Below are 144,179 nucleotides of genomic sequence, written 5' to 3' on the forward strand. Positions count from 1 at the left end.
ACTAGTACCAAACCGGGTCCATAATCAGGACGAATTCTGCAAGAATAGGTGGGCATGCATCCTTCCACGCTAACATGTTCCCAGCGGCCTACTTTTTGCCTGGATGGGATATTCGGTGGGGGAAAAATGACTGCATCATAGCTTATGATACAGCCACTACTACGGAAACGGATTGGCTACTCCCCCTCCCACCAGCCAATGGCTGGTGGTCAGAGCTATGTGGGCCCCACCGCCACCATGATGTATGTGTTTCATCCATGCCGTCCATCTATTTTTCTAGATCATTTTATGATATGAGACCAAAAATGTGGTACATCCCAATCTCAAGTGGACCACGTTACAGGAAACAGTGTTGAATGAATGTTAACCATTAAAAACTTTTTGGGGGCCATAAAAATTTTGGATCAACCTGATCTTTGTTTTTTCCCTTCATCTGGGTCTTTATGACCTAATCAACATATTGGATGTCAAATAAACAGTAGAGTGGGCCTTAGGAAGATTTTAATGGTGGATATCCAATCGCTATTGTTTTCCTATGGTGTGGTCCACATGAGATTTATATCCCTTTCATTTTTGGCATCAAGCCCTAAAATGATCTGTAAAAATGGATGGACCTCACACCAAGACTATGACGGATCGAAAATCCTATCCGTCCAACCATTGGCCCCGATCCAGTTGCATGGGGTCCATTGGTTTATTTCTTTTCTAGATTATCCGTTTGTAAGTAATGGATGGAAGCGTTAGGAATTTCTATTGAAGTGTTTTTCTTGGTCCATTAGGTGAACAACTTGGATCAGTGAAGTGATTGAAACGTGGGCCCCACTTATACAAAACTGAAGATCCAGATCATTAAAATCCACACCGTTGATCACCTAATATTGCGTTGTTGGACAAGAAATATGATCCTATGGAGCTGTTAGAACCGAATATGGTAGAGCTATCTCACAATTCACGTGGCAGGGTGATTTATCCATCAATTGCGATCGCTCAACTGATTTCGTTTTCGTGCTTTTGACGGCTATTGATTGGATGGCTAGGATCATTGCAGTTGTATATTTTAACCTGCTTCCATCAAGTAGGATTATCTAGATGGACGGTTCCAAATCCCAAGTGCAGAAGTTCTAGAACCCCAATAAGGTTACAAGGTAGACGCGGATCAGGTGGTGGAGCCAACACCACCTGCCGTGGTGATGTGGTGGGCGCTGTGGGGCCTATCATGATGTATATGTTTTATATCCACGCCGTCCATCCGTTTTTCCAGATCAGTTCAGGGAACGGATCCAAAACCGAAGTAGATTTGAAGCTCAAGTATACCACACCGCTGGAAACAGTGGTGATTGAATGCCAACCCTAAAAAACTTGTCGGTGGCCACAAAAGTTTTGGATCAAGATGATATTTGTGCTTTCCTGTCATCCAGGTCTTTGTGACCTTATCAACAGGTTGGATGGAAAATAAACATTTCAGTGGGCCCTAAGAAGGTTTCAACGGTGGGTGTTATTATCACTACCGTTTCCTATGGTGTGGTCGAAGTAAGCTTCGAATCTGCTTCATTATAGTATTGATTCTCTAAAATAAGATGGGAAAACGGATGAACGGAATGGATATAAAATGAGATGGAAAAACAGTGCCCAACACTCACCACACCACCTAATCTGTGGCGTTCAATGGTAGGCGTCCCATCCTAACTTTTTCCTATGGTGTGGCCCACCTGAGTTTTGGATCGATCATTGGATCGCGTCTTAACATGATAGGACGAAAATGATGGACGGAATGGATGTCACACACATCATGGTAGCCCAGAGCTTTTCGTTGCACGTGTTCCGCGCGTGCCGTAGGAAACTCAGGCCCCTTCTCGAACGCCATTCTGGCGTTCCTCTCCTCGCTTCTAGAAAGAAAGAAGAAAAGGGCGCGTCTGCATGACCGACGGTCAAACCAAACACACCGTCCACGAGATTGGAGATTAGAAAATATAGGATCCCCGTACCGAAGGCATGCCTAGTATACGGAGGCGGCTGTGGGGCCTACCTTGATGTATGTGATTTACATCCACGCCGTCCATCCGCTTTGAAATTTTAAGTCATGATCTCAAAAAATAAGTAGATCCAAATATCTGATGGACCACACCATATGAAACAAATGTGATTGAATACCCACCATTAAAAGCTTATTGGGAGTAACCGGAATGTTTAGTTGCCATCCAAGCTGTTGATAAGGTCATAGAGACCTGGATAAAGTGACCACAAAAATATCAACTTCATCCAAAATTTTCGTGGAACACAAGAAGTTTTCAATGGCCAATTACCATCAAAACGGTTGGGCGGCCTGGATGTAAGGAACATGCATCACAGTGGCCCCGCAGTCAGGGATCCACCGAAGCCACGTCGGTGGATCCGGAGAACTACCAACATTGGTGTATCCGTAACTTTCGTATCCACTTTGATGCCCATGTTTTATATCCCCTCCGTCTATCCTGTTTTTCAGCTGATTTCATGGCATGAGCCTAAAAATGATGCGATTTAAATTTCAGATGTACCACACCGTAGGAAATAGTGGTGATTGAATGCCTACGGTTAAAAAATTCTTTGGGTCCACCGTAATGTTTATTTTCCATCCAACTTATTGATAAGGTCACGAAGACCTTTAAAAAAACATAAAATATCAGCTTGATCCAAAACTTTTAAGGCCCCTAGAAATTTTTAATGGTAGCCGTTCAATCACCATTATTTCCTGTGGTGTGGTCCACCTGAGATTTGGATCTGCGTTATTTTCGGACACGTCATAGAATGGGCTGTAAATGGATAGACGGCATGGATATAAAAAAAAATACGGTGGACTCCACAGTCACGGATCCTCCGAGGTTGGAGGTTGGTGGTTCTCCGATCTACCGGATCCGCTACTCGGGTCTTCCGAGAAGTGGGTCCCGTTGTCGGGTTAGTCAGACCATAGACTTTTCTGTTCCGCTGCGGATGGAACGTGTCCTAACTGGACAGGTCAATCAAAATCTCTTGATTCTAGATCTAGACGGTTAAAAAGAGAAGTATAGACGGTACATATAAACGAAAGACCCATAATACTGTATGTGAACTCTCCATCTTTTCTTTTTATTTTTTTCTGGTTCGGGATCCACTCTTGTAACTAGTAACAGATGAATGGTATGGATTACATAAATATTGGTCCCACTCGTCAGAACTGGAAACCCGAGTATCATGTACAAACCTCCGCTGGAGCATCCTATAATTTCGGAAAAGAAACTAAATAGATTCGCGCGATAAGAGATGGAAGAGGTGATTCGCAGTACACGTGACAATGGTTGACACGTGATTGAGATCTGGTCCACGTATCAGTTGAGGATCTATGCGAACGTTCCAGCTCCCAAAATTATATCCAATTTATTTGAAATATGGGCCACATGTGTATGTTGACTACAGACCATGGGCGATTTTCCTTCCAATCGTCCTCTTTCATCATACATGATAGAACTCTTTCCGATCTATATCGTTTTAATTTTTGGGTTATCCGACTTTCACACTCAGCCCCACCTAATGAATGGCCGGGATCTCGTAAACGTGCCACATTCATCTCTTCAATCTCCTCGCGCGAATCTCCCCACAAATGGTAATAGTTCTTCCTTCCGATTCCAATGGAACGGAGTCGGGATCCTCTGTTATTGGTCATCAGGAATTTCCTGTTACCCTAATCGATATTGGTCCACGTCACCACTCAAAAAAAAACAAAAAAACAAAATAAAGCTTCGGACGCCAAACCATTAGGGTAACAGGAAATCCCTGTTGACCAGATAACAGAGGATCCGGACTCGATGGAACGGGGCCTCTGGTTCCGTGAGGGAAGCGGATTGGTTGGTGTACCACACACCGCCGACCTGGCTGATGTGTTGACGTCACCAAGTTCTGTGGGCTCCATCATGAGGTATGTGTTATATCCAAACTTTCCGTCCATTTAGCGAGCTCGCCGTAAGTCTTTTGCCAGAAAATAAGACAAATCCAAAGATCAAGTGGACCACACTGCAAAAAGAAGTGGGGGATTGAACTTCTACCTTTGAAACCCTTTTGGGGTCACGGGAGCTTTCGATCAATATGATATTTGTTTTTCCACTTCATCCAGGTCTGTGTGACCTTACGAATAGATTGGATGGAAAATAAACAAACATTATGATGGGCCCTAAGAATGTTTTAACGGTGAGAATCATTGTCCCACTGCTATTTGTAGTGTGGTCCACTTAAGCTTTGGATATAATTAATTTTTAGGATCATACTCTAAAATGATCTCTTCAAATGAATGAAGGGTGTGGATATAATAAATACATTATTGTGGGGCCCATGTAACTTTGATCTCCTTTGAACCGTTTGTATAACTCGCAGTTCGAGGAGCGTCAGCGCTCGTCTTCGCACGACACGTCCCCAGACCAGCCAGTTCGGTGGTGTGTGGTACACCAGCCAATACGCTTCCTTTGGTAAGTCATCACACCCGCCAAATACGACTCCTTTCTCGTCTCCTGAACAAAACATCAAACACCTTCCACGCCAAAAAATAAAAACTAAAAACAGATATAAAAATAAAATAAAAATAAAAAATAAAGAAGTGGAGGGTATATAATCTCTTCTATTGCGGAAATCTCTCTATTTCTCTCTAAAAATGGCATCTTTGAAGCCTCAAAGGTCTTCTGCAACAGCCCAAACAGAATCCAAAGGATTGGGAAAATCCTCTAAGAAGAAGAAGAAGAGCCGTTTCTCAACAATTGGATGTTTCAAGACCTCATCCGATACCACCGTCGAAATCCCCGACGGATTCCATGCCCTCGAAATGGAATCCAATGTTGCAGGAGATCGTCGACTTCCGGCCCACCTCGTCGTCTTCGTGAACGGCATTATAGGCAGGTCAGTTTTCCGACCAAAAAAAAAAAGAAGAAGAAGAAGAAAGAAACTTCATTTGTGTCGATGCCTAATCCAGCAAAAAAAAAATTCCACCTTTATATGTCATAATCGTGTCATTGAATCATTTGAGTGTTCCATGTCAAATTGCAAACTTTCGTAGATTGATTTCTTTGAAGTTTAAATAGACCCGACGTCAAACATGGCATGTGTGGACGAGCCCTTGGCCATCAGATAGATCGGCCATTCCACGGATTATCCTAACCTTCTTAGTTGATGGCCTGCAAATGTGCACTTTGGGGTCGTTTGGATGCCTGTAAATGGTTTAAGTGGTAAATGATTTACATGTTTAAGTCATTTACAGCCTGTCCTGTTTGGCTGTAAGCTGTAAATGATTGTCTGTGTTTGGATAGCCTGTAAATTGTAGTCCTGTAAATCAAATGTGTCTGAAGGCTGTAATTTACAACCTGTAAATCATTTACAGGCAATTTTCAGCATCCAAACACAGACTTTAAATTATTTACCTGTAAATCATTTGAAGTTACCCCCATTTACAGGCATCCAAACAACCCCTTAGCTGTCCACATTGGATGGGAAAAATTTTCAATTCAGAAGTTTGGACTGTCCGGTTAGTGTGAATTTTTACCATCCACTATGGGACCCACTTGATGAACAGTCCGGATCTTATTTGCATTTGTCAAATTTACTGTTTTAGAGTGTCCGACACAAAAGCATGGGTCCACAACAAACACGTGATGTTTTCTTTTGCTGGAATTGCTTTGAATGATTCCTTTCTTGCCATTAATGAGACGTTGGGTAGCTCAAGAATGTAGTTATAGTGTTTGTCGTTACATTGATAGATTGCATTGTAGGTAAGCATTATTTTGATAGATTGCATTGTAGGGAAGCATTCCTTACATCCAGTGGTTAAAGATATGACCGCTTTGACTTTGATTTTTGTGGCTAAGGATATCTTCCCTGTATAGGCCATTTGACAGGGTTTGCTAGCAAGTTCACCACCTAAAGCAATCATTTTCTATCTCCATTACAAATGGATCTTGTCATCTTCACATGTACATCATCTCCATGGTGATGGTGACTGTTAAGCCCAAACATGATGTGATTGGACTTAGCATTAGTTGTCAGAAAAGGACTTCTGAAAAAGAAAAAGTTGGTTGAAGTACAATGGGCAAATATTGCATCAATCATATAGGAATAGCATCATCCAATCACAGCACTTGTTGAGCTATAGCTCATCCACACGGTGTCCGAACTGACTAAAGCTCCCAATCACCTTAGAGCCTGTTTGGCCGGGCAAATTGGATGGGATTGGATGGTATTAGAGTGGATTGCACGGATTTCAAGGTAATGATAGCTGTGTCAGTGGATTGGTGCAAGATCTGTGGGATTGCTATGTCCTGGGATTGCTATATCCGGTCTGTTTGGCACGCCTGGCCAATCCCGGGATTAAACCTTCCAATCCCTTTCAGTCCATCAAACCAAACACATCCCATGCAATTTTGAAGGGATTAGGGTGGATTGGATGGGATTTAAAGGTAATGATGGTGATGTGAGTGGATTGTCTTAAGATCCATGGGATTGCTATATCCCAGGATCAGGATCCCGTCTTTGTTTGGCACGCCTGGCCAATCCCGGGATCTATCTTCCAATCCCTTCCAATCCCATCCAATCTGCCTGGCCAAACAGGCCCTTAGATGCATGCCACATGTAGGGGATGGTAGGTAGGGAGAGAAAAATGTTGCCATACTTGTGTTTTCTATTTGTGATACATACTCTTTTCTACATCTTTGCCACCGGGAGAGCATATATCTTTTGATGAGTCTTAACATTGTAACCCACTTAGAAACAATGACAAATTATTCTTCTCACAACGAATTCCACCATTTCCCACATTTCATTCTCATGGAGACCATGGGTGGTGAATGGTCACTCGGGTCCTTGGTAACTTTCTTCCATCTTTTTTGAAATCTTTGTCATTGTGGGGAGTGGCTATTATTTGGTGGATGCTTTGATCTAGGGGTGAATCACCCTTGTAGTGGGCAGTCATTACCAGTTTCTTGATATAATTTTTTAGTAAGATCTATCTTTACTTCTCATTAAGAAAAGGAGCATGGATTTATGGAGGCTTGTTCACCTCAATCATGATCTTTGAGTGTAGATTTTCTTCTGCAATTGAGGGTTCACATCTACTTGGAGTTACATGTAGGCTGTAAAGTTTTTATGTCATTGTTCACTATGGGCGCCACTTTAAAATGAGTTCATCTCGTTTTAGCTCATATATTTACGCATTAGAGATTATATTTTTTAGGGATTAAAAATATTCTCAATAACCAATTTATAAACTGCAATCTCTAATGCTTAATACTATCAGCTAAAATGAGATGAACTCATTTTTAAGTGGCGTCCAAATAGGCGTGAAAGCTTTTGTCATCAATGAGAAAGAAGTAATCCCCTTTTTTTTCATAGCTAAGCTGCACTCGAACCTGAGACCTCAATGTTGACACACCCTATCTTCTGTTGAGCTTTGGGGGGCTCGGACCAGAAAAAATAAGTACTACCAAACGCACTTTGCACTGGAATCAGAAAATGCATCCCTAGTTCGTCTTTCTTTAACATTCTGAAAGTATTATTCTTGAATGTTTCCAGCCTTCTTACCTATCACATTTAATATGGTTAACTTCTTTCTTTTAACGTTTCTTTAATGCAGTGCTGCAAATTGGAAATTTGCTGCAAAACAGTTCATCAAGTTATTTCCAGAAGATGTTATTGTGCATTGTGAGTTTTCTCATACTTCCATCGATTTTTTCTCAGCCTCATTTTCTCACAGTAAATGGGCTTCGTTGGGCAACTCTGTGTAGTTGAATACTGTTTTGCTTTTTTTTTTTTTTTTTGAAGGGTAATACTGTTTTGCTATAGATGCTTATCTTAGATTTGGATTTCTTGATTGGCCAGCATTTGAATCCTTCACTTTATCTGGCTTTCTTCACAATACAGAATGCACTGCTAATAAAATCTGAGCTGTTTGGAGAGAAATAAAAGTATTAGGAGGGACAAATTACAAGGGAAGAGAATACTTCACATAGCTTGAGAATGAGAAACCCAGAGAGAACTGCATCGCGGTCTTCTAATACTCAATGGTCAATTACCATTGAGATTATTCTTTAAGCCTACATGGTCTTCTTGGTCTGGCTAGAAACTGCAACCACTGATTGTTATTCACATGCTATAAAGAAGTTAGTTGCATTGTCTACTAGTATGATTGTCATTGATGTTGTTCCTTCTTGGACAGAAAGCCAAAACATCTCATACTGGTACAAGAACCAGGTTATTCTGGTATATGTTTCTGTCTGTTTTGGTCATTTCAGCCAAAATGTTTTTGCAACAAATTTTTTATCTTGATTTTTCTGTTTGTGGCCATTTTTGGCCTTGGTGTTTTGAGCCTTTAAGGGTACAGTAGCTAACAAATCCCTCCCAATCATGGTATTAAAAAACAGTTATGGAATGGTCATTACATAAATGGTAATGGTGGGACCCATTATGTGATACAGGGCCGTAAAACCCGTTCTAGAAAAAAATGGCTCTGTATTACTGGCCCTTTACAGGTCAATATGGGGCTGTAATGGTCTGATTTGGGGCGATACATTTTCTTCCTTCAACAAAATTTTGATGCTTACAAGGCCATAACGGCCATTATGTCCCTTATCATAATGGCCATAAGGCTGTCTGTTATAGCCACCTTTACTATTACTGAATACCTTGCTCTTGCTCCCAATCAAATTGGAGGGTTCAAAATGTGCGAAACCTTTGAAGGAAAGGTTTCCTATTGCCTTCAATTTCTATATCTGTTTACTTCTTTTTCTTTTTCTTTTTTTTTTCTTTTTTTTTAAAAAACCTTTTTCAAATGAACTACCTAAATGACCAAAACACAAAAATGATTCAGTAGGCAAAACATGCACGCCAGAATGGATGACAACCATAGTTAATATCTAAACTAGATTATTATGTCATTGAGGAAAAGGAGCTATGTTCTCATATTTTTCTTCTCTTTTCTTAATAACGATAGTAATTAGTAACCTAATTTGGCTCACTGTGGATTTACAGATCAGATATTTGCCAAACATATTGATTAACATGCTCTAAAGTTTCTTATGCTTTTCTGTCAGTTCTCTTCAGCATCTCCTTGGCATGTATCCTTCTCCTGCAACAAAAGTTCATAAATCTCCTGATTGTTACAAATGCTAGCATTAATTTTAAGGCAGAGCTTTGCTAAGCCCATATGCTTGTGCAATAGAGCTCATGTACACACCACATGTGTCAGCATGGCATGATAGGTCTGGGATCCAGTCCATCTCAGAACAGCCCACTATATTGATGCCCTAGGTGAAGAATTGGATTGATACACAGTTCAGGTGGGCCACAGTTTGCGAAATAAATATATGGCTCCAAATAAACTTAGCTGAACTTTTCTAGCCCATCCACGTGTTTCCAATATTGGGGCCCACAGGCTGATCGGGCCAGATTTTTTTTTTGGGAAAGCATGTACAAGGTTAGACCAACCTGGTGGATGGATTATCTTTCACGTGTGCCATGCTGGCACGTGTGGTGCGTACACGAGCTTTATTGCACACGCATGTGCACATTGCAAAGCTCTTTAAGGCATATTTATATTTCTTGCTCAAGTGGTTTATTCCTAAATGTCAAGATCAAGGTGGTTCAATGAGACTGTTTTTCCTATTTATTGGTTATTGGAAAAATGCAACTTTCTGCCCTGCAGCCTGTGTTACATTATGTGATCTTCCGAAGCATGTCTGCCACCAATTATTAACATGAACTGCATTTCATTACCTTTCACCATGCAGGCAGTGAGTCTAATTGCTCTATGTTGACGCTTGATGGTGTTGATGTAATGGGAGAGAGATTAGCTGAAGAGGTGCGTTTAGTATTTCTCATCTTATGTCAATATTATTTTTGTCCGTGTTGTGTTAACTGCAACTAATGCTTTTCGTGCATGAATCGCCCCATGTGGCCCACACGTAGAGAGTGTTGGATGATTGAAACCATTCATCTTCTGAGTGCTATGGATGGGCCACGGTCTTGTGATCATGCTGAATGGTGCCATTTTTCCCTACCGTTCATGTTCAAGTCCACCAATTGAGGGTCGCAATCATCCGTTCATCATAATTTTTTACTGTAGCACATCTGTTGCTATGCCTATCAGATGGACAGTTCTAATCATTGTTAATTTATACATGTGGGACCTATGGTTGTCAATTTATACATGTGGGACCTATGGGCAATGATGCTGTACGAGGGCGAGTCATGATTGGCACAAAATGGACCTGTAGACCTTACCATTATCAGTCTCACTTATAGATTGGCCTTGAATGATTTCGTAATTCATCGTGCACCTCAATCTAGCAATCGGAATGGTTTATGCTTGTACAAAAGCATTCCTTCGAATTTGAACTTCCATGTCAACTAGTGAGATTTCATATACTGCATTTCAGGTAATATCAGTTATTAAACGCAGGCCAGAACTTCAAAAGATATCCTTTGTAGGTCACTCGCTAGGTGGGTTGATAGCAAGATATGCCATTGGTAGGCTTTATGGACGAAACCCCAGGACAGAACCTTTTGAAGAAAATGGAGACAGTAATGGGGTTGAATGTGGAACTGAACACCCGGAAGAGAAATCAAATGGCAAAATTGCTGGACTGGAGCCCATGAATTTCATAACATTTGCAACCCCTCATCTCGGTTCAAGAGGGCATAGACAGGTGGCTTCACTTACAACTTGCAAAGACATTGAATTTTTAGTTTCAATAAATCTCTTTAGAGGGTTTCATCTATTTCTCTCTTGAGGGGGGTTTTGCGGGCACTTAATCTCTCCTTTTTTATGATGAAATGAACATTTGATTCTATGCATCTTTTGGACTGGTTACAAACCTACACTGACTTTTTCAGACAACATTTTATTACTCTTCTTTTATTTTCCTTTTCTTTTCCAACGACTATCGCCTTCAATGGACCCTATCTCCAGTTCCCCCATTTTTCTCCCCATCTCTTCCTAGCACCTAGCATCCACTCCTCATTTTCTCATTAGGATGAAGCACCTAGCATCATCCACTTCGCATTTTCTCATGAGCTTGTAGTCCAGACTAAGTTCTTATATATCTTTGCAGGTCCCATTGTTTTGTGGCTTTCACATGTTGGAGAAAATGGCGACTCATACTTCACGGATTATTGGGAGAACTGGGATACATCTCTTCCTCAATGACAATGATGAGGGAAGGCCTCCACTTCTGCTTCAGATGGTCAATGACAATGGAGATCTTCAATTCATGTAGGGCTCCATAAATACTGACCATAGAGGAACTGAAATTTCTGTATCATTTTGAAATAAGTTTGTGAGCACACCATCTGACATTCGATTCCTCCTCCTCTTCTTCTTCTTCTTTTTTTTTTCTTTTTTTTTCCCTGCAGGTCTGCTTTGCAATCTTTCAGGCGCCGTGTTGCATACTCGAATTCATGCTTTGACCGTATCCTGTTTAGAAATTAACATTATATATATATATATATATATATATATATATATATATATATATATATATATATATATATATATATATATAAATTTTGACAGAAAAGAACCACTAGCATGCATAAAAAAATTAACTCAGTTGAAAGATATTGTCGGGTGGAAGACATCATCAATCCGTCGTCAGCATGAGCTGCCAAAGGTGAAGTTCTCAACATAAATGTAATATTTTGAAGCCTTTGTTTCATTCATCTCATTATCTTTTCTTTTCCAGCTCCAACATCTTTCAAAGAATGACAAGTATCCACATATTGTAAATGTGGAGGCACCGAAAGTTGACAGTCTTCAGCAGGAAGTCCTTTCAGAATCTGAAGTCAAGACTATTGACTTGGAAGGTTGGTTGTTGCCTTTTTGCTCTGTACTCCCTTTTTGTACTTCTGATTGATCTTTCAAGGAAGTTATTTCCACTTACCTTGCTCTTTTGACTTGAACATAGACAGGTGATGCTATAGGACTTCTGTAATAAAACTATGTTGGAATTATTGCCTTAATATCTGGTTGCGAAGTTTGTTATTAGTATGGGGTAGTGATGACACTTTTGTGATATTCCTTTCATTATATTCTGAATGTCAAGATTTGAAAGCTCAATATGATATCTCAAAGACTGCTATATATAGTTTTAGTAGTATATGTTGTGTATTGATAGTTCTTTTAAACCTTTTGTTTCCATCATTATAGTCTTGGAAGTGTTCTCTTTGAACTGTCGAAGGGCAGAATTGAAAAGTTCATTCTTCATTCACACATTGTCACACAAATATGTGAGTTTCTGTGTATGTGTTCACATGCGGTTGACTTAATGGGAGCTTCCCATGGGGTCAAGCAAAGTTCTACCATGATATCTGTTCAAATATGGACATCCACCCTGTCCATGAATTGACCGGGCCAAGCGAAAAAAAATAAAAAAATCCTCTTCGATGACCCAGGTGGAACATACTAGAAGAAAAACTGGAGATTGAATACCTAGAATTGGGGCCCATCAAATGTTTATATGCCATCCAACCCTGATTTGAGAAAGGACAGAATAATGATGCTGGATTTTTCTTCTTCTTCTTCTTCTTTTTTAAAAGTATGCGGGGTTTAATATCATAAGAAAAAAGAAGGAGAAAGTAGTAAGAGGGCACGAAAGAAGGGGAAAGAAAGAAGAAGGCATGAAGTAGAGTCTCTTTGCTTCGTTGGATATATTAGTTAGTCTCATCAACCAATGTCAGGAGTCACACCTTACTCAAGAACGTGTCATTCACTTCAAATCAGAATTGAATTACATTGACATAGGATCCACTGTTTATAGACTCGATAGAACCTTGTTACATAAATGCTAGAACCCTCTTTCATAAGTGCAAAACTTAATCCTCAACTTCCTAGGACTAACTCATAAATGATAGCAACTTCCAATACCTTCTTACATAAATACTAGGACCCACTTTCATAAATGCAAAGACCTGCGAAATTTAAATAACTTTAACTTCCTAGGACTAACTCATAAATGATAACAACTTCCAATGCCTTGGGACTTTCTAGAACACTAATTAATGAAAAACAAGTTCCTATAGCACTCTAGGTCTTATTAAAAGACCCACTAATACCTTGTTGTTGGGCTCATTTAATGGGTCTTGTGGACAACCATGGACTTTCTTGGGCATACAACTGTACACTTTGAGGCCCATGGGCCTCTTTTTGTCAATTCCTCCCAGCTTGAGAAAACTTGGCTCCGATGATTGAATAGCCTGGTAATGCTCGTACAAATCAGAATTGATTCACAGAAAATACTCTACAGTGATCCACGTATAATCTAAGGGCGATTCTTCCACTTAACTAAAAACTTACGATATCCACCATGCCTTGTGGAAACAATTTGATCATCAAGCACATTGTCACTTTCTTCTACATTTCCTTTAGGTGCTGGGGGAAGGGGGATGGTGCATTCTTCCATCTCCTCATAGTGTCCAAAATATGCTCTCAAGTCTTCAACATTAAAGATAAGACTAAATCAAACATCTGGTGGAAGCTCTAATAAATAAGCATTTTTTCCAAGTTGCTTCAAGATACAATAAGGTCCAAAATTCTTTGAATGAACCTTGTGATAGGTGCCAACTAAATATCTCTTAGGTTGTACGCGAGCAATCACCATATCACCCTCATTAAATTAGGAAGAATGTCAATGAAGATCAGCTTTATCTTTATAACTTTCAGTACTAAGTGCAGTCTTCCAGTGGACGTCATCATGGATTTCTTTGATATGTTGAGAGAATGCTTCAGCATCTTCACTAGTGCGAACAGACACTGGTAAAGGAATCAAATCAATGGACTGCCTAGGATTAATACCATTAGCAATCTCAAAAGGTGATCATTCTGTCATTCGATTAGCAGAGTTATTATATGAAAACTCTGCCCGAGCAAGAATAAGGTTCAAGTTGTAACTTTGTCTCCAACCTTGCATCGTAATAAGGTTTCAATTCGCTACTTCCGTCTGACCATCCGTCTGAGGATGATAAGCAATAGAGTACTCTAGTATGACGGTCATTGTGTAAAAATGTATAGGTATTGGTAAACCCATTATGTTGAACCTTCCGCTCATGTAGCAATGGTCTTTCTAGCAAAATGTGGCTAACTTTCATTGAAATAACATCACATCAAAGGGAGTCAAAATAATATTGTCCCAAAGAAACATTAACTAAGTATTGAGTTCTTACTGGGATCGATGTATCATCTACCCAACCAACTTGGTAAGGTTGCGGGTGCTTTTCCACCTTCAGATTCAACTAAATAACTGGAAGCAACATTCATGCTACTTCTACTGTCAATGGTTACCTTTCAAACTTTTCCTTCACATGCTACATGGGTGTGAAAATATTGGTGCAATGCCAATCCTTCCTCCTCTTAGGGTCTAGATTCTTCAAACTATGAGAATAGTCTTAGGGAAACCTTCCAGTCTTCAACATCTGATTCTCCTAATGATTCAACTTACTGGATCACCTTCAGTTTCTCCTTCATGGTAGTGAATGTTCTTTGTAAGCCACACAACAACATAATGCCCCATTCTGCCACACTTGTAGCATCTTGCTTCGCTATCTTGGTGTGATGTACTATTCATGGGAGCCTTGCCCTTATTGTTGCCATCAAAAGGCTTTTGGTTGTTGACTAAAGTAGGGTTTGAGACACTTACATTGTTACAAGGATCACTGGAAGCAGTTTGGAAAGTAGGGAATCCCCCTGCTATGACTCCACCACACTTCAGCGTCAGGTGGCTTAATTGGGCGTCAATCTTTAAGGCCAACTTATAAGCTTCTTCAAGGCTGGTCAAGCATATAACCACATATTAATGTCCATCTTAATCCTATCCGATACCGACATATAGCCTGTCATTCATCTTTGTTATTTGGCTTTGAATCATCAACTCGTTGAACTTCTCAGTGTATTTCCCTACACTAAAGCTCCTTGTCGAAGTAGAAATAACTCCTTGAAGATGCTTTCTTCATAATCAAGAGGAAGAGACATCTCCTTAAACTTCAATTTCATTTCCTCCCAATCAGTATTGGGAGGTTGATCGAGTTTATAGAGTTTATAGGTAGATCGAGTTTTTCATCTTCACAAAACGAACCCGCTGTTCTTCGGACATGTTGAACTAGTTGAAATAGTCTTCCAAAGGCATTAATTAGCCTTGGAAGGCATGTGGATCAAGCTTTTCGAATTAATCAAAAACTTCTAATTTGACTTCTGTCAATACATCATCAAGTCAATCCCTATAATCCTCACGGTTCTGCTCTGAAATTTGATGAAAATTGCCTGGTGGAATTCTAGCTTCAACACAATGTGGAGGTTTTTGACGTACTGTGGGAGAATGCAGAGTTGATGTGAATCAGAGTATGAGTGGCTGATACTTTGGGCTGATTGTTGCTCATGCCTTCATCATTGTCATTTGCAGTTTCATGCTCTTGAAAGACTTCATCGAGGTTCACGTCACCATCTTTGAGTTCTTGATGAACTTCTTCCGGCTGCTCCGCAAATGTAGGAGACCAAATAATGTCCGTACGTTGGGAGAGGTGTTGCTCTTGTTGTTGTAACTCCAAAAGAAGTTCATCTCGCTGAGATTGTGGGAGTTTAGGAACATATGGTTGCCCACTCCGAGCAGACATCTTCCCACAAGAATTTTGAGAAATCAGAAACTTGCTTTGATGCCAAAATTGATGTACAACGGACGAAATAATGGTGATGAATTTTTTGAAGGGATGCAGGGTTTAATATCATAAGCAAGAAAGCGGAAGGGGAAAGAAAGAAAAAGGTATGAAAGAAGAAGGGGAAAGAAAGAAGAATGTATGAAAGAAGGAGAAAGAAAGAAGATATGAAGTAGAGTCTCTCTACTTCTTTGGATATCTTAATTAGAGTCTCACCAACCAATGCAAGGAGTTACACCTTACTTAAGAACTTTTCATTCACTTCAAATCTGAATTGAATTACATTGACATAGGATCCACCATTGATCGACTCCATAGAACCTTCTTACATAAATGCTAGAATCCTCTTTCATTAATGCAAAACTTAATCTTCAACTTCATAGCTCTCCTGGCCGTTTGGTGGTCTATATGGGAAGAAAGGCATGGGAGGTGCTTCAGGGATGTTTCCAATTTGGTGGAATTCCTAGTGTGCAAGGTCAAACGGATGATGATAGAATGGGCTTCTAATGTAGATAATCTCAAGGGTTGTAACTTTCTTTTCATTGGAGTTTAGGTGGTTCGCTCTCTCAGCGGCCCTGCTCCCTTTGTATTTCCTCTCTTCTTTTAATACAATTCAGTGATCTTTCAATAATAAAAAAAAAAACTTAATCTTCAACTTCATAGGACTAACTCATAAATGGCAACAACTTCCAATATCTTCTTACATAAATGCTAGAACCCTCTCTCATAAATGCTGCAAAGGCTTGCGAAATTTAAATAACTTCTACTTCCTAGGACTAACGTATAAATGATAACAATTTCCAATGTCTTAGGACTTTCTGAAACTAATAGATGAAAACAAGTTCCCATTGTACTCTAGGTCTTACTAGAAGACCCACTAATACTTTGTTGTTGGGCGCATTTGATGGGTCTTATGGACAGCCATGAGCTTTCTTGGGCCTACAGTTGTACACTTTGAGGGCCATGGGCCTGTCTTCATCAAACTTGTTCATTATGTGCTGCCCAAATGGATGAAGGGACTAAAAAAAAAACATTCCAAAGCTCAAGTGTGCCTCAAAACTTGATTTTAGAGGTCTTTGGCAAATTTCACATTGTTCCTTGTGTTGTGACCCACTTGAGTTTTGGATCTAACTAATATTTGGTGTGGCCCATTTTCATGATGGCCAGAATCTGATGCACAGTTCAGATGCAAAACACACATCACGATGGAACCCACAACCACTCGAATGTACGGTACAATCAACCTTACTAAAATGCTTACCCTGCACACATCATAGCCTTATACCAGCTATTTAGGATTGGCTTGTTCAATTATATCTTGATGTATCTATAAAGTTAAGTCATATTCAAAGAGGGGTTTCTCTATAGAGGATGGCTATAGGAAAGAAGGCCAATCTAAGGATGGATTGGATCATCTGATCAATATGATTTTTGCTTGGTAGCTTATGAAATGTGTTCCAGACTTCAATTGTTTAGATTGATTGATTGGACTATCCAAGTGAACAAATGCAACTAGGAGCACTATAGCCCAGCTCTTTAATATAATATAATATATATATATATATATATATATATATAGCCCAGCTCTCTAATATAATATAATATATATATATATATATATATATATATATATATATATATATATAAATTCTCTTCTGTGTACTTGCATTGTAGTGTATTTGAGTATGAGAATGCCCATATATTCAGTTAGTTGTCTTATGGTGCACCATATCCTTGGAGATAATGGTGCATATTTTAGAATTGATTTGCATTTGTTTTGAGCTTAACTTTTGTAACAAGTGGTTTATAAGTAAGAGCAAGTAGAGGGAGAGAGATGAAGAAAATATTCTCCTCTGTTCTCTCTTCTCTCTCTACATCTTCCACAATGTATTCTCTTGAGTATAACATGGTATTAAGAGTCATGATGCCTTCCTTCTTTCAAATGTCTATTGTTTTTCTTTCCTACCTTTTCCTTTCTTAGAACCACGTCATGAAGTTTTAAAGGGCTTGTCCTCACTGACGATCAAATGGCCTATCTAGAACTGTTCAAAAATAAAATGGTCGTCATGTGTCAGCAACTAGTGAAAGTGCTGCCAGATCGTCTTCTAGCCACCGGAAGTGCTGCTAGCTCATCATACAGCCATTGAAAGTGCTGCTAGAACATTCTAAAACCACCGGAAGTGCTCTCTGAACATTCTACAGCCACCGGATGTTTCCAGAATGTTATCCAGCCACTGGAAGTGTTGGCCATCGGGAGAGTGACAAGTCCTTTGACAGCCACCATAAATGTCCATGACTCACATCTCAGCCACTAGTAGTGCCTACGATTCAAATCCAAACCACCACAGTCATCGAAAGTATTGCCAACTTCTCCTGCAGTCTCCAGAATCATCAGCAAGCTTGGCATGTGTGATATACATGCTTCAGTTTGAGGGGAATGTTAGAATACACAATCTTTGGTGAATGCGCATTGTAGTGTATTTGTGTGAGAGTGCACATATATTCAGTTGTCTTGTGGTGGACCATATCCTTGGAGATAATGGTGTATCTTTTAGATTTGATTTGCATATGTTTTGAGCTTATCTTTTGCGACAAGTGGTCTTTAAATAAGAGCAAGTAGAGGGAGAGATGAAGAAAAAAAAAAAAAAACTCCTCTCTTTTCTTCCCCTTCATATCTTCCACAATGTAGTCTTTTGAGTTGAACATGCACACACACTTATAGGGTCCTGTGCCTGGGATTCTTTATATCATGGAAACACGCACGCACACACACACACATACTTATGAGAGGAATTATAGGGTCTTGTGCCCAGGATTCTATGTATTGTGGACCATCATTTTGTGATCCAAACAATTTATCTTATGGGCAATGCGGTGGATAATGGATGTCCTGAAACTCTTGTAGAAAGGAAGATCCTATTCCTCCAATCCACACACACAGAGACATGTATCAATTATGGGAGGAATTATAGGGTCCTGTGCCCAGGATTCTATATATCATGGACCATCGTTTGGTGATCCAAACAATTGATCTGATGGGCACCACTGTGGAAAATGGATTACTCTGCTAGAAAGTATGATCATATTCATCCAAATTTTCAACTATTTTCTGTTGAATGGGTGCGTTGTTATATTTTCTCCTTAGCCATTTGTTTGTAGATGATGGATCAAAGGGCTAGGCTGTTCCAATTTGGAAGATTTTTTAGGCATCCCCCTTCATAGTGAAGCCCAACAGATCAACGGTTAGGATCATGAAACCCTGATACCACATGTATGGAATCCTATGGGTCACCAAATTGCATCGTTGCTGATGAGTCTGCAATTCCTCTTGGAAGAAATACAAGTGACTAGTACATATTATACCTTCACTAATACATATCTCAGTGTGTCTGCACAAAAACATTTCTAGGTGAAAATCACCTAAAAGAAAGTTAATATCATATCTATATCGTTTATCACGGTAGGCTGCTATGGAAAAATTGAAAAGTATGCTGAGTATCCATATGGGTAAAAATATGTATCGTTACCCTTCTATGTGTGAGATTATCATTGCTATGCATCATATTGAAATTACACTGAATGCCCATGCAAGAATACCAACGTAACTATTTCTCTCATTAATGGTGAGTGTTACTTGTAGTGTATCTAGAAGTTCTTGTTCATACATGATGCGGGCAAGTCCTCTATGATGGACCTTTGAGGATTCGGGCAATATCAAGTATAAATAGCTCTATAAGCTGCCACTGTTACATGAACAAGAGGGATTATGGTATCCTTGATCCAGGTGTTGTGCAGTATACTAAGGTTCTCAGTTTGTCAAATGAAGCTCATGTTTAAGTGGATCCAGACCATTGGTCTGTTGGGCCCTTTTATGACAGTCAGTCCTAACCTTTTGATGTGTGGCATACAAATAGATGACTAAGAAGATTAATGCAGCAATTGTCCAGACTCAAAAAAGGCCCAAGATTCATCACTGGGAACTACCCATTTTGGGAGGGATTTGAGGCATGATCCATCCATGTTTAGGCACAAGTACAGACTGATGGTTCAAAAAGCGATTCTTGAACCATGGCCCCCCACTTCTGAGTACTATAAACCAGAGTATACTGTGCAGAGCCTCAGAACAAGGATGCTATAATTCCAAGTGGTGCCCATGGTTCAGTTATCCAGACCGTTGGTCCAATGCATTGACCATAGATGGACCATCACCGAAGAATTTCCCAGATAGAAAGCTCCCAACAACCAATCTTGTGTCCTTTTCAGTTCAATATCCATTGCTGTGCTTTTCTTCTCAAATGTGAGGTTTCAAACCACAAATTGAAACATTAAGATTGCCCTACCTTATATATCTTTTGGGGCATGGTGCATCAACACTACATTGGGGTGTAATAAATCCATGGTCTGGATGTGTGAACCATGGGGTCCTCTTCTTCAACTGAAAACCCTAGTAGATCATGTCATATAATTCCTTAGTCTGAAGATACTCATTTCCATTAAACAAAATGCTGAATGATTTTCTTCCACTAATTTTTTGAACTCTCTTAAGTGGATAGTCTCATGCTTTTCTCGTTGGCTTTTGATGATGTAGAGGCAATGATCAGAGGCCTCAATAAAGTGAGTTGGGAACGTGTAGATGTCAGCTTTCGCAAAAGTAAACAAAGATATTTTGCCCACAGTACCATTCAGGCAAGTCGGTGCTTCTCCTAAATCTCATCAAGTATGCCATGAGTATTATCTTCTTCTGCCATGACTTCATCTGTTGTTCTTCGGATCCTTTAATGAGGAATTATAGGGTCCTGCTCATCTGCAAATGTACCATTTTCTGTTGCATAGGATTCCCCATCTTTGCAGCCTGTGGTTCAGTAATCCAAACCATTATTTGATGGCCCTCCTTGTGGATAAGGGATGCCCTAGAAATCTCCCAGATTGAACAATCTCAACTCTTCCATGTTTGGCACTTCTTCCACTGATGTAAACTGTAATTGTACTTCTTCTCAACTATCTATTTGCTGACCGCCGATAGAAGAGCTGTGACTGTCTAATCTGGACTATTTCTGGGGAGCCCCCCTTATCCAGAGAGTATACTATCTGGTCAATGATTTGGATCACTGAAACATGGACCGAAAATGCTGGGAAACCCGTCCATCAACAAACTGTACGTTGGCTGATGAACAGGAGCTGCAGTCTCTTTGATTAGATGTGTCTTCGTAAACTTAGGTGTGGTAGTAGTTTCTTGTTCGATAAGTTAGCAAATGACTGATCTGATAATTATGTCACTTTGGTGCATAAATGTAAGATGCTACAAGCCATTGTTCCTTTTAAATGGACTGCCTGCATTTTGAGTCAAAAGCTGTGGAAACAAATACCTTTTGCTGAATGATAGATTAACAGCATCTGACATCTTTATGTTGAGCATCTCCCCTTTTAGCTATGTTTGTGATTTTAAATGCATCAAAAACTTCGGGGGTTTTTACTAGCTTTTGGCTGCACTTATAACAGAGTTTGGAACATCAGTTTAATCAAAAGAGGCAATGACTAAATATAATGTTGCTTCCTAGTATTCATTTGGAGGAAGTGGCATGGTTCAAAATATCATCCAATAAGACTAGGTTTCGCTCAAGACACATCGGTTTCAGTCCCCACTGGATTGAGTTGCAGGCCGTGTGACATAAAACCAACAAACTCAGTCCAAGTCACACTGAGTCTTACCCATACCACCCAAATCACAACCAGTTGCATAGTGTAACTCATTCAACAAGTTTAAAGGTTGGGTTCCATTGGAGATCCCATTTCTTTTGACATATTTCTTGGTTTAAAGCTAAGGGAGGAAAGAAAAAAAGTGACTTTGGGGATTCCGTTGCTTCGAAGAAACACAACTGGTTCTTCAAATTTGTGATATGAATCTTTTGGGAAAGGTCCTTTTGGGTTTATTAATGATTTTTTTTTTTTTTGGGGGGGGGGCTTTTTCTGTTTTAAAACAAATTTAAATCACAGATCCTTGGATTTGTGTTTAGATTAATGGATCCACAATCCGTTTTTTTAATCATTTTTGTTTAAACTAATTCTGAATTTTTTATTTAAACTTATATAATTGTTCATCTAAACTCATCTGTTTTTATTTTTTCGATTTTCCTGTTTTTAATGATTTTAAAATTTTAAAATAATTCTTTAATATTTTTATGCCTTGGTTTAGCAATTTGTCCAGTTTTCAGATGAGGTGTATTGGTTTTGTCAATACAGTTGGGTTTTGCTGATACAAGTACAACCACCATGATTCACACTCTGAAACTGAGTTTCTAATTTTTGGGCTAACGTCAGAACATGAGCCGATGCAAGACACGTACCAAATATGTCACATAATTGTCATGGTGGAGCCCATAGAGCCTTTGTCAGATAGTTTCCTTAATCAGATGCTTCATGCGGGCTACGCACATAGAAGAGGAGAGGTCGGAGTAGGCTAGATGGATTAAAAGAAGTAAAAAGAAGCGGTCCAGCCTGTGCCGCGCACGGTGCCTTTTTAGATAAATTTCTAAACCGTCCCTTGCCAAGCAGCTATAGTTTTAACGACAATTATAGCCTCTAAATCTAATAACGAAAGCTTCTAAGACTAATTGCTAGGGTAAAAATGACCAAAACTATTGGTGTTATATATAGTATAGCTTAGATCCTTACTCTTGCTCGGGTGGTAGACTCTCAAGAGTTTCAACACCCGGTCAAGGGTTCGAGTATCCATAGGTGGTGAAATTCCACTAGTGTGAGTGCGTCGGGTGTGTGTGCATGTGTGTGTGTGTGTGTGTGTGTGTGTGTGTGTAGTATTGCTTGTGTTAAAGATCATATTTTTATATAAATAGTGGGTTATCAGAAAATTTTTAATCTCTATCAAAAAATTGATCCATATACATGATTACTATTAGAGTTTTTTATTTCAATTAGCCCCTCCCTGTTTTCTATACTACAGATAAACCCCTCCCTTTCCCATATTTGTGAATAACCCCTTGCATTTTTCAACGTTGCATCAAATGCCCCATTTCGTCACTTCAGAATTGAATCAAGTTAGTTTAGATAGGAAGTGGCCATTTGCCTCCACTTTAAATAACGTGCTTTACTTTAACCTCAAAACTCACAAAATTTCCCAAAATGAGGGTTGGTTAACGGCATTGCTTGGGGGCAACCCTTAATATTAACTAAAATGAGATGAACTCATTTTAATGTGGATCATGGCTGTAGTTTCTTCTTAACTGCCTGTTTTTAGTGACAAATGAGAAGCCTAGGATTCTCCAATCGAGGAGGTTTCTGGGCATGGTCCATCTAACACTGGGCCCCCAACAAGCCAATGGTCTGGATCGAAAAACCCTAGCATGCTATGCATATCAGCAAGTGAAGGATCCTTCATGACTCTTCATTTCAAATTACACTATTGGAATGACTCATTCTCTTATCTCATTTTACACAGGTAAAGACTTACTGTATAAATTCGGATGGGGCCGATGTCATTTTCCACATGATTGACAATTTTTTACTGTAAGGAAGTTATTTCTTCAGCTTAAGAGGATATGATGTTATTATTTTGCAAGCAGCCATCAGAAATGGCAAGGAGAAGCGTCTCATCATCTTCCTCTTCTTTTTTCCTTCCTAGAGTTGTCAAAATAGGCATAATAGGCGCTTTGCTGGTGTAATGTTAGATTTTTTTTTATTTTTTCCTTCTTTCTTTCTTTCTGTTCATTTCTTTGTTGTTGTAAGATAGATTGTAAATACTAGTTTTGATGACGCATTTCCGATTGGAATATTGTGAGGTTGGATTGCACATTGGTATCTATAAGGCTTTTCCTTGTAGACAAATCTTTAATGTAGAAGGCTAGCAAGTTGGCCATGCTGTGATGCTTTTGTTCCCATTACAAAGCAGGTCATGTACATGCCACACGTGTGCCAGCATGGCACATTGGTACTAGATGCAAATCCATTCATCATAGGCATACTGATGACACTACGTAGATGTTCTTGCCTAAGAATCAGGTTAGTCGACTAGTCAGGTGGGCCGCTGTATATGAAATGAATTTATGGATGAAAAGACCATGGCTTTGTTTTCTTGCCCATCAAACTATTTCAATCATCATGGTCCACATGCCGAATGGACCAGGTTTATATGTGGTAAAGAACAACTACCTGATGGACAGCTTGGATATTGCACCTGTCGGAGCATCGGTGCGTGGGGTACATGACCTTGTACAGACGCGTCGATAGGGGTGTACGTCGAGTCGAGCTGGCCTCAGCTCAACTCGGCTTGGCCACTAGCTGACCTCAGCTTGAACTCGGCTTGGCTCGGTTTGGTCAGCAATTCGGGCCAAGTTCGAGCCAAGATCAAGCTGAGTTCGTCATTAAGGCATTTTCACAAACACTTGGACTGCACCTTCAAAATCTCACTGTAATTCAAATAGCAGCAATAGTTTTACAGGTATTTTATCAAACACCTAAGCAATATAAAAATCAAGAAAAAAAGGTGTTGGTTTCATATATATACCTTCCTTGCCACCAGCCACACTTCTTTGAGTCATTTCATCAAACACTTGGTGAGCAGCATCAATATCAAAGTAACCGTGTCGCCGAGCTGGTTTGATCCGAGTTCAATTTGAGCTGGGTTCGATCCGAGTTGAGTCGAGTTGGGGCCAGCTCGAACTCGGCTCGAACTCATTTTCGATCTTAAAAAATTAGCTTGACTAGGCTCGAACTCAGCTATGAATCAAGTCGAATCAAGCTTTTTCAAGTTGAGTTGAGCGAGCTAACCAAGCTAGCTCAGTTCGTGTACACCCCTACGCGTCGGCTTAGCAAAGCTGGTTGTTCTTTTTTCAATTTTATTTTTTCTTTTTTAATCCACCATAGTTTTTCATAACAATATTTAAGGGTGTTGGTGTTACATAATTAGAGCTTTGCCAATTCCATCATGGACGTGTTGTTTGAGAGATCAAAACCCACATCTCAGCCTAGATAGTGATAGCTTCTGCTACTAAATTACATTGTACTTACATGCTAAATATCTTACTTTATAATACTTGTAATTAACTATTTTAAATATTCTTTATAATTACAAATATAATAATTTATATTTATTAAAATTGAATTTTGTTAGAGTTTTCTGGTTTTTAAACTATGACTGGCCATCAATTAAGTATACTAATTTATAATTACAATTACTCATTAACTTGCCACCAATTGAAGGATTGGAAGTTTAAAACTCTCCCAAAAGGGGTTTTTTGGGTGCATGGGTCTCTATAGTAGGCCCATCAAATCAATGGCCTTGATCAATTGAGCATGCATTGCACTTTTGCAGAATGAATACCAGGGAAGGAGATGTTTCGTTGAACCTAGGGTTATATGCTTCGTGTGGGAAAGCAATAGACTAGTAGAAAAGACAACCCGTCGGACGATCCTGACCATTAAGGCTTAGAATTTTTTAGCCCAAGCCCATCCCTTGGGAAACTGGGAAGGCCAGGCCGTGGGAAACTGGTAATTGGACAGAAATCCTCTACAACACATGTTGTATGCAACTGATCAAACGCCTAAGCTCTGTGATCCCGTACCATGTTGTGCATGTGAAATCCACTCTATCTATCAGATGCATCTTCTCATTCTCTCGGTATATATCTAAAACCAGGCAAACAAAACTCAGGCTAGCCAAACCACTGGCCATCATGCCGAAAACCTCAAGTTCAAGCAATGTGGTGATGTATCTGAGTTTTGGATGAGGGGGATTTTGGAGTATCTGCTCATCCTAGTCAACCACACCTGATGAATGGGTTGGATATGGTATAATAACCCCATGGTGGGTCCTGTCCATAGAATTATTATTAGTGTTTCCGCTCTATTATTATTGTGGTGTAGCCTACTTGAGTTGTAAATCCAGCTTTATCTCCAATGTGGTGTCATCTCATTGGGTTGCATAAGTTAAACTTTCTCTAATAGGCATATGCATGTCAATGGTATACCAACCACATTGGAGGGAGGATTTTTGTAAGGTGGAGAATACTACAATCTGGGAAATTCTCAATATATAAAAGATACATGATCGAAAATGCAAATAACTTAGTAGCTATTTGCATATCCTAAAATCTAATTAATATTAATATATACAAATATAATAAATACTAAGATCAAATCAAATATCAATTTAATTTACACCATCTAATAATTTTCTTACACAAATGATAACTTTAACTATTTTATCATTGATCTCACATTTGAAATATAATTATTTTATTGTGGGCTTTATATTTAACAAATGCACATAAAAATATTTTTTTCCTATTTATATTATTATTGAACGGAATTCATGATAATAATAATTTTACCAGTTTGGTGAGGATTTGGTCCCTTGTCCACGAACACAGGTATCTGAAATTTTACCTACTTTAAAATACATGCATGTCTATGGGTGCAAAGGCAATGTACGGTGTCTCATCCATTACACACAAGCACATCAATCCAGACCGTCCAAAACACAAGGCTCTATATGGGTGAAGCATACCCCGAAATTCACACTGATTGGACGGCCCTGATCATCAAATGATGGGTATCAAAGGGCAGCTAAAACTTAAATTCTCAGCGGGACAAATTAAGGGAGCAAAATCAGATGGTCACGATGTTGGCTCTATGCTCCATCCATCCACCAAAATGCAGCCGAATATATGGACGGGTACATTGGTGCCACGTGTAAATCGGTCAGGAACAAACAGAGAATATTTTTTTGCTGGTTGATAATGCGTAAGAAATATGTAACGGTACTCTCTCTCTCTCTCTCTCTCTCTCTCTCCCTTCTGAGCCATTGTATTTTCTATTTTACGGACAGCTACCTTCTGACACTACACAGATAGACCATCTTCCTTGGGAATCAAGATATTCCTTCCAAACGAGATAAACAGTGAGTGAGAGTTATCTGATCAATGGATGATCTACCCACCTTCATCTTTTACAATTTGGGTCCACAAGTCTTTAATCCAGACCATTGCTGTCGGGTCCTAAAGTAGCTTGACAGTATCCATAAAATCTCCCACACGTTAGAAGATCATAGCCACCAACCTTGTACTTTTTTAAAAAAAATCGATGAATCTGGACCGTTGCTGCATATCTTCTTAATGGTATATTAGTAGGCCACATGTTGAAAGGTTAAGAAGTCTTTATTGGAGATTTTTCAGGCATGGTCCATCTATGTTGAAGCCCAACAGACAAATGGTATGGATCACTGAAACATGGGCCCCACACTCACAAATGGTAGACCCAAGAATACTATGTTCCTCCTTAGGTTGTGGGTGATGATAACTCCATTGTAAATATCTCTGCCTCTATAATTATATAAGTCTAATTGGCTTTGGACATTTTTGCCCTCTCAAATACTTTGACCGCATTGGTTAATAGAGGTAAATTTCTCATAGAATATGTACTTGCTTGCCAGAAAATGGCTGAGATTTTACTGCAACGGACTGCATGGATTGCAAAAGCCTTTTTTTCAATTCTTTTTATGTGTACGGCCTGCACCCATCTATCCTATTCCCTAAGCAAACGTACAAGCAACTTTAAAACCATCCATTCTTTCATATGGTAATGACCCCCTTAATAGTTGATTCTAGCCAGCCAGCCAGGGTTTAGGTCCAACCGTCGAGTGGTTCACCATTATATAAAAGAATGGACGATTTGAAGACACTGGTGAGTGGGCCAATTTAACATATGCCTGTAGTTTAAAAGTAATATTAGCTTTGGGATCATGTTTTAAAGATCTAAACTATTTATATGATGAGGATTCGTTAGTAACTAAGAATTTCTACAAAATTTTCATAGATTCGGATAATTTCAAACCTTTGATTATGTTACTCTTTTTCTTATGAGGTTGGCCCTGTAATACCTAAAGTGCTTAAGGTCAAGGCTAGAGGTAGGCATCGAGTCGAGTTGGACTGAATTGGGTCCAACTCGACTTGGATCTGATTTTTCCAAGAACTTGACCCGAACTCGATTCGAACCGGTATCAAGACCAATAGGGCTGATTTGATTTGATTTGAATTCTTGCTGGCTTGACCCAAACCGAGTCTGACTCAGTCTGAAAAACTGAATCGAATCAAATCGAGTTGAGTCTATCCAGTCGATTTGGACTGGGCTGAATTAAGATCAGGAGAGAAAATGAGAGAAAGAAGGAGATGTGGGAAATCAGGAGAGAAAGAATGAGAGAAAAGAAGAGAGAAAGGAGAGGAGGGAAATCGGGAGAGAAAGAGTGAGAGAAAGGAGGAGAGATGAGTAGGTGCGGTGCCGCTCGTCTGGGTAGAGAAAAAGAAGGGATGGATTAGGGCTCCGTTCCGGTAAGGCGGGTAGTAAAAAAGTGAAAATAAAAAAGTAAATATTAATTATATAGTTCCTGACCAAATCGGACCGGATCAGATCGGTTCGAATTGGCCACTGATCCGAACTCGACTCGATATACGTTTGGATCTGAGTGGGCCTACTCGAACCGACCCGATCCTGGTCTTCGATTCAGATCGGATTGGATCAGGTCGGATTCTGCCTAGCTCTAGTCAAGGCCAAGGCCTTTTTAGTCCAATTAGCGCTAAGGCTAAAACTAACCCTAACCCGACTCTAACTCCACTCATTGCCAACCTTGGTCATGGTCGTTAGCTTATTTATATAACCGACAAGAATATCCTAAGAAGTGTTCACATCTTTGCATCTAATGATGGTAGGATCATTTTATTTTGTCCACCATCTTCGAATAGCCCAAATCATTGTTCACCTTAGTCTAGATTGTTGTACACCATCTTCAAGTGGTACATATCATTGTCCACGTACTCTTGAATAGCAAAATAATTGGCCACCTACTTTTCATGTTCCAACTCACCAACCACCTAGTGTTGAACTGCCTAGATCATTATCCACAATCTTCGAGTAGTCCAAATCGCTGTCCATGTTCTTTTTGCCGAATTGTTGTCCATAGATACTAAATATAATGGCTATTTTCATAGGTTTCATAAATAGGCTAGTGGTTGTTACCGGGATATATTTTCATCAGTTTCATAAATAGGCCAGTGGTTGTTACTGAGATTTGGCAAAAGTGGTAAAGAAAAAAAATCCTCAAAATATAAGTAGTGAAATCTACCCAAAAAAAAAAAAAAAAAAGAGGAAGAGAATGATTTTGTCTAATTAGGCTAAAAAGTGGGTGGCATTTAGTGAAAACCCTTTAATATAATATACTTGGTTGTATATATAATTTTAACACCCACTCTTTTTCATGAATGCAACAATATTTTCTATTTGGTTATGACACTAGAATATTTCATTATTAGAAGTACTAGAGTTGCAAATCAAGCAGAATAAGTTACATTGATTATCAACTGAAGCTCAGCCTAACCCAATCCAACCTCAAGAGGAGTTTGGCTGAGGCCTAACCCAACCCAAGTTGAACTTGAGGTATTGATGCTCAACCCTAATGTAATTGGAGTTTGGTCATGATTAGATCAATAACATGCAACTCATAAACTAACATTTAAAATCCAATATCTAACTAGAGCCCATAAGGCCAAGAGCATCTAACATGAAAATTTTCTATCCTTAGACCACTTGGTAGCTAGGTCAAGTTAACATAAGGATAAAAAGAAGAAATCAACTTCTCCTTCTAAAGAATAGTTCTTAAATCCACAAGGAAATAAACTCTTCTAAATAAGAGATAAAATTGATATCATCAATGGAAAGTGTTGATTACTTATTTAAGGTTTCTTTTTTTTTTCTTTTTTTTTTTAGAGCTCTAAATTTATAATTTGACTCAAAATAGTAAAATTATGTTTAATTCTATTAAAACTCACAAAAAATTCTTCAATAATTAAAATAAAGACTTTAGACTCCAATTAGACTCTTAAAACTCTAAAAATAGAAAAATAAAACATTACCAAAAATAGCAAGTTTTAACTTAAAACCATTATTTAATCCTTAAAATAATTTAATTTTGCAAGGTTGTGGCCTGCAACGATTTTGAAGCTAGCCATTGCGTCACCGGCTTTGAAGCAGAAAACTGGCAGGAACTATATTGGCATTTGCTCCTTGCTAAGCAAGATGCATTTTCCTTAATTAAGGCACAATGAGGTTGTTTGAAGGCCAATGAACTTTGGACAATTGACTAAAATATAAAGCTTGTCCATAACTTTCCAACAATATATATTGCACATGAAACAAATAACTCGTCACAAAATTATAGCCTTTAGAACCTATAGCATGCGCTAACACCATTTTCCTCAATTAGGCCCCTCTCACCCAAATTTATGTAATCTTAGCCCTCCATGAATTGTCCTTTACTAGTCTTTCATTATTAATTCTACTCATGCATGGATAATTCTTGTTGTGAAACCTATATATATAGCATCGTCTATAGCATAGACGGTTCTAGTCATAAATCATATTTTCCCTATGGACCATAATTTTACATTTATACTAGTCAGAGGACAGATGCTTGCATCTGCGGAGTGTGACCCATTTGGGACGTTCACCTATAAATTATAAACTGCATACATGTATTCAAATTAGACTGTCCAAAATATGGGCCATTTGTAGATGTACTATGAACAAAAATAACACATATATGATAATAAAACTATTGAATGGATGGTTAAAAATGAAAAGTATTCAATGATTTTATTTCAATAAATGCTATGCACAAGTTGAAGGTTGAGATAGTTCAAACAGTTTGATTTTGGGCTTGTGACTTAAAGACAGTTGGTACCTCAATTTAGCTGGTTTAATGCCAGCCAATGCATACAATTTATTAGTATTTGCATATCAAGTGCCTTGCTTTGCCAGAGTATCAAAGCACTTTCCTTTGGGTCCTTAATCTTACTTTAGTGGTAGACTCTCAGGAGTTTCAACACCTGGTCGAGGGTTCGAATACCAATAGGTGGTGAAATCCCACCATGGCGTGAGTGTGTGGTGGTGTGTGTGCATGTGTAAAATAAAAAAAGAAAAAGAAAAAAGAAGGTAACTTTCCTTTTGTATACTTGATAAGCATTTTTTTTTCATAATACATCTAAGTTGGAGCCATAACAGTTTAATTCAACTTACTTGTATGCTATGTATGCAATTTTAAGTGCCTGCGTGTCGTCCATCACACTCTACCAAGGTATCAGAGTTTAAGTTGGATGGTTCCTCTAGTCCTTGTAGAATAAGCTTATTTTACTGGTGCTGCGCGTGGGGCCCACTTGGGTGTGATTATGGCATCCAACCTGTCCATTGTGGCTGCCCCACTATGGAAGTTGGGCACCCAAAAATCAGGTCGATCCAACCGCCATGTAAACCACTGGCAAATGTGGATGTTTGGGATGGTTGCCCGTTGTTTTCAAAGATAGGCCCACCTAATGAATTTACAGGCCTGATTTTTTGGATGGCATATAAACAACATGGAGATAACCACAATGGAAACAGACAACCGCCAGAATCACAGTGGTCCACATGACCGTTGGATTGGCCTGAATTTTGGGCATCCAACTTTCACGGTGGATGCTAAACTGATGGACAGGTTGGATGTCATATGCACATACTGGTGGGCCCAACATGCTCGCCTGTACGGAAACGGATTGGCTACTCCCCCTGCCACCAGCCCCGTGGCTGATGGTCGGTGCTCTGTGGGCCCCACAATGATGTATGTGTTTCATCCATTTCGTTCATCCATTTTTACAGATCATTTTATGGCTTGATCCCAAAAAGTAGAGGGACATAAATCTCAGGTGGACCACACCACATGAAAACAGTAGTAATTGGATATCCACCATTAAAATCATCCTTAGGCCCACTGTACTGTTTATTTGACATCCAATATGTTGATTAGGTCATACAGGCCCAGATGAAGGGAAAAAACAAAAATCAGCTTGCTCCAAAACTTTTATGGCCCCCAAAATGTTTTTAATGGTCTACGCTCATTCAAAACTGTTTTCTGTAATGTAGTCCACTTGAGATTGGGATATATCTCATTTTTGGTCTCATACCTTAAAATGATCTGTAAAAATAGATGGACGGCATAGATGTAACACATACATCATGGTGGGGCCCACAGAGCACCGTCCATCAGCCATTGGCTGGTGTCAGGGGGAGTAGCGAATCCGTTTCCCGCCTGTACGAGCTTTTTCCACGAGGATACAAGAAGAGCCAGCCTCAAGCACCCGTACGGCCTTACCTATTCTAGTCGTCTACAACATCCTGTGGGACCCACCATGTTTATATGTAATTCCACTCCGTCTATCAGGTGAGAACCATTATTGTAACCGTACATACAAATGATCAACACAATTAAAAAACTTTGATGGGCCGCACCAATGGGGACAATGTAAAAGCTGCATCTAAACCTCTAAATTCACACGGTGTGGCCCGCCTAATATTTGAATCAGGGTGAGATTTGTATTTTCACTTCATCTTGGTGAGTTACACCTGATTAACGGGTTTGATGAAAGATAAACACTCACACACAAACGTACCCATTATTTCCTATGGTGTGGCCCACCTGAAATGTAGATATCTCTGATTTTTGGTCCCAGATTCTAGGATCAAGGATGGAAATTGATGGACGAAGTGGATTTTACATATACAGTATAGTGGGCCCCACAAGCTTGTGTGCCTAGTTAGCTGCGTAAAACAATTGGCAAAAGATTACAGTTTTAAGAATCGATTTTTAATTTTTTATTTTTTATCAAACATGAAGGGTATCATTCTCATGCAAGAGTCCTGAAAAAATCACTAGACAGGGTACGGATAAGATAGGACCCGACCCGACCCTAACCCGAGAGGTTGACAAGCCCCTCCAAACGTGGGAACTGAGAAGAGCCAAATATTTGCTAGTATTAGAAAGTGTACCATTGTAGCACCAAAGTAGGGAAAGAGAATCATGAAAAAAGAAAAAGAAGAAAAATATAAAATGTATTAATGTGTGTATAAAAAAAAAAGATATGAAGAGAGATATGGATTTATGAATGTGATTAGAATTCGATACCATCACATATATATTCTTTCTGTACATGGCGTGTTGGATTGGGATTGTTCAGGCCAACTACCACAAGAAAACACACTGAAACAAGAGAGAGAGAGAGAGAGAGAGAGAGAGAGAGAGAGAGACCAGCTGTGATTACATGTCTCTTTGTGAGAATCCCCAGCTGGTTTGTGGGATCTTTTAGCCTTTTGCTGGTTTTGGGTCCTGTTGTACTCTCTCTCTCTCTCTCTCTCCTTGTTGCTGTCCTCAGCTCCAACCTTCGCCTACTTCTTGTTGTTTGGCTCATTCACCGATGCTGAAGGCCGTTCTGTTTTCGGCTTTTCTTTCTTTTGTGATGGGGCTGCTGTAACTGTAGTCCATTGATTTTCTATTGAGAGAGAGAGAGAGAGAGAGAGAGAGAGAGAGAGAGCTTGTATGGTTACGGTCGCATTCAATATCTGACCTTATAGGACACTGCTCTCTGATTGCCCATCACCTCCAATTCCATCCTTCTATTTAATTCATCTCTCTCTCTCCCACTCTTTCTCTCTCTCTCTTTCTCTCTCTCATTCCTAATGGGTTGTAGCTGTAATCCCATTTGCAATCACACACATCTCTACCTTCTCATATCATTTCTCCTCATTTCAAGCTCAACCCAAATGAGATTCATGGTTGATGGTAAGTAGCCTTCCTTTGAAATTTGTCATTCTTCCTTCAACTCTTTACAATTTTCAATCAAACTTATATATTGAATTTCTTGGTGCAGGCCTTAAAATTCATAAGTTTCTCGAGGTTTCCAAGGTGAGATATCTCAATGCCTCTCTCTCTCTCTCTCTCTCTCTCTCTCTCTCTCATGCTTGTTTGATTGAATTTTTGAAATGGGATTTTGGGTTTGGTGGGAATTGAAGGTAGGAGAAGAAGAGAAGATGTTTCTGAGGGCGAGGATCGGATCAAGGCCACCGAGCTGCCAAAGAAGGTGTAGTTCATGTGGGCATTGTGAGGCAGTTCAGGTACCAGCAGTTCCACAAGAGAGAAGTGAAAGAAGGCATTCCACCAGAATCTCTACAATCAGCTCTAGTCGTGAAGACACTTCCAATTACAAGCCCATGAGTTGGAAATGCAAATGTGGAGATATGATTTTCAATCCCTGACTGAAAAATGAGTTATGAAGAAAAACCCATTTCAATTGTGGATAGGAATACTTGAAAAAATCAATCAGAATTCTTTTTTGTTCTTGTTTTCTTTCTGTTTTTGTAGAACTGAGAGGAGATGAATTTTTGTAGGACTTCTCTTTTTGTTCATTTCTATTGTAATCTCTCTCCGTCTTTTATTATCTTAAATGCTTCAGAAAATACACAAAACGGTAGCTGAGGGAGAGTGCATGTGGAACGTTGGATGTGTTTGGATGAGATGATCAGGTACTGCGTGTGCACCATATCTTACTGTACTGCGCCTTTTTTCCCGCCAATGTGTCTCAAAAGATCGGTGTCATCATCAAGATCAGTTTGATTGGAAATTAGGTTAATTCCACTGATCAGGTGGGCCATACCGAAAGTAATTAATGGACGGTTGTCGATCCGAGACGATCTTTATGATGAAATGGAACTTTTTGACGGTTCAGATTTACTACTCAGTTGACATGTCGTAGGGAAAGAAAGTCCAGTATGGGAGCGGATCAGGTGTTTCCATGGCCGTGGGGCCCACCTTGATGTTTGTGTTTTATATCCACATCGTTCATTAGTTTTTCCCGCTCATTTTAGGCATGATTCAAAAAAATGAAACAGTTACAAATCTCAAGTGGACCACACCACAGGAAAAAGTGATCATTGAACGCCTACCGTTGAAAATTTCCTAGGGCCCACCGTAATGCTTATTTTCCATCCAACCTGTTAATAATGTCACACAGACCTGAATGAAGGAAAAAAAAAGTATTAGCTTGATCAAAAACTTTTGTGCTCCTCAAGAAGATTTTAATGGTCAATCACCACAGTTTCATGTGGTGTGGTCCACTTGAGATTTGGATCTGCTTCATTTTTGGGACCATGCTATAAAATGAGCTGGAAAAACTGGACGGCGTGGATATACAACACATACATCAAGGTGGGCCCCACGGTCAGGGAAACACCCATTAGGTGTTACCCTAGCTGGCGACATTCCCGCTCATTTCTGTCTATGTTATCGTTCTAAGCCATGTTTATTATCGGTAAAGAGAAATCCTACTATGCTCTCAAAGCCCTACAGGTTATGGTGCTCTTAGTTGCATCTGATAGGTTGGACAGTCCGATGGATTAATCTGAACCGTCTATTTATTAGAGAGCAGATTTCATGGGCTAGTGCAACTGATGGGGTGGTCTAATCAATATTGATTAGGTGTTATTTTATATAGCCATCTGCATACTAATCCATGGATGGGACAGTTACCATTGCCTAAAAAAAGCTATTTTTAATAAACATAATCAATCCAAGATGGTTCCTGAGATATGGATGGATCAAATTGTAGATTGGACCTACTTTTGTGCAGACGATCTTGTCCGTCCATATTAAAGGTTGTTGATCAAATGGTTAATATTTCTGTGATTGGTCTGATGTTAGAAAGGTAGCCCATGACTTTATGTTGGACCTAATGAGCAGTCTAGATCAATGGACCCGACTATTTATGTGTCCCAATGTAACTGGGAGCACTGTAACTCACGGTGTTTCTAAGTGCACTGGAGCATTTCTTATCACTGAAAAACAAAGAGAGGAAACAAAGTGCGAGAAATTCAAGGAGGATGGGTAAGGCCTGTGTGGGCCTTGACCTTTCCAAATCCAAAACTACTTTGGACCCGTTCGGGCCCATTGGATGCCTAATGATTAATTGGACCCGACCCATATGTGGATAAGGGCTGGGATTGGGTGCCTCACCCAACACTCCAAGGTTGGTCCGGCCCATATGTTCCTATTTCATCTGTTGATCATATTGGAAAAATGAAAACCAATGGTCTACCGTTGACCACGTGGGCCACAAATATACAAAGAAATGGATATTTATATGGTAGAATAACCTGACCCAAGCTCAACTCGAAATTAATTAGTGGATAAATGTCGGATCCAAAGCCCAGCCCACAAGCTAATCTAATAGGTCCAAGCTCTGTCCAAAGGTGGGATGGGTGGGCCACCGGCCCATTGCCAACCCTACCCATCCTTGATATGCTGGAAGGCCTGACAAGTCTACCTGGATTATCCGGACTCATGTAGCATTGGTCGGCTGAGAATTTGGATTATGGGTCTGGCCCTGCTCATCGGTTGGGCTGGACCTGGAGTCTGGTCTGTTGGTGGGCTTCAATGGATTGTCTCTAGCCCAGCCCATCCATTTCGGATTAGGTGCGGCCCTGACCGTGGGGCCCACTTTGATATATGTATTGCATATCTACTCCGTCCATCTGTTTTGCCAGCTCATTTTAGTATATTTGTTGTTTCCTTTCATCCTGTTCTATGTGACCATATCAACAGGTTGGATGGCAAATAAATTTAACGGTGGGCATTACTGTCCACGATTCTTCAGAAAGTTTTTAACCGTAGGTGTTCAATCACAACTGTTTCATGTGGTATGGTCCACTTGAGATTTGGGTCTGCCTCGTTTTTGGGCTCATTCCCTAAAATGATATGGCAAAACGAATGAACAGTGTGGATATACAATACATACATCAAGGTGGGCCCCACGGCTAGGACCGCACCTAATCCCCTCCCACATAAGAGAAGCCTGATCCGACGCAATCGTTCTCGCGGCACAAATTACTTAAATCCAGACCGTCGAATTGGTGTAATCCAGTGTAAATGTTACACAATCTCCAAATTCAGACGATGATGACCCTTATTTTATGGGTTTTCATTTGTTGAAATCGGATCGCCACTAGTGGGCCCATTTTACACTCTTAGAATGGGACCCACTACTTATGGGTTGAATCAAATCTATGTCACGTGCACACTGACAGTCTGCACGTGTGTAGATCGTCACGCTCTGCCGGAGTATGGTGCGCGTGTGTGCATGCGTCCGTAGTGTTGACGAGTCACGAGATGCGCGTATTTATTTGGCTTTTTCACACGCATCCTCCTCCCCATATGTAATGTCATGTCAACGTAATCCGTATTTCCTCTGCAAGAAATCCTGTGTAATTATCCAACTCCTTTTCTACTCGACCGAGGAATTATACCATACTCTGCCAGAGTACGGCATATCATATGCATGCAGTAATGTACATACCCAATGTACACTAGGGATGCGTGCGCCACAATCCAAAACGTCCAGATCAGATTGCTTGGACGATTCTAACTGTTCGATCAACGGACAGAAAACAAAGGTACATCCATGCGTGTTGCCTCGTGCAGAATGCACGTAGCCCTGCAAGCATGGGCCCCACCTAGGATAGGTAAAAACTACCAGAGTATAAACCCAATGTGCTGTGTATTAGTGGTCATTTTCTTCTTTGAAACTGAACCGTTGATTGCAACGTTTGATGAGCATTGAAAAAAGAGATACGGATTGAATGGTGAACCTGCCATCACGGACGGTTGTGGCGGGTCGATATGGTGAGATTGTGAAATGACTGTACCGTATGTCATCGTCTAACAACTTCCAAACCGATGCCTTTGATATGCTCAAACAGATGGACCAAAAATGAAGGATCCAGGACTCAAGTGGACCGCACTGAAGGAAAATGTGGGTTCATAACATCATTCCTATTGAGAAAAACTGAAAACACAAATATTAATCTGATTCAAAACTCATGTGGCCTGACAAATATTTCAACTGTGGACGTTCAATCTTCATGTTTTCGGCCCACTTAGGAACTGGACCTGGTTCGTTTTTTGAATCATGTCCTAAAATGATCTCAAAAAACGTATGGACGGTGTGGATTTCTCACAAACATCATGGTAGGCCCCAGCTAGAAGTTTCTGCATTGGGATGCTAGGTGGGGGCCACAGTGATGTTTGTGAGAAATCCACACCGTCCATCCGTTTTAAGAGCTCATTTTAGGTGATACTACCAAAAACGAGTTAGATCGAAAACCCATGTTGGCCGCACGAGAGGAAACAGCGGGAATTCAGTGACCATTGTTTAAAACATTCGTATGGCCACAAAGTTTCATATCAGGCCAAGTTTTTTCGGTGTTTTCACTTCATCCCAGTGAGAATGACCTTATAAACGGTTTGGATGGCATATAAAGTTAAATCCCAGGAAGGTTTAACGGCAGGAGTTTTGAATCCTCCTTGTCTATCGATCATACACGAGTTTTCAGTTCCGACGAGTAAGGTGCATTATTTGTTAATCCAGATCATTCATATAGTGGATTCATCAATGGATAGACTATATCGCAAAATTCTCTCAAGACAATCTGAACCTTTAGATTTTATGGCCTAGAGATTAAGGGTTTAGATCTACATTCATTTGAAAAATGTCTTAATATTCATCGTCAGATCTTTTAATCTGGAAGATGTTTAGTAAATTCTCCATCCACGCTGCGATCAAACAGACCAATGGTCCGGATTACTGATAATGGCCCCACTTGTCAGACCTAAAAGGGCGTGTATTCTTTGCAAACATGCAGGCCACGTACCATACAATTCCTGATTACTAGGTATTTTAGTTTGAAGGTATTTCTAACCATTTATGGAGCATTCTATGAAGGGGGGGAGGTTATTTGATACTCTGGCAGACTATGATTCTTCATACACGTACAGTCATAAATTCTAAACGTGGCATTTGAATTCAAATCAAACCGACTAAATTGTGGGTCCCACACTAAGTGGGTCATTAACCCAAAATGGCATTGATTGAGTGAATCCAAAGCCTGATTAATAAACATTTCTTTGATGAATATCCTACGACTGTCCTTCACTAAACCACCATCAGATGTGTACCTATGGGCAATCTGGGACATCAAATTCCATGGAAAGTGAGTTACACGGACGTCCTACATAAAAGTTACACTTTCATCACTTGTAAAGTTTAGGTGCGCGAGAGTATGAACTGTCGTCGTCTGCCAGAGCATTAAAACATTTCTATGAAAAGGTAATGATTAGGGTTTGCGTTTGCGTTTCATCAAACAATCTAATGATGGCATGTTTTTGGTGGGGGCGATCAAGGGCTTAGGAAGGAGATCTGATACTATTCATTGCCGAAAATGGTGATGTAAAACGTGAAATTACACGGCTGTGATGTAACGAAAGATACTAAACAGTACATTCAATATTTGTGGAGTGACAACACGAGACAGCACTGCAGATCTTCTCCATCACTCTGCCACGTGTCACGGTGATGTGAGCGTGAGTTGGATCTCTTGAACTGAAGTTTCTCATCTCAGCCGTTGGAACTTGGATATGCTGAAGGCCCATTGCCCACTTTACCAACGCTATTGTAGGGCCCGGATTGCATCTTACATGAAGATCTGAACCGTTCATTTTGTTGAAAGAATGATTGTGCATGAAGAAGAATTCGGAGAATTGAAAAGTAAGGTTTGAATGGTTTATATTCAAATCAAGGATCTTCAATCAAGCATGATTTCAAGGTCATAGCTTCTAAGAAAATTATGAAAAAAATCAACGGTTCAGATCATCATCTAAGATGTCATCCGGGATTAAAACCTGCACCTAGGGTGCACTGTTCCAGTGTTCCCTATCACAAGATTCAAAACCCAAAAGAGGAAGGTAATCTTCGGGCGCGGACCAAATCGCTACTGAAGTGACGTCACCAAGCTCTGTGGACCCCACCATGATGCATGTGTTGTATCCATACCGTCCAACCAATTTTATAGATCGTTTTATGGCATTAAAAAGATAATGAGATAGATCTAAACTTCAAACGGACCCCACCATAGAAAATAGTGGAGACAGTGACATCCACCGTTCAAAACTTCTTAGGGGCCACAGTAGTTTCCAATCAAGCTGATATTTTTTTTTTCACTTCATATATCTCTATGTTAACTTATGAATAGGTTGGATCTCAAGAATACATCACGGTGGGCCCTATAAATGTTTCAACGGTGGGTGTGACTGCTCCCACGGTTTTCTGTGGTGGGTCCACTTGAAATTTAGATCTATTTCATTCTCTTTGTAATGCCATAAAACGATCTCTAAAAATGGTTGGACGGTATGGATACAACACATGCATCATGGTGGGGTCCACAGAGCTTGGTGACGTCACTTCAGTAGATTTGGCTACTGACCTTGTCAGTATCCAATCCGCGCCCGTAGTCTTCGTACTCACTGGACACGTGAATGGAATTGATTCTTTCCATAAAAGGAGACCGATCAGGATCCAAAAAAGGAAGTGTGATCACATACGTGCATGCAAAAGTGGGGTCCACTCATGATGTGTATGTAGAATCCAAACCGTGAATCTGATGTTTCTCGTCATAGTCACTGTATGGACCAAAGATCATCTAGATCCAAAACTCAGGTTGAAAACACTAAAATCCCATATATCAACCTGATGCTGTTAGCCCCACCTTCCCAACAGTGCCCTATGCTGGTTAATTGCAGCCACGGTCCACATGGGTGGCCCAGACGTGGCCCTTAAAGCCTATAAAGCACCATAACTTAGAATATCAACGGTCCACATTTGTGGCCTTCTAGCAGAGATGGAAATAGGCAGGGTAGGTAGCCAGGGCTTGAAATCTAGGCACAATGTCCAGGCCAGGGTCAATGATGAATGGCCCAGTCCAATCATCAAGTGGGCCACCATTATACTTTAACGGTGAAGATGACGAGGTGCACCAGATCATGTCATGTTTTGATTATCCAAACCGTTTATATGATGTGGCTCTATGTGAGTGGAGGATGCTGAATTATTTTCTTCGTTTGTGTTATTTCAAACCGTTGATCATTTAAATTGGAACTGTCAATTGTCAACATTAAGAACCAAAAAAAAAAATGATGAAAAGTGATGGGTATGATCATCTGATGAGTATGATTCAGGTATGGAGGATCACAAGATGGACGGTCCCGATGGGCCCCATTTGAACTGAAGAGACCCTGCAAATTTGCACCACGGGGATTTTGTTCTCTGACAAGTGGGCCCATGTTCTGAAATCCACGCGTCTTTTGATCCTTGAAGGGTTTACTGATAGCCCAGATGGATATGCCACCTTTACGGTATCAACCTCGTGATCTTTGATGCTATATATCTGATGTCGTGGAAGTTCTATTGAGCCAGCTTGGCACACGGGTGCAAGATCCAAGCCGTCCATCAGGTGGTCCAACTGTCTAGATGATCTAGCCCAAAAATTAGGATGGCCCAATCTGCTTACACTCGTATTTAGCTCTCTTCTCTGACTAATGAGATGCTGCCATATGTTGGCACTATGCTGCTGAGTGATTGACAATTTTACTAACGCCATTTATCATTGTTTATCAAATAATCCAAAAGATGCTACGTGGTAGCTGTGTCGTGTGGTGTGTACATCACAAGAGGGGCTAGAGACATACACACACAGAATTTAAATGTCAGGATTTCATTAAATCAAGTCCTCTGGTGATTAAATGTTAAAGCCAATTGCACGAGGCTACCATATGCTAAAAGCTAAAAACCTTATTAATGAACAATCAAAGAAAAGCTCAGGCATCGAGCCAAACACATTTATCCACCCTTCTTATATCTTTACTTAATTTAACTTATCATAGGTAGTTATTGCATGGTGACTCCCGCTACAATACCTTAGGTACATGAGTAAATATCATCAATATTAAATTGTAGGATAATGTCCAATTGAGTTACAATTCAGTTATTGGTATCAATCCAGTCACATTTTACTTACCGCCAACCTCAATTGCTTGTTTCAATAAGTGAATCAGATATTTATCTTAGTTTAGTTTTGCTTTCATTTGTTTATCTAATTGATTATTAGTTTGTTTACACGTTCTAATATTAATAAAGTCAATATTTGTTTGGCCTTATTTTATTTATTTATATATTTTTGATCATTTGAGAGGTGTACAACACTAAAGACCTATGAAAGGAAAGAAATTTAAGACCATATGCTCATGTCTATTGTCACAACTTAAAGAAAAAAAAAAAAAAAAAATTTCTCTCATCTGGAATGACCTAACCCCTCTGTCCTTTCACAAGTCGTCTTGAACGAAGTGCAAATTAATGGTTAGGAGGAAAACCGGATATGGATCTAATTTCCCATTCATCCATCTCGATACACTGAAATGAGCGATTCAATCAAAACCTCAGCGCCGAGCAGACTAGCAATCCTGCACATCTTACTCTTGCACGAGCAACCAATCCAAACATTTGTTTACACATGTGGCCTAATTAGATTGAATTACCAGCAATACAATTGTATAGTTGGCCATAGGTCCATAGTGCTAGAAACGGCCGTGGCTACGGTGGATCCTTGAATGCACTGAGGTGGGTGGATCCCTAACTATGGGGCCCACCATGATGTATGTGCCTTACATCCAGACCACCCATCTGTTTTTTACAGCTCATTTTAGGGCATGAACTCATAGATGAAGAGAAACAAGTCTTAGGTAGACCATACCATAGGAAATAAAGGTGACTGATCATTAAAAACATTTTGTGGGCCATAAAAGTTTTGGATCAAGCTGATATTTATGTAGTCCCTTCATCCAGGTCTTTGTGACCTTATCAACAGGTTGGATGGCAAATAAACATTCCAGAGGCCCCCAAAAGTTTTTAACGGTGGACAGTGTTCCTTGTAGTGTACCAATGATTTTGATCTGTTCATTTTTTTATCATGCCCTAAAATAAGCTGTCAAAACGTATGTAAGGCACATACATCAAGGTGGACCCCACAGTCAGGGATCCATCGAAACTGCGCCCTTTAGAAACAGGCGGGCAACTTTGGTCAAGTTGTTTTAGCCATACATCTGTTTATTAACCGTGGCCCACCGTAATAAAGTGCTGAGTTGGACTCTTGCGATTTTAAAGGATTTAACTACGGGAGAACAAAGATGGCACAGGTATAATTACCTTTTACCGCCCAACTCTTTGGTCTTTAACAGCGAACTCATCTCATGTTCTTTCAAGTGCACCTAAATGGTGTGGCCCACCTGATGAACGTCTTGGATCTTGTATTGGTGTGCCGCGATGAACCACACGCTCGCCTGTAATGGCTGCCACACATACGCTTGAGCGCTTAGCAATTTGCTAATGTTCAATCACGTGAAAATTTTAGTTGTATACCTAAACTTATCTGTAATTACATTTATGCACTTACAGCCATACGGCAATCCAGGCCATCCAAACTGCAGATGGAATTGTGGATGAATCATAGCCCACAAATTGCACTCAGAATATGAAGGTAACCATTTGAGTTGGGCCTTGGAATTTGGATGCTTTACCTATTTTACCTTTAACCATTCATTTGCCAAACATAAATTGGATGGTTAAGATTGCATGATTATTAATTTCGGAGACATGCTACGTCAACAAATGGGACGCGGATCGCTTACTGACACTGCCCTCGACGGTGCTCTGTGGGCCCCACCATGATGTATGTATTTTATCTACACCATCCATCTATTTTACCTCATTTTTTAGGGCAGATCAAAATCCCACGTGAACCACACCACAGGAAACAGTCGTTATTGAACGCCCACCATTAAAAACTTCTTGGGGCCCACAAGTTTTGGATCGAGCTGATATTTGTGTTTCCCCTTCATCCAGGTCTTTGTGACCTAGTCATCAGGTTAGATGGCAAGCCTAAGTAAGTTTTTAATGGTGGACATTCGATCACCACTATTTTCCTGTGGTGTGGTCCACTTGAGATTCGATCTGCCTCATGCCCAAAAATAATGATCCAAAATGGATGGACGGCAAGGATGAAACACACAACATCATTGTGGGGCCCACAGAGCACCATCCCAACAAATCCCTTTCGGCAACAGACAAAAAATTGGATTTTTCCATGATTTTTTTTAATAAATTAGATCCTGCCATATCCACATCCATTTTTCACGTTTGGATCCGGGAAAACAGATTTTTAAAAAACTTGGGTGTTTGGCATTAAAACGCTAGTCCTTTAAAACTACTCTTATTTGAATTAATAAGAATTCAAAGCATTATCAGATCAGCCATCACCCTTCTTTTCTTCTCCTTCCCATTCCCACACCTTCCAACCTTCTCCTTCAGCCTTCTTCACTGTACTCCAGTCCAAACTACTAAATTCATCCAGGTAGGCAAACACTGAGATCCAAAGAAATCCCATTTCTTTTCAACAAACCGGTGTTTTAAAACCAAACAGATTGGTTCAAAAAGCATTTTATACAGGAGAACAATTTACAAACAGAAAACAACTTGCAACTGCAAATTTCAGAAGTCCAAGAAACGTATTGAACATACATACACTGCAAATATCCAACGAAACACCAATCAATGGCCCTTGTGTTTCTTCTCAAAAAGGCCATCAGGACCTGGAAGACAAGAAAACAAGAACAGCATGTTAGAATATCATATTGAAAACGCAATCAATCAAAAGCTGCCTCTCTTTATTTGCATCTTCATTCAATAAAGATGTACCGACTCCTTTATGACTCATGAGACGCAGCAACAACAACAATGCATATCATCACCTCAACTTAGTCGCAGCTATTTGGGGTTTTGCTACAAGGGCAGTCGGTGTGAAGAACACCAACTAAGGTCCCACTTTGAAGTCGATAGAAATCAGTCCGCAGAACCAAAATGTCTTGCATTTGGAGTTGACTAGGGACCCCATTAGTTGGGCCACATTTTCCCACTTTTCCCGCTCCAAATAGCAAATCAGATAAGAACAGTCTTTTTATTTTTCTTTTAGCAGAACACGATCCCATCCTCTGCCAGGAGGGAAGCTTCCAAACACGCCCAAAGTATCACATGGAATAGAGTGAATGTGAGCGGCACACCAAAGGTTTATTGTTCAGTAAGCCCAGATGGCTCATGATCCAGGACTACTTGATTGATTAATCTCTCAAGATTAAGACCCAACACAAACAAATGCCACTCGTAACAATAGATCCTTGTAAATTACTTACTTTCATGGGACGAACTTCTAAGGTGTTGGCACCATCAGATCCGACTAGTGGAACTAGTGTTCTATTTGGGTCATCCAGCACTGAAGTAGAATAAGCTAATGTAACACTTCAATATGAATTGCTCATGTTGCGTCAATGCTGCCGAAGGTGGCTTCAACAAGTCATTGATGCAGTTAATTGCTTAACATGCCAGAAGACGTGTAATTTTAGCCATGATTCATGTGATGCATAAAAGAGGGGTGAGCCCTCCAATGCTAGGAGGATGGCCCACTAGTATACAATGCAGCCGCATCATAGGATTACATGAATAGAAGCTTCTGGTGAGCTGGAAAGGAAAAAAGAGTCAACAGGATGTGAGCAGTTTTAATAAAACAAGCAGAAAGTTTCAACTTCTAGACAATAAAACAACTTAAAAACAAGCAACGCAGCCTAATGGTTGTACTCATGATCTCATCCTTAGTAAATGAAGCATCCCCCATATTTGATGCATTTTCAGTCTTCTTCAGAAGTACTCTGATGTGAGGCAATTAACCACTTGCTCTAAAAGCTTGAACTGTTAGAGCATGGCGAATTAATCCCTTAATCTCATAGCACAGGCTCCACATCTCATGAGTTAGGACCTCGGCTGAACCCCCCCTCGTGGGCCCCAAATCACATGGGTACCACCTCACATGGGCCACTCACCCCGAGTGTGTCCCCGCATCCCACAGGCTACCCCACTTAAGCCCGATGTGAAATGCACATTAATCACCCCCGATGAGGAGTCTCGAACACAAGACATCCCCCGTGGGCCCCACCCACCCCAAGTGTGGCCCTGCATCCCACAAGCGACCTCACTCGAGCCCGGTGTAAAAATGCCCCTGCATTAATCACCCCCGATGAGGAGTCTCGAACACGAGACCTCCCGCTCTGATACTAATTTAATGCAGGACAATTAACCACTTGCTCTAAAAGCTCGAACTATTAGAGCATGGCGAATTAATCCCTTTATCTCATAGCCCAGGCCCCACATCTCATAGGTTAGGACCTCGGCCGAACCCCCCTCGTGGGCCCCAAATCACATGGGTACCGCCTCACACAGGCCGCCCACCCCGAGCGTGTCCCCGCATCCTACAGGTTACCTCACTCAAGCCCAACGTGAAATGTGCATTAATCACCCCCGGTGAGGAGTATTGAACATGAGACATCCCCCGCAGGCCCCGCCCACCCCGAGTGTGCCCCTACATCCCACAGGCGACCCTACTCGAGCCCGGTGTGAAAATGCCCCCCAAATTTTTTTCGCCGGGGGGCAGGGGGAGGGGGGGATTTATGGCAGGTAGTTGAAGCTCCTCCTGGATGTTTGGCAGCTAGTTGAAGCACTTCTCCTGGATGTTTGAAACTAGTCAGCTCTCAAACTCTAGAAATACTGCTATTCAACATTCATTGAAGACAAGGGAAGGGGACAATGGAGAGAGAAAAACAATCAAACAGATTTAATAAAAAAAAAAAAAAAACAGTTCATATTTGACTAGTATAAATATTCTGCTGGGTTTTTAGTGAACAGTGAGAGACATTTTGGGAAGAAAATCATTAATCTACAAGGCATAAACATCTATGTCACCTTTTGGCCTAATTCATCTGAATCACAATATATGTCCGATCATATTTTATACAGAAGAATGTTCAATCAACAAAAATAAAACAAATGACATTCAAAACTTGAAAGGAGAATTTCTACAATTTCATGCAAAACAGATACTACTTCATATGCCACAGACATCTACAAACCGGCAATAATGTAACATCCAGCACTGAATAATATTGAACAAACTCGCTACTTCATACCAACCATTAAGATGTTCAGACACTTGAGAGGGAGGGAGGGAGGGAGGGCAAGAGGGAGAAAGAGGGAGACCATACCCCATGGAAATTCCTTGTTGCGAATGTGCAAATATGGGTATGGCTGCAAACATGGATAATAATGGGAAAAAAATGTAAGTGAGAAAATTAGATAGATTTATGGTGCATTTTCATGATGGAAATGAAAGAAAACAGACAGTCCAACCTTCAGTTTCTAACTTGCAAGTTGCAAGGCTACAAACGAAACAAAAGAAATGCAAACAAATTCCACGTTGACGTACATGCATATGAAGCCAATCAAGAAAATAAGAAAACAAAAAACATACAGGGGGATCTTCATGGTGGGGATGGCCCTTTGACAGGTTGTAAATCGCGAGAACAGTGCAGGTTGCAATGCCCAAATACGTTATCTTTTCCCATTTAGCCATTTCATCTGATGGAAAAACACTGATACATCTATTATCTTCACTCGGGTCATTGGGTTGCAAAAGAAAGACATTGTAATTGAATCAATCATGAGATAATACAAATGAAAGAAAAATCAAACCCCAGATAGTACACACACTCATAGGACAAGGGGCAAAGGCCCTACGAAGCTAAAGAAAACCATGGTGAAGAAACAGTAGACTATCCAACAACAAGAAACGAATCAGGTTTTTTTTCACAGAAAATCAAAATTTTACATGGTTGCAAAAACTTTTCAAAATAACAAATTGAAGGATGGGAAAACCTAAATCTAATTCAAAACGAAGCTTTCCGCAAATTGGCATGCCCCAACCAACCCAACAAAATCATGTGCACATGTGCGCACACAATCTAATTTTCACAAGATAGACTACGCAATTTTGTAAGGTAAAAGCATAATTATTCATTACTATAAAATTTTAAGAAGGCAAAATATAAAGGAATGAAACCCTAACTGGAAATGCAAGTTTCTGTAAATGAAATGGCTATGAGGAGAAAATCTGAATTACTTCCCCAGAAAATGATGCAATTAAATCAAATTCTTCAGGGGGGAATTTGAAAATTGAAATTATGAAAAGTGGGGCCCGTGTTTGGTAATCGTGACTATTGATCAGTTAGAGGTGCAAGTCAGATTGATGGAATTCCTTATCCAACCCATATGATATCAGGTCTACATTTACACCCAGACCAAACCCATGAATATCTAGGTTAGGCCTATGAGGGACAAAGAACAAGAAAAGTGACAGACAAAAAACAAGGGAGTAAGATGAAGGTAGATCTCAACAAAAGTCCAAAATATGAGTTTCCACTACAATGGAAATATGATAGGTATTTCTTCAATGCTCCAAAGATGCCGTCACCCCATTTATACAAAGACTCTATCACCAATTCAACCTTGATTACATCAACCTTTTACTCCTAAGACAACTTCCACCAACCCCATTAATATGCCACAATAATCTAGGTCAGGTCGGAGTCAAAATAAGCCAACCCATTAATTTGATGGATCGGGTTGGTATAAAAGGATCCAAACACAACTAATTTATCTAATGGGTTGCATTTGGGGAAGGTCTAGCACGGGTTTGGAGAGTGAACTTTTCAGAAAACAATGCACCAAATATACTGGTTGCATCTAGACAAAACAAATGAGCTCCAATAGCACATGCTATTATGCCATCTTAGATAAAAGCATATAAGAATTTAAGCACAGATCCATGTATAAGTTCTTTGATATCCTAATATGACGATGATTCAAAAAAAAAAAAAAAAAAATCCATGAAGAATATACAGTCTAAGGACCTGTTTGGTTGCCACTTAAAAATGAGTTAGTCTCATTTTAGTTAACAACAACTATGTACACGAGATTTGGGTGAGAATTAAAAAATAATCTCGATAACCAATAATTTATAAAACTATCATCTCTAATACAAAATTAATGCAACCTAAAATGAGATGAAATCAGTTTCCAAGTATATTGTAAATCAACAGACTCATGTATACATAAAACTCCCATCTCTAGACATAAGACGCCTAGAAATCCGTCTGGGGTGAATCAATTTGGGTCGATTTTGATAGGTCCAGGATCCAACCCACTTAGTGAGGCCTGGGACCCAACTGACCCATTTACTAATCAGGGCAAACTTTAAGTCCCAGAGCCAACTCCAATAGGTCCAAATTCGAATTCACATCCTTTTATCATTGAGGTTGGGTCACCCCTCTGTGCCCCACCATGGCATGTCCCTAAATCTCCCAAATTGGAAGATCCTACCACCAGTTAAGTACATGTCAATCCTTGTGACTGTTGATGTTTGAATAAGTCGAATAATGTTTGCTCTCATGTCCTTCCCTCCACCTTATCACTCCTTTCCTAAACTGTTTAGGTACAATAATATGTGGTTGCGGCATGACTCCTTCCTACAGTTGGTGAAAGCCTCCTGGCGTTCTTCTGAGACAAGTCAGCACATATATATTCTTCTCAGCAAGCTGAAGAATACCAAGCAGGCCCTCAAATCTTGGAATAGGGACACATTTGGGAATTTGTTCCTAATTATCAAGAAAGCCAAAGATAAGCTTATCAAGGCGTAAGAAAACTTTACACTTTCCCAAGACGCGGCAAATCAACCCTGTCTCATGGTGATCAGAACACCAAATTTTTCCACAATGTAGCCGGCGAGAGAATCAGAAAAGCTTCAATCCATGTTATTCAGCTCGACAACGGGGAGAAGACCAAATATCCAGCTAAAATCCAAGAAGAGGTGATCAGATATTTCTCATCCTCGTTCAATTCAGAAGAAAGAGAGCCGGCAGGGGACTTCCTAGACTCTATTCCAGCAGCTGCTACATCGGAGGATTACATCTTCCTTTTGTCTGAGCCATCCTATGAGCCGGTAGAGAAGGTCATGGGTTTGAGTACCCATTGTGGTGTGTGTGGGTGTGAGGGTGTGTATTAAAAAAATAATAATAATAATAAATGAAGATTACAGTTTTTAGCTGTAATCTGAAACATGGAACATTTTTTAAACTCTTTGATGTAGGGAGAATTGTGGCTCGGCTTCAGAATTCCTAACCCTTCCTTCCAACGGTTGGACCCATGGTTTAGTGACATAGATCATTGTGCATTTATTAAATACAGCGCCCATTGTACATGTAAGCCATTGTATCCTCTATGCGTATCATCCACTATGTTCAAGGAATTAACAGTCATGATTTGGCCCACTGTACATGTGGGTCATCAATGACCCACTGTACATGCAATCATGTTTCATGTATGTCCCACTTTCTAATCCATCTTTATACCTCTCATTGTATCATCTACATCTCTTTATATCATGTATTGCCCATTGTACATGTGGATCAAACGCGCATGTATGTGTAGCTGTACATGCATCGCCGTGTACACGTGGTGAGCATATGTGGGGGCCACTATACATGTGGAAAATACTACACATGTCGCTAGCACACTGCATGTACACATGAAGTAATAGTTAATTGTTTATATTCAATAGTTTCTCATCGCAAAACGGAAGTTGAATTAGTGGGCCCATTTTTTGTGGCCCACCAAATGATTGGTTTAGCACAAGGACCAGCTATAGGCTTTACTGAGCTGGGTTTATCCCAACGATCTATCTTAAATGAAGACTTTATATGTCATTTGATGTCATTTGATAATTTTTAAAGGATTTACCATTCCAAGCTCTGTCGTGTGTGAATACTCAATTATAGATAGTAAACAATTCGCTGGTTATTCAAACACAAACAACTATTTATCGTGTAAACAGATTACAGCTAAAAGACAAACAGGACAGACTGTGAACGCTTTACACCTGTAATCTGATTACCTGAAATCAAATTAATCAGATTACAACTTACAGGCATCCAAACGACCCCTAAACCCAAATCAGAAAAGTAAAGCTCTTATCTCTCCGATCAAACAAAACCCAAAGAGACCCAACAAAGATCAACGATCGTGCAAGCAGAAAAATCGATGTTTTGCATAACAAGTACCGATTGAACATGTAAGTAAAAAAAAAATGAATATACAATTTTAGGAAATTTTCAAAAAAAAAAAAAGAGTAGAAAAAATAAGGAAATGATATATGGAATTTCAAAAAATAGATATATTTAGAATCGACAGAAAGTGAAAAATTAAAAATTTAAAAATTTAAAAAAAAAAAAAAAAAAAAAAGAAGAAGAAGGGGGGGTGGGGTTGGAGGAAGTAGAGTTTGTTTTACACTCATCGCCGTGGTGAGATGAGGAAGAGAAGTTCTTGTTGGAAGCAGAGCTCCGTGCGACTTTCCGAAGAGCGGATTGAAGGCCCGATCTCGCCATCGCCATCGGCTCTCTTACTTCTCTCTTACGCTCGTAATGGATTCAATCTACACAGTAGTAAGAACTAAGAAGGTGTTTCGAGAAGTAATTGACGGGAAAATTATTGTAAATACACAAATTTTTGTCAAATTTACATTTCAGTCGTCATTATGTACTTCTTATAGAAAATTACCCATAAATAGCTAATTTTTTATTAACTTTCTATTTCATTACTCATTATTTACAATTGTATACTTGCTTATGCCAATATCTTTTGACTAATCAGTGCTCGGTGCTAGTTCTGCAACTTTTTGATCGGGCCAACCCCTGAGTTACTCAGTGGGGCCCACAAGTGGTGTATTTGTCTTATCGACGCCATCCATCCGTTTTGTCCCGGATGATGTTATGGTATGAGCCCAAAATTGAAACATATCCAAAGCTCAAGTGGACCACACCACAGGAAATAGTTGAGATAACAGCATCTACTGTTGAAACCTTCCTTAGGGCCGTGATTTTTATTTATCGTCCAACTTATTCATAAGGTCACAGTAACATAAATGAAGGGAAAACACAAATATAAGCTTGATCTAAAACTTTCAATCATAGGCTTTCAATTCCAACTGTTTCATGTGGTATGGTCCAGTTAAGCTTTGGATATACTTCAATTTTGGGCTCATGCTCTAAATTGATCTGGAAAAGGGGATAAATGGCGTGGATAAGACACATACATCACAGTGGGCCGGACCGAGTTTACTTGTACGCAATCAGCATCCGGTTCAGTCAGGTTGGGTTCGGGTGGGAAATTTCCTAACTTGAATTGAAATTCAGTTGGAATCGGGTTGAGCACATTTAAAGAGTATTTTGGTTGGGTTGGGTCAGAAAATTGATTTTTGGATGATTTGTCTTAGTTTAGGACTACTAGTTTGGTCTATTGATTATCAAACTCTAAGGAATGAAAATGGAATATGGCACACGTGGGAGCTTGATTTGGTTATTGGAACATGTAAATTTTATGGTACGTCTAGTACAGTGTTGAATGTAGGGTGTCTGTAGATTTATGAATATGTGGAGCCATTGAACTTGGGCAGGGAATTATGTGTTACCTGCTGTGGGGCCCACCTCGACGATGTGTTGTCTATCCACACCGTCCATCTGTTTTTTCATCCCATTTTAGGATTTGGTCCCAAAAATTAAGCACACCAAATCTCAGATGGACCACACCACAGGAAACAGTGTTGATTGAACACCCACCATTAAAAACTTCTTAAGGCCCATGGTAATGTTTATTTTCCATCTAACCTGTTGATAAGGTTAAAAAGACCTGAATGAAGAGAAAATATAAAGATCAGCTTGATCCAAAACTTTTGTGGCCCAAAAATAGTTTTTAATGGTCATTCACCACGGTTTCCATTGATGTAGTCCACCTGAGATTTAGATCTGCTTTAAGTTTTGGGATCCCGTCCTAAAATAAGCTGAAAAGAATGGAATATACAACAAATCCTTAAGGTGGGACACACACAGTAAGGATAACACCTGATCCGCTCCCCTAAGCCTGAATGATCTGTAGACGTGGCACTTTTAACAGATGTGACGCGTTCGTATTTGCAAACATCATACTTTGTTCACTTTATTAGAAAAGGTATTATATCCTGCCAAATTTTATAAGGGTTAGTTTGAATTTTTACACACGCTGCTGAGACTAACCTCTTCAATTATATGATTGAGAATTGGCATCTGAAGCTCTCTCAATGAAACTATTTTCAAAATCCAGTACACAATCGTTGGGTGCATCACAAATTCTCATGCATGCACATGCCACGTGTCATTCATAGGATGGTCCCTACGTGAACATTCCTTGGCCCGAAATGGACCATGCAGCAAAATGATGATCAAGGTTACAGATTAATTGTCCATGTATCGCCTGCCTAATGAATCAATCTCTGGCTGATTCCACACTCCTACTGCATTGGTTTGCTCAGGGTAATTGATTTGATGCTTGCCGATGGGTCATGGTCTTACTGGAATTCCTACTTTTGCATTATTGCACCTGTATAGAGTTTTATATGCAGATTCCAAAATTACTAAGTTAAAAATTCCAGAACCCCAAATCACATGCTCCATTATAGACGGGCCATTACCTAAAAACTTGGATGTTTGTCCATCCCAGCTCCAGATTGTTCTCCATCAAATGGACGGTTAAAATGGGAGCAGCAGTCAGATTTTGTAAAAAACACCATCTGTCCATGTGACGCATAACAGTTCAAAAGGACAGGTGGACACTAACAAAGAATGGAATGGATTGAATGACTGCAGATAAGATTCTTGGGCTACACATCCTTACTGGGACCCAATATTCAAATGGTTTGGATTAATATAAATAAATGGCGTTTTAAACACAGATGGATTCGGTGAATGGACGTCCACTGATCAAATGGTTAGATTCTTAGGCCACACATCTATAGTGGGAACCACCATTCAAATGGTTTGGATTAAAATAGATAAATGACATGTGTCCATGGCAACATGCATCTCCCAAACAAATTTCCTACACCCCTGTAGATGGAGAATACACATAAATGGGGATGAATTGAATGAAAAACAGAAAAAGAAATAAGAGTGAAGGAAACAGATTCAATATATAGACACTCCATTGATGAAATGGCTAGAGTACGTTGGTTACACAACTTCTTTGGTAGGACCCACTATCCGAACCATTTGGGTTATGATATAGAAATGAGGTGTAAATGGGAGCTTGCATCTCCTAAAACCATGACTCTGATGTCCATGCCTGAAGGTAATACACCAACACAGAGCATTCAAATAGTGGGCCCTGCTGTAGATGGAGAATTACCTCGAATTGGGACGGTTAAAATGAAAAATACAAATAAAAAAGATGCATCATATATACTCAATGGATAGACAACCAAAATAATTATGGTTAGTGGACTAACTAGGCCACAACATCTTAGCAAGACCCACTATTCAAATGGTTTCATTAACCACCGTGTCCATGCGGTGTATATTACAACCCAATGCATTCAAATTCAAATCTATAGATGGAGAAGCCCAATATTGAGATGAGTTCAGGGATTGAAACCATTCTATGTATGAATATTTATATATTGGATGGCAAACCCACTGCTTGAATGTTAGGATTGAATAAATTTACATAGTAAATACTATATGAACAGTTAGGATTTTGGTAAATGCGATTTATGAATAAGCATTGCAAATAAGCAGTCTGCCATGGTATCAAATAAATTCTCTCGATGTAAAAATAAAATAAAATAAAATAACAAATTGGAGTGAAATGTGAAAGTAATTGAGAATCTCCTCACAGGTATGAGAGGTGGGCCATCTCATTCACCTGATTGGTCCCAACGTTGCCCAAAATAAAGTTAGTCAAATGAGTAGGTGGGCCATGTCTGTGGAAACTGGATGGTTAGAAAATTATACCAACCCTTTATACATAGGGGAAACCTAATTGCTATAATTTTTTTATCTAACTGCACGGTTATCCCCAAACTGAAGGGCATGGTCCACTCCCATTTTACCAATCACAGCCATTAAAACAAAATTTTGGACAGCCAAATCCGATGGAAACTAGCATAGACTGGGTCACTTGAATGAGAACCAAAACAAGAAATGACCATATCGGTGCTGTGCATTTGCGGTCTATAACTCTAGCATCATATAATCATTAAAACAAAACTGTCGTTTCAAAAAGAAGCATATAAGATAACATCACCACAGTTCTCATGGGCAGTCAAGTGACCAAGATTCTAAATGCTTGGCCTACAACTCCAAACAAGGAAAAGGTCCATGGCATCTAACTGAACTAAAACTCAAAGTAGCCTTATATTGGTGCGAAACCCTTCTTACCGCCACCACCTGAAGAACCTGCCGGAATGACTTTCAACACGTTGAACCTCACCGTCTTGGACAATGGCCTGAAATGCATGCGTGGATATGGAGTCCCGTCAACTTCAAATGATCTTGTATGGCATGCACAGGATGCAAGTGTATGTGAGAATGATCTTTAGAGAAATCGTAGGGTTATGAGTCTTCGCAAAAGTCTACATGTGGGCCTATCACACTAGTGACCCGGACGGGGATGCGCCAAAAATTTCCCAGATACAGGAGATCTTAGCCATCCAATCTTTGGTAATTTTCCCAACCATTGCATTATTTTCTCAACTGTCTTTTTGCATGATCTTCCAATATGGGAGATTTTTGAGGCACGTCCAAAAATCTTCCAATACGGTAAGGCCCATCACATCAAATGATCTCAATCACCAGAATTTGTCAACATACAAAGAGTACCGGGAAAAGGAGAGTGCATTTGGTCAAGAAGACTTGCCTACACTGGCCAATGATAACATGATCACCCTCCTTCACACGGAAGCATGGGGATACATGCGCTGGAATGTTCGAGTGCCGCTTTTCGTATCTGAACCAGTCAGACAACAGATATTAGAATCCACTCTCTTAGAAACAAGGGTAGGATTTAGATTTATCTATCGCTTGCCTCTGATATTTCTTCACATAGTGAAGGTAGTTGCGTCGAACGATGATGGTTCTCATCATCTTGGCGCTATGGCAAGTCCCAGCTAGGATACGGCCCCTGATGGAAACGGTACCAGTAAAGGGACATTTCTTATCAATATATGTCCCTGAAAACAAAAACAAAGGGTAGTGCATAAGAAAATGAATCATGTTTCACATTATAGAATACAAACCCATGCTGCTCACCATCTTACAAGGATTGAACATGATGGGCCCACATCTTACTACAAGGGTTTAAATAGGGTGTCGTTCAAAAGTGGGCCCTGTTTGGACAGGGAGTGAATCCTGATTTTTTTTATTTTTTGTTCTTTTTTTCTTTCTTGGACTTTTACCAGGAAGGACAATGTTACAAAATATTCAGGTGTTTGCTTCATCTAAAGCTTCACACAGCAGGGAGTGCAAGTCATGTCAAGGGTTGCTTCGAGAAATTCCTCTTGGTGCCTTTCCCAAAACAGACCATCGCAATCAGATCCAATCAGAAACATCCCTTCCAAAACGGCCCTCAGCTAACACTGATAGTTCAGCTTAGAGACAGAATATAGGAACTGCAGAATGTCTCACCAATGACATCAATGCACTACGTTGAACAAAGAAAAACTAAAAAATAACAGGATTGCATGGTCTAAGAAACACCATGTGGATCGTGTCATCAGAATATGGTTCTTTTACAACAACTAGAGTTATGATGGCAACAGATATCATATGCTTGCAAGTGACACTATCTATCAGTATCGTTTAAATCTTTCCAGTGAATCAGTATCATTTAAATCTTTCCGGTGAATTCCTTCCAATCACCTTATTTGATTATCTCATTGGAAATAAGCCTGAGTAGCCAGTAAAAGCTGTTTGGATGACTCAACTTGCACATTTATCAACATGATTTTCAATTTGAATGTGTACCCACCCAATGAACGCGTCAACATGGGGTTTAACAGTATTGGTTATCAAGTATATCCAACATTTGTTCACGTGGTACATATGAGCGAGATTTGAACCTTTCATCAGTTGAACCCCACCGTTATGAAACATACCCAACCCAAGGAAGCTAAGATTATCTTTGGAGTATGACTGTTCCATTGATTGGTACAATTGAAAAACAGTATGGGATTTAATACATGGTAACATGCATGGTGTGCCGTAAAGGCCATTACGTAACGGTAGCAACCGTTACATGTTACAGGGTCGAACAGCTGTTATAGAAAAAGAAAAAAAAAAAATTACCCATAACAGCCGTTACAGCCTTGTAATGGTCCGGTACTCCCCCATAAAAGCTGTAATTGTCCATTACAGGACCGATACATGTTTTTCATTTTTTTTCCAATTAAAAAAACAAAAAACAGAGAGAGAGAGAGAGACCGTAATTGCTATTACAGCCCGTATCGTCAAGATAGGGGTGGTGGTACGGCCACCATTAACACTAGGGATTCTTGAGTGCTACTGCATAGAAACTTGCCACGAACAGAACCAGGGGAAAAAAAAAAGGCAAGATGCATCTCTGTCTAGAGGCCAAGATCCCTATTTGAGGCGAACAGAGAACTTTCCGGGTGTAGCGTTGTGCACCAAGTTTGTGAATGTGAGGCCCACGATTAGCTAATCCAGACCATTGATCTCATGGCCCCCTTCAGGGATGAACCATGGCCAAAAAAATCTCTCAATTGATCAACCTTAAGCTTTCCATTGGAATGCAAAATTGCAAATACATGGTTAAGAAATGAAGCACCAAGAGCCATCCAGTCCAGCCCATCAGATCAACGGTCTAGATGAACCATACAATGGGTACCACTCCTACAAACTACGTATATGGATTGAAGCAATGCATCTATGGGCAAATTCAGTATTAGCAGTATATATATATATATATATATATATATATATATATATATATATATATATATATATATAAAGAAAAGATGTGGAATGGAGGATCGATGATAACCATCGATAGCGTCCCTGGGCGTCTTAAATCCCAATCCTACGCTCTTCCAGTAACGGTTTCCGCCCTTCCCAGGCCTCTTCCCCTTCCCTGTTTTCTTCGAGCTGCCACCGCACACGAAAATTCCCAAAAAAAAGGAAATTTCAGGGGAAAATCTCGATATAAGAGAGAGAAAGAGAGAGAGGAGAAGGAGATTTTTTTTATTACCTTAGAAAAACCTTCGGCTGCTTTAAGAACGCCTTCTCTGTCTGTACATTTCCAAGTAAAGATATTCAGAATAAATAAATAAAAATCTTTCTTTTACAAAGCAGCATTTCTACAGAAATCGGAAATCTTACAAAGAGAAGAACTAAAAACAGATGAAGGGACGAAAGATCTAACCTGTTCCGCCATGATGTGTGTGTGTGTGTGGGTGAGAGAGAGAGAGAGAGAGAGAGAGGAAACCCTAGTATGCAGAGGGTTAAAGGTAGAAAGTCATTTGGCTTGGGAAAAGAAAAGCCCTAGTTAGGGTTTCCGAGGGACGCGGATTTCCTGCGCATGGATGCTGGGTGGGGTCCAGCGAGATGTTTGTGAAATATCCACTCCGTCCATCCGTGTTTCAAGATCATTTTAATACATTAGAGAAAAAATTGAGATGGAACCAAAACTCAAGTGGACCACACGAGAGGAAAGAGTGTATATTCAGTGATCACCGTTGAAAGATCCTAGCCTTCCAATCTTTGAAACTTTTATTCCTTTTCCAAGCCGTCTATTTGCAACGATTGAGTGGACGGTGAGGATTCTCTCGTCGCCCGATCTATTGGGACACAGATTGGGTACAACCCCCACCCGTCTCTAGGAACAGAGAGGGGCTCTGGGGTCACCGTGCTGTATGGGTTTTATCCTCACTGTCCACCCATTTTTCCATTTCAATTTTGGGTTTAAAAAATAGGCGATTCAAAGGCTCAAGTAGACCACACTAGGGCACAGAAATTTTAGATCAAGATATCTGTATTATCCCTCATCTAAGTTCATGTGACCCTATAAACAGGTTCAATGGCAACCCTGTCAAGGGTTCGAGTATCCATAGATGGTGAAATTCCACTAGCGTGAGTGTGTGGGGGTGTGTGTGCGTGTGTAAAAAAAAATAAGTTCAATGGCAACCTTAGGTTCAATGTCACTGTCATCACTACTTCCTGTGGTGTGATCTACTTCAGCCTTGGAACTGCCTCATTTTTGAAAAGATGTGGCAAAATGGATAGACGGTGTGAATGAATATATCACGGTGGCCCCTCAGAGCCTTCCTAGTTAGGAAGGGGCGGGGTAGTAGGATGATCCAATAGTCCGGATCTTATAACAGTGGCCACAGTTCTAGATACAATGCACAGGCCCTTGAAATGGCCCCCCAGACGGTGGGGATGATGGGAGCTGCCCTGGATGGGCCATGCCCAAAAGTTGCAATATTGGAAGATCCTAGCCACTTGATCATTTGGGTCAATGCAAGTCACCGACTGAAGCGACTATCTTGACCGGGGGGATTAAGTGGGACCCATGAGTAGTCTGGATAGTTGACCTATGGGCCCATTTTTGCTTATGGATCATGATCCACAGACCCCGGGAGTGAAGATCACAGCCATCTATAGTGGCCCTTCTTTCAGATCTGATCAAGGAGTCGGGCTGTCATTGGGTGGGCCCTGTCGGGCTATTAGGCCAGGCTTGTACTGAAATACGGGCCCTGTGGACCTGGCCCTAAAATTGGAGGACGTTTATTAATCAAGCTGCAGCTGTCTCGATTATGCCGTTTCAAGGGTATTTTTCCATCAGCCAGCCTAGTTCTTGCTGGGTTGGGTTGGGTTGGGTTGGGTTGGGTTCAGCCCAAGCCCTGACCCTTTTACTAGATGAGCCGATAATTCTAGCCCCTAACCCAACTCATGACTAGACCTGACCCACTTAAATTTTTTCAAGCTCGGCTTAACTTGACCCAACCCATGTGATTATAAATGGGAGAGGCTCGACAGGCTCCACTAAACTACCATGACCACCCAAGTTTTAAGAACGAAACATGACACTAGAGCCATGTAAAGTAATCAGTCCATGCATGCATGCCCGTGAACACACATATAACTTCTCTTTATTTTATTTCAGGTTTAAGCTTTATGTCTTATATGGTCTAGTTGGGTAATTAGCATTAAAGCCAACCCCACCCTAACTTATTCACTTATGGTTCAATTTTAATCCAAGACTGGGTCATTTAAATTGTTGATGCAAAAATCTGGTTCACCCTCTCTAAGCTCCTAGTACTCGCGCCAAACCCTATAAGCTTGCACAGGAGAAGGACAAAGGAGATCTTTGCGAGAGCAATGGACCCTCTGATGCCAAAGTCAGGCTAGGAATCTGGGTCTAAGTAGTGTGAGTAGTTTTCGGGTGAGAGATTCTGCGTATCTTTCAATGTAAATGAGACTCTTATTTATAGTGAAGACAAGACAATGTGGTCCGTAATTTTAGGCATAATTTCAGCCATTACATGAAATGTCAGAGAATGATGGATACTGGCAGTTATGCAAGAATCACGTCGTGAGCGGTTATTTCTGTCGTGTGTTACTGGGAGAGAATCTCGTACCTAACTGATCTGGCCGAGTCTTTCATGGTCGAGCAAAGACGTCCAGAGCTGAGTTTATCTCAGTTGAGCTTATCTCAACTGAGCTCTGTAAAACGATCGAGGACTACTTGGACTGGGCTCACCATAACTGAGCTCTATTACTCGATCATGAACAACTTGAATTGACCCAAGCAAGACTAAATTGCTCCGAGCTATTGCCTATTGAGGTGAGCTGACCTGTCGAGGTCAAGCTATCCTACCAAGGCTGAGCTGAGCTGCCGAGGCCGAACTGAGCTGCCGAGGCCGAGCTGACTTGTTGAGGCCAAGGTAGTTTTGGTTGACATGTCTTCCTTGACCATTGAGGAACTCATTGGTCATGACTGGCACTGGCCGACCTCTTTTCTTTAGTCAGTCTATTTTTACCCATAACATAAATAATTATAACTTTTATTTGAATTTTTTCTTCAATATTTAGGAAAGAATCAGAATAATTAAAATTTAAAAATTATATTTGAGTTCTAAATTTTATTTATTTTATTATTATTGCTCATTCTAAAAAGAGGAGCTGGTGTTTTGGAATATATATATATATATATATAGGATGCCTTACATGATCACTCTTGTACTCCAAAATGGTTCATTATCTTTTGAGAATGACTCATCTTGTTCCAATGATATGAGGATGACCCTTGACAATCTAAAGATGTCCTTTCATCTTAAAAATAGATGTTTTTTCCTATTTAAGGAGGTGGCTTATATATATATATATATATATATATAAAGAGATTCATTTTTAAGCAGAAAACTTTTGGAATTGCACAATTACAATTTTTAATTATTATGAGGTGATAAAAAGTCACATAATTAATATATCCATTTGATTGGTTATAATCAAATCATCTATATATTTACGGGCTTCTATGCCTTCTATCCAACTCAATATTAAAATGGAATACACTGATCTCCATTCACGCATTATGGTGAGCTGAGGGAAGTCTCATTGAGATTCATTTACTTCAATGGTGCAAGGTACACCTTTTATTCTATACAATATTTTATTTTCTTGAATGTATTAAGTCAAGATCCTATAAATTTATATTATTTGTAAAATCTAATAATTGCTAACACAATTCTTTGGTCGAGCTTAACCCGCTACTCATTTAGCTTAGGTTGAACTTGCCTGTTCACAACCCCAAGTGTAGGGTCGCGAGTAATAACTCGATAAGACAGAGGTCGAATCCACAAGGACTAAACTTGTACGTATTTTGAAAATAACTAGGACTAAAAATCTAAATTGAAATATGAATAATTGAGAATAATGGTGAATAATGTTGATTAAAACTTATGAATTTAAAGGTGGAAACTAGGGTGCCAAGGATCCACTTGTAGCTATCAAGATGCTACGTTTCTTGATTCAATAAACACAATCGAATTGGAGTCTTATCCTAACCAATTAGAAGATAAAACAATTTAAATCAAATCTGAACTTTTCATTGACCTAATTCTCAATGGATGAGAATTGTAAATATTAGAAGGGATTCTATCACCTTACCATGCTCAGGAGACGATGGTGAATAACGGGAATTACTAATCTCACTATCTCAAAACAGAAAAACAAGATATCCAAAACTATCACAACATCTATTGTACTTTGAGTCGCAATAAATCATAGAAAACTGAAAATATTCCCTTAATATCAAATTAGAAATCAATGAAGTTTAATAAGAACAAGAATCAAAGCAAAATAAACATCCCAACAAGCTACAAGTTTCACCTCTTACGCCTGACCAAGAGGTTTAGCAAACTACAGACATGATTGAAACCAAATCTCTTAAACAAAGCATGAAAAATAAACTAGAAAGAAAGAAAAACTCTTTGGCGACTGTTCCACCCTTGTATTATGTTCCTTGAGATCTTTCCAAACCCTATAAGATGTATTGAAATATCCTAAAGAGTCCTATTTATAGTTGTGAAACTTCAACTTTCGCACTGAGTTGAAAAAATCTAGAAACCAACTCAAATTTACACACTCTGCGTAGTTTCCCAAATTTGCATTTCAAAATGTACTCGGAGTTTCAGAATATATTTTTTCAAGACAATTTCAGGAATATGTTTATTTTCATGACAATTTTAGGATTCCTTTTCTTCACTTCAAATCTTTAATTCTCTTCATTCATCACTTGGTTTTCTTGAATCTTTGGCATGTAAATTATTTGTTAATGAATTCCAAATATCCAAATCTTCATTTAGTAATCTTCTGAGCATAAATCTTTCTTTTTACATTAATTTCACCTTGAGCTCTCGAAATTACCACGCACATAAAAATATGAATAATTAAATCGATTAAGCATTATCATGTTTATAAAACCAATGTATAAATATAGAAAAATATGCAATATTTTACACTTAACACTGCCTCAAAAGCAAGTTGAGTCAATTGACCAACTAGCCAATACAACCCATTGCCACCCTTAATTCTTGCACCTATGTGGGCAACCAAGCTCAAGCTTGGGCATACTTATGTAGCTCTCATGAGCTTGGGTTGTGGCTCAAACTTAGGACTTACCACGAGAATTAGGTTTGTATGAATCATGTGTTGACCTATTGACAAATCTATTAATAATATTCTAAAGGATCAAGACTGATGGTTCAACTACATTTATAGGCATAATGCATCAATGTCATCTCGTGGAGAACAATTATCTAGATTAATGAACCATGGACCTCACTACAACAAATTAATTTAGACGTCATCTCTTTAATTTTCATTAAAGAATGGTCACATCTTTTTGATGTAGAAATATTTTTCTAAAACCCATACATGCTGTATAAAATAAACATCATTCATTCCCACAACATGGAGGCCCACCATTAAAAGTTCAATGAAAAGTCCAACCCTCTACACAAGATCACAACCTAATCTAAAAAATTCAAAAACAATTAATGCATAAATAAAATAAAACAAGCTAGTTTTTATTTTTCTCAAGGCACAAGTATGATCTTACTTCCTATTGCCTGTAGGATAGTGCTGACATGTGGTAACATCCTATTGGGCAACGTGGATTGTGCCAAGACAGGTGTAAACACCATCCATTTTACCAACTCATTTTAGGGCACAAGCCTTTGAATATCACCAGCGTGGAGGTATGTACGTGCACCCTTCTATTGATGTACCATTCTTAGTTAGATCAGGCTCATTTTTGTTTTCATGGTTGTACAATTGTCCCACGAAGTATAGTTTAGGAGTGAGGGATATACTCCGAATTTTGGGAGTAGCCACTGGCCAACAAAGCTATTGAATCTATGGTTGACTATAAATGTAGAATCGCTCATGAGCCAGGGAATCACAAATTAATTATCCGATTCAAATTATTCTTGTGGTTAACTTATTAATGTAGATCTTAGGTAAGAGTCTCGGTGACAGAAGAGAAAGGTGTTAAGCATCCCTTTTCTGCCAAAATGATGTTTGGTCTCTACTTTACGAGGATCCTGATCTTACTTCACAAAGTCAAATGACTCCAGATTGGCAAATATAATAAAGAAAATGATACGCAAATAAATAAAAATAAAAATGCGAGCTAATAATACAAGTATAATGGAAATGTGTTAAGTGGAATGTGATATAAGCTTGATTGAGATGTGAGAAAGAAAATGGGATATCAAATATCTTTCTTATTCAAAAGGGATGGTTGGATATCCTCAACTCCAATTATACTCTTGACTTTATTGGCTTTTTTAGGGGACTACCTTTTTCAAAATTGACCTTCTAAGTAAGGTAAGACGTCAGTCAAGAATCTAAGGTCTTTCGAGAAGAAGACTCACCCCAATGTTTTTCTCAGCCTCCCATTGATTCTCCCTCTCTCCCTTCGTATCTAGCCCCCTGAAATGGTAACTATTATGCTAGATTTATAAATGTAAACTGTTAGCTTGTGAGTCGATGAATTGACATGTCCTCTATTTTGAGATTTCGGTGACTGGGAACCTGAGACAGGATCTCTGTTAGGTAAAAAGCATGCTAGTTGATCGTCAACATGCGGTGTGCTAATAGTATATTTCTCTTTTTTTATACATTTTTGGCCATGCACAAGGGTCGCGAACCTCTTGAGGGATTAGGTTTTTTCCTCGATTATGGCCTGCTTGGTTCAAGATCACTCCATCGGAATTGTTTGATGCCTTTAGGAAGCATTGGATTCTTGTTCATTCGGGTCCTTACTCTTACCCGGGTGGTAGACTCCTAGGAGTTTCAACACCGGGTCAAGGGTTCGAGTACCCATCAGTGGTGAAATCCCACGGCGTGCATGTGTGGGGTGTGTGTGTGCGTGTGTAAAAAAAAAAAAAGAAGATTCTTGTTCATTCACTTTCGTTCGATATTTTAATATTTATCGGGATGTCTGAGTTCAATTGTATCAGAAAGATATATGATTAGGGTTTTTCGAGCGGACATATTACTAGCTACGATTTAGGTTCCAAGAATAAGGATCCACTTATTAGGTCCATTGTTTGTTCCCGTAACATGCCAAGGGTCATGTCTGATGATTTTAAATTGTCCAAAGATGATTTTATCGAAACTCTCTATCAAAGTTTTAAGAGTAACTTTCTGTCATTTTAGGAGTGGTACCCCAGGATTAAAGCATATTGAAAGCTCAAATTAACCGTACCATTGAAACAATTTGAAAGGAATGTTTACCTTTTAAAACTTCTTTGGGGCCACACAGATTTGAAATAAGTTGGTATTTGTATTTTTCCTTCATCCATGTTTATAACAGGTTAGCTGACAAATAAAAATCACTGTTCCTTAAGGAGGTTTCAATGGTGGACGAAATTATCCCTACTGTTTCCTATGATGTAGTCAACTTAAGCTTTGGATATACTTCAATTTTTTGCCAATGCCTTAAAATAAGGTTGGTAAAACCGATGGACTGTGTTGATAAAACGGATACATCAACAATGGGCCCTATGGAATTTGCTCCATATGCAATTGACTTCTACAATTTCACTGCCCTTAGCACGTATAGCCCTACCATAACATCAAGCCAACCTGACAAACATGGCACGTGTATAGTGTAAGTGGATGTGGATTGCGCGGGTGTGAGGATTCTGTGGGACCCACTATCATATCAGTGTTTTATATCATGTATCCCTCCGTTTTGCCTGCTCATTTTAGGGCATGATACCTGAATTGAAGAATATCTGTAGCGCAAGTGGTCCACACCACGGTATATGGTGGGGATTGATTTAAAAACTTCTTGAGCCACAAAAGTTTTCAATCAAGCTGATACTTGTGTTTACCCCTGTGCAAGTCTTTGTGACCTTATGAATAGGTCGGATGATAAATAACATCAATATGGGCCCTATGAAGGTTTCAAAAGTGGACGATATTATCCCCACTATTTCTTGTGGCGTGGTCCACTTCAGTAATTTTAGGCTCAAACCTTAAAATGAGCTGAAAAAATAGATGGACCGCATGGATAAAACATATACATTATGATGGGCATCACATAGTCTTGACGCCACGTAGCTACATGGTGCTGGGATCACCGAGCAATCGGCGTCCGATGCAAGTAGGTTGCACGTAACTGGAAAAAATGATCACGGTCCAATGCTTCGTACAGTCTAGTGATCCAGGCTTTTGGTACAGAGATTGTAAGATCATAACAGTTCATTTGACCGTTCCGACAAATGAACGGTTAAGAGAAAGATACAGATCCGGTGTAGTGGAATGGCAAACTAACGGTGGTTTGCAATTTCCATCAATGGAGCAGCTATCATACATTTGGAGCATCTTCCACCCACGGAGCAGCCATCACATCCATGCATGCCAGTTGGGTACTACCCCCGTCAGGACCTAACTAGAGACGGACGGTCCGACAGAGAATCAGTGGGGCCCACCGTAATGTAAGTGTTGTATCCATGTCGTCCATCCATTTGATCATTTTAGGTGATAAGCAAAAAAGTCGACAGATGGAAGGATCTACAATGGGGTTGAATGCCTACCGTTGAAAACTTCTTGACTGTTACAGAATTCCATGTGACCTTATGAAAGTGGGGCTACGAAGGTTTTAATGGTGAGCATCATAGTTAATACTGCTTCTTGTGGTGTGGTCTACTCGAGCCTCACTTTTTTGGACTCATCACTTGAGATAATCCATCAACATGCAACACAAAGCCCTGCATGGACGATCCATCTCTAGAGCTGGCCAAAACAGACCCAATCCGGTGGAGCTGACCCGATCCGACTTGATCAAAACCGAACCGCGGTCTGGATCGGTGCGGACTAGGTAGCCCCATCCATATCCAAAATCTTTTTGGGTCGAGTTCGGATTGGCCCTGATCTGACCCGACCCGACCCGACCCGAAAATCGATCCAAATGGATCCGGACCGATCCGGAGTAGTTTTTTTGATACTTCTACTTTTTCCTGTGGTATGGTCCGCTTGAGCTTTGGATATACATCAATTTTGGGTTCAACCACTAAAATGATCTGCAAAAATGAATGGACGGCGTGGATAAATCACACGCATTCAAGGTGGGCCCCAACAGAGTTTACTGTGTACAATAGCAAAAGGATTTGCTGGTGTACCGCACACAGCTATGTAGCTGGGTTACGCACTAGGTGTAGGTACGTGTCGTGCCAAGACGATGCTTCTCGTGCTGCGAGTTGTACGAACGGTTCAAAGGAGATCAAAGTTATATGGCCCCATAGTGATGTATTTATTATATATACACTGTTAATATATATTTACAGATCATTTTAGAGCATTATCTAAAAAATTGGATCATATCCAAAGATCATTTGGACCACACCACAAATAGCAACTGAGAATGATTTTCACCTTTAAACAATTTTTAGGGCCTACCATAACGTTTATTTTCCATCCAATCTGTTCATAAGGTCATAAAGACCTCAATTAAGAGGAAAAACAAATTGAAATCATCCAAAACTTCCGTCAGACTGTGACCCCAAAAAGGGTTTCAATGATAGACGTTCAATCTTCACTGCTTTTTTCAGTGTGGCCCACTTGATAGTTAGATCTATCTTATTTTTCATCTCAAGCCTTAAAACAAGCTGGCCAAATGGATGGACGGTTTTGATATAACACATGCACCATGATCAGACCCACCTAACTTGCTAACGTCAATACATTGTATACTACCAATGCGCACGGGACTTGACATTAACGCCGTTCACAGCTATTTTACAGCTGTAACTTTTAAAGCCTCGGGCTCCGAGTTGTACGAACGACTCAAATGAGTTCAACATGGGCCCCACAATGATGTATTTATTATATCCATACTATTTATCCATTTTTCGTGATCATTTTAGAGCATTTGGTAAAAAAAAAAGAATCATATTTAAAGCTCAAATGGACCACACCGAAAATAGCAACGAGGATAATGATTTTCACCGTTAAAAAAAGGATCGTACCTAATCCGATCCGACTCGATTTCCCTAACCGAGTCAGACTCGGTTCAGGTCAGGCCAACCGTGCATCGGATCGGGTCAACTCCGATGTCCTGGACTCGGTGCCAGATCGGATCAAGTTCGGATCTAACCACGTAGATTTCAGACCAAATCGGGTTGGACCGAATCCGGTCCAATGCGCGTAGGACGCGGATTTCCTGTGAAAGCCTTTCGAGGAAGTTCCTGTGTGCTAGAAACTTGGGTGGGGCCCAACGTGATGTTTTTGAGAAATCCACCCCGTACATCTGTTTTTTGAGATCATTTTATGATTTGAGACCAAAATTGAGAAGGATCTAAGACTCAAGTGCGCCGCACTAGAGTAAAATGTGGGTAGGAAAATTCCTACCGTTGAAAACTCTCTGAGGTAGAAAGTGATGTTTATATGACATCCATGCTGTTAATAATGTCATTCCTACTAGGATGAACTGAAAACACAAATATTAGCATGATTTAAGACTTCTATGGCCCCACGAATATTTCAAATGGATACGTTCAATACTCACATTTTAGGCCTACTTGAGTATTAAATACAACTCATTTTTGACCTATTATCCTAAAAATATTTTGTAAAACGGATGGCCGGGGTGGATTTCTCAAAAACATCACGTTGGGCCGCACCCAGATTTCCAGCGCAGGAACTTGCTTTCGCAGGAAATCCGCCCTCCTGGCGGGGGTAGTACCCAATACGTGTCTCAAATCAATGGTATGAATCAACTAACCATCTATCATTCGTTGACACTCACCTTAGATGGACATGATTTAAAGATCTTCTTGATGTGATAGTAACAATGAAATCCAACCGTGGATAATAAAGAACATCCGCCATTCGCATATGACGACATGCAGAGAGAAAATATTTATTTTTCTTATTCGCATTCCTAAAATAATAATTTAAATCCACCTCAGAACAACCCACGCCCGAAACCGAAACTCCGTGTGATGACCGTTGGAGCCTCGACCATGAAAGGATCGACCACACCAACAGAATTCATACCCAGGAACGCAGTTGAAGAAGACGCTTCCACCAACATCTCATCCGCCCGTTTACGCACCTTCTTCCTCAGTTCCTCCATCGACGCTCCAAATTGCTCCAGCTCATCCAATCTCATATTCTCGATCGGTGATTCCCACCAGAACAGATCCTGACCGTTCCTCACCACACAATCGAGCTTAGCCTTCTTCCTCTTCTCCTCTTCCACCTGAAAAGCCAGATCCGTATATTGACGGCTGAGATCTCGTAACGATGACCCACCACAGGCCAAATTGTCGCGATAGACGAGCGCGGTGGACGGATGATCGCGTGTGATGAACCGATCGATCACGGATTCAATGGACGGATGGCCAAATGAGAAGGCCTTGCCCGCTTGGGAGAAGATGATGATGGCGATCTCGGCTCCGCAGAGAATACAGAGCTCGCTCGCCTTCTTGAAGAGCCCAGATCGACGCTACGAGAAGCAGACCTGGCGAGCATCTTCGTTCTGGATTCTTTTGATCTCGATCTTCTGACGGCCTCTGCTCTGTTTCTTCATTGCCATTTAGAAGAGGAGAATTCAAGAAAATAAGAGAGAGATTGAAGAGAATGAGTAGGATTTTGTAGGGTTTTCATGGCCAGCGTCTAAAATCTGATTTCCATATATTTATATATATTTTTTAATTTCCATATATATATTTTTACATTTAGATGCGTTTAAGAAGCTAAAAATCCTGTTGCCTACGTGGCAGTGTTACATACCGTTGATCTTGTATTCGTGTGTAATAACAGCGAAGGAACACGGTCAAAGATATTTGATTCCAGATTTTTTGGAAGCGGATTGCGTCCTTCCCCGCGTGGACCATAATCCGTTCAGACAGTGCTCAAGTGGGACCCACATTAATGTATGTATTTTATCTACACCGTCCATACATATTTTCAGATCATTTTAGTATATGAACCGAAAAATGAGATAGATCCAAGTCTAAAGTGGACCACACAGTGGGGATTGAACTACCACCATTAAAAAATTCTTGTGAGCGGTAGAAGTTTTGGATCAATCAGATATTTCTGTTTTACCTTCATCCAGGTATATATCACTTTATTAACAGTTTGGATGGAAAATAAATATCACAGTAGCCCCTGGGAAGGTTTCAACGGTGAGTTTCATTATCGTCGCTGCTTCTTGTAGTGCGGTCCACTGGAGCATTTGACCTGCCGAATTTTTATACTTATATGCTAAAATAATCTTAAAAATTGGATGGACGGCGTGGATGAAATCCATACATCACTGTGACCCCACAGATCCCATGCCTGGACGCATTGGCGAGGACATAAGGCAATCGGGTTCCCACTATCCGAATCCTAAACACCATAGCTTGTGGGACCCACCATGTTTTATACGTAGAATCCATTCTGTTCATCAGGTTCTATTCCTGGTTCTATGGCTTAGGGAAAACATTAAATAGATACACAACTCATGTGGGCACACCACAAGGAATGATGGGAATGGGATGCTAATTGTAGGTTTTTGTGTGGAGCCACTGTAGTTTGTATCTTTCATCAAACCCGTCGGTCAGGTGTAATATACCTTGATCAGGTGAAAATAAAAAATATGCTTGATTAAAATATCGGCGGGCCAGACCGTGTGAATTTAGCCGTTTTGAGAGCAATTTTACATTGTTCATATTTGTGTGGCCAATATTAGTTTTGAATCGGGATCTTCTCACTCATGTACGGTCAAAATAATGTTTCTAACGTGATGGACGGAGTGGATTTTAGATATACAACAAGATGGACCCCAAAGCTCGCATGTTTTACGCGCTACGTGAAAAATGTGCTGTGGGCGTGTCCGGTCCGGTAGCGGCCTACATGTCATTCCGCTTGCGGATGCACGGAATCGGATTGCGTACTGAGTTACTCAGTACGCTTTTATCGTACTGAGTAAACTCAGTTGGGCCCACTGTTAATGTATGTGGTTTATCCACACCGTCCATCCATTTTTAATGATAATTTTAGGGGTTGATACCAAAATTGAAGTGAATCCAAATCTCAAGTGGACCATTACACAGGAAACAGTGTGGAATAATGATTTCCACCGTTGAAACCTTCCTAGGGTCCAAATTAATTTTTATTTGTCATCCAACCTGTTCATAGGATCGCAAAGACATGGATGAAGAGAAAATACAAACATTAGCTTGATCCAAAACTTCTTTGGCCTCTAAAAAATTTTCAGTGGTAGAGGTTCAATCAAACTGTTTCCTGTAGTGTGGTCCACTTGAGTATTTAATTTGCTTCATTTTTGGGCTATAGTCCTAAAATTATCTTTTAACATGGATTAACGGAGTGAATAAAATAAATAAATAACAGTGGACCCCACACAGTTTACTCAGTACGCTAAGGGTACTGAGTTACTCAGTACGCAATCCGCTTCCCGGATGCACGTGCCAGCCTGGCAAGTGCATGAGTCCAGCTTTTAAATACACTTGCACGCAGCAGTTCGTGGGGGCGCACCGTGCTCTGTGTGTGATATCTGCTCCGTTCATCAGTTTAGCCTTCTCATTTTCATCGTGGAACGTAAAAAATCAGTGTAAAATCACTCCTAAAACCTCTAAGTTCACTTGATGTGGCCCTCGTAAGCTATGGATAAGGCTTATATTTTTTATGTCTATTCTTCATGGTGGAACACACCTGATTAACGGATTGGATGGAATATATGCGCCATGGTACGCTCTCCACACAACCTCAGGCTGACGTCCTTCTCAATGTTCAGTGTGGTGTGGCACACCTAAGTTGATGATCATGCTGAATTTTGACCTCAGAGCCTAAAATCAAGGGACCTACTAGATGTACACAGTGGATTTCAGAATGACAACACGACAGGCCCACTGAACTCAATTGCTGTACGCACTGCGTACAGTCGGTGTCGCATAAGATAGCGGAATATCGAGATCGCACTTGATGAGGCCCACCGAAATGTTTATTTCCATCCAACCTGTTCATAAAGTCACATCACCCTGGATGAAGGGAAAACAAAAATATCAGCTTGATTCAATACTTCTGGGATCCGAAAGAAGTTTTCAACGGTTGGCTTTCAATCTCCACTATATCCCGTGGCGTGGTCCACTTGAACTTTGGTTCTGACTCATTGAGCTGGCAAAAGGGATGGACGGTATGGATAAAACATGGAGCTCACAGAGCTTTTCCACCAGCTAGCTGGCCGGTGTAGGGGTCACTAAACAATCTGTGTCCGCGCCAGTCCGTACAAGTGTGGCCCACAAAATGGTTGCTCAGGAGTAAACAACGGCAACGGTCTGTAGGAAAGGCAAACTAATGGATGACTAGGATATTCCCTGCCGGGTAATATTTGTGGCATCCTCCATCCACCAAGCAGCCCATCATATCAATGGTCAAGATCAACTAGAATGTCCTTCTAAGTACTGGGTTCATCAGGACGGTATTCCTAATTATTCTTCTCGGTGAGTAGGAAGGGGTATTACTAGGCTGGGTTGGCCCGTTGGGCTTTCGAATTAGGCCCGTGTTGGGCTGGGCTTGGGCTCAAGGTTGAGTTCCAGCTTAACCTTTAAGCCTGCTTTTAAATTGAACCGGGCTTTGGCCAATACATCCCAAAGCTAGAAAGCCTATCCCGGCCCGTCTAGCTTTCAAATTTCATTAAAATTTTTTTAAAAGGAAATGACGTTGTTCTTCCCATAAGGTTGAGCTATGTGAGCCCCACAGTTGATAGATCATTTCGGAGCATTAATATAAAAGAAGTCAGATCACACCACATGAAGCAGTGGGTATTGAATTACTACGGTTGAAAACTTCTTAGGCTCACGGTGATGTTTATTTGCTGTCCAGCCTATTCATGAAGTCGTGAAAACCTTCATACAAGGAAAACATAATATATAAGATTAATCCAAAACTTCTTCCAAGAAGTTTTCAACAATAGGCATTCTACCTTCACGTGTATGTTCTACTTAAGCCTTCGATCTATTTCCTTTTTTTTTTCTTTTAATCTCTCTTTTTTTTTCATAAAAAAATTATGTCCTAAATTGATTTGTAAAAATAGATGTATGGTGTACATATAGATTATCGAGCCCTATCGAGCCTCGAAATTCGGGTACTTGAATAAGGTATTCGGGACCCGAATTCCAAAGTTCATGAGTTATAATATAATGATATTTATTACAATCCATGTGATTCAATTAAATTCAATAATTATTCAACGTCATCTAAAAGAAAATACAGCTAAAATGTTTATTAAATTCAACTCTCTTGATAGTTTTTCCTTTCTACATCGAAATTTGAACATAAACTAAACCTAAATAACAAAAATTGAATTGAATTCAAACTAAACCTAATTTTCTAGAAAATAAAACTAATAGTAGAGGCCCACCTGTTCGTCGTATTCCAGCTTTGTACCTGTGCATTTTTTAGTAGGATGAGCATAACAATCCAATATGGTCATTTCTTACCTAAAATTTAACATATTTAGATAATATCATTTTTTTTAACAATAGAGGAAAATAAAATACAGATAATGAATTTAAGCAACAAAAATGTGAAAATGCGATGCATGTGATAATTTCTATGAATTCTCATAACAATTATATCATTTCTTATAATACCGTACCCAAGTAGATGGTCACGTTACATTAACGCCCACGCACTGCTACCTTATGGTGATGGACTCATTTATACGTTAGCTAGTCAAACTATCGCTCCAGTTGTACCTCTGACGTATGTCCGCGCACACAATTATACTCATACGCCGTACATAAAGGAGATTCCAAATGATCCAGTAGGTTTTAGGGTCTTTTACCCAAGGGACACAATTGCGCTACTTGCTGGCTTTAGGGCCTATTTGTTTTTCAAAGAAATAGGAAATACCTGGAAAATAGTAATTATTACAATTTCACTGCGTTTGAAAATTCATAGGAATTTGTGCCTGTGAAATTGGTTCAAAAGATGTAATTTTAATTTTTGAACTGCAAGGTAATGCGATGATATATCCATTATGTTAGTCTGTTTTATTACAATATTTTGGAGCATGAGACAAAAAATGAAGCGGATCCAACACTCAAGTGGCCCACGCCAAAAGAAATAGTGGCCCTACAAAGTTTTTAATGATAAGTATTCGATTCCCTTTTTTGTATGACGTGATCCAATTGAGTACTGGATATGCCTCAATTTTTTACTCATGCTATGAATTCAACTGGAATAATGGATGAACGGTGAAGATAAGCGAAATGCATCATAGTGGGACCCACAAATATTTTGTAATATTCTTGGATTTCGTGTCAAAAAGTAAGTAGTCAAATTAGGTAAGTTGTAAATGTAGGGGGAAGTAATTATTACTTTTTTACACTGCATTTACCATTTCATCGAAAAATCAAACACGCCCTTAGGGTCTCTCACCCAAAGGACACGATTGCCCTACTTGCTAGCTATAAGGTCTTTACCCAAGGGACACGATCGCCCTGCTTACTGATATAATTATATTTTTTTCTCACAGTTAAATAATCAATAGAGAAGCATGAATGATATGAACAATTCTAAAATCAATAAAAATAAATAAATAATAATTTAATAAATCAAATTTCTACACTATAACGCAGGTTCTATATAAAGTGCATAAATTCGATGTTATTAAAATTTAGTTTCTGAAATTGTTGATTTCTTTAATAGTGCTGGAAAATTTACAAGAACTTCTAAAAATACTGAAATACCAATTTTTGTCTCAAATTTTGAAATTTGAATTTATTTACTTATTTACAATGTAAATAATTTATCTTATTTGAAATTTAAATTCTTATTTATTAATTTATAAAAGTTTAGTTATACCTTATATTTAAATTATTATTATTACTATTATTATTTTATTTTTATAACTTAAACTGAGTTTAAATTATAATAATAATTAGAAGTTTGAATTAATATCATATTAAATTTTGACTTAGTTAATTTAAGAAATCATACAAGTCAGAGTTCTTAATACTTACCAAATAATTAAAATTTTGAATTATAATTAATTATTTTTAAAGCCTTCAAAGTCACATTAAATTTATATTTACATTAATTTAATTCTTACAACAAAAATAATAATAATAATAATAAATTTTAATTCCCAATTAGTATAATTAATATTAATTATCAAACTCTAAATTTTTTATTTTATTTAACTGCTTACTAACAATTTAATTATAACCACTTTACTTTAAATTAAATTAACAAATCATTTTAATATTTGAAATTTCACTCAATCTAGATTAATTCAATTAAATTAATTATTACTTATGAAATTAAATACATATATTAAACAAGGTTTAAAATTTACAAATTAATTTAAGTTGTTAATTCTATTTTTTTAACTAAAAATAATTCTGAGTTAAATTCAACAATTCTGATATAAAATAATAAAATCTATCTACATATACTATATTACATCTGACTTAAAAATTCATAACTTAATTTGAACATATTCTATTTTTAATAATTTATTTTTATATAAATGAATTTTAAAATTTAGGAATAACTCATTTTAATTTTAATATTAATAGATATTTTTTATATATAGAATTTTTAAATTAAAATATAAACTTAAATAAATTTTTTATTTTATTCTGTAAATTTATTTTATTTATTTATATATAAATATAAATATATATATATATATATAATTTATTTCAACATTAAATATCAGAAATATATAAAATAGAAATTCATAAATGAGTATGATTTCTTATATAATAATCAACTGACAATAATATTCCTATCAAAATTTTGGAATAAATAAGCATAATAATTAAATGAAAATAATAAACCTCAAGATAAGATCACCTACTTTAAAAGTCTGATGATCCGGCCCCGCTTTAATCTCTCATAATCTACAAAGCTCTCTCTCTCTCCCCTTATTTATTTTTGATTGATTGTTTATTTCGTTTCTTTCTCTCTCTCGCGTAATGGAATGAAAGAGAGGGGATTATGGGACAATTTCATTTAGTGGGAGGGTTCGACGCCCATTATCATACAAAAAGGAAGGAAGAATGAAGAAAGTAGTTTAGTCGACGTGCGAAAGATACAATTATTATTATTATTTTATTATTTTTTTTTAAAGATGTGGTGGGTCCCACCAACGATAATATAAATCTACTCCGTCTATCATCTCGGCCTGGCCATGAGAAGATAAGCTAATCCAAAACTCAGGTGGGCCACACATAAGCGGACGGTAGGGTTAGTTCCCAAAAAAAAAAAAAGGATTGTTACATTATGGGGATACGTATTAGCTACTGTGGGCCCCACTATAATGTATGTGTTGTATTCACATACAAAGAATAATGAAGATCCAAAGCTTTAGGGCCTGTTTGGATTCGTGTATAAGGGTGTATTGTATTGTATTCGGCTACTGTTCATATATATGTTCGATCAATTTCAGAATACATTCAAATCAATATGTCATAAATCAATGTTTGGATAGGATGTATTGTTCGGGCAAGTATACAAATTCTTCCTCAGATCAATGTTTGGATACGACATATTAGGGCTGCTTTTGTATATACGTATAATATTGATAGCACTTGTAGTAGAGTGTAATTGAGAAATAGCTACGATGTTATTAGCCGCCAGGCCATTTTTCCTCATCATGGTCCCGATCCCGCCACTGCTGATGTGGCCGCCGACATCGACGGTGGGGCAGACCCCAGCCGAGAAGCCATGAGAGCCGCTCTTTTGCACAATCGTGTAGTAGAGTTTACCGAGTGTTGCTCCAGATTGGACCTATGCCGTGCTTTCTGCAAGATCAACGGTGATCGAGTGGAGATTGACGAGATCGAAGATGATGAACGGTTGATTGGGGAGAGAGAGGTAGGATAGCCCTTTGTAGTCTTGGCCCCCACTTTTGATTATGATGTCTAGGTCATGGGTTTTGGAGCAGATGATGGATGCTTGGATGTGGGATGCATTTGTGGGTGTGATGATGAAGAGAGGTTTTGGGGTTGTGAGGCTCAGGAATCTGAGGTTTTAGATGGAAGATTGGAGGGTTGAGATGTAGGAAGAGGTGTTTGGAGTGTAGATGAGTTGGGAAGCTGTGGAGGGAGTTGGAAAATGCGAGGAAAGGCATTGAAGGAAGTTATTTTGGATTGGGATTGAAACAGTAGAGGAAACTGAGAGAAAGAGGAGAGAGATCAGAGCAAGATATGATGAAGAGGTTGATAGGCCCATTTGTGATGGTTTGATTCTGATCGTTGATTGCTCAAGCTGTTACACATATGGCCGGAACAGCATGTCAGATTCCAGCTGCCAATTGTATCTTCAAAGAGATAGAAAACCTCCAAAGAGATAGTTACGATGTCGCGTGAGAATACAACACAATGAAGAGACTGCACTACATGATGCAGTGCCTTCTGAAAACACATTACCGCCATTTGAAAATTTTAATTTGCTGATGTATTCGTGCGCATGGTAACCCATGGATGTGAGCTCCAATCCAAATAATGTATAATGAAAAAAATCACCTTTGAAACAATACTATACAATCTGTACCGTCAATCCAAACAGGCCCTTAGTAGACCCACCACATAAAACATTGGGGAGAGTGATTCCCACAGTTGAAAGCTTTTTAACGCCCACCACGATGTTTATTTGAAATCTAAAATGTTAGCAAGTTTACATAGGCATGAAAGACGGAGAGCATAAGTTTCTGCTTGATTGAAAACTTTTATGGGCCTTAGAAGTTTTTAATGGTGGGCGTCACTCTCCCCGCTGTTTTCTGTGGTGTGGTGTACTGAAAATTTGGATTAGACTCATTTTTTTAGTTATTTTCCTAAAATGACCTCTCCAAATGGATGGACAGCGGGTATACAAAACATACATCATCACGGGGCCACAGAACTTAGTGACGTCACTTCAGTAGCGAGTCTCGCTGCTTAATAGCTAATCTGGTGGGTTCTGGTGGGATGGTAGTAGTACCGGTGGGATAGTACCCAATCCTCGAGCTGACGGTCGAACGCATTCAACGATGTACAGCGCTGAGGATACTAATACAATAGTTGAGGATTTCAGTTTGTACAGATAGGCAAATAGTGCAGTGATCGAAAACGTTGATATGATGGGATTCACTGCGGATGGCCCATGTAAATGAACGCCTATTTGAAAATCCTAGCCAAAGAATGCCTGCCGTTTTATAGGTTGAATGTGAATCGTCTCCGTCTTTATTTCGTAACCCTTCTTTGTTTGTAAAAATGCCAAAATAAATGATATTCGATCATCCATTATGGGGCCCATAATATGGACGGTTGGTATCCTTGTACAAACTAAAAACTGTATTTCACAATCACTCCGAGAATCTATTTTATGAGCCTAATTGCGCGTGGATTCGTAGGTATGCCCATATCTAGATTGTCCACTTGTCCAGTTTCCTTCATAGCCTGCCTTGGTAAAAATCATACTGATTGGATGATCAAAACCGTCCAATCATTAGCATGCGAAATTTGATAGACGAGATCGTTTGTATTTGCTGGATAACGCGAGTTGCGGATATTTAGAGATGTTCCGTGATATTTTCCATGTCGAAGGCGGGGATATGAGGCCATGAATCCTGCCAGTAGTCCCCGCTGGTTGGTGGTGGAAACACTCTATCGGCCCACTATGATGTATGTGTTTTATCCATGCCGTCGGTACATTTTGCCAGCTCATTTTAAGATATGAACCAGGACGAGAGGTATATCAAAATCTTAGGTGGGCCACACCGGAATAAAACCCACACATCACGATGACCACCCAGATCTCTTGGCCGTTCCCAGCTTGAGAGGGGGTCGGACGCGGAAGGGGATTTACTACGAAAGCCTTTACCATGAAGTTGGCATTGTGATGTTTGTTAGAAATTTATGAGTGGGATCATTTTAGTACATAAGGCCAAAGAATAAGCCTGATCCAATACTAAAGTATGACGAAAGCACGAGCATTAAACGTTGAAATATTCATGGGCCATAGAAGTTTGAATCATACTAATATTTGTATCTTCAGTTCATCATGATAGCACTGGTGTTACGAGCGGAATTAATGGCATATAAACATTACCATAGACCCTAACCACCTTTTTCTTTGACGAGGGCCACTTGAGTTTTGGATCCTGATCATTTTGGTATAAAATTCTAAAATGATCTCACAAAATGGATGGATATAAGAATTTCTCACAAAAGTCACAATGCCCCGGCCTAGGTTTAGAGTGCACAAACTTCTTGCAAAAGGCTTATGCAGTAAATTTGACTCCGCATAGGGATTAATTGCAAAAGGCTACATGTGAGACATTCATAAGTTTATTCGTTTTTTGAGATTATTTAAAAACTTATAATAGAAAATAGTCGGATCCAATGATCAAGTGGGTTAAAAATGTGACTAGTGAACAGTATGGATGTCAGGTAAACATCACATGACTAGGGAGGTTTCAATAGTAGAAATTTCCTAACCCACCTCTTCTCAAGGTGGCCCACTTTGAGTATTGGATTTTGCTAACTTTTGAGCTCAGGTTCGAAAATGATCTCAAAAAACGGATGAGCTGGGTGGATGACTAAAAAAACATGAACTGTGGACGACTAAAAAAACATCACGGTGGCCCACCTAGGTTTCGGGAACTTCGTGCGAAAGGCTTTCGCAGGAAATCCGCGTCTATCCGCGTTCACGAGGTGTGACGTTCGCCGGACTACAGTACCCGTATGTCGGACTTAAAAAGACAAAGATACCCTCAACCAAGTAGCCCGGAAGCCGCTATAAAAGAGGTCGGGATTAGGGCTCTTTCTCTCAGCAGCCGCGCTTCCGAACTGTGATTCTAAAACTAGGGTTTTTGAAGAGCGGAAGATGGGCCACACCAACGTCTGGAATTCTCATCCGAAGAGCTACGGCCCTGGATCACGCACCTGGTAACTACCTCTTTCTCTTCCCAGTATTTTCGTTAAAACCCATTGATCTATTACTCTAAAAACGAGAAACGATCACACACAGCCCTTTCTTTCCAGCTAACGTGTCACATTGTATGATATCTGGACCGTCCAAAAGGTGGCTCACACCATGATGATCGCCTCGTGCGAAAATCAGCCCTATCCACTCATCGGGCAAGGCACGACGCCAAAATCAATGGACGGCCAATGGTATGACCCAGATCTATAATTGCGTCCCACCGAATGAATGGATGGCTGCGATCTTCATGGTGGTGCTCACCTAACGGAAGGATTGGATTTCCTTCAACTGATAGTTTGCTTCTGGTCTTTTGGATTCATTGAAATTGGAAAGTGGAAAATTGATTTTCCTTGCCAATAATATTTCCAGGAGAATTAGTGGAAATGAAATATTATTTCTGCTGTTTGTTATTTAAAAGTTTTTGGGTGGAAATTCGTCTCAATTTCCATAAAAATTGGCCTCATCTACTCTCAAAGGGGATGTGTGCAATCATGTTCCAACGGTAATTTTTATTATTATCAGCTTTACTGGTTCATGTGTCCAGGTGAACCCTACCATGAATTTTCTGAAGCTTAAAAACTAATACTGATTTGATGGCGCTGATCATCCCATCACATTAACTTTTGGGTGGAAGAAATGAGGAGCTATGTGTGATTTGAAGATTAGGATTGTTGATTGGCTAACTGAATGGACCGGATTCTAGGACATCCCTATCATATGTGGCAATCACCACAAGTGTCATCTTCCAATTGTACACGTGTCATGCATCTATGCCAATCAAGGCGGAACATAATATTGATTGAAAATCAAACTGATCGCCTGGGCATATTATTATATGAGTGGCTGTCAAATTGCCGGATAGGTAGATATGTTTGGTGGACTGGTATTAATGGCCCATATCAGATGGTTAGAATTGTTCCTTTGGTATGATTTCAAGCTATGGACCACTGCGTGTGACCCATGATTTGGATGGTTTTGATTGACTTGCATGCATTTCATGGATACGGTACATGAGTTGGCACTGTTTAGTGAGTGGCAGTTATTTTTACACCATAGTCAGTCCCCCTTTATGGGTACAAGAAAACTGAATTTACTAATTTCTTCATGGGATCAAACAAAATTTGTTAAGTTATTTCACATTTTTTACCACAAGCTCATTCATTTAAACTTGATTTTGTAAATGCTATTGCTAAAATTTAAGGATAGTGTTGTAAAACCTCGACCAAAACCACCCACCAAAAAAATGACTCGATTTGCAAAAGGAAATATTTGAACTTATGCTCAACAGGTCCATCTGCCTGGGTCATGTGGTTTGTCTGGTATAACCATCTGGCCAACTGGTCCAATGTTTATTTATTCATTTATCGACATCATGGTGTTGTCATATGTTAGGCTGGCAGTTGGACTAGTTTGTTCGGAGCTGCATGAAAATTAGTTGGGGTCTGCCCGGGGTTAGACCATAAGTTAGTACTGAGGAATTATTTCTAAACCAACACAGTAAAACACAAAAACCATTATCAGCATGTCCAAGACTACTGAAATGAAAGAAAGTAATGAAACTACTTACATGTTATAAGGTCTTGGTTATTGAAATCTATGATTTAGGTAAAAGAAGCTGACGGTAAAGTTTTCCTTTTCCTTTTCTTTTTTTGAATGGCAATGGAAACTTCATTGAAAGCCAAACAAAAGTAGAACAACACAAAACAAAAGGGGAAGTTGTTGATAAGCTTTTAACCACCTGTAGAAGGGAATGTAAAGTCAATGGTGTATTGTCAACAAATCACAAAATACCCTTTGGTCATTGTTTAATTCTTTAAATGGATCTCTTCTTTAAGTTGTCTGATGAAAGTAAACTCTATTGAATTCATTAGGAAAAAAAAAAATCAAAAGCTGCAATGTGACTCATATTAGCTGACTATTCTCTTGCCAAATCATTAATTCCAAAGAGTGAATTCGTCAGGGTTCTGTAGTCTGTAGCTTTTCAGTGTCCCTTATTCTCTCTGGACCTGTTTGGGTTCGTGCAAAGCACGGGGAAGGAAAAAATGTTTCTTGGGAAACCTTATTTGCAGGAGATTGCTGGAAAGGAAATGTTGTTTTCCCTGCTTGTTTTTAAATAAGATTTTCCTAGAAATTTGGGCCTGGTTCCAAACTTATTGTTCGGCAAACAAACAATTTTGTTGGGAAAATTTTCTTGGTAGTTACTGGCATGTGCTGGATTAACATGTGACTCATATGGGACACTTGAAGATGGATGATGGCACATGTGGGTGCCTAAGCTTAATTGTGTCACACATATGGGGTGCTTGAAGTTGTATGGTGTCACATGCGGCACACGTGACACATTAGCACATTGGACACATGTTGACACTTGAAGTTGGATGGTGGCACATGTGCACATTGACACATGTGGCACATTGTCACATATAGTGCATATGGAGCAATTGAAGACGGAAAATGGTACATGTGGCACAATTGCACCTGTGGGTGCAAGCAAGGATGGATGGTAGCATGTGTGGTATAAATGGCACATATGCAGTCACAATAGAAGATGGGCAATGGAATGTTGGCACACGCGGCACATGTCAGGTGCTGTGTACATGTGGAGCCCAAGTGAAGATGGTGGCACATGTGGCATGGTGGCACGTGTGTGGTACAATAGAAGATGCACTGCGTGACACATGTGAGACAATTACAGTTGGATGATCTCATGTGTATAACTATGAGAAATTCATTTTCCTTCGATTGTGGGACAATGGCTTTCTTAAGGGGGTGGTAGGAAAATAATTTTGTTGATTTTCCAAAAAAATGAGGAAGTCAGAAATGGTGTTTACCACAAAGAATGGCCTCACAAACCATGAAAAGTTAGTCTTGTAGGCCTCACAAACCATGAAAAGTTAGTCTTGTAGGAAATTGTGTTTCCTTTCCATGAATCCAAGTAGGCCCTAAAATTCCTTTCATTTTTCTTTTGCTTAATGAGAATGACTATCAACAAATGGGGGTGATGTTGGCATCTTGGTCAAATCACGCTTAAGTAGGAAGCTTGAGAAAAGAGAATGATGGTTTGGGGCCTTTGCAAAAAGAAGGAAGAAAGATCCTCAAGCCTCACCTTTGTTCCTTTTGCTGGCAGTTTCTTGAATAGTTGATAGTCTGTAATTTCATTTATCACTTTTTTATTATCATGTGAACAACGTAAAGTTAATTCATGGTTTCTAGCTTTTCATTTTTTCCTAAGACCTTTTGTTTCTTCCAGCCGAGTTTGCGGAAACCCACATGGGTTGATCAGGAAGTATGGGCTTATGTGCTGCAGGCAGTGTTTCCGCAGCAACGCCAAGGAGATTGGCTTCATCAAGGTAACTCACTATGCTTAAAGTTGTTTGATAGTTTTGAACTTTGTACGGTTTTCATTCACCGGCTGAACTTGTAGACGGGGTGGTCAAATATATGCTTTGCTGTTTGAAATATTAATATAGACTGATAGAACCAGGTTTGATGTATTGTTTCGGTGTTCCAATACCTTATAACATTCAAAAGAAAAAGAAGAAAAAAAAAGACGTCTTATACATAGTCCATCACAATAAATCTCTATTTGTGGAAACATGATTCAATTCATAGAGCCAACCTCAAATGGCTGGGACAAGGCAATAAGGCTATGACAGTGAAATGTCATCTCATAGATATGTGGCTGCTGTAATCTCTTTGCAGTCATGTATGATTCTCTTTCTTCTTTGAACCTTCTAATTTGGATTCATGACTACAAAATAGCTGCAGGTTACATTGGAGGTTCCTCTGTGAATTAGGAAGCCCTCCTTGAGGCCCCTACCTCTCCAGTTTCTCTCATAATACTTTATTTTTTATCAACATTTCTCTTATAATACTGCCCAATTTCCTTCTCTACCCTCCCTCTATAGATGCTTAATGTGCCTCAACATCTGATGGGATTTCCAGCACCTGTTGACAGATTTAGATGGCTCTCAAATGCATATGCAGTCTTGCAGTTTCTGTTTGCCATATGTTTTCATCTTTACTGGTTTTTCTTTTAACTGTCAGAATGGAATGATGGGGAATGTCGACTATGTATTTCCAATGCAAGGATGCACCGTCTTGGCTACATAGATTCATTGGACCCCTATCAAAAAGCAACCCACCGGTGAATATTTTGTGTGATTGGATGTAACTCCAAATCTGAACATGTGCTTTTTCAGTGGTACCAATCTGCTATGTGGTTGGGGTGGTAGCTATAAAACAGGAACTGCACATGTGACTGTTCTTCTCCCATCGATGATTTGAGCAGATTGCATCTATCTGCTCCCAAATGCGGCGGTGCTAAACTGACATGGCAAACAACAGAGCATCTAACAGCTGCTTTTTTGGCTTTTTGCAGTACCGCTAAGAAGACAAGTACTGGGTAGACGATTTTGGTAGATGGAATCCAATGGAGGCAGAAAAGGCAAATATTTTTGAGTATCTGTTTAGTTGGGACTTGTTTTCTACAACATGCTTAAAAACTATCTGGGTGGGGTTGTTTGCATACCCCAAACATGCAGGAACTTGCATACTTATCTGAGGATCTTATAGGTTGCTTTCTCTAAATATTTAATGATGCCTCTTCTAATTTAGAAACTCCGTGGTTATCCATGTTCATCTGCTGAACTTGTTTTGATCTCACAAATAAGCCATTGGAAGTGGCCTTAAACTGTGGTCGCCAAGAATCTGCAAGGGAACCTCCAAATCTGCACCTGCTAAAGGTGTTTGTTATACGCATCTGCAACCATTCCAGCATGCGTTTTCAGATGGGTCCCCCTTTTCATGTGCTCTGGCCCCAGATTTTGCCTATGCTTGCAGGTTAGCTATGCTTAATCTTAATCATGGTGTTGTGGCCAACCCTTTTCAACAACAATCAATTAAAACTTGTGAGAATGTGAGAGTACTGAGGAGTGAAATGGCCTGATTAAAGGATATGATAGTGCAAACCATCTGATGAACAGTCTGGGTCTGGCCATTGACACATGTTGCTGATGGGCTAGGTAGGTGGTCTTTTTGTCCATGTGAATGCTTCACCATAGTTATGCCCAAACCAAGCATTTTGGGAGATGTTAGTGGGTTGCTTGACTTGTGAAAAGGCATGTTTTTGTTTTGTCGTGGAAAAGCTGAAATGGCATTTGGTTGTGCTAGTTTGTGGGCCCAGAGATTTATTTTTACTTGATGGTGTCCTCGGGAGCGGATTAGGATGTGGTGAGGCCCTTACTGTGGGGCCCACATAAAAAATGAAGCAGATCCAATTATCAGGAGGACTATACCATAGGAAACAGTGGTGATTTGCTTGATAAGGACACATAAGCCTGGATGGAAGGAAATAGCAAATATCAGCTTGATCCAAAACTTTTGTGGCCCATTTATCGTCAATCACCACTGTTTCCTATGGTATGGTCCACCTGATAATTAGATCTGCTTCATTTTTTGGATAATGCCCCAAAATGATCTGGAAAAATGGATGGAAAGCATGGATACAGAACATACGTCAAGGTGGGCCCTAGCGTCAGTGCTGCACCGTCTTGTGCTAGTCCGAGGTATTACCTATCCCTACTGTTTCGGGTGCTAAGGTCCTCCTGGAAATTTAGATCTGCCTAGCTCTTAGATACACGTCTTAAAGGAGCTGTTGGAACTAATGGCATGGAGTAGATGTGGCATAGGGCATCACATGGGGTCTCCACGGCTTTTTGTTGCACGGGGCTTCCTAAGAGGCTTCAAGAGAAGGAAGAAAAGGCTAAAAAAAGTTGTTTTCCACACCCATATTGACTTCTTGATGTCAAGAAAGAGTTTGGCCTTTCTGGCAACCCTCTAGATTGCAAAATGTTCCACATTCAACCTACATGTGAGCTCACTGGATGAAGGGGTTTGGTTGAATCCAAGACTATTGGTATAGCCAATTAGGTTGGTTGAATAGGCATCATCTTGATAGGGATTAGGAATAGAGCCCGGCTAACAAACTATGGGGTCATACTGGGCAGTGTGGATTTAAAATCCTGTGGAATCATATAGATTTTGAAACCGGTGAAATTGAGAGGATTTTGCAAATCAGACGAGTTGGGAATGCCAAAAGGGCTCTTTGGAGGTATTTTGAAGGAATCAAAATCTAAAAAAACCTTCAAAATTCTTGCTACCGAGGATCCCACATAATCCACGCTGCTGCCAAACAACTCTTACAAAGTGGCAATAGTCAAATGTTGAAATCTTTAATAGGGTGACATAGTCAAACTTCTCATCTCCATCTGATTCGGGTCCAACGGTGATAGGAAGTTGATTCCCCCAATACAGCCTACCATCAGACCATTTATTTATGGAAAGCTAACGGAACCAGGGGGATTGAACCCTGGATCACTTACACTAACTACATTGTCTCTACCCACAGTGAAGAGAACTGGCCCTTCATTATTGTGAGAAACTCACTCTCCACATAATTTCACCACTCTAGACAACTTCCATTTGTGCCAGGCATTCTCTATTTGCATTTGATTTGATCTGAGCACTAAGGACAACAATCCAAGTAGAAATCACCTTTGGTTACAAGAACAGTTCAATCCCTCCCATTTAAAACAGTCAGTTTAGAAACTGAGGCACAAATAAAAATAGAAACAAAAATAAACAACAATGTAGAGATAAAATGGAGAGCAGTGCAAGGAGAATTGCAATAGACTTGACAATCCAGGAAGATTACCTGGAAAAGGAACATGATATTTGGATCCTGTGTGTGGAGATGATTAAAAATTTAAGGCAACCGTGCAAGAGAAATGAGAAGGACATTCATGTGAAGGCAGATTAAGGGGAAGATTAGCACACACAAGTGCCAATAATGGCCATTCACTTAGACAGGGTCGCCAAAAATCACACTGGTACACTCAGGCGCGGTGCAAACCTGTATGAGGACAATGGGTTGCTCAGGAGGAGCAAAAGGCATGGTCCACCTGATGAGTGGACTGGCTTTATTTTTTTTTATTTTAGCCAGGGCATATTCAAGACAGTTCCCACCTGATGAATGGCTCCATTCTTGCATTTCTCAATCAGCATTCACTCTCAAATCTCATTGGCATTTCTCATCAAGCAAGCGTATTAACAGAAAGATAAAAAAAGGTTCTTTGTTATTGGACAAGCTTGTGTACATGATAAAGAAGCTTAGAAAGAGGTATGCCATGCCAGAAATAATTACAGCAGCAGCTACAATACCTCTCTCAGCTGCAAGCACAGATCATACAAGTGTTTGTACATGGAATTCAAGGCATATATGGGTAAAACCCTCTTTTGGGATTTAGAAGGTCAGCACGCTATTTGCAAGTCAAAAGTGCCTGCCACCGCACCTTCAGCTGTTGTTCACAGGACGTCTTTTTTACTTGCCTTGAACCAGGCTTAGGAGGAAGTCTGTAAATATGTGCTCGTATTCCGGCATCTTCCCATACTCTGAAATAGTTTAAGAAGGCTCTTTCAGAACCAAACAGAATGTGTGTATGAGTCCACACAATGCATGCGTACAAGTGAGACAGATGAGATAATGTGGACCCCAACTTTTCCTGCGAGAACAGTAAAAAATCAATGTAATGATAGTGCAGTAAAAAAGTGGGATTGTCTATACAGATGAGTGGATTATGTGAGCTGCTATTTACATTCATCACTCATCATCTTTTGTACACAAGTGTCCAGATATGAGATTGACAATCTCTATTCAATGAAATATTTCCAACCCATTCTTCTTCTTCTGGGATAAGTACTACAAGAATTACCATAACAGTTGGATAAGTTCAAATCAGCCACATCCTGGAGTATCAATTGGCGGTTGTGCACATGCTGTATAGCATCTGGTGGGTCAAAGACTGGACTGTAACTTACAGGATGCTTTAGCCTCTAATCTTTTGAAACATAAAAAGAAGAAAAAGAACATTACAGATGCACTGATATTTCAGTTTTAATAGGAAAATAAATAAATAAATTTAAGCGATAGATGATTAAGGGGAGGTGAAATTTCAGCTCCCTCAGGTTGGCCGATCTTGACCTAACCAACATCCAGTCAGCCCACGATTCACGCCAAAGATCGTGGAAACCAGCTCCAAATGGTTCTCCTCAATATCCTAGCTGAAGATCCAGGGGAATTTGTCGCGCGTAAACTCAGAATCCTGTTAGGATTCTATCCCCGCCAAAGTAGGGATGAACGCCCTATACGCCATTGCCTTTTCTTGCCTATAAATGAGAACATCTCCAAAAGTGAGAAGCACAATCTCTAGCCCTAAACCTTTGACACTCAACTAGACCCAAATTCCTGACTTAGGCATAAGAGGGTCCCCGACATGAGCCAAGGTCTTCTTTATTTGTTCTTTGTGCATGTTCATGAGCCAAGGAAGGCTAACCAGATTTCTGCATCAACAGAGCCCGAGAGTAAGAATGTTCTTGACACAGAAGAATAACTATAACATAAATATTAATAATCTAATACTTAGATCTTTGGGTGCCGGCAACATACGCTAGAGGAATCTAAACCATAAGATGTTCATTCAAGAAGACCCAGGCATGAAAGGAGCATGCTTGAATGGCTAGAGTGACAAAGGCTTGAGGACTTCTTGAAACTTCCCTGAGTTAATTCAAAGACATGAAATTTCAAGGTCTGCTAGAGATGACAACCACACTTGCTAACATCGATGCTTATAGACTTCCATTTTTCATTTTCTTTAATTGAAGCTACTTACTAGACTTTCTGAGATAAGCCTAAGAAGTTCAATGATCCTGAGAAGGAAATGAATTTCTTAAGTTGTCAAGAACCAATAACGCTACCGATGAATAATAAATGTCCTCTTGGACCCAATGGCATGCTGCAATTGAAGGCATGCATTCATACTCTCATGGAACTCTAGGGAATTATGATATAGCTTCATATGACCTCATGAGAAAAAGACAAACCGGGGTATGCACAGACAGAAAAAATGCTATTTTACAAGTCAATCGGCTTGTGAAATAGGATAGCACAGGTCATTAGAGGTTGCATTTGGTAGCATTTCTATGAGACACACTTGTAAGAATTCACATCACCACTTGAGTCTTGGATCCTTATCACTTTTGATCTCAAGTCCTAAAATGAGCTTAAAAAGCAGATGGACGGGGTGGATTTGTCAAAAACATCGCGGTGGGCCGAAGTGCAGGAACTTCGTGGGAAAGGCTTTCTCCTGCAAAAGCCACTCGTAGGAATTTCCTGCGCAAGTTTTTGGAAAATATTCTTCGTTCATTCGTTTGGCGAGATCATTATAAAAAAAACTTCGTTTGGCGAGGTGGATCGAAAGCTAAAGTAGGCCACACGAGAGGGAAAATTTTGAAAAGAAATACATACCGTTGAAACCTTCCCGGGATCCACCTTGATGTTTATATGCCATCCAAACCGTTTATAAGGTGATTAATGCAGGGATGAAGGGAAAATACAAAAAATTTAGCCTGAAACAAAGCTTTTATGGTCCTAAGAATGTTTCAACGGTTCTCACTGAATCCCTACTATTTCCTCTCGTGTGGCCCACTTGAGTCTTGGATCCACCTCGTTTTTTGTTTCTTGTCCTAAAATTAGCTTGCAAAACGGATGAAAGGAATATATTTCCCAAAAACATGGTGGTGGGCCCCACCCAGCATCCTTGTGGATGAACTTCCTGCGAAAGGCTTTCGCAGGAAGACCGCGTCAATCACCGTTCACGAGGTGCGACGTTCCCCGGACTAAAATGGAAACGGATTCACTGCTCCTCTGCCACCAGCCGGTCGGTGCTCTGTGGGCTCCACTATGATGTATGTGTTTCATCCATGCCGCCTATCTATTTTTATAGATCATTTTAGGCATGAGACAAAAAATTATATATATTCCAATCTCTAGTCGACCACATTACAGGAAAAAGTGTTGAATGAGTGTCGACCATTAAAAAATTTTTGAGGGCCAAAAAAGTTTTGGATCAAGCTTATATTTGGTTTTTTTCCCTTCATATGGGTCTGTATGACCTGATTGGATGTCAAATAGACAGTACATTGGGCCTTAGGATGATTTTAATGGTGGATATCCAATCGCTATTATTTTCCTATGGTGTGTTCCATCTGAGATTTATACCCATTAAAATTTGGGATCAAGCCTTAAAATGATCTGTAAAAATGAATGAACGGAATGGATGAAACACATAAATCATGGAGGGGCCACATAGAACCAACCACCAGCCACCGGGCTGATGGCAGGGGAGAAGCCAATCCATTTCCGACTAAAATACCCCTATGTCTGACTTAAATAACAAATATACCCTCATCCAAGGAACCCGGAAGCCGCTATAAAATAGGTCGGGATCAGGGCTCTTTCTCAGCAGCCGCACTTCCGAACCACGATTCCAAAACTAGGGTTTTTGAGGAGAGGAAGATGGGCCACACGAACGTCTGGAATTCTCATCCGAAGAACTACGGCCCTGGATCACGCACCTGGTAACTACCTCTTTCTCTTCCCAGTATTTTCGTCAAAACCCATCGATCTATTACTCTAAAAAACGAGAAACGATGACACACAGCCCTTTCTTTCCAGCCAACGTGTCATATCTGTAGGATATCTGGACCGTAAAAGGTGGCCCACACCACGATGATCGCCTGGTGCGAAAATCAGCACTATCCACCCATCTGGCAAGGCACGACGCCAAAATCAATGGACGGCCGATGGTATGACCCAAATCTATAAATGTGTCCCACCGAATGAATGGATGGCTGCGATGTTCATGGTGGTGCTCACCTAACGCAAGGATTGGATTTCCTTCAATGGATAGTTTACTTCTGGGCTTTTAGATTCATTGAAATTGGAAAGTGGAAAATTGATTTTCCTTGCCAATAATATTTCCAGGAGAATTAGTGGAAATGAAATATTATTTCTGCTGTTTGTTATTTAAAAGTTTTTTGGTGGAAATTCGTCTCAATTTTCATGAAGATTGGCCTCATCTACTCTCAAAGGGGATGTATACAATCATTTTCCAATGGGAATTTTTATTATTATCAGCTTTAATGGTTCATGTGCCCTGGTGGACCGCAGCATGAATTTTCTGAAGTTGAAAACTAATACTGATTTGACAGCACTGATCATCCTATCGCATTAACTTTTGGGTGGAAGAAAATGAGCATCTATGTGTGATTTGAAGGTTAGGATTGTTGATTGGCCAACTGAATAGACCCGGATTCTAGGACAGCCCTATCATATGTGCCAATCACCACAAGTGTCATCTTCCAATTGTACACGTGTCATGCATCTATGCCAATCAAGGCTGAGCATTATGTTGATTGAAAATCTTACTGATCGCCCGGGCATAATATTATACGAGTGGCTGTCAAATTGATGGATGGGTAGATATGTTTGGTGGTCTGGTATTAATGGCCCATATCAGATGGTTAGAATCCTTCGGTGTGATTTCAAGCCATGCACCACCGCATGTGACCCATGATTTGGATGGTCTTGATTGACTTGCATGCATTTCATGGATATGGTACATGAGTAGGCACTGTTAAGTGAGTCACAGTTATTTTTACACTATAGTCAGTCCCCTTTATGGGTACAAGAAAACTGAATTTACTAATTTCTTCATTGGATCAAGCGAATTTTCTAAGTTATTTCACATTTTTTACTACTTGCTTATTCATTTAAACCTGATTTTGTAAACTCCATTACTAAATTGTAAGGATTTGTGTTGTAAAACCTCGACCAAAACCACCCACCCAAATGGGTTGGGTCACTGGGTGACTCGATTTGCAAAAGGAAACATTTGAACTTGTGTTCAACAGGTCCATCTGTCTGGGTCATGTGGTTCGTCTGGTCTAACCATCTGGTCAACTGGTCCAATGTTTATTTATGCGTTTAATTCATTTATTGACATCATGGTGATGTCATATGTTAGGCTGGCAGTTGGACTAGTTTGTTTGGTGCCGCAGGAAAATTAGTTGGGGTCTGCCCGGGGCTTTAGACCATAAGTACTGAGGAATTATTTCTAAACCAACATAGTAAAACACCAAAAGCATTATCATCATGTCCTAGACTACTGAAATGAAAGAAAGTTATGAAACTACTTACATGGTATAAGGTCTTGGTTATTGAAATCTATGATTTAGGTAAAAGAAGCTGGCAGTAAGGTTTTTCTTCTCTTTTTTTGAATGGCAATGGAAACTTGATTGAAAGCCAAACAAAAGTGGAACAACAGAAAACAAAAATGGAAGTTGTCGATAAGCTTTTAACCACCTGCATAAGGGAATGTATAATCAACAGTGTATTGTCAGCAAATCACAAAATATCCTTTGGTCATGGTTTAATTGTTTAAATGGATCTCTTCTTTAAGTTGTCTGATGAAAGTAGACTCTATTGAATTCATCAGAAAAAAAAATAAATCAAAAGCTGCAATGTGACTCATATTAGCTAACTATTCTCTTACCGAATCATTAATTCCAAAGAGTGAATTCCTCAGGCTTCTTAGGCTGTAGCTTTCCAGTGTTCCTTATTCTCTCTGGACCTGTTTGGATTCGCGGAAAGCGTGGGAAAGGTAAAAATGTTTCTTGGGAAACCTTATTTGCAGGAAATTGCTGGAAAGGAAACCTTGTTTTCCCTGCTTGTTTTTAAATAAGATTTTCCTAGAATTTTGGGCCTGGTTCCAAACTTATTGTTCGGCAAAACAAACAATTTTGCAAGGAAATTTTTCTTGATAGTTACTGGCATGTGCTGGATTAACATGTGAGTCATATGGGATACTTGAAGATGAATGATGGCACATGCGGGTGCTTAAGCTTAATTGTGTCACACATATGGGGTGCTTGAAGTTGTGTGGTGTCACATGCGGCACAATTAACACATTAGCACATTGGACAGATGTTGGCACTTGAAGTTAAATAGCGGCACATGTGCACACAGGCACATTGGTGCATGTGGCACGTTATCACATATAGTGCATATGGAGCAGTTGAAGACGGACAATGGCACATGGCACAATCGCACCTGCAGGTGCAAGCGAAGATGGATGGTAGCATGTTTGGTATAAACTGCACATATGCAGTCACAATAGAAGATGGACAATGGAATGTTGGCACACGTGGCACATATCAGGTGCCGTGTACATGTGGAGCCCAAGTGAAGATGGTGACAGATGTGGCATGGTGGCATGTGTGTGGTACAATAGAAGATGGACTGCGTGACACATGTGAAACAATTACAGATGGATGATCGCATGTGTTTAACTCTTGAGAATTTCATTTTCCTTCGATTGTGTGAAAATGTCTTTCTTAAGGGGAAGGTGGGAAAATAAATTTGTTGATTTTTCAATAAAAAGAGGAAGTCAGAAATGGTGTTTCCGACAAAGAAAGGCCTCACAAACAATGAAAAATTAGTTTCCTAAGAAATTGTGTTTCCTTTCCTTTCCATGAATCCAAGTAGGCCCTTAAATTCCTTCCATTTTTCTTTTGCTTAATGTACATCAACAAATGGGGTTGATTTTGCTCTCTTGGTAAAATCACGCATGAAGTAGGAAGCTTGAGAAAATAGAATGATGGTTTGGGGCTTTTGCAAAAAGAAGGGAGAAAGATCCTCAAGCCTCAGCTTTGTTCCTTTCTTTGGCAGTTTCTTGAATAGTTGATAGTCCGCAATTTCATTTATCACTTTTTTATTATCATGTGAACAAGGTAAAGTTAATTCATGGTTTCTAGCTTTTCATTTTTTTCCTGAGACCTTTTCTTTGTTCCAGCCGAGTTTGTGGAAACCCACATGGGTTGATCAGGAAGTATGGGCTTATGTGCTGCAGGCAGTGTTTCCGCAGCAACGCCAAGGAGATTGGCTTCATCAAGGTAACTCACTATGCTTAAAGTTGATTAACAGTTTTGAACTTCATACGGTTTTCATTCACCGGCTGAACTTGTAGACAGGGTGGTGACAAGATATCTATTACTTATGGTTGTTATTGTTGAAATGGAGTATCATGTAGTAACGTATCAAGGACCAACCAATATATGCTTTGCTGTTTGAAATATTAATATAGGCTGATAGAACTAGGTGTGATGTATTGTTTCGGTGTTCAAATACCTTATAACCATTCAAAAGAAAAATGAAAAAAAAGAAAAAAAAGAAAAAAAAAAGACATCTTATACATAGGCAATTACAACAAATCTTTGTTTGTGGAAACAGGATTCAATTCATAGATCCAACCTCAAATGGCTGGGATAAGTCAATAATAGGGCTATGACAGTGAAATGTCATCCTATAGATATGTGGCTGCAGTAATCTCTTTGCAGGCCTGTATGATTCTCTTTCTTCTTTGAAACCTTCTTGTTTGGATTCATGACTACAAGACATCTCCAGGTGACAATGGAGGTTCCTCTGTGAATTAGGAAGCCCTCCTTAACCTCTCCAGTTTCTCTCATAATACTTTCTTTTTATCAACATTTCTCTTATAATACTGCCCAATTTCCTTCTCTACCCTCCCCCTATAGATGCTAAGTGCGCCTCAACATCTGATGGGATTTCCAGCACCAGTTGGCAGATTTTGATGGCTCTCAAATACATATTCAGTCTTGCAAATTCTGTTTGCCATATGTTCTCATCTTTACTGGTTTTTCTTATAACTGTCAAAATGGCATGATGGGGAATGAGGAGACAGCCTTGGCTACATAGATTCATTGGACTCTCCCACCAGTGAATATTTTGTGTGATTGGATGTACCTCCAAATCTGAACTTGTGCTTTTTCAGTGGTACCAATCTGCTATGCGGTTGGGGTGGTAGCTGGAAAACAGGAACTGTATTAGGTTTGGTAAAGGCTTCTGTTTTTGCTCCACCAGAGGTCACATGTGACTGTTCTTCTCCCACCAAAGATTTGAGCAGATTGCATCTCATCTGTTCCCAAATGCGGCAGCGCAAAACTTACATCTCCAGCAACAGAGTGTCTAACAGCTGCTTTTTTGGCTTTTTGCAGTACCGCTGAGAAGACAAGTACTAGGTAGACGAGCATCCGATGGAGGCAGACAAGCAGATTTTGGTAGATGGCATCCAATGGAGGCAGAAAAGGCAAATATTATTATTTTTAGTGTCTGTTTAGTTGGGACTTGTTTTCTACAACATGCTTAAAAATCTCTGGGTGGGGTTGTTTGCTTACCCCATGCTTAAAAACTTGCATACTTATCTGAGGATCTTATAGGTTGCTTTCTCTAAATATTTTAATGATGCCTCTACTGATTTAGAAAGCCCGTGGTTATCCATGTTCATCTGCTGAACTTTTTTTGATCTGGTGAATAAGCCATTGGAAGTGGCCTTAAACTGTGGTTGCGATGGTACGGAGCTGAGAATCTGCAAGGGAACCTCCAAATCTGCACCTGCTAAAGGTGTTTGTTATACGCATCTGCCACCATTCCAGCATATGTTTTCAGATGGGTCCCACTTTTCATGTGCTCTGGCCCCAGATTTTGCCTATGCTTGCAGGTTGGCTATGCTTTATCTTAATCATGGTGTTGTGGCCAACCCTTTTCAACAACAATCAATTAAAACTTGTGAGCATGTGAGAGTACTGAGGGAGTGAAATGGTCCAATTAAATGATATGATAGTGCAAACCATCTGATGAACGGTCTGGGTCTGGCCATTGACACATGTTGCTGATGGGCTAGGTAGGCGGTCTTTTTGTTCATGTGAAATCTTCGCCATATGGTTATGCTCAAACCATGCATTTTGGGAGATGTTAGTAGGTTGCTTGGCTTGTGAAAAGTCATGGCGTTTTTGTTTTGTTTTGTTTTAGAAAAAGCTGAAATGGCATTTGGTTGTACAGCTTGTTTGTGGGCATGTACCTGGGGAGAGGGAAGAGAGTATGGTAGGCGGCCAACCTTCAACAGAATGTCCAGAGATTTTTATTTCCCCCAACTGGAGGGTGTCCCCATCGCCAGCAGATTAAGTGAGACTGTATTCTGTATCCACACTATCCACATTATTTTAAGGCATTAGGAGGCAGATTTCCTGTGAAGGCTAATGCTGGATTTCCTGCGAAAGCCTTCGTAGGAAGTTCCTGCACTGGAAGACTAGGTGGGGCACACTGTGATGTTTGTGAGAAATTCATTTTGTGACTCCATTTTAGGACTTGAGACCAAAAGTGAGGAGGATCCAAGACTCAATTGGGCTGCACTAAAGGAAAAGGTAGATAGGGAAATTTCCACTGTCGAAATCTCCCTGGGGTGAACAGTGATGTTTACATGCCACCCATACCGTTCATAATGTCATTCCTACTGGGATGAACTGAAAACACAGATATTAACCTGATTCAAAAGTTCTGTGGCCCCACGAATATTTCAACTGTGGACGTTCAATCCTCACATTTTGGGCCCACTTGAGTATTCAATCTGGCTTATTTTTTGCCAAAGCCCCACCTAGGTTCCCAGCGCAGGAACTTCCTGCGAAAGGCTTTTGCAGGAAATCAAACTCCTTACCATTAAAAACTTGTTAGTGGGCAGCTTAATGTTTCGGTGGTGTTTGTTTGCCCCCTCTGTTGATAAGGTCACATAAGCCTGGATGAAAGGAAATAATAAATATCAGCTTGATCCAAAACTTGTGGCCCATTAATGGTAGTCACCACTGTTTCCTAAGGTATGATCCACCTGATAATTAGATCTGCTTCATCTTGATAGGGATTAGGAATAGAGCCCCGGCTAACAAACTATGGGGTCATATTGGGCAGTGTGGATTTAAAATCCCGTGGAATCTTGTAGATCTTGAAACCGGTGAAATTGAGAGGATTTTGCAAATCAGACGAGTTGGGAATGCCAAAAGGGTTCTTTGGAGAGATTTTGAAGGAATCAAAATCTAAAAAATCTTCAAAATTCTTGCCACCGAGGATCCCACATAATCCATGTAGCATCTGATTCATGTCCAACAGTGATAGTGCCATTGCATGCACTGCATTGTCTCTACCCACTCATCTAACAAATGGGACACAACTGGAACTCTTGACTATTTACAATGGGATTTCATGTAATAGTGACATTGTAGAGGTATTTCATAACAATGGGATTTCATGTAATAGGGACATTGTAGAGGTATTTCATTACTTGAGGGCTGATATTTCTTACACTTTAACACACTCTCATTCCCCTACTCTATTATATACAAAGTGGAGAGAACTGTCCCTTCATTATTGTGAGAAACTCACCCTCCACATAATTTCACCACTCTAGACAACTTCCATTTGTGCCAGCCATTCTCTATTTGCATTTGATTTTGATCTGAGCACTAAGGGCAACAATCCAAGTAAAAATCACCTTTGGTTACAAGAATAACTAAGAACAGTTCAATCCCTATCATTTAAAATAGTCACTGTACAAACTGAGGCACAAATAAAAATAAACAACTATGTAGAGATAAAATGGCCAGCATTGCAATGAGAATTGCAATAGACTTAACAATATCCAGGAAGATTACCTGGAAAAGGAACATGAGATTGAGAATATGAAAATTTTTATGGTAACCGTGCAAGAGAAATGAGGAGGAGCTTCATGTGAAGGCAGATTAAGGGGAAGATTACCGCACACCAGTGCCAATAATGGCCATTCACTAGAAATCACACTGGTACACTCATGCGCGGTGCAAACCTGTATGAGGACAATGGGTGGTTCAGGAGGAGCAAAAGGCATGGTCCACCTGATGAGTGGACTGGCTTTATTTTTTTTAGCCAGGGCATGTTCAAGACAGTTCCCACCTGATGAATGGCTTCAATCTTGCATTCACGCTCAAATCTCCTTGGCATTTCTCATCAGGCAAGCATATGAAAAGAAAGATAAAAAGTTTCTTTGTTATTGGACAAGCTTGTGTACATGATAAAGAAGCTTAGAAAGAGTCATGCCATGCCAGAAATAATTACAGCAGCAGCTACATTACCTCTCTCAGCTGCAAGCACAGATCATACAAGTGTTTGTACATGGAATTCAAGGCATATATGGGTAAAACCCTCTTTTGGGATTTAGAAGGTCAGCACGCTATTTGCAAGTCAAAAGTGCCTGCCACCGCACCTTCAGCTGTTATTCACAGGACGTCTTTTATAATTGCCTTGAACCAGGCTTAGGAGGAAGTCTGTAAATATGTGCTCGTATTCCGGCATCTTCCCATACCCTGAAATAGTTTAAGAAGGCTCTTTCAGAACCAAACAGAATGTGTGCATGAGTCCACACAATGCATGCGTACAAGTGAGACAGATGAGATAATGTGGACATATCGAAAGCATATGAGTGTTGTGGTCTGATCATTTTTGAAAGGAGAACGTTTATTTATTTATTTATTTTTCCTAACACTGCAAATGTATATGCAATAGGGACCCCATACACAGATCACACGCTCTGTAACAAGCTCATAAACTCAATATGGTATCAAACAGGTTTTGATTGAAGCAACTAACCTATGAGATGGAAAAATTGCTTGGCTATTATCAAACATAGGGGTGTAGTTTCCACAAACAAAGGTGTATTGATAATATTATATAATTGAGAATATCTCTGTCATCCTCACGAAAAAAGGGCCCGTTTGGATGCACTTTCACGAAAAATGCCTACTTTTTTCTGTCGACTTGATAAAACCAATCGACGACTACATTTTCAGTCGACTTGATGATAACCAATCTGATTGGTTTTTGTTTAGTCCGCATTTTAGCACCTATTTTGCGGAGCAGTGGATGAAACAGGGTTTGTGAAAGTGCATCCAAATGCACAACACAAAGTGAAATGTGGCTAAAAACACTGTTTAGGTGTCAAATGCCCTTTTTGAAGGTGCCTCAAGCGAGCCCTAAAAGAGTCTTTCATTTGAATGTAAGCAAACATGGACTTTTGTTTCCAATACTTGGGGCATGATGAGAAATGGATATGCACCATCCACTTCCAACATTTGAGTTACAAGATAGACATTGCTGAAGAAGATGGTAGGAATTTAATATTCTCAAATAGGGTTTCACTCACCAGGGAAGTAGTTGATGTCAATGACATAAAAACGGTCTCTGGTACCAAGCTCTCGGATTATATCGAGGTTGAACAGTCGTAGTCCCTACATATATCAAATAAACAATAAAGAAATTTGATTACATGAATGCTACAAAGCGTGAGAGGAATCGACACACGAATGCACCACAATGATGTGAGAATTCTAATAAACTTACCAGTTTACGACGTAGCTCCTTTGCAAGCCTCTCGAGCAAAGGTCGTGGTGGAAGCTCTGTTGCATAAAGCTTCAAAATAAGAACATATGATTTGGAAGCTGAAAGGACCCTAAACAGTCTACAAGCTTATCACAGGAAAATCTAACTACAATATGCTGCAACACAGTAAGTCAATTTTCTAATGCATTAAGTGCCATTTTCACACCTGCAACACTTGGGTCAAGATCTGCACCATCGGCACAAGCTGCCGCACAAGAAACCCTTGGAAACTGATAGACACCTCCGTTATTCAAAAGTTCATGTTTATTGACATCAGGTAGGGAAAACCGTCGAACAACCTTTATAGCTTCGCCAACAATATAAACCTTAAACAGAAGACCACCTGAAATTGGACAAAATGAATCTTGATTATTAAAGATGCAAAGCACTGACATGATGAAATTGATGGCATATTTGGACTAGTCATAGTATACCATGATTAACAAACTCCTGTAGTACCAAGGGAGGATCGAGTTTTGATAGGGCGAACTGATCGTATGCAAGAGAGAGTTCATGTGATTTTGCACTTCCATCCACAACCAATGGTTTTGCAACTGAAACAGAAGGGAGCTGATAAATACACAAAAACTTCCTCGTAAAAAGCATCACAAGAAAAAAGAAAGAAGCCAATCAGGTTAGGATTCTGGACAGTGTTTGTGTTGCCAACTTATGTTCTTGGGCATTAAATTGGATTTGGAGGCTCCTGTAGTTACATTCAAAAGATTTCAGGGGATTTCAGGCTTTTAAGGAATTTCAGTGCTTGGGTTTGGCCTACAGGATTAACACACTATAATAGGAAGACCAGACTTGCTCCTGAGTTGTGATGTCGCCCAAAACAGTTATTTCTATACACATGAGCACACGTCTCCATGCATTTATCTTCAAATATAAAGCTTGTAGAATTCACTCTCTTAACAACAAGGTCACAAGAGCACACTGCAGCAACACAGAAAGTATGCTTGCAAAGAAAAGGGGTCATCAACAAGACTATGCAAGAATGTCCTTACCTTCTTCAAGGAATCATCAGTGTGCCAGATGAATTTTTATTTTTTTTTTCTTCTTCTTTCTTTCTTTCTTCTTCTTTTTTTCCTCGTTGCTTGGAAACTTCCAAGGTGGTGAGGTTTACAAGTAAGACAACCAGGGACCGAACCCTTGACCACGTGCAGACACTACTGTCTCTACCAATGTGCCAGATGATCTGCACACTGATGCTTTCAGATTAAAAGGGGTCTAGTCCTTTTCCTGGGATAAGATGCAAAGTGTTACAACCTCAACATTCCAGCAAGATGTGACAAAGATGGCCATCTTTTAGGTATAAAACAGGTGTCGGCAAAAGGCAACCCTCACCTTCCCATGTTTGAGAATCATTCATGGTATTCCAACTGACTTCATTCAAAATACACCTTTAAAAAAAAGAAAGATACGGGCAAACTTGGAACAAATGACAACATTTACTAGTAATATGAACAATAGATCCAACAGATAAGCTTAGGCTGTGTTTGTATTCTAGATCAAATTGAATTGCAATAACACAATTTAACAAAGTGGCAATAACCCTAGTAGGTTAGCCTCGCTCCATTGATTATGAGAGATTAGCTTCCAACTAGCAATCCAGATTGCTCCAAGTCTAACTTGAAATGCATAGAATTGCAACTGGGAGCATGGTTTTAAGGCTTGACCAGTCCAATTGATGCAGGGACATGTGATAACCTAACCCTAGATGCATGTATAATAAGGTTAAATAATATTCAAATAAATACAACAATTAACTAACTGTTTCCAAACAAAGGGATTAGGTAAATCTCAACCCAAAGATGAGGTTATTCCGTCAGGATCATGCACCTTACCATAAGATCACGTAAACAGTAAAAAGGGGGGAACTCGGGATATGAGGATATCCCAGATCTAGCATAAGTCAGTCCACTAGTAAGCTTGGATCTGATTCTACTGACTAATCATCCATTTTTTCTGTTCGAACTAGAAAGGGGTATCTCGAGAGAAACGAAATGGGTGAAGGATGAGGGGTTCGAGATGAAGAAAGTACAAGTCCTTTGTCGTCAAAAGAAAAGGAGGAGGATGATTTTTACCTTTTCCTGCACCTCGAAGATCTTAGAAAGAGGGAAACCTGAAATCGGGGTGGAATCCTCAACACCCAAGGGCCAATCCTGAAACCCTAATCTTTTTAATAAAGAGGAAGAAAATAAACGAATTCTTATTCATTCAATAATAACGAAAATAGGGTTCCTCACAACGTTTATATAAGCTATGGAAAAAGTAAAAGTGCACTAAAGCCCTTGAAAACAAGAAAAATAACAAAAAAAAAGAACAATAAAGAAAGTTGCAATAAAGCCCTTGAAACAAGAAAAATAACAAAAAAGTCCAAAACTAAAACACTCATATGATAGGGTGTGAAATCCGACCCGTGGATTTATGGTCGGGGTGAACACCTGTGTGGTAGGGTGTGAAATCCAACCCATGGATCTATGATCGGGGTGCGTTCATGCCGCTCCTGCAATCGTAGTGCGTCGAAAAGTGGGTCCGATAGACCCATCATCCATCCACATCAACTCCTCCGCTCCGGTACTCTGTCGGTGACGCCTCCTCCTTTGGTACACTCTAAAGGGCGCACCACTGATGTCCACATCACCAATACAACTTGTTTGAGTTGACTCATATTTGATAGTACCCGATTCGGTTTGGTACCATGAGTCACACCCCCTTGCGACTCGACTCGGGGCCAACAAGTTGATCAGTATCTAGGAATTGGTTGTCACAACTAATCAAAATGTCCCTCCCATTATTAATAGTTTCCCCATATTTGATTGAATTATTAGTCCAACTAAGCATCCAAAAGCACCTTACCTAAGGGTAGTGTTAGCCCCGCTTTAGTCACCGCATCAGGAATAGATGATGGGTCTTTGGTGATGACAAGTTGCCTAGGAACACCAACTTTTCCTGCAAGAACAGTCAATAATCAATGTAATGATAGTGCAGTCAAAAAGTGGGATTGTCCATACAGATGAGTGGAATAAGTGAGCCGCTATTTACATCCATCACTCATCACCTTTTGTACACAAGTGTCCAGATATGGGATTGACAATCTCTTCTCAGTGAAATATTTCCAACTCATTCTTTTTCTTCTGGGATAAGTACTACAAGAATTACCATAGCAGTCGGATAAGTTCAAATCAGCCACATCCTGGAGCATCGATTGGCGGTTGTGCACATGCTGTATAGCATCTGGTGGGTCAAGGACTGTAACTTCAGGATGCTTTAGCCGGTAATCCTTTGAAACATAAAAAGAAGAAAAAGAACATTACAGATGCACTGATATTTCAGTTTTAATAGGGGAAAAAAAAACATAAAGAAATAAATGATTGAGGGGAGGTGAAATTTCAGCTCCAAGTTAGGAGCCTGAGAGTAAGAATGTTCTTGACACAGAAGATTAGCTATAACAGAAATATTAATAATCTAATACTCGATCTTTGGGTGCCAGCAACATATGCTAGAGGAATCTAAACCATAAGATGTTCATTCAAGAAGACCCAGACATGAAAGAAGCATGCTTGGATACCTAGAGTGAGAAAGGCTTGAGGACTTCTTGAAACTTCCCTGAGTTAATTCAAAGACATGAAATTTCAAGGTCTGCTAGAGATGACAACCACACTTGCCAACACGATGCTTATAGACTTCCATTTTTCGTTTCCTTTAATTGAAGCTACTTACTAGACTTTCTGAGATAAGCCCAAGAAGTTCAATGTTCCTGAGAAGGAAATGAATTTCTTGAGTTGTCAAGAACCAATAGGGCTACCGGTGAATAATCAATGTCCTCCTGGACCCAATGGCATGTTGCAATTGAAGGCATGCATTCATGCTTCCATGGATCTCTAGGGAATTATAATCTAGCCTCATATGACCCCTTGAGAAAAAAAATACCGGAGTATGCATAGACTGAGAAAAAGGCATATTTTACTAGTCAGTCAGTTTGTGAAATAGGGTAGCACAAGCCATTGGAGGTTGCGTTTGGTAGCATTTTTAGTCGACGCAACATTTAACAAAAAACTCATCAAAAAACAAGGAACCTATGCTAATAAAAGAGGAGGAGGAGGAGGAGGAGGATCTACATGTGAGCAGAATATAGGACTCGAGATTCAAAGAGTCAGGAATACTATGGCTACTTCTCTGGTGCAAATTCATAAACTCAGACAAATTGAAAGTAAAGCACCAAAGCATTGCATAACTTCAGGGTTTGTTTGTAAAAGAAATCCCCCCAAAATCAGGATTACAACTTAATCTAATCTTGGCAGGCCCCATGTCTTGTTAAGAAGTGCTTTGCCCCAATTAATCACAACCTTGGAACATTTTACTTCTGTTAGAATGTACAGATGTTGTGATTAAGTGCTCCTATTAAAATGTTCGGAAGTCGTGACTATGTGGGTGAAAATGCCGTTTAACACACCTTAATCTGAAATCAAGGACATGAACACTTCCATAATTAGAATTTTAGGTGTTAATCCTGATATTGGGGGATTTCCTTTCCAATCAGAACCTTAACCAGAACCTAGAACTAGAAATAAGAACCATCATTAGAGCCTTAACCACAACATAGATCTAAAAATAAGAACCATCACTGGTCCATCTTGGCCATTCATATACCAGAAAACCAACTTAAATACTACATGCACATGAAAACTATCAAAAACAAATCCTCATCCCTGCATACGTCGTGAAAGACGAAAATTAATGTGAAGGTAAAACCTCAGTCTGATAAACTACCTACCAACAGTGTCAGAGCTACAGTAGCTCGTTACTGAAGGTAAAACCTCACTCATTGGAATTCTCAAGGCTTTGATCTAAAAAATCTGATCATGGTTCATAATGGAGGAAAGAGCAGCTCTCTGAAAATATGTTAAATGCAAATGAGTTTTGGGCTCTAAAAGATCAATATACAATGAGTGCTTACACTTCATATTTCGTAGTCTGCAAGAAATGATAACATTGTAGCAACACAACACAATATCTGCAGAACAGAGAATTTGAAATCAAGAGATGGGTCCTTACTCTTGCTCCGGTGGTAGCCTCTCAGGAGTTTCAACACCTGGTCAAGGGTTTGAGTACCCATAGGTGGTGAAATCCCACTATGGCGTGCGTTTGTGGGGGTGTGTGTGCGTGTGTAATAAAAAATAAAAATAAATAAATAAATAAATAAAAATAAAATCAAGAGATCTATGCGAAGCATGCATGGGACTTAATCTTCAAGGTGTTCAGACTGACTAACCTCGAGAATCTGGCGCCACTCCTTTCCTGACAACTGGAGAAGCCAAAAAAATATAAAAATTATCACATGAATTTTTTTTGGTAACCTATGGTTTCAATCGAGGTTATGGTCCTTGATAGAGTAGAATGGCAGAACAGGATTTGCCTAGCCAACCCCAAATAGTTGTGATAGGGCTTAGATGATGATATGGAATTTTAGAAAAGTTGATCAGTCAATTGCTCAACTGAGGTCTGAAACAACTTGCATTCTAGACCTCATCAAGTCCAAGTAAAGTTTCATAATATTGAATGTTGGAATTAAATAGAATAGGGAAAAAGCTGGGGTCTCTACTGACCTTATGTAAAACAATGTCGAAAGGACCTTGATCTGAAAGAGGCCTGTTGTGGTCGATCGCAACAAATAAGATCCCCTTCTTCCTACATGGATTTTTTGACAGTTGGTCAGTAGTAGCTAGTAGAATCATCAAGCAGGAGCAGGAGAGAGTGTGGGAATTTTGACCGAGAGTGGAATAATTTAGTGTTCCCAGTGCCAAGAAATTAAAAGGCAGGACAGTGGGAGCTCTGCCACATGTAGAAAAGACTTGACCACATTCATTGCAATGACTCCCCCACCCCCCCAAAGACAACGCAGTTCTTTTATCAGCAAACAGTATATTTTAGTAACCAAACCAGTGCAAAGTAATAAAAACTCAAAAGCCAAGACAATCAGAGCCCAATCAGTCATCAAGAACTCTGCTACAAAGGGTCGGGCAAAAACAACTATGCGGCATAGGACGGGACGTGCATCTAACACTACACATAGATGCCAACATTTTGACTTTAACAGTTACAGTTCAGAAATAAAAATAGTCAGGAACTAAAAATGCAATCTTCTTAAGAATAATATCCACATAGATGCAGAATCTTATTTTCTGGTGGACCTTCAGATGGTTGGCAGCGTTGGGGGTGTTTTTATGATAATGCACCCCAGTCAACTCTTGATATTTATGACTGACAATGAAATGTGAGGAATAAAGATATATCCCTGCTAAGGATATTCTGTGCCAAGAAGACAGTGAAGCATCTTCAAGGCACATGTGCAAGTGTTTCACATGTGTGCGAGATAAGGCACGCCCATTAAGCAGGCCTGCTGAACCTGATAGAGGAAAAAGGAAAGGCTGGTCCACTCATAAGGTGGACTACCAGTGTACAATAAAATGAACACCAATCATCCACAATCAGCATACATGGCCCACCTGCAGAGGGGAATGACTTTTTCTTTTCTTTTGCTATGGTAAACTAGGATTGAACTCAAGCCCTGAATGAACTGAATTTTCGAGCCAGAGCAGGTCCACAGTGGGGGCCTGCCTAACAAACAGCCTGATCTCATGTATGCGTACCACTCTCATCCGTGCATAAATATCCTTCATGTCTCAGTTCTCTCAAAAAGAGCAGAAAAAGTCATGTTTATGAAGACATTAGAAATCAAATCAATGTCCCTTTCAAGCGGACCCTTGTAAGCATACGCCAATAGTCCGTCTTCAAAGAACTACCACACATTCTTGATGTTGTCGACACAAAATTTAAGAAATTTACAATTGTATCAGACCAAGAAAAACGTAAAACAAGTGAATTTTAATCCGAAACCAGATCCCAATGTCAATGTATAACATTTTTTCTTTCCTCACGGAACAAGGACGTCAAAAATTGATTTTTTTTTTAATTTCATGTCCAAGCACGAGGAAGAATATTCCAATTTTTGAAACACAAAGATCAAAAGATTCTTGACACCAAAAATGATTCCATATACCAAAACAAGCATCTTGGAGAATTACATGAACTGCCATTCCACATAGGCTAGGTACAAGTTTGCCACTCCCATATAGTGGCAACTCATCCACCCATCATGTGGCACACATGCAAGCCAATCCAGACCATCCACATCAAGGGCCTTGTTGTGTATGGAGCATAGCCATAAAATATCACTGATTGGACCATCCTAATCATCCAACTCCTGATCATCAAATAGAATAGTTAAAAAAGAAAAGGGTCAACTATCCACATTCAACGGGTGAAATCAGATGATTATGATCATCAAATTGATGTTACTTGGGCTATATGCTCCATCCACAATTTGGCCCATTATTTGGATATTTTGGTTGAAATAAATACACGACACATGTTCGATGGACAATTTGCAAACTGCAAGCTTTTACATGATTAGTCTAGCTGTTTAGAAAGTCAATATGTAAAAATGAAATCGACTGTGAAAAAAAATAAAAAGAGCAGAGGATTCTTATTTCATGCCACAAGAAAATCTGAAAGACACCAAATTGAGCAGGACACGGCATATTTTGCCAAAATTTTGATTTTTCTTTCCACTAAAATTCCATTTTAACTGAAATTCCCATTTTCTGATGACTCTGTATGGTAAGCAAAAGAACAGGGAAAGACTGAGCTGGGCAGTTTGCACCATTTCTTAAACCATAGCAACTCAATCTACTGTACATGTGAATAAATGCAAGTCAATCCAGGCCATCCAAAACCATCAGCCCATTCTAGATGGAGCATATCTCCATAACCATCTGATCTCCAGCCATCAAATGGACATTAGAAAGAAAAACTGCCAGAGGTCCAAATCGGAGGAGTTCAAACCATCCGATCGGTCCAATTTTCAGGCTATGCTCCATCCAAGACAGGCCCAATAATCAGTCGCCTGATAAACAGAATCAGTTAGAGAAATTATGTTTAACCAGAAAATGCGGTCTTATCACTGCGATTTTCTACCCATAACTTATCCACAGGAACGTGCACTAGATCAACGGTCCTGATCACTAGAAATGCTTGCCACAGGCACCTTGAGGACCGAAACCCATGGATTTTCCATGCAGTGTCACATTCCACTGAAAATAATACCAATCAGCAGACAATTAAAGAGTTTCTACTCATAATTACAGAAAAAAATTACATATTTTAATTTTTTTAAAGAAAATTTTCTTTACATACATACATACATACTTATAAAGCTTGAAATTTTCTTTAAATACATGCATGCATACATCTAGAGCTTGAGATTTTTGGAAATTACCGAGCCAATCCCTCGAGCTTAGGTTGCAAGAAGCTCTTCGCCTTCTTCGACGTCAGAGCGTATCCCACAACGAGCTTCTGCTGTGGCGGAAATCCTGCAGCGGAGATCGCATACAGTTGCTGCTGCTGAGGATTCCGATCGTTTTCCTTCTCTTCCTCATTTCTGAGCGAGATTTCTCCCTTCAATCTCATCAAAAACATCTAGAAAATACAGAAAAAAATCGAAAATTTCGGTTTTGGATTGCAGTCGATTATGTGGCTTTTGCTGGTATGGGATCTTGAGATCGAGTCGAGGGAGGAGAAAATGCTGCGAATTTGATATTTTGAGGATGAGATTTTCAGAAAGGGAAGAAGGGAGAGAGAGAAAGAGAAAGGAAGGAATCAGTTAGAATCAGTGGCGAGAGAGAGAGAGCGAGCGGAAGAAGGAGATGAGCGTACAGAGGTCTGTATTTGTAAGAGGGAGTCTCAATTTCTCGCGATATTTTCATATGTGAAATTCGCCCTGGTTTTTAGAAGAATTACTAGAATACCTAAAAATCACCTTGTTTTGTAGCGAGATTGGATAGCTATCCGCATGTACGTGACAAATTAGCACGAGCGTGCGAGATCCAGGCCACTCGTTTGATGGATCTCTGTTAAACTACTGGATCATAATTAATTGGTCGTCTTTTTCTGATTGTCCATTTTTCATAGATACATGTGGCCCACCACCCAATGGTAGACCCACGTGCATATGTTCAGGGCGGGAGCTGTGGGGCCCACCTAATTACCCAACACCTGTGACAGATTGCGTTGTCGGTCTCTCTCAGGAATTTAGATAATATTTCTCATAAAAATGCTGGGCTGAGCTTGGCCGGGCTGACGGCCACCCATTTTCGGCTGTCAGTAGGGGCCCATGGGGTGGGACCCAGGGCTGGATGTAGATTGTATTTGCAAAAGACCCGACAAGTAGACCCGACAACTAGTGCGCTGGGCCTTGGAATTGGGTCATTAGATCTGGACTGGGATTGGACGGGCCCAGATGCAGGTGAGAGTTTGTTTTTAATGGTCGAGAGTTCAATCATCACTGTTTCCCATAGTATGGTCCACTTGAGATTTGGATCTACTTCAGTTTTGGGGTCATACCCTAAAAAGATCTTTAAAAAATGAATGGACGGCGTGGATATAGAATATATACATCAAGGTGGGCACAAGGTAAGGGTCCTTACTTTTGCTTGGGTGGTAGACTCTCAAGAGTTTCAACTCCCGATCAAGGGTTCAAGTATCCATAGGTCGCACAGTCTTAAGTAAGGCCGCGGCTGCACCTAATTGGCTCCCGGTAAGGGAAGCGGATTGCCTAGGGACCTCATACCAGCTTTACTGTATTGATGCCAGCAAGTTATGTGGGTCTAATCATGAAGTATATGTTATATCCAAATTGTTTATCCATTTGGCCGGCTTGTCTTAAGGCTTTTGATGAAAAATAAGATAGATTTACCTATCAAGTAAACTACACTTCAAAAGCAATGAGGAATTAAACTTATACCATTGAAAGCCTTTTTGGGGTCACATAAGTTTTGGATCAATATAAACTTTGTTTTTCCTTCCCATTCAGGTCTTTGTGAGCTTATGAACAGATTGGATGAAAAATAAATATTATGGCAGGCATTACAAATTGTTTAACAATGAAAATTATTATCTCCACTATCCATGGTGTGATCCAGATGATCCTTTGATATGATTCATTTTCTGAATAATACTTTAAATTAATCTCTAAAATATATAAAATATAGATATAATAAATACATGTAACTTTGATCCCTTCTGAACGGGTCGATACAACTCGGAGCTCGATGAGCGTCGGTGCTCGTCCTTGCACGAGCTTAGACTGACAGTGTTGTGTGTACGAACGAACTAATCGAAAAAAAATAAAAAAAGAAGGTATATAGCTGGTGTGTGTTACATCAGCTAATCCGCTTGCTTTCGTGTACCATACACCAGCGAAGTTGCTGGCGTAGATACATGTCGCGCGTAAGACAAACACCTTCGAGTTGTACGAACGGTTCAAAGGAGATTAAATTTACGTGGGCCTCAAAATCATATATTTATTATATCCACACTGTTCATCCAATTTTTGAGATAATTTTAGACAATGGGACATAAAATGAATCATATCCAAATCTCAACTGGATCATGCCACAAATAGCCGCAGGGAGAATGATTTTCACCGTTAAAACATTCATTGGCCCACCATAATGTTTATTTTCTGTTCAGGAGGTTACAAAGACCTTGACGGAGAGGAGAAAATTTTCATATTGATCCTAAAGGGTTTCAAAGGTAGACGTTTAATCCCTCACTACTTTTTTTCAGTGTACGGGACTTGATCTTTATATCTATCTTATTTTTCATCTCAAGCCTTACGACTAGCTCTCTAAATGAATGTACGGTCTGAATAAAATATATACCTCATAATGGGACCCACAGAACTTGCTGCAGTCAATACACAAGCTAGATAGCTGGTGTGTGGTACACCAGCCGATCCGCTTCCAAGATTTTGGGCTCGGTTGGTACGGACGTCTCTTGAGTTACGAGTGAGTCTACCATGATCGAGGGGAATGATCACATCCGTTGGAACCTGTGGTAATTAGGCACATCCGACCTGTGTGGAGCCCACCTGTACATGTGGAATCCAGACCGTGAATCCAGTGCACCTCTTCATATTCACCGTACATAGCAAAAATCGTTCTACCCCAAAGCACAGGCAGGACATACCAGAGGGAGCAACGTGAAAATCATGCCTAAAACACATACATTCATGTTTATAACATGACCCACATGATTTTGTAATAATGGATTTATTTTATTATTAAAAAAAAAAGAAAAAAGAAGAAGAAAATCTCACACCAATGAAACAAGGGAAAGAAAAAAAATCTCACACACCATGGTGGGCCTCACAAGCTCAAATGGCACCAATTGTCATTGATTACATGCTCCCCAACAATCCCTTAGCAATCATCCTTTTTAAAGGTGGTAAGTAGAGTTGGGCACGAAATGACTCGACTTGATTCGGATCCAGCTTAATCCAAGCCGAGTAGGCTCTATCCAATCCAAATTTAAACCGAATCGAGTCCGAGTTACTCAATAACCTTGTCCGACTCAACCTAAAACTCGATCCAATTAGACTCAACTCGATTTTAAACCCAACTCGACTCGGATTCGGATGTGTGCGTGTGTGTGTATATATATATATAAACCCTAGTTTTTAAATATTTTTAAACCTACTTGCCACATTCGACTTCAATCATAACCCAAACTTTCTCTCTCCCTCCCTCATCCTCCTCTTCCAAATCTGGCGGCCACCCACTACCACCACCATCCTCCTCCTCCTCCTCCTCCTCTCTCTCTCTCTCTCTCTCTCTCTCTCTCTCTCTCTCTCTCTCTCATCTCTTAATCTGACTCGGTGTCAACTCAACTCGGCTTGGTTCTTTTGACGGGTTCAGACTCGGTCTGGATCAGTCTAGGGCGTACCGGACTCGGAACGGTCAGGCATGCTGTATTCGGTACCTAGTTGGGTTGAGTTCGGGTCAGGTATATTTCGAAACCGGATCAAGTCGAGTCAGCCCTAACTCGGTCCCCTGGACACGATGCCCAACTTTAGTGGTAAGGTTTATGCTGGTTGAATTGTCTTATCATACTCCATCATTGATCCAATGGTGATAAGCTAGCTCATTTACGGCAATTCTTGATATCTACACTTCCATCCTACTGCCAACACTGATGTGTGGGTCCCACTTATACTGCTGATGATAAACGATGATGAGATTCTTGTATGAGTAGTTGACCATACATCACGCATGACTTAAAACAACCATATATGGACAATCAAGACCGTACAATCAAATCATTCAAAGTGGACCGAAGGGTACATTGGTCCAGCCCATTTAGTTGGATGTCCTTATTTGAATAGTTTTACGACCGTCCATTGAAGGGATGTGCAGAGGCCCACCAGAATAAAGAACCAAGAATGGGTGGACACTAATCATTTCTTAAGATTCATTAGTCGATATAAAATCATAAATCAATTGAGGATATTAATTTAATAATATGCAGAAGAACCAACGTACAAAATGACACTGCTAACGACATATAAAGGTGATGAAATGGTCCTTTCAAATGATGGAAATGTGGGCCCACACATCATTTTAGTCAACCAATAAAAACTGTGTCTGTCTATATCTTGTAAAACTAATGTTAAATGACCTTATAAAGGTAACCGGCAAACCTTTGATACTCTGGCAGAGCTGATGGATACGAAGGCACTCAGAAATTTCTTAGAAATTGCGTACTTTTTTAATATAAGAAGTTAAGCTGTCCAGCTAATGGGTCTATTTTGGATTTATCATAGACCAAAAGTTACACTTATCTGATTATTAGACAATTGAATTTGAAGATATTTAGGGTCCTTTAGCAACTTCAGAAATTTACTTATCTGATTATTAGACTATTGAATATGTAGATATTTAGGGTCGTTTAGCAACTTCGGAAATTTCGAAGTGAAATTCAGGATTTGTAGAAGTGAGGTCATTTGACAGATTTTTATTTTTATTTTATTATTATTATTTTTTTAACACGCACACACAACTTACACACTCACGACGTAGTGGAATTTCACCACCTATGGGTACTTGAACCCTTGACCTTGTGTTGAAACCCCTAAGAGTCTACCACCAGAGCAAGAGCAAGGACCCCATTTGACAGATTTCAAAATCTTGAATATCATCATTTCCAAAGTGGTTCAAAATTTTATTTTTATTTTTAAAAAAATTCACCCTTTCTCAATTCTAAGGCAGAACCCTAGTGAACAAAATCTAGAATTTGGGGGTTACCTTTAAATACCATAACTAGAGGTGGGCGGGATCTGACCCGACTCGACCAAACCGATCGGATCCGACTCGACTCGAACTAAAAGCCAGGGTCGGGTCGGATCGAGTAGACCCACTTGGATTTGATGCCCGATCGAGTCGAGTTCGAGTCACGTATTAACTCGATCTGATCTGATCCGGACTGGAATTGGGTAGTATAAAGTTAATTTTTTATTTTTTATTTTATTTTGACCTTTACCCTTTATCTACCTGAACCCTAACCCTACCGGAGCCAGCGCCGCACCGAACTCGATCAGAATCTATGTCACTCAGTAGCCCAACATGCTATCTTCACCGGTCATCATCGACCATTTATCAGGTAGGTTCCATTTATATATTTTTTCTGTGTATTTTTGAGCTCCTGCCCTAGCTTGGGACCTCGGGTGTAGCCGTGTAGGCCACTGGTGGCCCGCCCTAGCTGGGGACATCATTCGTGGCCCACCCTGGATCAGGACGGACACGAATTAGCTACTGAACACGACGGTGGGTCCCGCCCTGGCTCGTTGGTGGATCGCGCTTCATGGTGGGTCCCGCCCTATCTCGTTGGTGGTTCGACCAATTTCCAAGTGGTCTCTCCCCCCCCACAATTCCCTCTCTTGGAAGTTGAGAGATCAAGATTTAAGCACTTGTTATTTAATTCATTGTTTAATTGATTTTATTTCTTTCGAATGTATTTTAAATATGTAAAATTAGTTATTTATTAACTTAGGAAAGTTATTCTTAATTTCTTCTTCTTCTTCTTTTTTAAACAATGTTTCGGTATTTTTTCATATTTTTTGATTTTTTAAAAATTTTCAAAAATAAATCAATAAAACAACAGACTCGATCCGAATTGTACTCGACCGATTTCTTTGACCAGTTGGACTCGATTTAGGTCAAGCCAGCAAGGAATCGGTTCAGATCGGGTCGGCATTGCTGGACTCAATCCCAAATCGAATGAAGTTCGGGTCAAGTACTCGTAAAAACCGAATCCAGTCGAATTGGACCTAATCTGGTCCAACTCGACTTGATGCCCACCTCTAACCATAACTATCATTTTTTATTTTATTTTTTCTTTAAGGCATTTGCATTCATTTGCACTGTTCTATTTTTTATTCCCCTACCATTCACACCATGAGAACAAGATGCTGTAAAAATTAATGTTACGAAATTATTATGTGACCCATGTCATATAAAAGTTGACGGTTACGAAAAAGCAAATGTAAGATTTAGTTTCAAGTGTGAAATTAATAGCCCTACATTTGCAGGCCAGCAAAAGTTTAGAATTGCCTTATTTTTAGGCCAAAGCTATAATATAATATGCTTAGTGTGATAATTGTCTTATGTTGCACATACATGTCATGTTCGAATATTTAAATGCTTGTTTGAAATTATTGAAATTTTGAAAAATAATGATAAATGCATCATCACGACCTTAATAAGGTGTTTGAAAAGATAGAGATGCCCTCTATATTTTTGAAACTTTTTCATTGACACCCTATTATCCATCTATGTAAGGCCTAAGATTAAGGATAGGATTCTTTTTATCTCAGAGATATCTAAACTGTGGTACATCCATGATGGGTCCAAATAGGCCAACCGTCTGAATTAAAAAAACCATGGAGCGCAGTTGTACAAATCGAAAAGCGGAGCATATTGTATTTTTGATCCACGGTCGAGGACTATATTATTCCTTTGAATGTGGTTAACTAGTAATGAAAATCAAAATGACTATGATTTTACTTCCCTTGTATTTCACTCCAATCAAACAAGCTCTAAGAGAATTGAATTCAACACATTTATTATAATGTGAATATAATACAAAATAATTTTAAAAATTCTAAAGTTAAAATACAACTTGCCAAACATAATTTTTTAAATCAACAAAAAATAATTAAAATCTAAGATTAAAAATCCAATATTTCAACACGATGCTCCCAAGCGAGCCTTCATGGGGACGATTAAACTAGAAATATTGGATGATTCTATTTTAGCAAACAAGCGTCCACAAATTTGAGGCCAGATTATTCAACCAATCTATTTTTTGTGACTGACTTTGCAACGAGAAGTTCTGCAATTTAGTGGACTTTAGGGTGGCCCAAATCCTCCGCAAACATAGTAGAATAAGCTTGTTTTACAACCATTGTTCAACTAGATATAAAGGTTATTCAATTACTTTTGTGGAGCTAGCTATGTTCTATATGCCATCCAAACCCCACCCATCAAGGGGTACCATGACATTCAGATGCACAAAAATCAGGCCTATTCAACAACTGGGTGGGCACACACCATAGAAAAAAATAATGGACAACTAACTAAAGACCTCAAAATTCAAGTGGTGACTTATATGATAATTGGATTGTTTCCATTTTTGGGATGTCCAACTTTCATAGTTAGATAACCCTTATAGATGAGTTAGATTATATGAACACACCATAATGGCTTCACTTGCAATGTTTTGAAAAATAAGCTTTTTCTACAAAAGTCTTAGATGATCCAACATTCACTTTAAAGTGTTACATTCCATTGTCTAAAAACACTCTATTTAGAAAGGGGAATAAAGGTAACACACCTTGTGGCACCGTGCCATCTTTCCTGCTAATATGCTACTTTTGCTGGACACTAGTACCACTGAAATGATAGGGATCACTTAGATGAAAAAATCAAAGTGTTCCACTCATTAGGTGTGCCATATCTTTGGAATAGATAGATAACCAATGGTCAGACTCCACATGCAGGTGTTGCCCACGTATTGAGAGGATCGACCCCATTTTTTGGAGCAGTAATCTTCAGTGGGGCCTACTACTTTTGCGGCACTGATATACTACACAAGTGGCATTTTGTATGAAAAGATTTACGGTACAAGTTGTCTACCCTTGCTTGTGTGCGATTACTAATATAATGCTTGTAATCATCATTGCTACTGGATTCAATGTAAGCACCATTTGTCCAATTTTATCCCTGCAATTAGTCATGGGATAAGTGTAAACTTTTAAAATTTTAAATGTGTGGTATTGCAACTAAGGGTATTTTTCATTTCAGTTCATTCCTGCAGTAGTTGACTCGTTATTTTCTCTTTGTACGTACTTTACACCGACTGTAATATTAGGGAAGCCTATGAAATAATATATATATTTTTTTTTTGCGTAGAGCCTGTTGAGTGCTGAAATCCCATAATGTGTGTAAAAGCAACCTCAAAACGAATCAAACAAGCAATAGAGAACGAAAATGAATAACCAAACATAAAGAACACATGAATTTTAATGTGGAAAACCATTGCGAGAAAAATTCACGATACAAAGCAATGATCAATCCACTATATCAAAAAAATTACAAGAGATGGAACAACTTACAAAATGAAAAACCCTAGGTCCCTTTGAAAACCCTTCTCTCCGTGCTTAGCTCTAATTGTTTTAACCTTAATTAAGATTATAAAGAATATTAATACACTTATATATACAATTATAAACAAAACCTGCACTTATACACCTCTGTCGATTGAATTGATAATGTCTAAAAACATCCAATGAACAAACTGAAATTTTTGAAAAATTTTCGATCTAGTTAACAACCTTGTCGATGGAATTGAAAACTTTGTTTTTGCACTAGGATTAAAGGCACTCAATCACATTATCTAATCTTCAATAGTAATACAATCACTACCGCTTGTCATGCACATTTTATCTTAATTTCTTCTTTGCCAACCCTAGAAAAGTCGAGCAAATCCTGAACTTCTTTATACGAACAACTTTCGTAAGTATGTCCACTAGATTCTCATTAATATGGATATTCTCAAGAGTAAATCACATTCTTCTAGCATTTACTAGATAAAATGATGACGAACATCAATGTATTTAGTTTGGAAATAATACGCTGATTTTTTTGCTAAATTGATTGTGTTCTCGCTGTCACATTGCACATGCACGACTTCCTACCGGAGCCTTACTCATTCATCATCCATTTTAACCAAACGACTTTTATGAATGCTTCCGTCACTGACATATATGCAACTTCAACTACAGAAAGTATAACCACAGACCAAAGCTTCGGCATCCAACTGATAGCACCACTCACTAAACAAATGAGTAACCAAAATTCGACCTTATATTGCCCATATTCTCTACATAATCCGCATTCACATATTATATAAATTTCTCCTCAGAATTTTCAAATGTTAAGACATGATTCATCATATCTCGTATGTAACAAAGTAACCATTTCACTGCTTCCAATGTTGGTTGCCGGGGTTTGATATGTATCTGTTAGCAACACCCACCCTGTGTGAAATATCTAGTCTAGTACAGATCATAGGATACATAAGACTGCTAACCATGCTTGAGTAGGACACATGGGACATATAACACTTTTTTTCACCTGATATAAAACATTACTTCAAATAAAGTAGAAATTGAGCAGCGTGGGGTGGGTTAACTAGTTTAGCCTTTTTTAGTTTAAAATTTACCAAAACCTTCTCAAGATACTCCTCCTTAGACAATTATAGCTTACTCCTTTCCTTATCTCTGTATATATAAATGCCAAGAATCCTCTTTTCAACCCCCAAATCTTTCATCTCAACTGTCTTGGATAACTAAGCCTTCAATATGTTGATTTTAAATATGTTACGGATATAAGCATATCATTAACATACAACACCATAATAATGAATGTTGGCGATTTGTGCTACGGAATCACACAGATCTAGATCTAGAATAGCAATCCAATGACACCAAGCATACAAGAGAACACACAGATTTAACATGAAAAACCCTTGCGGGAAAAAACTACGGTACAAAGCGATAGATCTTCACTATGAAAATAGAAATTACAAAGAGAGAGGACTTACTTGATTTGAACAACCTCGAAACTCACCCTTGTTACACCCTTTAAAAACCCTAAAACCCTTTTAGGAACCCTTGAAAAACTTTTAAAAACTCTTAAAAATTTTTAGAATAGCTCTAGAGACCCTTATTCATAGTTTAGGCAACTTCTCTTTCACACCGTTGCGAAACCACCTCAAATTTACGTAGTCCGTACCAAATCTGCACAAGAATCTATGTAACCTCGACTAATCGAGCCGAGGCCTCGACCGGTCGAGGAACCCCCTCGACCAGTCGAGTGGACCCTCGACTAGTCGAGCCAGCCTCTCGACCGATGGAGCAGCCCCAAACCATTGAAGACTTTAAAAGTCTGACAATAATCTCCACCAAGTCTTAAATCTTCAATCGTGTATCTTCCTGCCCTCTTCTCTTATTTCTGCATCATATCTTTTTGTGCACACTCCGTCTTTCTTTTCCGTCATCGCCAAGCCCAGAGAAGTTGCACAGAACTTGAACTTCTCTTTAGGAACATTCTAGGTGAGCATGTCTATTGGATCAGAATCCACGTGCCCAACTACCTTTTGCTCATGTCTTTTCAAAAGGAAAGACGTAGTCTTCTTACCATCTCACCGCTACCCAATATTGTTTACCGGGGTATTTGCTCACAACACCGATAGCCTGTGAAATAACCAGTCTAATCCAGACCATGACATATATTGTCGACCACATTCGAATATGACTCATAAGATATCCTGATTTTCCCCATCTGTTTTGGGACATGTCCTGAGGAAAATTTGAGGAGAGAAGTATAGGGAATGCTCTCCGACTTTACATGGTCCATCACCTCCTTGATTAATACATACCTAAGGTATTCTTCCTGAGATAAACAAAGCCTACTCCTCTTCCAGTCTCAATGCCGAGAACCCTCTTTGCAGTCCCCCAATCCTTCATCCTTAATGTCCCACTTAATTGAGTCTTCAGTATATTAATATCAGACATGTCATAATTGATGATTTATATGTCATCAACATACAATACCTTACCCACCATGAAGGAATTAAACCACTGCCTAGGCGACAGGTTGAACCACGACCTCCTGTAAACTTTTTTCTCAGCCCTTTTAACTTCAAACTGCTCTGGTTGCTTCATGTAGATCTGACTTCACTTTCCCTTACAGAAGTGCAGACTCCACATTCATCCTTCCAGCTCAAGATCACATTGGCCAACTACTGTCAATCACGGATCTAATAGACACTTGTTATACCGTCGGCGCGAATATCTCTAAGAGGTTGATCCCTTCTTTCTGAGCAGAACCCATCACCACCAACCTCACTCTGTATCTATGTTGAATCCTCCTAAAGATCCACCTGCATCAAATCGCTTCCCAGCCCACTGGAAGCTCCACCAGCTCCCATGTGTCGATCTGGTACAACGAGTCCATTACATCTCACATAGTCACCTTCCACTTCTCAACATCAGGCTCATCTAGAGTCATCTGAATAGAAGATGAATCCTCTGCGATATTAGAGTCGTCCATGTACCTCGCCGATATCCTGCGATTATGCCATGTGATTCTTCTCATAGGTGGCTGCTCCACCTGCTCTGTATCCTTTTCTGCACGTCTCAGCCTTCCTACCCTGCCCACTCATGTGACCATGCCCAACATGCCACACACGTGCAGAGGTGAAATCCGCTATAACTATTATAGCTCCACCTTTTGAAGTGCTCCCGATCAACCTATACATGTTACCGAGTTGTTGCACTTTCATGATTACCGGTGCCCCCTTAGATACCTTAAGAGTACCATCAATACCTGTGAACTTGCAGCCCATCGCCTCAAGTACACCAAGAGAAATCAGATTCTTCTTCAAGTCAAGAACGTGCCTGACATCAGTAAAGGTACACTTCACCCCATCAACCATCTTAATGCGCATCGAACCAACGACCACAACATTACAAGCAATGTCATTGCCTATAAATACATGTCCACCATCGTACTCCCTATAGCGGGTGAACCAACTCCGATGAGAAGTCATGTGAAAAGATGTCCCTATGTCTAGCATCCACTTGTCCTTACGAACATCGTATGGCCGTCTAAGCGAAGACACATACAAAATATCACCATCACATCTACTCAATCCATCTGATGTGACAGCATTGGCCTCCCTGTATGAAGCCTCAGAATCTTCTCTCTTCAATTTCACAATCCTTCTTCACATGTCCTTCCTTCCCACAGTTCTAACACTTTACATTTCCCTTGCCCTTGCCTTTAGATTTGGATATAGAACCTGAAAAACTTGTACCTTGTTTAGAATTTATACCCCTTGTAACCAGTGCATCAGAAGATATTCTCATGTCGACGTTAAGCTTTCTCATAGCCTTTCCTTAAAGGGTTGAGATAATGGTGTCGACACTAAGGGTTTTATTCGTTGAGCACATTGTTCCCTTGAATGACTCATAAGACGCCAGAAGAGAATTCAACAATATACATGTTTGTTCTTCATCTTTCATCACTTCCTCTATATCCAACAATTTGTAAACCAGTTTATTAAAGTTGCTGATGTGAGCCTTCAGATCTCCACCCTCTGCCATCTTGAAGTTAAACCACTACCGCTTCAAGTGTAGGCGATTTTTAGAGGATTTTTTTTTACATAAACATCCTCTAACTTCGCCCATAACTTAGCTGCAATTTTTTTCCTCATGACATTGTAAAGAACCTCATCTGTGAGACATAATGTAACACCCTGAAAATCGGGGGTCGTGCATACGCTCGACTCCCGAGTTCCCGGGGTCACTTGTAATTGGTTTTCATTAATATGCGATTAATCTATGTTTAAATGCGCAGCCTGGAGTTCCTGGAACATGAAGCACAAATGCACCTGCCGACTGAAATGAAAGAGAACTAGCATACATATATATATATATATATACACACATATACATGAGCAAGAAAAATATAAAGGGTCACACATGGTGTCACCTAACAAAATCACAAAAGAATAATATGTTAAAAAGGAATAAAGCTGAGCCCTCTGCGCAGCGATCCAACGACCCATCTACTGATCCGACGGGGTCCTGCTCATCAACTGGAAGTAAGGGAACTCGTCCTCCTCCTCGAGGTTCGCATCGCCAGGCTCCATGAAATCTGTATTACCTGCATCTATGAACGGGTCTGGTTGGTGTTTTAAAACACCGTCCCAGAGTGGGAGTGAGTGATCAACTCAGTGGGTGCTATTAGCCTTAAGTCACAACAGGCATCAATTATAATAAGAATTTAATGAAAAGCAATCAATCATAAACATCTATCTAGTCTTGTTAATGTGCATGGATGCAGGATGATATGATGTATGCCCTCACCACAACGCTCTCTCGTGCGACAACATCTAACGATCGCCAATGCAACACTCTCTCAGTGCGACCTCGACTGCCAAGTCGCCAACCTAGCTAATGCCATGTAATGATGATGTTAACCAGGTTCTTAGTTAAGTCCATTCATCCAGCAGATTTGAAAATCTGATACACCCCACGTATCAAATGCCCTGAACTAGTTGCGAGGCCAAGACCTCCCAATGTGTGAGGCCGAGACCCCGCGATCCTTGACCCCGTCGGGTTTCCCCCATCCCCGACTTCAAGCACATGGGGGTGCTGAATGTGGGGTCGCTCGCGGTCACTACGGGGAGGCGCGTCACCCCAGCATAGGCCGACAGCTCGGACATAGTGTCCCATTCCACCATGCCCGGCTCACGAGACTGTGGATCAATATTCCATCCGGTATCGATAGGCTACAATGGTGGTAGGGTGTTCCAGTTTCCATACATATGTGAGCAAACAAGGTTAACAAACTAGGTGGGTCAGCCAGTGGACTAAACCGCACGAGCTCAGGCAAGTATGTGGCGGAACGACATCGGGTACAAGCGACCCATGTAGCCTGACTACTGCCGCCCACACATACTCGTCCAAACCCATGTGTTTAGCCTCAAGGTGGTCCTACCAACGGAACCACCTTCGCTCTCCTCATGTTCCTGACCAACCCAAGGGTAGGAGTAGTGACTTATAGCATGCCAACTACCAATGCCGCATCAAGCATATTCAACACCGTGATCTCATGTTACTCAACATACAATTCAAATTCTTCTATAAGCAAATCATTAATATTATAAATAAAGTGTATGTGTGTGGTGTGGGTTATTGAGGAAGTTAACACTTCCTCCATGTTGAGAAATCATATACACAAGAGTAATGAAATCATACGAAATATGAAGCAACAACGTATAAAAAAAATCAACACGGCATGAGCATATGATCATCCATACATCGAATCATGTGAGAAACATAAACGACATCATGAGAGAGAGAGTCAAACATATAAATCCATACCATTTCAACCAACATACAATTCCTAGGATTTTCTAGGCTTTTAAAAATAACATCCAAGCAATCAAAATCATTAATCTCGTATTAAAATTGGTGCTAGGTCACCTAAGAGTAATAGTCCGCACCTATGGATCGTTGAGATCTTGGAAAATGACCTAGAAACGCCAAACTTGATGTTGATCGGCCGGAATCCTAAGACAATGCACTTGCATGTTAGGATTCACTACCAAAAAAAGGGGCAAAAGCTACAAACTACGTCAGTTTTTTGCTACGGATATAAACCGTAGCTAATGTTGCTACGGTTTTAATCCGTAGCTAAAATGTTGCTTCACCATTCCTAATTAACGGTGGTGTAAGGGGCCCTACAGGGCTTAAAAATATATATATGTTATATCTAAGCAGTCCATCTGTTTTGAAATATTATTTTAGGATAGGAAATAAAAACTCAGGTAGATCGAAGGCTCAAGTGGACCACACGGTAGGAAACATAGAGATTAAATCACATTTGCTTCCTATGGTGTGGTCCACTTGGGGGTTAAATCTACTTTAATTTTGGGATCATCAAATAAAATAGTTTATTAAAATTAATGATCGGAATGGATGACCCAAATACATCATGGTGGACCCCACAGAGCTCTTGATAGGACCGTCCAGGTCCGTCTCACGAAAGGACGCCCAAAATTGGGCGCGTGCTAAAAATTGGAGCCGCGCCCAATACTCTCTCTCTCTCTCTCTCTCTCTCTCTCTCTCTCTCTCCGTTCCCTAATCCTCTGTTCCTCCATTCCCCGATCTTCTCTCTCCCTCCCGGTCTCTCCTCCATCTTCTCATTCTCCTCGCTCTCTCTCCAACGCATCTCCGCCCTCTCTATCTCTCTCTCCCACTCTCCTTCTCAACCCAAACCCAAACCCTCCTCTCCCAACATCTATGTCCTGGGATGGCGCTCTCTCCTCTGTCCGATTGATAGTCCAAGGCAAAAATCATGTCCAGAGATCGGGAAAGGCCCGAAGCTCCGCAGGTGCGAGGTGCGTGTAGTGGTATTTTCGTAGTTCTTATTCTGGGTGTGTCGTTTTCCGATGGAAATTAGGGTTTCGAGGGAGTGATCGGCGGTAAAAAATCAGGTATATTGTTCTTCCTTCATTTCCTTTCTTATAATCTATGTTGAATTGAGATTTGATCGGAATTAGGTTTATCTTTGTTGAATTCCTTGTTCTGCTTTTTGAAATGTTGATTTATGGTTTTAGTGGAGAGATCATTGATTGTAGAAATGAGTCCTTTTTCGTTATGAGATCATTAAGGATAGAAGCTTCTTCAATGATCTGATTTGCATGATTTTTGGTTCTTATATTTACAATAATGATGCCAACTGTGGTAGCATTGATGATGCCTTGAGGCTGTTTGGTAAAATGCCTGAGAGAAGGTATTTATATCTTTTCCACAGCTTCTGAAGTACTGAAGCTCACGGGCTAATGCATAACTATGCATATTCTCTGAGAAATTTGTTTCTCTTTATACTCATGCACTTTCAATTTGTTTCTCTTTTCTTTGTTTTTTTAATCAATTCTCTGAGAAATTCTACTTCATGTTTCTCTAATGGATTTTGCAGGATTTCAGTTGTTTTGTGTTCTTCATTGTCCTATGATAGACTAACCATTTGTTCTCGTCAGTTGTTACTTTATCATATAGCCCTTGGATGTTATACTATCACAAGGTCATAACCTTGATTTTCTACCTCTAAGGTACCTTGAACTACCTCTGTTTGGACATTTATCATAGAAGTAGCTCATGATCTCAACTTACCTAATGTCTATTTGAGCATTTGTCTAAGGATGGCAAGCACTAAAGAACTTAAAAGCTTAGTTCCCATTTTGGCCCAAAGCCTATATTTTGAGAGTAGCTCGTGAACTTAAATGTATTGGTCAAATGGGGAGCTCTTACTTCTTGGAGAGAACACATGTATTAGTCAGGTCCTGGCCATGTTGGAAAACTGGCTGATTACAACGTACAGGACACAACAACATTGCTCAGAGTTGTTGATTGCAACAGATATTCAACCACGGCCTTGTTTCATCTAGGAAAGGGGGTCTTTTAGAGGTTACATCTGGATTTTTCTTTTCGTAGCTCAGTTTTTTGGTGAATCTATGTTGAGTGCCTCTATTGGTTTCTTTATTCCTCAGGGAAAGCAAGATTCATGGAGCTCGTATGGACAAGGGCTGAAAGACATGAATTCAAACCTAGATTTGATCTCAGAGTGTTTGTTCTCAATGATTGGTTTTTGTAATAGGCGTGGATTTTATGTCAATTTTATTCAATATTCTCATGAGAAGCATTTTGTTTCTACAGATTTCTCGATTGTTTCTACAAACACTCTTCAACTTTCACAACCAAGGAGGTGATTCACATTATTCATTATTAGTGTAAGTTATTTGTTATGAATGGCTTTACTACTTTGGATGTGGCATGGGCTAGAGATTGTCTATTTATCAATTTTGTTAGCAATCCTTTTTTGTTGGGAATTAGTTTGGACAGAGTTACAATGGACTGGCCATTGAAAGTTTTAGTTGTGCATGGCACTTTAATAGTTCCAGTCCCTGCATGCTGGAAGTAGATCAGGCCATCAAATCAAGTGGTTCTATGAGGTTCGTCTTTCTCCCAAACATGATACATGTTGTAGGGAACTGGACCAATGCACAAGGTGGGCTTCACCATGACGATCACCTGGAAATAAAATCAAGCCAGTCCGCTCTTTGAGTAGGCCCCACAACCAAAATCAACGGACGACACTACAACAAAAGGTAGCATTGCCAATGCATTTTTGTCGGTGGCCAACATTTACCACTGACACTATAAGAATCGGGTTTTGAGCAAGGAACTTCTTTTTACCTTTATGGTAAAATGAGTTTCTTTTGTATCTTTATTGGTGTTTTTATTAGTAAGGTTTTATTTTATTTTATTAATTTTTTGGTTGATTTAGGTAAAGGCTTGGATTACCAAAGCTTCAAAGAGTATATCATCATTTTGGAAGGTCCGTGAAAAGAACTTAGGTGAGCCCTTTTACCTTTTGGCATTGTTTTAACAACGGTTTGTTTCTGGACTCAAATCATTGTTTTTGGTTAGGTTACAATGCAGGTGATTCTGATTCGGATGAGTCAAAAGGCGATTTGAAATAAAGATCAATAAGATATGTTTTATTTAAACGGAAGAGTGTAGGTGAGTTAAATTTCTTTCGGATCTATCATGGTGTTGAAATTGCTTGACAAATCATGATTACAAATTTTCAAATTTTATATGTTTTAGTTTATGCAAACTCATGGTACAAGGAAGCCATCCCTCGAGTTCTTTGTTCCATCATTTTAATGCAATAATGTCATTTCTTGAGATCTTTGTTCATTTCATTATTTTAGAAGAAAAAGAAGGAATGAGGAGAGGAGTTATGTAATATACTCCTCTCAAATCCTTTATTTCTAATGATAATCAGTTACAATAGAAATTGTATTCAATGCTTGTTACAAGAAATAGTACAGTGCATTTGAGCTAATAACATGACACTCCTTGTGGATGGGCCCCATGGGGTCCATAAAATGTTTTTAGTCATGTAAATGGATCCAAGCTAGTAAGAGGGTCATTAGATTTTTTTTTAGATGTATGGATACAAAACTTTAAAAGCATCACTTTTTTTTTTCCATTTCTTCATTAAAACTAATATTCTCAACATTCTTCACTTTTATGTAAGAGATTTGGTCATCATCACCAAAATACAAGTTTCATGACATGGATGCCTCACACCTGAAAAATCTTCCATTAACAAAAAAAAATCAGTTTGTTTGACTATCAGGTAGGCCCCGTGTACAAAAAATAATAATAACCTAAACCAATAATAATAATTTTTTCATTATAGTGCATTCACAATAGTTATCATTGTGGTTATAGTTATTCATTATGTGACAGGTTTTCAGGTGAGATGAACGAGTTTCAAAACAAAACAGTCTGCGGTTTTGAGAAGCAATCGATTCCCAGGATGTATGTATCTTTCAGGGGTCATCTGTACCTTGGAAGCATACAATGAAAGGTAAGGAAAACCCTCGAGTTCTCTTCTTTGAATCATGATTGGAGTGGCCTAGCCATTTGGACAGGCCGTATTTATGAACCACTGCTCGAAATTGATGGAGCAGACATGGATGTGCGTCGGAGCTATCCGGAAGAGCGGGGGTCCCTGGAAGGTGGGAACCGCTGTTATGACCATGATGAAGCTGTCAATTTCCTATGGACAGCATTAGAGGGGCCTGGCCATTTGGACAGGCCATGTTTATGTATTTGATCGAAATTAATGGAGTAGACCCGGATGTGCGTCGGAGCTATTCGGAAGAGCGGGGTTCCCTGGAAAGAGGGAACCGCTATTATGACTATGATGAAGCTGTCCATTTTTTATGAACAGCATTGGAAGGGCCTGGCATTTATGTCGGATGGCCATATTTATATCTGTTTTTGCTTTGCAGGGACCATACCCTTAACCTAAACCAAAACCTAAACTTGAACCTACACCTAATCCTAATCTTAACTCCTTAACCTAAACCTATACCTAAACTTGAAAACCCAAACATAAACCCCATCCCGAACCCAAACCCGATATCATAAACCTAAACCTTAACCTATTCTCAATTCCCTAAACCTATGTCTTATAACCTAAACCTAAACCTAAATCTAAACCGAAACATTAACTTATACCTATAACCTATAACCTAAACCAAAACCCATGACCTAAAACCTTAACCTATAACCTAAACCTCAACCTTAACTTAAACCTATAACCTAAACCTGAACATATAACCTTAACCTAAAACCTAGAACCTAAACATAAACCTATAACCTAAATGTATTCTCAATTCCCTAAACTTAAACCTACACCTAATCCTAATCTTAACTCCCTAACCTAAACCTATACCTAAACTTGAAAACCCAAACATAAACCCCATCCTGAACCCAAACCCGATTTCCTAAACCGAAACCTTAACCTATTCTCAATTCCCTAAACCTATGTCTTATAACCTAAACCTAAACCTAAACCTAAACCTTAACTTATACCTATAACCTATAACCTAAACCAAAATCCATGACCTAAAACCTTAACCGATAACCCAAAACCTCAACCTTGACTTAAACCTATAACCTAAACCTATAGCCTAAACTCAATTCCCTAAACCTCAACCTAGACTTAAACCTAAACCTATAGCCTAAACTCAAATCCCTAAACCTTAACCTATAACCTAACCTAAACTTATACTTAAAACTTAAAACTATTCCTAAATCCCAAACCCTATAACCTCAACCTAAACCTATAACCTAAACTCAATTCCCTAAACCTCAACCTAGACCTAAACCTAAACCTATAACCTCAACTCAAATCCCTAAACCTTAACCTAGACCTAGACCTAAACCTAAACCTATAGCCTAAACTCAAATCCCTAAACCTTAACCTATAACCTAACCTAAACTTATACTTAAAACCTAAAACTATTCCCAAATCCCAAAACCTATAACCTAAACCAAAACCAAAACCTATAACCTAAACCCGAACCCATTCTCAAATCCCAAAACCCAAACATAAACCTAAACCTAAACATAAAACCTAAACCTAAACCTATAACATAAACTCAAATCCCTAAACCTAATCCTATAACCTAAACTGAAATCCCTAAACCTTAACCTATGACCTAACATAAACCTATACTTATAACCTAAAACTATTCCCAAATCCCAAAACCTATTACCTAAACCTATAACCTAAACTCAATTCCGTAAACCTCAACCTAGACCTAAACCTAAACCTAAACCTATAGCCTAAACTCAAATCCCTAAACCTTAACCTATAACCTAACCTAAACCTATACTTATAACCTAAAACTATTCCCAAATCCCAAAACCTATTACCTAAACCTAACCTTTCCCTAAACCATAACCCATTCTCAATTCCCTAAAGCTATAACCTATAACCTAAACCTAAACCTAAACATAAACTTAACCTAAACTTATAACCTTTCCTAAAACCTTTAACTTAAAACCTAAATGTATTCTCAAATTCTTAAACCCAAACCTACACCTAATCCTAATCTCAACTCCCTAACCTAAACCTAAACTTGAAAGCCCAAACCTAAACCCGATCCCGAACCCGAACCCGATTTCCTAAACCTAAACCTTAACCTATAATCAAGTTTTCAAAAGCTATAACCTATAACCTAAACCTAAACCAAAACCTATAACCTAAACCTTAACCTATAACCTAAACTTAATTATAACCTATAGCCTAACCTTAACCTAAACCTATAACCTAAACCTAAACCAAACCTAAACCTATAATCATATGGTGAGACCATTTCTTTTGTGTCAATTTCATTCCTCTTTGAGTTTTTTTTTTAATTCATTAAGAAAAAAAAGTGGTTATACGTGATGCACTTCTTTCACTGTCTTTCTTTTCTCTAATGGGCATTCTAATTTATGAATGACATGACTGTTTGTAGGATGATGGAATATACGAAGCTGCTGAAATTCGGTGAAGTCGAGCACATTTCTCTAATGAAGCCAAAGATTTGTATTTTCAGCATTATTGTATTTGTAACTGTAATTGATTGTAATTGTAATTGAATGAATGAAGGATTGTAATTGTAATTGAATGAATGAATGATTGTAATTGAATGAATGAATGATTGTACAGGTGGTATTTGAATGAACAAGTGGTAATTAAATGAACAGGTGGTATTTGAATAAACAGGTAATTTAATTTTTCAATGTACAAAATAGCTACGGATACTGACCGTAGCCACTAGTCAGACAGGTGTAGCCTTTTTAATTTTGGAATATTACTACGGACTTTCAGCTACAAATAATATCCGTAGCTGTTTAAAGTTTTTGCTGCAGATATAATTGCTATGGCATATAGCTACGGATTTAATCCGTAGCCAATAATCAGATAGGTGTAGCCTTTTAAATTTTGGCCTATTGCTACGGACTTTCAGCTACAAATAATATCTATAGCTGTTTAATTTTTTTGCTACAGGGGAAAAGGCTACGGATTTAATCCGTAGCCATAGATCTATAGCTACGGATTTAATCCGTAGCCATAGGTTCCAGACCTATCATTATGGCACCTACGACGACGGTCGTGTTACGGACTAGCTACGGACTTAATCCGTAGCCTTAGGTCTAAGGCTACGGATTTAATCCGTAGCCTTTGCCCATTTTTTTGGTAGTGATTTCATACAAATCCTATCTCATCACAAAGGATTACAAGAAGGATGGGTGCTTACCTCCCTAATCGGATGGAAATCACTTGCATTTGTGGATGTGGGGTTTCTTGAGAAAAGGGAAGAGGGGTTTCTAGATCTTACCTCCCTTTGGCCCACCTTTCTCTCCCTTCTTCCTTCTCTCCTTCTCTCTTTCTCCTCTTTTCTCTTCTTCCTCTCTTCCTTCTCCTTTTTCTCTCCTCTCTCCCTTTGCTCCTTAGGGCAAATTCGTATGGGGAGAGGGGTGCCCCAAAGGATGCCTTTATATAGTCTCAGGTTTGGTGTAAATGGCCCTAAGGGATGGGTTTTCACTATACTAGACCTATGAGAAGGTCTTTCTAGCCTCTAGGGCCCACAATGAGGCGTACAAGTCAATATACACCGTAGGATAGCTAGCCCTAATGATGATCTATGTATGGATATGATCGGCCCGCCATTTGGATGCGCCGATCGACAGATATGATAAGAAGCCTGTTCAACGGTCCCCGATGGTCGATCGGGGCCGCGGCTATACGGATATGAGCAAGGAAATATCCTTACTCCACGGGTAAAGTTTGGTCTCAAACCGACGGTCCGAAATCCTCAACTTTGCATAAGAGTGGACGACTCAATTCACTTAAGTTCCAACCCCTTCCTTTAGGGTATTTGCACTTCTCATGCACTCGTCCTTCAGTTCAAGTTAACCGGTTCTGGACCGTACCCAGGTCCGATTCCCGCGATAGACGTCAAGCCCAATGAGACAGACATTATTTTATAGTTTTGGAACTAGTGGTCTACCAACGAGCGGTCTAGAGCTTGTTTGGAGAATCGGGACAGTTCTGGTGGCCCTCTGACTATGAAATTTATAGGATAGGTGCTCCTTGACCCGATGAAAGGCCATGTAAAATTTGGGAATGATCAAATATGGAGTTTGGTCGCACGGGTCTGATTTGTGATCAACGGTCACCGTGTCACGATCGGGACCTAGATTTTGTGGGCGGGTGTAGAAAAATACATTAGACCCTCATCGTAGATTATGAAGAAATTTGATGGCCGAAATGTCTTACATTTCAGTTTTTATTTACACGTGCCAGATTCTAATTTTGGCATTGATGGGGCGCATCTGGCAAGTGCCAGATTACACTTCTGGGTGTCCACTGGGTCCGTGGTCTGTGATGGTCCCCAAGCCCAGTGAGATCTATGCTCCCCTCAATTTTTATAATTTTCTGACCTTCCTATGTCTCGGTATAGCCCGCACGAGCTGCTGCCAAGTGTAAATGGCCATTTGGCTTGACGGCCCGCACTTGGCCCAATCACGACCCGACTAGTCTACTTTAATGGGCTAATCCTAACTTAATTTAGTTATGGCACCAAACCATGAGTAGTTTAAATGAACGGTCCTGTGGCAAATCCTACGAGGACGCCTCAGTACACTGTTCTGGTTGGAGAGGACGTTACATGATTAACCGGACTTATGCGATTCTTCACTGGTACACCCTGTATAAACTGACATTGAGTGCTAATAGTCATTAAGTAATATTTAGATTAATTAAATAAAATAAAATTAAAATAAAAATTGATGGATTTTTGAAAATCCAAAACAGTGAAAATCAAGGATGTTACACATAAACAGATCGATGATAATGCCTTCTTATCAAGAGTATTTCATTCATCATCAATCATAGTAGATTTTTGCTCCTCAAGAGCACCATCTTCGCCTTGTTTAATTAAAGAACTCATCATATTAATCTTCCATAACTCAAAATTATTTTTCCCTGAGTACTTCTCAATATCATACCTAGTGCTTGCCATTATTACTAATCCCTCAGATTCAGATCTGTGCCCCAACGATTGCTCTGATACCACTTGTTAGGGATTTGTGCTGCGGAATCACACAGATCTAGATCTAGGATAACAATCCAATGACACCAAGCATATAAGAGAACACATAGATTTAACGTGAAAAATCCTTACGGGAAAAACCACGGCACAAAGCGACAGATCTTCACTATAAAAATAGAAATTACAAAGAGAGAGGACTTACCCAATTCGAACAACCTCGAATCGCAACCTTTTTACACCCTTTAAAAATCCTAAAATCCTTTTAGAAATCCTTGGAAAACTTTTAAAAAGCCTTAGAATTTTTTAGAATAGCTATAGGGACCCCTCTTTATAGTTTAGGTAACTTTCCTTTCGCACCCTTGCGAAACCGCCTCAAATTTACACATTCCGCACCAAATCCGCGCAAGAATCTGCGTAACCTCCACTAGTCGAGTCAAGGCCTCGACTGGTCAAGGGTCCCCCTCGACAGGTCGAGTGCCCCGGACACCCAAATAAGTAGCACGCTAGACTTTGAGCCGAGTGGTGCTCAACTAGTCGAGCCAGCCTCTCGACCGGTCGAGCAGCCTCAAACCATTGAAGACTTTAAAAGTCTGACAATAATGAATTCTCCATCATTCAGTGATTTAAAATATACATAATGATCTGATTCATTTATGATAAACCATTGACTCAACATGAAAGAATAAAATTTATTGTACTACTGCCTAGGTGACTATTTCAGACCGTACAACAACTTCTTTAACATACAAATCATATTCTCTTTTCTCTGCACCTCGAACTATTTAAGTTACTTTGTGTAGATTTGCTCTTTCAATTCTCCATGTATAAGCATAGTCTTCACATCTAACTGTTCTAGTTCTAGATTATATTAGGTAACCAATGCCAATATAAATTTAATAGATACTTGCTATACCATTGGAGTAAAAATCTTGCTAAAGTTGACATACTCATTTTGAGCATAACTCTTCACTACTAGCTTAGCCTTGTACCTATTTAGTTTCTTCCAATAAATCCACTTGTAACCGATCACTTTTTGCCCAACAGTCAACTCCACCAACTCTTAGATTTTATTATTATACAGAAAGTCCATCTCATCATGCATCGCTACCATCTACCTCTTTGCATCTCTGTCTTCTAGAGCTTCCTAAAAAGTAGACGAATCCCCCTCATTTGTAATGAAAGTAAATGCAATTTTGAGTCATCCTATATCTCACCAGTAACTTATGATCCCTTGGTGGATTTCTCCTAACAAGTGATACAACCACCTTTTCCTGCACCTCCATCTGCGACTTAGGTTCTTCAAGTCATTTATATTTGTCTGTTTCAATATCAATCGCGAATTTTTTAGTTTCCTTATGTTCATCCTTCCTAAACAATGAACCTTCATCAAACTTGTCATCCTAACTAAATATAATTTTTCATGAAACCCATCATACAATTTGTATCATTTCAACCCATCATCATATCCGACTAAAAAACACATCTTAGACCTTTGGTCTAGCCTATCTCTTTCAAGTGATGGTATAAGAGAGTAAACATCATAATCAAATATCTATAGTCCCAAGTAATCAGCCACATGACTACTCCTTACTTATTCTAAAATTTTATATTTAATAGTTGTAGATGAAGCGATTAACTAAATAACAAGTAGTAGAGATGGCCTCAACCCATAGCTTCTTGCCCAAATCAGCATTACTTAACATAATTCGGACCATTTCTAAAATAGTCTGATTTATACATTCAGTCACACCATTCTACTCTTGTGTATGCTTCACTATGTTGTGCCTCACTATCCCCTCACTCTTACAGTATTTGTTAAATTCTCTTGAAGTAAATCCTCTGCATTATTTTTCCTCAAAATTTTTACTTTTCGTATTGTCTGTTTTTCAACCATTGTTTTTTAGATCTTGAAAGTGACAAACACATCAAATTTATGTTTCAGAACATAAACTCAAACATTTATAGAGAAGTTATTAATGAATATAACCAGTGTTCGAGTTGTCGGTATCGCTACAAGTTTCGCTGACTGGAGATAAAGATATAATATCGTTATCGCCGATAACCGAAAATGCGAAAAAAAAATGGCGAATAATGGGAAAAATGATGGAATTTTTCAGTAAAACTTCAGGGCATGCCTAAATACACATATTTGCATATTTATGAATTAAAAAAATAACAAAAAATGCACTAAATAATAAGTTTTCATTTAATAGGGCCCAAAAAGCATACGCTGTCATAAGAAATCGCTCCAATTGTAATCAAAATGAGTTCATATAATACAAATGTAGCTTACATATAATAATTAGGACATGTAAAAGTTAATGAACTAAAAAAGTACACCTTTCTTGGGACATGGAATCTATATATTGGTATACTTGGTGATTGATGACTTGGATATGACACTTGTTTGACATATTGATGCATCCATCCAATTTTCCAGATCATTTTATGATATAAGCCCAAAAAATAGATAGATCCAAATCTCAAGTGGACTACATCATAGGACAGTGTTGATTGAATGCACACCATTAAAAACTTCTCAAGGGCCACAAATTTTATATCAAACTAGTTTGTATAACCTAATCAACAAGTTGGATGTCAAATAAACATTACACTGAACCCTGAGAGGTTTTTAATGGTGGACATTCAATTGCTACTATTTTTTGTGGTGTGGTCCACCTGAGAGTTATATATGCCTGATGTTTTGGATCAAGATCTAAAATGATCTGAAAAAATAGATGGACAACGTGGATTAAATAAATACATCATAATTACCCACATAACACCAACCACTAGCCATCTTGACAGTGGCAACTTCACTAGCCAAATCACGTCTTGCTGGTGTAAGGACTTTGTGGTACCCACTGTATGGCATGTGTTTTATCATTGTGAATAATGAGGTGGCTAGTAAACAGTGTTCCGTGGGCCCACCATGATATATGCGAGAAATCAACCCCATTAATCCATTTCAGCATATCATTTTAGTACATGGTCCCAAAAATAAGGTAGTTCCAAATCTCAAGTGGACCACACCAAAGGAAATAGCAACGATTAAATCCCACCATTAAACTGGAAGCAGATTCCATTTCCTTAAAACTGAAAGCGGATTGGCTAATGTACCACACACCAGCTATATAGTTGCTGCAGATACATGTCGTGCGAAGACGAGCACTGACGCTCGAGCTCCGAGTTGTATGAATGATTCAAAGGAGATCAAAGTTACATGGGCCCCACAGTGATGTATTTATTATATCTACACCGTTCATCTATTTTTAGAGATCATTTTAGAGCATTATCCAATAAATGAATCATGTCCAAAGATCATCTGGACCACACCACAAATAGCAGCGGAGATAATGATTTTCACTGTTAAAAAATTCGTAGGGCCCACCATAACGTTTATTTTCCATCAAATTTATTCATAAGGTCATAAAGGCCTGAATGAAGAGGAAAAACAAATTTCATATTGATCCAAAACTTCTGTGACCCCAAAAAGGGTTTCAATGGTAGACGTTCAATCCCCCACTACTTTTTGCAATGTGGTCCACTTGATAGTTAGATCTGTCTTATTTTTCGTCTCAAGCCTTAAGAGGAGCTCTCCAAATTGATGGACGGTTTTGATATAACAAATACCTCATGATCAAATCCACAGAACTTGCTAACATCAATACAGCAGCTATACAGCTGGTGTGAGAGGACGCGGATTAGATAGATACTGACAGGTTGAGTTGCGAGTCGGCTACTAATGTGACATCGCCAAGTTCTGTGGCCCACTATGATGTATGTGTTATATCCACACCGTTCATCCATTTTAGATATCATTTTAGGATATGAACTAAAGAATGAAGCAAATAAAAATCTGTAGTGGACCCTACCAAAGAAAACTGTGGGGAGAATGATTCCTACCGTTGAAACTATCCTAAGGTCCATCATAATGTTTAGTTGAATCCAACCTGTTCAAAAGTTAAAAAAAGACATGAAATAAAGGAAAACACAAATATTAGCTTGATCTAAAACTTTTGTGGCCTTTAGAAGTTTTTAACGGTGGGCGTCACTGTCCCACTGTTTTCTGTGCTAAGGTCCACTGGAGCTTTGGATTTAACTCGTTCTTTGGATATTGCCCTAAAATGATCTCTCCAAATGGATCGAAGGTGTGGATAGAGGTGGGCATCGAGTCAAGTCGGATGGATTGGGCCCAACTCAACTCGGCCCGAAGTTTTCACTGCCTGACCCAAACTCGATTCGATCTGGGACCGAGTCCGGGCCCTTTGACTCGATCTGATTAGTTGTATTGCTGGCTTGACTCGAACCGAGTCCGACTCGGTCAGGAAAATCGAGTCGAATCAAGTTAGGTACGGTTTGGATCGAATATTCTTGACCCTAAAAGAGTTTCAATGGTAGACGTTCAATCCCACTACTTTTTGCAGTGTGGTCCACTTGATCTTTAGATCTATCTTATTTTTCAGACCAAGCCTTAAGATGAGCCCGCCGAGTGGATGGACGGTTTAGATATAACACATACCTCATGATGGGACCCACAGAACTTGCTGATGGCAACATGCCAAACCAGCTGTGCTGGTGCATGGTACACCTGTCGATCAAAAACCTTGGGACGTGCATTTTATGCTATGTGAGCCCACAGTGATATTTGTAAGAAATCCATACCGTCCATCAGTTTTGAGGGCTCATTTTAGGACATGATACCAAAAAATAGGTGGATCTAAAGCTCAAGTGTGCTGGACAAGAGAGAAAACAAAGGAAGGTGGTCATTGAATCTACATTGTTTCCTCTCGTAAGGGCCACTTGAGTCTTGGATATACTTCTTTTTTGGCAACATGTACTAAAATGAGCTCCCAAAACGAATGGACGGTGTGGATTTATCACAAACATCATGGTGGGACCCACTTAACATTCCAAGCAATAACGTGAAACGGACGACTCGTCATAGAGCTCTGCTCGAGGCACCTCGAGCCATGTGAGAAGATGGTTTGGCTACTCCCCATCCCACCAGTCAAAGGATGGTAAGTCGGTGCTTTGTGGGCCCCAACATGATATATTTACTTCATCCATGCCGTCCATCTATTTTTCTAAATCATTTTATGGTTTTTTTTTTTAAAGGTATATCCCAATCTCAAGTGGACAACATTACATAAAACAATGGTGAATAAACATTATGTGGATCGAATCGGATCAGATCCAATCGGATCGAATTATGGATCGGGTCGGTCTGGGTTAACCATCGATCCGATTAACGGTCGGATCTTACTGGGCCAACTCGATCCGACCCGAACTTGGCATTCGGTTTGGATCTGTTCGGGTTGGATCGGGTCGGATCCGTCAGATCGGTCCCTTTCTGCCCCGCTCTAAGTGTGGATACAAAACATACATCATGGTGGGGCCCACGGAACTTGCCGACCTCACTTCCATAGCTAGTCTCGCTACTCAACCTAGCTAATCCCCGCCCACAGCAGACGCTAGAGAACTTTCATTTTTACGAAATTCTCTCTTCTTCTCGAAAATCTGCAATCAATCTCATCTTGAAATTATCTTTTTCTTTTTCTTTTTCAAATCCGAACCAAAATCTCCATAAATCTCGGTGAAATCAAGTTCTCTTTCACATCTCTTTCTTTGAAGAAAACAAAAGGTTTTTTAAAAGGGTTTTCTTATCTCGGAAAATTCAAAGCTATCAACAGCGATTGGCCCACTAAATCTAGCCGAAATCCACTTCCCCAGGTAGATCTGGAGAAAAAAAGGTAAGAGATCTTTTTTGTATATATTTTTTAGATTTATTTCAATTTTTTTTCAATAATAAGGAGATCGATAGCTATTTTTTCGATAAAATCGAAAATATCACTGATATTTCGTCAACATTTGGAAGAAAAATGAAAACTTGGGGTTTCGGTATCACCGGTTCAGCAACACCGATAATATTGCCGATATTATCGATTTCTCGTCGACAGTTCGAACACTGAATGTAACAAAGAATGATGACCCTCCTTCAGAAACAACAGGCAACGACCCCCACACATCTGAATGCACATAATTTAGTTAACATTTATTAACATACTTTTTAGTTTTAAAGCTTAACATTGATTGTTTTCTATATATGCAATGTTCACATATATATAAATTAAAACTTTTTAAATGAAGAATTAAACAGTGATCAAGAAGTACATTCATACCGCACTCAATCATATTGCCTAGGTGTATGTCACAAACGTGCAAATGTGGACTCCGCTATAGATATTGCAGCTCCACCTTTTATAGTATTCCCGATCAACTTGTTAAGATTTTTCTCATCTATACTTTCATAACTGTGAGTGTCCCTTTAAAAACTTCAGGACATCTTTATAACCAGCGAACTTGCACCCGAGTGCGTCTAGAGCTTCTAAAGTGATCAAATTCTTTTTCAAATTTGAAATGTGCCTCACATCGGTCAGAGTACGTTACACCCCATCAAATATATTGATGTAGACCGAACTAATTCATATCATCTTAGAGGCATAATTATTGCCCATAGGAACCAGGCCACCATCATAGTCAATATATGTGTTGAACCAACTCCGATGAAAACACATATGATATGATGCCCCCATATCCAAGACCCAATCTTGATAAAAACAACCAATTTTGTACACTGACAATATGGTACAATCATCCATTCCTTCACTCAATTTCGCTGAAGTAGCCTCATTCGATAAGTCATTTGATTTTTTTTTTCTTCTAGATTTTGGGATATGTGCAGTCATTCTTTATATATCCCACCATCTGACAATTACAATACTTCAACTCGTGTTTGCCTTTCTACTTGGATGTATATTGTGACTTCCCCTTCTCTCGCTTAGACGGTCTTCCTCGAGCAAACAATGCATCTATAGAAGTACCTACACCTCTGTTATTCCTTCTCATCCATTTTGACTGAAGGGTTGAGATAACGATATCGATGTTAAATGTATCCCTACCATAACATAGAGTATCAATTAGATACTCAAAAAACTTTGGATGAGACATTAAGAAAATTAGGATTTTGTCTTATTTATCGATCTTTACCTCCACACTTATTAACTTGTAAACTAATTTATTGAAGACATTATTGTTCTCAGAGAGATCTGACCCTTCCACCATCTTTAGAATATAAAACTGTCTCTTCAATTATAGACAATTGGTGAGCGACTTCGACATTTAGATGCTCTCCATCATCACCCATAAGCCTGTGGTAGTTTCATTAATGATATTATAAAGGACTTCATCAGCTAAGCACAATTGAATTGTGTTAATTACCCTCTGATTAAGTTCACCTCAATCCTCATCCTTCGTAAACTTCAAACGTTTTGCTTTCCCAATGAGTGCATGTTGCAACCCTTATTGAACTAGGAGAGCTTTCATCTTTAATATATATAGTTCAATATTATTTTTACCTGTGAACTTCTTTGTTTCAAACTTCACATTCGATCCCCTTGATGTCATGTTTCCATATTCAATCTGATAACCCAACCTACTCTCTGATACCATTTGTTGGGCGTTGAAACCCCTTAATGGGTGCGGAAGCAACCTTAAAAACAAATTAAACAAGTAATAGAGAACCTAAAAAATGCAAGGAAAAAACTTCACAGGAAAAAAATACAGCACAAAGTGACGATCAATCCACTATATTAGAAGAATTATAAGAGATTGAACAACTTACAAATGTAAAAACCCAAATCCCCTTCAAAACCCTTCTCTCTGTGCTTAGCTATAATCGTCTTAACCCTAATCATGATTACAAAGAGTACTTATATACTTCTGTACACAATTAAAAATAAAAACTACACTTACACAGAACTTACGTGCATTGTTGATCTGGCTGTCGATGGAGTTGACATGACTCAACAAACCATTGATCGAATCGACACCTATATTGATCGAATTGATAATGTCCAAAAACATCGAGCTAGAAAACTAAAAGTTATGGTAATGTTTTGATTGAATCGACAACCCTATTGATCAAATTGAAAAGTTTGCTTTTGCAGTAGGATTAAAGGCCGATAGCTACTTAATATTGCATATTTATCCTTATTTTTGTATAGTTTTTCCATGCATAATAAAGATAACTGATCCTCATTAGATGATTTTTTTCATTTTGTAGAAGAATGTAGAAGTCCAAGATAATTTGAGTCATTCATGAAGTTTAGAAGCCCAAAAGATACTAAGATGGAGTGTTTGAAGTCTTGAAGAATCTAAATCTGGAAGATCAAAAGACTCAACTACTTTCATATGAAAGAGCGTCAATCAAGCGCCTTCAATTTAAAAGAGGATAGAAAAATCAATTCGATTGTTAAGATATTCGATTTGATCAATAGACCTCCGATTGATGTCGATTGGATCAATTCGATCGAGAAAATATCAAAATTTTGAATTAAATTATTGGACGTATTTTAACACCATCGATTTGATCATAACATCTTTGATTCGATCAATTGTTCTTCAATTTCACTCGATTCAATCAAAAGTTCAATCGATGGTTTACGTATAATTGCGTAAGTGCGAGATTTCTTTCTAAGTTAGTTATAGAACTCTATTTAAAGGCGTTTTGGGCACGATTAGGCCTAGATTACAGATGAAGAGGGAGAGTGAGAGGCGGAGAATCTTCATCTTCTTCTTAGTTTTCTTCTTCATCTTCTTTTCTAGTTTTGATTTTTTATATTTTTCTTCTTTAAGATTAGTTCTAATTAGATATGTTTAGCTAATCTCTTGGCTAAAGATAAGGGGTGAACATTTTAATGAATTCTTAATGTTTAATTTATTTTTTTATTCACTATTAGAGACTTGATTGATGAATTCTAATTTATGTGATTGAATTACTAGTTTGGTGAATTTTTTATCTTTAAAATCCTTTAACCTATTGTTAAATACAGGTACAGTAGATGCTTGAAATTCTCTGCGATCAATTACTTAATTCTTTATGTGAGATTGATCAATTAAGATTTATATTATTGTTTGGGAATTATAAATTCAATTAATTGTTTCATCTTCCGAGTGGAACCAATCATTATTCGATTTCAATTGAGTTATAAGTTGAATCATTGGATTAGGCATTGAGGATTGATTAAAGGGAGATCTCTAGATCCTTAGTTGTTTCGTATTATTGTTTTTATGCACTTTAATTTGCTCATGCGAAAAAACTCAAATTTCTTCTTACTTTTTATTAGTGTTTTTATCCCTCTCGTTCATGTGGATCGACCTTGGATTCATCGAGTACTTTACTACTCACTATCTGTACTTGGGTATTCAATATCATGGTCGTAGGAAATGCACTTGACCAACAAAGCCTACAATGATGATCGTTGACATTCACTCCATATATTTCTTACATAGCTTTATGTTGGGATGTCAGTTAAAAAACGAGGTAGTATAAACCTTAAGTAGGCTAATAATAGAAAAAGTGAAACTGTGTTGTGAAATATGTTGGAAACACCAAAAAATAAAAACAATTAAAGAAAAATTATTTCTTTTTTATCATCAAGTTGAATCACGTAAAAATATATTGTCCTTAAAGCGTGATTCGCTCCCTTATCAATTGCTAATGGGTTATGGGCGAATTACTTACAGGATAAGACAAGTTTATCTAGATCGTTTGGAAAACACTTCGAACACTTATGCCCAAGCATGCGTGCACATGTGTGTGTGTGTTCCAGTGCGTAATGCAACCCGAGCATCTCAACCTTCAAGACTCCAAATAAGAATACTACACACACCTCTACATATAAAACACAAAAGTTGTTTTCTCATTTTTAATGTGGGACTAAAGAAAACCACACTTTTCTTTTGAAAATTTTCAACATCATTTTGATGGCAAAATGGAAATTTTGAATATTTGATTTTTCAAAACTAAAATTTTAACAAAATGAGTCACACACCATTAGAACCATAGTGGCACTCTTCTCTCCCTCTCTGCTCGTTAGTTGTAGCTCCCACACACTACTAGAACCATACTGGCACCCTTCTTCTCTCGTTGTTAGTTGTAGCTCTCTCTCATTGCACACTATTAAAACCACACGGGCTCCTCTCTCTCTCTCTCTCTCTCTCTCTCTCTCTCTCTCTCTCTCTCTCTCTCTCTCTCTCTCCCCCACATGACATGCCCACTAGTATTATATAATATCATTTACTTAAAAAACACAGACATCCAAACGTTTTTGTCACATAACACAACATAGAGGCTTGGTCATTAGGACATTCTTTAAAATAATACGTTCTACATATAAAAAATACAGTTCTATATTTTAGAGGTTCGATAACCCCACATGTTTGTACATCCATGCTCATGTAAGTGCCATTGCTCATAAGATCTTATCTTGCCATGAGATGGGCCACCTTTCTTAGATCACCTGGTCCGACACAGGGGTCCACTCCTCACGTTATGATGAAGTATTTGAAATAAACATATGTAAATGATTTTTCATCTAGCATCCATTTGTTTTGTACACTGCCCACATTTGAAGTGAACCTGCCTAATGTTTGTGCCAGATGATCTGGACGATAAGGCACGGATCATGGAAAGCTCTGATCTTTCACACATGCCATATTGGCACGTGTTGGTATCTACATGACCAAGGTTGTACACTTGTGTGGGCTTAGCAAATCTATGTATTTTGCGTTAGATTGTTAGGATTAAACTCAAAACACCATCACTCCCATTCACTGAAGGCTCTGATAAAAAGCTTGAGTAATGAGCCCTTAAGACCGTCCGTTTAAATGCTCTAACACAGCTAGCAATAAAAAAATTCAATCCATTTAGTCGGGATAAGGCTTAGATAATGATGAATATAGTCATGAGCCATCTTTCCATGCGGGACCATCCATTTAAATGTCCTTAGTTGGTATGGCAAACGATTCAAAATAAACATAGATTGGATGATCCAGGCCACTGGATAAGTAGATTTTGGATAAATGTCTTTATAAAGAGGTTAATGGAGGATGTTAATTGAAGAAAAGTGATGGTTAGGGTGGTCGCATAGGTGCAAATATTTTCCAAGTCCGATCTCCTTAGGGTACCACGCGCTAGGTACCGTCATAGGTTAACTTTCACTAATGTGGGAAAAACGATTTAAGGTGCATGAAATCCATGGTGTCTATTAGATATATACATCTCTTTACGGGCCTTGATCCCAAAAATCAAACTGATTGGACAATTCCTTACGCCACCAATATATATATATATATATATATATATATATATATATATATATATATGTGTGTGTGTGTGTGTGTGTGTGTGTGTGTGTGTGTGTGTGTGTGTGTGGGCCCCACCATGATGCGTGTTGAACATCAACCCCATCAGTCAGATGCAACAATCCATGGTGGGACTAGGGCTTAAAAATCAAGTCAATCCGTGACTTTTGTGGGCACACCACATACAAAAGTTGAGAGGGGTTACCCTCTATTACAACATTCATAATCATTTGTTGGACCCACCGATAAGTGGTTCACAAATCTAGCCCATCCATTATGTGTGTCCCACTTGGATGAGGGGTTAGACCAAGTTTCAAACGCATCCAAATTTCAGGTGGACCCCACCAAATGCTTTTATATGTTTTAGGCATATCTCCACATGATTTTAGATGGTATGGCCCACCTAAGTTCCGTATACAACTGATTTTGGGCTATCCCATAATTTAAAGGGGACCATCAAATGCACGGTGTTGATCTTCAACATACATCATAGTGGGGCGCACATACCTCGACCTCATGGGAAGTTCCCATGAGCTTGACTGCATAGAACTTTTTCCATATATATATATAACACATACACACCTAATACCTCTAAATTCATGTGTTATGGCACCCCACCTGAATTTTGGAATACCGTTAACATCAGATGAATGCATTGGATGGTGTATAAATTCCATGGTGGATGGCATTCAATCCCAATTGGTTCTTGTGGTATGGCCTAGATGAGTTTTGGATGATCATGATCTCTGGGTTCAAACCTAAGGCAGTGACTTGTTAGACGGGGCAGATCTCATGAAAATTCTACCTGCATAGCTCTCGGATGGACAGTTCAGATCTCATTCAAGTTCCACCCACGTAGCTATCTGTTCAAACTACTCCGCCAGTCTCCATGACGCGCATGAATCTACGCTAATAGTACTGATATGACAGCCTAACCTGACACAATTTACTTAAGGTTTTTCAATTGAGGTACTTAGGTACTGATAATAGACAAGGTGTCCATATTGGTCACTTAGGGGAGTGGAGCTATGTATTTTTCATTTTTCTAAGGTTTAGGGTTTAGATTTAACATTTATATATCCAGATTAGTTGACCACAGGAAAATTATAAGACGCATTTATAACTAATTTTTTAGTAATTAGACATACGATCCACATTGTTGTCATAAAATACATGACCTGGTCCCTTTCTAATAAATGGTGGTTGGGACGTTCCAAAGATATTTATCAAATGCATATTCAAGTGAGTTGGATTTGAGTCCATTCACGCATGTGTCTGACTAGAGGTGAGCATTGAGTCGAGCCGGACTAGATTGAGTCCAACTCAATTCGATGCAGTTTTTGTAAGTACTTGGCCTGAACTCGATCTAATTCGGGACCTAGTCCAGTAGGGCTGACTCGATCTGAACCGATTTCTTTCTTGTTTGATTTGAACCGAGTTCCGAGTCGGATCGAGTTGAGTCTGTTCAATCGATTCAAGCTGGACTAAGTCAAGCCGAGCTGGAGACTCTAGTGCCATGAAGAAAACGAGAGAAAAATCAAGAGAGGGATAGAAAGGGAAAAAAGAAAAAAAAAATTACCTTTGAGGCATGTGGGTTCAAACTGGGATCGAGGTGTAGGCTCAATGAATAAAGGGGCCCCACATAAAGGTGAAAAATGGGCCTAGATTGACTGATTTTAGCCATCAATGAAAAATCTGGACCTTTAAATGAATAGGGGTAGGTCACAACAAAAGGTTGCCTTTGGGTACTGAATCCTAAGTGTGTCTGGATTCCACCTTCTTTTTTTTACAGACATGCATATGTGCCATATTTCAGTGATCTGAACCATTCATCAAGCTTGGAATCATCGAAAAGCAAGTATGCTGAAATTTCAAGCCCACTGGATAGCTGAATAGGCCATAATCCTGTTATTTGTATGCTTCAGTCAGCAAGCGCTTGCTGGGAGAAAAACGTGTTAATACTCATTCTCAGTGGCACCCAAACACACGCAGGGACACCCACCCACGCATTTTTTAGGCTCAGACCCATCTATCAGACAGACAATCTTAGTAGATGGGTCTTCGAATTGGACGGCTGAGATGGTTTATACACTGAGTTTGCGATTATAGCTTATCCACATGATAGATGGTGGGTATTAAAATTATCTAATTTGTTTATGAAACACAACTTTCAGCTAATATACAAATCAAAGTACGGTTGTTTAACCCTTCCTGCAATACCCAACTGAACAAGTCTATCTAGACATTCTTTTATTCCAACAGAACATCTAGTAGTCCATGTGACCATACCAAATTTCTACTCCTTCAGGCTCCAACACTGTATATGGGTCCACATTTGTGATCAGAACCATTCATCTGGTGAAAATTCCAATGGATGGCCTACCATTAAAAATTTCTCATCGAATTGGGGCAATATGATGAGGATTTTTGCATGTAGAGAAAGAACCATTGATCTTTTAGTTTTAATTGTTTGTTTTCTAGAAACACCTGGACTCACTGGACCACCATCCTGTCCATGGGATTTTCCTGTACAATGGATTAATCTGTTCCAATCATAGAGTAGGGTCCACATGTACGGTGGAGGCCTTGAGAGTAGTGGTCCAATGGACCATCTATCCTTTTCTTGTAATGGGACTTCCCATGATAAAATATCATGCCATAAGGATTGCCTCTCACCTCATGTGGACCCCAGCATTGTCTCCTTCAACCATAAAAAGGTCTTCTTTTCATACCCACTCCCACAACAGCAAAAGAATCCATGTTTGATTCATTTAACAAATGGTACAGATAAAAAATAAAAAAGAATCCCTGCTTTTGGACAAGAATCAATCTCCCATCATAAAAAAGCATAGATTTTCAGGATATATATCACCGCGAAGTCTTTTATATATATATATATATATATATATATATATATATATATGGGAAATGGTACTGTGAGGGAAGTGGTCCAGCTGTGTGGGCCCCACCGTGATGCATGTCAAACATCTACCCCATCAT

General features: G+C 39.4%; 8 protein-coding genes and 1 long non-coding RNA gene across 12 annotated transcripts; 5 read left to right on the plus strand and 4 right to left on the minus strand.

The window, feature by feature from the left end:
• The first annotated feature begins 4,401 nt into the window (after positions 1-4,401).
• On the plus strand, positions 4,402-23,467 carry LOC131229742 (putative lipase ROG1). Of its 3 annotated transcripts, none has more exons than XM_058225755.1 (10): positions 4,409-4,896; positions 7,619-7,686; positions 9,771-9,841; positions 10,419-10,688; positions 11,094-11,254; positions 11,395-11,450; positions 11,599-11,651; positions 11,724-11,844; positions 20,270-20,398; positions 23,135-23,467. In XM_058225755.1, exons 1-9 carry the CDS (start codon positions 4,655-4,657, stop codon positions 20,386-20,388), a joined length of 1,161 nt encoding a protein of 386 aa, XP_058081738.1. In that variant the 5' UTR covers positions 4,409-4,654; the 3' UTR covers positions 20,389-20,398; positions 23,135-23,467. The 3 variants fall into 3 exon arrangements, with proteins under 3 accessions (XP_058081739.1, XP_058081738.1, XP_058081737.1); XM_058225754.1 differs by having other exon boundaries at positions 4,412-4,896; positions 20,270-20,367; XM_058225756.1 differs by lacking the exon at positions 20,270-20,398 and having other exon boundaries at positions 4,402-4,896.
• Positions 23,468-32,969: 9,502 nt separating this feature from the next.
• On the plus strand, positions 32,970-33,895 carry LOC131229745 (EPIDERMAL PATTERNING FACTOR-like protein 2). Its single transcript, XM_058225759.1, has 3 exons — positions 32,970-33,331; positions 33,420-33,454; positions 33,562-33,895. The coding sequence occupies exons 1-3, from the start codon at positions 33,229-33,231 to the stop codon at positions 33,802-33,804; spliced, it is 381 nt and encodes a 126-aa protein (XP_058081742.1). The 5' UTR covers positions 32,970-33,228; the 3' UTR covers positions 33,805-33,895.
• A 9,953-nt stretch (positions 33,896-43,848) lies between these two features.
• Positions 43,849-50,918, minus strand: LOC131229389 (cytochrome c oxidase subunit 6a, mitochondrial-like). Its single transcript, XM_058225331.1, has 4 exons — positions 50,707-50,918; positions 46,837-46,943; positions 46,571-46,613; positions 43,849-44,074 (listed from the first exon to the last, which is right to left on the minus strand). The coding sequence occupies exons 1-4, from the start codon at positions 50,807-50,809 to the stop codon at positions 44,034-44,036; spliced, it is 294 nt and encodes a 97-aa protein (XP_058081314.1). The 5' UTR covers positions 50,810-50,918; the 3' UTR covers positions 43,849-44,033.
• Positions 50,919-54,449: 3,531 nt separating this feature from the next.
• On the minus strand, positions 54,450-57,802 carry LOC131229152 (small ribosomal subunit protein uS17-like). Its single transcript, XM_058225034.1, has 6 exons — positions 57,663-57,802; positions 57,489-57,529; positions 57,285-57,385; positions 55,311-55,455; positions 55,143-55,232; positions 54,450-54,732 (listed from the first exon to the last, which is right to left on the minus strand). The coding sequence occupies exons 1-6, from the start codon at positions 57,672-57,674 to the stop codon at positions 54,639-54,641; spliced, it is 483 nt and encodes a 160-aa protein (XP_058081017.1). The 5' UTR covers positions 57,675-57,802; the 3' UTR covers positions 54,450-54,638.
• A 10,420-nt stretch (positions 57,803-68,222) lies between these two features.
• LOC131228898 (uncharacterized) lies at positions 68,223-68,855 on the minus strand. Its single transcript, XM_058224738.1, has 2 exons — positions 68,781-68,855; positions 68,223-68,519 (listed from the first exon to the last, which is right to left on the minus strand). Exons 1-2 carry the CDS (start codon positions 68,853-68,855, stop codon positions 68,223-68,225), a joined length of 372 nt encoding a protein of 123 aa, XP_058080721.1.
• Positions 68,856-79,045: 10,190 nt separating this feature from the next.
• On the plus strand, positions 79,046-83,866 carry LOC131229303 (small ribosomal subunit protein uS14z/uS14y/uS14x-like). The gene is made up of 3 exons (XM_058225212.1): positions 79,046-79,209; positions 82,497-82,596; positions 83,628-83,866. The coding sequence occupies exons 1-3, from the start codon at positions 79,148-79,150 to the stop codon at positions 83,634-83,636; spliced, it is 171 nt and encodes a 56-aa protein (XP_058081195.1). The 5' UTR covers positions 79,046-79,147; the 3' UTR covers positions 83,637-83,866.
• Positions 83,867-89,574: 5,708 nt separating this feature from the next.
• LOC131229388 (small ribosomal subunit protein uS14z/uS14y/uS14x-like) lies at positions 89,575-94,487 on the plus strand. The gene is made up of 3 exons (XM_058225330.1): positions 89,575-89,722; positions 92,998-93,097; positions 94,220-94,487. The coding sequence occupies exons 1-3, from the start codon at positions 89,661-89,663 to the stop codon at positions 94,226-94,228; spliced, it is 171 nt and encodes a 56-aa protein (XP_058081313.1). The 5' UTR covers positions 89,575-89,660; the 3' UTR covers positions 94,229-94,487.
• A 2,570-nt stretch (positions 94,488-97,057) lies between these two features.
• Positions 97,058-107,227, minus strand: LOC131228945 (inositol-tetrakisphosphate 1-kinase 3-like). Of its 2 annotated transcripts, XM_058224780.1 has the most exons (10): positions 106,807-107,227; positions 104,075-104,156; positions 103,741-103,773; positions 101,628-101,748; positions 101,325-101,417; positions 98,897-99,016; positions 98,629-98,805; positions 98,424-98,479; positions 98,227-98,311; positions 97,058-97,390 (listed from the first exon to the last, which is right to left on the minus strand). In XM_058224780.1, exons 1-10 carry the CDS (start codon positions 107,004-107,006, stop codon positions 97,293-97,295), a joined length of 1,065 nt encoding a protein of 354 aa, XP_058080763.1. In that variant the 5' UTR covers positions 107,007-107,227; the 3' UTR covers positions 97,058-97,292. The 2 variants fall into 2 exon arrangements, with proteins under 2 accessions (XP_058080763.1, XP_058080764.1); XM_058224781.1 differs by lacking the exon at positions 98,897-99,016.
• A 15,937-nt stretch (positions 107,228-123,164) lies between these two features.
• Positions 123,165-124,210, plus strand: LOC131229612 (uncharacterized). Its single transcript, XR_009163482.1, has 3 exons — positions 123,165-123,290; positions 123,394-123,917; positions 123,991-124,210. It is a non-coding gene; the product is annotated as an uncharacterized LOC131229612 (long non-coding RNA).
• Positions 124,211-144,179: the final 19,969 nt, after the last annotated feature.

This window comes from Magnolia sinica, chromosome 16 (genome assembly GCF_029962835.1).
Source record: "Magnolia sinica isolate HGM2019 chromosome 16, MsV1, whole genome shotgun sequence".
NCBI classification, from domain to species: domain Eukaryota; kingdom Viridiplantae; phylum Streptophyta; class Magnoliopsida; order Magnoliales; family Magnoliaceae; genus Magnolia; species Magnolia sinica.

Bases quoted from the DNA above. Each gene is read 5' to 3' on its own strand.
- LOC131229388 (XM_058225330.1), top strand. From the start codon at position 89,661: ATGGGCCACACGAACGTCTGGAATTCTCATCCGAAGAACTACGGCCCT. The intron at 89,723-92,997 runs GTAACTACCTCT...TCTTTGTTCCAG, and splicing joins GGCCCTGGATCACGCACCTG to CCGAGTTTGTGGAAACCCAC.
- LOC131229303 (XM_058225212.1), top strand. From the start codon at position 79,148: ATGGGCCACACCAACGTCTGGAATTCTCATCCGAAGAGCTACGGCCCT. The intron at 79,210-82,496 runs GTAACTACCTCT...TGTTTCTTCCAG, and splicing joins GGCCCTGGATCACGCACCTG to CCGAGTTTGCGGAAACCCAC.
- LOC131229152 (XM_058225034.1), bottom strand. The intron at 57,386-57,488 runs GTAATAAAAAAA...GTGCGGTGGCAG, and splicing joins CAGCCGAAGGTTTTTCTAAG to CTCGAAGAAAACAGGGAAGG. The intron at 55,456-57,284 runs GTTATCATCGAT...TTTTGTTTTCAG, and splicing joins GCCCAGGGACGCTATCGATG to GGACATATATTGATAAGAAA.
- LOC131229389 (XM_058225331.1), bottom strand. From the start codon at position 50,809: ATGGCGATGGCGAGATCGGGCCTTCAATCCGCTCTTCGGAAAGTCGCA. The intron at 46,944-50,706 runs GTAAAACAAACT...TTTTTCCATCAG, and splicing joins ATCTCACCACGGCGATGAGT to ATGAAATGGCTAAATGGGAA. The intron at 46,614-46,836 runs GTATGTTTTTTG...CCATGTTTGCAG, and splicing joins CCCACCATGAAGATCCCCCT to CCATACCCATATTTGCACAT.
- LOC131228898 (XM_058224738.1), bottom strand. From the start codon at position 68,855: ATGGCAATGAAGAAACAGAGCAGAGGCCGTCAGAAGATCGAGATCAAA. The intron at 68,520-68,780 runs GTCTGCTTCTCG...CTGGCTTTTCAG, and splicing joins AGAACGAAGATGCTCGCCAG to GTGGAAGAGGAGAAGAGGAA.
- LOC131228945 (XM_058224780.1), bottom strand. From the start codon at position 107,006: ATGTTTTTGATGAGATTGAAGGGAGAAATCTCGCTCAGAAATGAGGAA. The intron at 99,017-101,324 runs GTAAGGTGCTTT...CTTCTGTTTCAG, and splicing joins GGGGCTAACACTACCCTTAG to TTGCAAAACCATTGGTTGTG. The intron at 98,312-98,423 runs GTAAGTTTATTA...TGATATATGTAG, and splicing joins AGGAGCTACGTCGTAAACTG to GGACTACGACTGTTCAACCT.
- LOC131229742 (XM_058225754.1), top strand. From the start codon at position 4,655: ATGGCATCTTTGAAGCCTCAAAGGTCTTCTGCAACAGCCCAAACAGAA. The intron at 4,897-7,618 runs GTCAGTTTTCCG...TCTTTAATGCAG, and splicing joins GTGAACGGCATTATAGGCAG to TGCTGCAAATTGGAAATTTG. The intron at 20,368-23,134 runs GCAAGTCGGTGC...CATTTTACACAG, and splicing joins TTGCCCACAGTACCATTCAG to GTAAAGACTTACTGTATAAA.
- LOC131229745 (XM_058225759.1), top strand. From the start codon at position 33,229: ATGGGTTGTAGCTGTAATCCCATTTGCAATCACACACATCTCTACCTT. The intron at 33,332-33,419 runs GTAAGTAGCCTT...TTCTTGGTGCAG, and splicing joins AATGAGATTCATGGTTGATG to GCCTTAAAATTCATAAGTTT. The intron at 33,455-33,561 runs GTGAGATATCTC...TGGGAATTGAAG, and splicing joins AGTTTCTCGAGGTTTCCAAG to GTAGGAGAAGAAGAGAAGAT.